At 38.5% G+C, this 139,408-nt stretch overlaps 8 protein-coding genes, 1 long non-coding RNA gene and 2 pseudogenes across 36 annotated transcripts; 3 read left to right on the top strand and 8 right to left on the bottom strand.

Moving 5' to 3' along the window:
* Positions 1-16,179: 16,179 nt before the first annotated feature.
* Positions 16,180-18,572, bottom strand: LOC126599468 (uncharacterized). Its single transcript, XR_007615155.1, has 2 exons — positions 16,956-18,572; positions 16,180-16,840 (listed from the first exon to the last, which is right to left on the bottom strand). It is a non-coding gene; the product is annotated as an uncharacterized LOC126599468 (long non-coding RNA).
* Positions 18,573-20,197: 1,625 nt separating this feature from the next.
* On the bottom strand, positions 20,198-28,840 carry LOC126599347 (uncharacterized). 4 transcript variants are annotated; one of them, XM_050265725.1, is made up of 3 exons: positions 27,873-28,840; positions 20,899-21,145; positions 20,198-20,547 (listed from the first exon to the last, which is right to left on the bottom strand). In XM_050265725.1, exons 1-2 carry the CDS (start codon positions 28,838-28,840, stop codon positions 20,962-20,964), a joined length of 1,152 nt encoding a protein of 383 aa, XP_050121682.1. In that variant the 3' UTR covers positions 20,198-20,547; positions 20,899-20,961. The 4 variants fall into 4 exon arrangements, with proteins under 4 accessions (XP_050121682.1, XP_050121677.1, XP_050121686.1 ...); XM_050265720.1 differs by lacking the exon at positions 20,899-21,145 and having other exon boundaries at positions 27,626-28,840; XM_050265729.1 differs by lacking the exon at positions 20,198-20,547 and having other exon boundaries at positions 20,584-21,145.
* On the top strand, positions 23,909-101,924 carry LOC126599301 (uncharacterized). 3 transcript variants are annotated; one of them, XM_050265671.1, is made up of 3 exons: positions 23,909-24,846; positions 25,030-25,233; positions 101,758-101,924. In XM_050265671.1, the coding sequence occupies exons 1-2, from the start codon at positions 24,018-24,020 to the stop codon at positions 25,212-25,214; spliced, it is 1,014 nt and encodes a 337-aa protein (XP_050121628.1). In that variant the 5' UTR covers positions 23,909-24,017; the 3' UTR covers positions 25,215-25,233; positions 101,758-101,924. The 3 variants fall into 3 exon arrangements, with proteins under 3 accessions (XP_050121628.1, XP_050121614.1, XP_050121621.1); XM_050265657.1 differs by having other exon boundaries at positions 23,909-25,233; XM_050265664.1 differs by lacking the exon at positions 101,758-101,924 and adding an exon at positions 25,811-26,108 and having other exon boundaries at positions 23,909-25,215.
* LOC126599377 (WAT1-related protein At2g39510-like) lies at positions 47,275-49,889 on the bottom strand. The gene is made up of 7 exons (XM_050265748.1): positions 49,682-49,889; positions 49,513-49,575; positions 49,248-49,364; positions 48,902-49,139; positions 48,496-48,657; positions 48,234-48,385; positions 47,275-47,954 (listed from the first exon to the last, which is right to left on the bottom strand). The coding sequence occupies exons 1-7, from the start codon at positions 49,882-49,884 to the stop codon at positions 47,834-47,836; spliced, it is 1,056 nt and encodes a 351-aa protein (XP_050121705.1). The 5' UTR covers positions 49,885-49,889; the 3' UTR covers positions 47,275-47,833.
* Positions 57,539-62,890, bottom strand: LOC126599223 (uncharacterized). The gene is made up of 9 exons (XM_050265564.1): positions 62,724-62,890; positions 60,790-62,427; positions 60,382-60,608; positions 59,964-60,296; positions 59,122-59,368; positions 58,878-59,006; positions 58,524-58,739; positions 58,140-58,263; positions 57,539-57,981 (listed from the first exon to the last, which is right to left on the bottom strand). The coding sequence occupies exons 2-9, from the start codon at positions 62,332-62,334 to the stop codon at positions 57,743-57,745; spliced, it is 3,060 nt and encodes a 1,019-aa protein (XP_050121521.1). The 5' UTR covers positions 62,335-62,427; positions 62,724-62,890; the 3' UTR covers positions 57,539-57,742.
* LOC126599231 (uncharacterized) lies at positions 63,387-68,151 on the bottom strand (annotated as a pseudogene).
* On the bottom strand, positions 70,755-74,652 carry LOC126599384 (uncharacterized). 2 transcript variants are annotated; one of them, XM_050265759.1, is made up of 3 exons: positions 72,787-74,652; positions 72,488-72,705; positions 70,755-72,269 (listed from the first exon to the last, which is right to left on the bottom strand). In XM_050265759.1, exon 3 carries the CDS (start codon positions 71,520-71,522, stop codon positions 70,848-70,850), a length of 675 nt encoding a protein of 224 aa, XP_050121716.1. In that variant the 5' UTR covers positions 71,523-72,269; positions 72,488-72,705; positions 72,787-74,652; the 3' UTR covers positions 70,755-70,847. The 2 variants fall into 2 exon arrangements, with proteins under 2 accessions (XP_050121716.1, XP_050121721.1); XM_050265764.1 differs by lacking the exon at positions 72,488-72,705.
* On the bottom strand, positions 90,386-98,268 carry LOC126599405 (uncharacterized). Of its 22 annotated transcripts, none has more exons than XR_007615121.1 (12): positions 97,723-98,190; positions 97,303-97,601; positions 96,665-96,733; positions 96,233-96,288; positions 96,070-96,109; positions 95,900-95,959; positions 95,506-95,553; positions 93,803-93,907; positions 92,101-92,211; positions 91,948-92,033; positions 91,122-91,209; positions 90,386-90,515 (listed from the first exon to the last, which is right to left on the bottom strand). XR_007615121.1 is itself a non-coding variant. In XM_050265784.1 (2 exons), the coding sequence occupies exons 1-2, from the start codon at positions 98,162-98,164 to the stop codon at positions 96,575-96,577; spliced, it is 537 nt and encodes a 178-aa protein (XP_050121741.1). In that variant the 5' UTR covers positions 98,165-98,268; the 3' UTR covers positions 96,295-96,574. The 22 variants fall into 22 exon arrangements, 1 of the variants encoding a protein (XP_050121741.1); XR_007615132.1 differs by lacking the exon at positions 90,386-90,515 and having other exon boundaries at positions 90,638-91,209; positions 97,303-97,390; positions 97,515-97,601; positions 97,723-98,194; XR_007615127.1 differs by lacking the exon at positions 90,386-90,515 and having other exon boundaries at positions 90,638-91,209; positions 97,303-97,390; positions 97,495-97,601; positions 97,723-98,194.
* Positions 99,216-101,924, top strand: LOC126603273 (uncharacterized; annotated as a pseudogene).
* A 663-nt stretch (positions 101,925-102,587) lies between these two features.
* LOC126599238 (uncharacterized) lies at positions 102,588-104,232 on the top strand. Its single transcript, XM_050265588.1, has one exon. It carries the CDS (start codon positions 102,807-102,809, stop codon positions 104,025-104,027), a length of 1,221 nt encoding a protein of 406 aa, XP_050121545.1. The 5' UTR covers positions 102,588-102,806; the 3' UTR covers positions 104,028-104,232.
* A 292-nt stretch (positions 104,233-104,524) lies between these two features.
* LOC126599323 (uncharacterized) lies at positions 104,525-106,016 on the bottom strand. Its single transcript, XM_050265680.1, has one exon. It carries the CDS (start codon positions 105,897-105,899, stop codon positions 104,703-104,705), a length of 1,197 nt encoding a protein of 398 aa, XP_050121637.1. The 5' UTR covers positions 105,900-106,016; the 3' UTR covers positions 104,525-104,702.
* Positions 106,017-139,408: the final 33,392 nt, after the last annotated feature.

Below are 139,408 nucleotides of genomic sequence, written 5' to 3' on the forward strand. Positions count from 1 at the left end.
GGGGGCAAATCGACAGTTTACTCTTTTGGTTTGCATATTTCAATTTCATTTCTTTTTCCTTTGGAGTTTAATAGAGTTTAGTTTTTAGTTGTGGAATTTATTTAATTATTATTTCCAACTATTTGTTATTATATATATATATATATATATATGTTGTAGCCTATTTTATCTGACAATATTAAGGGGCCTGCGGTAAGGAGAAGAGAGATTGAGAGAGACGTGTTTGTAGAATTGTAGGGAAATGTGCGTGTTATCCTTCCTACATAGTGCATTTATTTATAATAGTGAAAGGGGAAAAGGAAATTTTTTCATTCCCAAGGAATACAAGTTGTAATAGGAAATGATAACTAGAATCAAATCTAATATAGGATTTACACAATCACACTTAAACTAGGAAAGTATACAACACTCCCCCTTGAGTGTGTAAATACTCAAGGTAGATTTAGCATCATGCAGAAGTTGAGGAAGTCGACTCATCGACAGTGATTCTAAGGAACAACACTTATTCTCAATAAGGTAGGAACTTGCATAAGTAATAAGTCTCACTAAAACAACCCTAAGGCTATGACAAAAACATGAGTATGGACAAAATCCATAGTCTAAGGAAAAATGTGTGAGAAATGCAAAGTAAAAAGAAACGTCTACAGGACGTCATCAAGGATATAACCAGCCTAAGGTGGGTGCCTCATTAAAACCTAGTTAGGTAGCAAGAACCCAGTGGGAAAAATGCTCCTAATCGTAGGGACAAAGTGTACATTAAGATTAAGCAAGTATCTTTAGGATACTCCCCCTGAGTTTGACACAATTCCAAAGAGAAATAGTAATGTTACAACTCAAAAAGTTTACGCGTACCAATTCCATGAACAAGCTTCTGAAACGTCATTTTCGGTAGTGATTTGGTGAAGAGGATTTGCGTGACTTCAATCTTCCGATGCTCTTGTTGTTGATGTGAAAAGAAGAACTTCGGCGTAATGTGGTTGGTGTTGTCTCCTTTGATGTAACCCTTCTTGAGTTGTTCGATGCATGCTGCGTTGTCTTCAAAGATTGTCGTCGGGATCTAGATCATATGAGTTTCGAATATGGCTCACAACTGCTCTCAACAAAAAGCATTCCCAAGTTGCTTCATGTAAGGCGAGAATTTCAGCATGGTTGGACGAAATGGCAACTAAGGTCTGTTTAGTTGACCTCTAAGAGATTGCGGTGCCTCCAACGGTAAAGACATAACCCGTTTGAGAACGCGCCTTGTGCGGATCAGACAAGTATCCTACGTCAGCATAACCAACAAGGCGAGAATCGACTCGAGAAGCAGGGGGAACGGCATCACTTGAGGATCCGTAGGGATAGAACAAGCCCGAATTCGTAGTACCCTTAAGGTAATGGAAAATGTCTTTCACACCATTCCAGTGTCTGTGTGTAGGTGCATTATTGTATCTTACCAAAAGATTAACAGCGAATGAGATATCGGGTCTAGTGCATTGAGCTAAGTACAATAAAGTGTATATCGCACTTAGATAAGGAACTTCAGGCTCCAAAATCTCTTCATCATCCTCATTCGAACGGAAGGGATCTTGTTTTGCATCGCGATCGAATGACCATAAGAGTACTTTAGGGTGCGTTTGGTACGCAGACGAGACGGAACGGAACGGGACGGGACGGGACGGAACGAAGGTGTAATTTTTGAAAAATACATGGGGTATATTTGTCTTAAAATGGTAAAACAGTGTGTTCCACAGACGTGGAACAAACCCGTTCCAGGGGGAAGGTACGCAAAAACACCCAAAATCTGTCCCGTGGAACAGCCCGTTCCACCCATTTTTGGCGTACCAAACGCGGGACGGAACGCCTCGTTCCGTTCCGTCCCGTCCCGTCCCACGTACCAAACGCACCCTTAAGGTTTCCCCTTTATCCTCATTAAAGCGGCGTAACACCTTCTGGGTGTAGTTCGATTGATGTACTAGGATTCCATTCGAACAGTGCTCTACCTTGAGATCGAGATAGTATCAAGTCTTACCTAGATCTTTCATCTTAAATTCCGACTTCAGGTGCGCGACAGTTCTCGCGAGCTTTTCAAGAGTTCCGATGAGATTCATGTCATCGACATATACTGCAACAATTGCAAATCCGGAATGTGACTTCTTAATGAACACACTAGGGCATAGTTCATTGTTCACATATCCATGACTAGTCAAATACTCACTCAGACGGTTATATCACATTCTTCCGGATTACTTCAAACCATATAGTGAATGCCTCAGCCAAATTGAGAGCGTGTTCCGGGGTTTGGAAATATTTTAACCAGTCAATGTAAGTCCTTCGGGAACTTTCATATAAATTTCCGTATCAAGATCCTCATAGAGATACGTAGTTACTACGTCCATCAGTTGCATAATCAGTTTTTCGGAAACTACCAAACTAATAAGGTAGAGAAAAGTAATCACATCTATAAAGGGTGAATAAGTTTCGTCATAGTCAATCCCCGGGCGTTGTGAGAAGCCTTGTGCAACAAGACGAGCTTTGTAATGCACAATTTTGTTCTTCTCATTACGCTTCAGAACAAAAACCCATTTGTAGCCAACGGGCTTTACATGTGGAGGAGTAAGAGCTACAAGTTCAAACACCTTACGTTTCACAAGCGAATTGAGTTCGACTTGGATTGCTTGTTTCCAGTTTGACTAATTAGTTCTACGTCAAAATTCATCAACGAAACATAGTTCAATGTCATCGCTCAACATGATCTCAATAGTTATTGCAAATGTTAATGCATCGTCGACAATCATCTTATTTCTACGCCACACATTATCTAAGCTAGCATAATAGACCGAAATTTCATGATTTTCAGGAGGAGGATTTGTTTCTTCAAGGATGCTTTCATAATCTAGAATTTCTTCATGAGTTGGGTAGAATGAGTAAGCGATAATCGAATTCACAGTAGGCTCTTCGGGACCTTGTGTTGTGGATTTCCTCTTCCGGGGGTGTGAATCTTTTGAACCAAGAGGTCTACCATGTTTTTGTGTAAGGGCAGATGATTGGCTGGCCGCTTTTGTGTAAGGGCAGATGATTGGCTAGCCGCTAATGTACTTGGATCACCAAGATTCGTGCCTCGGGCTTCCAGAAAGGAAGTTCGTTGTACATTTGGTACATCCACCTTTGCAGGCATATTCGCAGCTGGAATATGTGATATTGTCACTTGCGCTAGATCAGTGAAAGCATCTGGCATACTCTGAGCTATGCTCTAGAGATCTAATATGCGTTGTACTTCAGTTTCAGACTGAGCGGTGCGGGATCTAAATGAGACAAAGTGTGGGTCGTCCATGATAATTCGTGTTGTTCTTATCTCCCCTAACGACGGGAAGATTGTCTCCTAAAAGTGAAAATTCGTGAAACGAACGGTAAACAGATCGTCTGTCAAAGGTTCTAAGTAACAAATAATCGAAGGGGAATCATATCCGACATAGACTCCCATCTTTTGCTGATGCCCCATTTTTGTACGTAAGGGTGGCGAGATCGGCATATAGATCGCACAACCAAAAATGCGCAGATGTGATATGTCGGGTTTGTATCCGGTAACCAACTGCATGGCGCTATATGGTTGTGTCGCAATAGGCCTCAGGCAGACTAACTTTTCCGCGTGCAATTTTGCATGGCCCCAAGCAACAATTGGGAGCTTGGTACGTATGACCAACAATCGAGCAATCATTTGTAAGCGCTTAATGAAAGCCTCCGCTAGGCCATTCTGGATGTGAACATGAGGTACGGGATGTTCAACTTCAACCCCAACCGACATGTAATAGTCATTAAAAGTTTAAGATGTATATTCTCCAGCATTATCCAATCAAATAGATATGATCGGATAATCAGGGTGGTGAGCCCTGAGCTTGATAACCTAAGCCAACAATTTGGAGAATGCAGCGTTCCTTTTAGACAACAAGCACACGTGTGACCAACGTGTGGAAACGTCAACCAAAACCATAAAGTATCTAAATGGTCCGTATAGAAGGTGAATTGGTCCACAAATGTCCCCTGAATCTGTTGTAGAAAAATGGGAGGATTCAAACAAATCTTGTCATAAGAAGGCTTAGTAATAAGCTTTCCCATTGAACATGTTTGACATGTGATTCCTTGGATTGAACCTAAGCTTCAGGTTAGTGGATGCCCGTGTGATGATTTGAGGATTCGGCGCATCGTTATTCATCCAGGATGTCCCAAACGATCATGCCAAAGTGTAATTTTGTGCGCGGTCCCAGTAGTAGGGCCGGCCACATAGTGGCATTCTATGGGGCGTATGGTCGTAGTATATAGACCACTCAAGATACACTCCATCTTCTCTAGAATACGCTTCTGGTCATATTCGTAGGAAATTATGCACAGAAATTCAACTTCGTTTTCTACGTGGGTTTCAGCATGGTAATTGTTATTTCTAATGTCCTTGAAACTTAACAACATCCTTCCAGAACATGGAGAATAGAGTGTCTTAACAATGGTCAAGATTGTACCATTGGACAACATTATGTGCGCCTTACCGTATGCTTTTATCAGGTTAGATGGGCCTAAGAGGGTTGTCTGAGATGCATTCTTAGGTATGAAGTTATTGAAATAGATGCGTTCACGCAAAACGGTGTGCGTGGTTGTACTAGCTGCCAGAAACTAACTTCCCCACTAGTCATACCTAGAATGAAAAATTAATTCAAATCGCGCATGCATAAAAGTTCTAAAAACAAATTTCAATTCAAAATAATTTCATTTATTCAAGGATGGTAATTAATTAAAACTTAATATCCAAAAACAAATCACCAACAAATATTCCAAACATAAAGGAAAATTGTTCAAAAAGTAACCAAAAAACAAAGGAGGGGAGGGTTCGGCCACTGGGTGGAATTCTGCCCCATTGTGCAATTTTAACTAACTAAAATTGTTTATGTCTAAGATTCTAATATTCCATAAGGGTGGTATCCTCTTGAAAGTTAGAAACCTCCATCTTTGTAGTCTCTGGTTTGTCTACTTGCACGAAGTTTGATTTAAACTTCTTATGACGAGAATGATATTCAGCTACTACCTTCTGGGGAGCTCGGTAAACACAGGACTAATTGTCTTTTGAACCACAGTGATAGCACATATCCGCATCCATGGTTCCAGTTGCTTTTCCCTTATTCTTGAAGGTTGGGGCCTTGGGAGCGAGGTTTGAGCGCTTTTGGGCTTTGTTTCCTTCCTTGAATGGGACTTGACTCTGTTGACCTTCGCAGGGTGGCTTCTGGCTGCCCCTACCATGCATTTTTTGGCATTTTAGGCGTTGATTTGTGCTATAATATGCTTCAGGCACAACAGTCGCCCTAGTAGGTTGAGCTTGATGATTCTTCATCAACAGCTGGTTCTACGTTTTAGCGATAAGTAAAACATAGATCAAATTCGAGAACTTAGTGAACTTCTGAGCTTTATATTATTGCTGCAGGACAATATTAGAAGCATAAAATGTTGAATAAGTCTTATCTAGGAGATCCCCTTCGGTCAAAGTTTCGTTTCAAAACTTGAGAAGTGATCAGATTCGACAAACTTTAGAATTATATTCATTCACAGACTTAAAGTCTTGGAAGCGCAAATGCTGCCAGACATGTCTTGCTTTAGGCAAGAATATGTCATTTTAGTGATCAAAACGATCAGCCAAAGTGACCCATAGTGCACATGGATCCTCCTCAGCAAGGTATTCAGTTTGCAAGGCGACATGGATATGTCTTCGAATGAAGATCATAGCAGTGGCTTTCTCAACTTTGCCAACAGGGTTGTCTATCTCTTCTTCAATGGCGGGACGCAAGTTCTTTGTAGTGAGGTGGAGCTTCACATCTTGGACCCACTTGAGGTAATTCCTTCCAGAAACCTCCAAAGCGGTGAAGTCGAGTTTGTTCAAATTCGACATGTTCCTATCACAAAATAGATGGACAAGATGTGGTTATTGTAATGGAGAAAAAATCAATCAATTCACATAGAAGTAGAACATACAGGTTCTAATAGACATGTATTGGTTTAATTTTGCATGAAAAAACTTCGGGTTTTCATGGGTGATGTTTTTAAATGAAAACTTCAGGTTTTCAAACAAGACATGTTTTTAAGAAACTTCAAGTTTCAAAATAATTATGAACTTCAGGTTCATATATTCCTGCAAGCAAACACAAATATATGCACATAAATATGCAAATAGAACTTTAGGTCTACAATTATAATTGAATTAATTATTTGGACTTCAGGCCAAATTTAAAGTGTGAGGGAAAAAAATTTAAAATCCAAATTGTCTAAAAATATTAAACAATCGAAGCTCGGGGCCCAAAAATATAGGCCAAAGCCCACAGGTGGGCTGAGCAATTTTGGTCCTTGTGACTCAGGCCCAAAAATAAGGCTAGAGTGTCTCGGGTGTAGGCTACAGGCCCACAGATAAAGGAAGAAAAACAGCGGGCCGCAAAAGGCGAGCCCAAAAAAATTCACACGGGCTGCTTTAGGCAATCCCAAAAACTTTTTTTTTCTTGCGGGTTGGAGGAAACAACTTTGGACCAATACAAGCAAGGTTCTAAAAGACGCTAGGAGCTAGACGGGCGGCGAGTGGCGGGCCTAGCGCCTAGGGAAACTACGCAGATTTAAGTAAATCTATTACATTTCATGTAAATAAGTGTATGTTTATACTAAAAATATATATAATTTTATCATAAGCTACAAAATAGAATGACATATATATTATTAAGTATTGAAACATAATGAAAACATGAGGAACAAGCCTATAATGTGTGTTCTTTTAAGTATTAAACAAGTCTCTTACAATTTATTGAAAAATAAAATAAAATAAAATTCAAAATGAAAGTTATTTATTTTCTGTCTAAGTGAGTTGCAACCTAGGCGGGTGCCTAGGCAGGTCTGGGTGGGTGCCTAAGCGGTTTAGCGGACGCCTCAGTAGGTTTAGGCGTATTTTCTTAATTTTCAAACGCCTAGGCATTAATCGGGGCGGTGACCAGCCGCCTAGCGCCTAGGCATTAATCAGGGCTAAGCGGAGATTTTTAGAACAGTGAATACAAGTAGCCCAAAAAAATAAATAGGAAGCAGGCTGAGAGAAGGAGCCCAATAGGGCTCGGGTTGGGTCCAAAAACACCCCAACCGTAGCTGGGTGCGTTCGTCGGGGAAGAAAGCATGCGCCACCACTTCAGGCGGCTGTGCTTTGGGATAATGGTGTTTGGGGCGTGTCCATGGGTCAACGGAGACCTCAAATATGAACGAAGATTTTGAAAAAAAACTCGATCGTTCTAACAAAACCCTAGAAATTTAAATCGGGTTTTTAGAAAAATTCTAATGAATCTCGGTCCAATTTTGGTGTAGGACAACTTCTGGTCGTCAGCGACATGAACGAAACGTTCAAGGTGGTGGTTGTAGGCCATCTTTGTGGTCGATATGGACAAAGACACCGTCAATGGTGTCGGGTTTTCTAGTTTCCACCTGGAGCTTTCGGTTCCAACACGGCTCAACCACAAGTTGCAGGCTTGGGCAAACGTTCGAGGTCATGGGTTCGAAGAACCCAGGCCGTGGTTTCTAATTTCTTTTGTTTCCCTTTTTTATGTTTTTTTTTCAATTCAATTTGATGCATATGCAATTCAATAATTTTGATGCATGTACATATATTTGATGCAATTCATGGCAAATATCAAATTCACATAATTCAACAATTATGAATATAATGCATACACAATTTATGTAGAATCTAAAATTCGAAAAACCTAAAGTTGGATCATGCATTATGGTGAATGTTCATGCTATCAGGGCTGCAAAAATATCGAGATAAAAACCGTTGTTTTGAAAGAACCTGATTGCGTGATGATATGGATGAACTGGTTTAATGCAGAAAAACTCCTAGTCAAATTCCTAAACGCAGTGGTATGAGGGTGCTGATAACGTGTTGTAGCCTATTTTATCTGACAAGGTTAAGGGGCCGACGGCAAGGAGAAGATAGATTGAGAGAGATGTGTTTGTAGAATTGTAGGGGAATGTGTGCGTTATCCCGCTTACATAGTGCCCTTATTTATAATAGTAAAAGGAGAGAAGAAATTCCTTCATCCCCAAGGAATACAAGTTGTAATAGGAAAGGATAACTAGAATAAAATCTAATCTAGGATTTGCACAATCACACTTAAACTAGGAAAGTTTGCAATTATTATCGTAATAATTGAAAAAAAATTGTGCTCTCTTTATGCGGATATGATCTACACCGATTCGCTTTTTCTCTAACAATTAACTATTTAGCCTAGTAACACTATCGTTCTACTAATAAAAAAAGTTGGTCATGTATTGCATATGATTCAAACCCAATTTCTCTTGTTGGAGTTGTAATCCTATAAAATTGGAATCAAACTCAACTTTTCGACCAATAGTGGATTGTTGGAGTTATAATCCTATAAATTTGCAACTTTTCGACCAATAGTGGATTGCTTAAGGATTTCATGATCGTCCACTGTTAGACTTGATATCAATGGTACAAATTAAATAACACGAAAAACACATCCATTTCTCCACCTTTGATATCAAATCCAAAAGTGATGGCTCGTTCATTAACGCTTTAAACACAATTTTTCTTTTTGCAAATACAAAAACGTGTAAAAAATGTTTGACATGCTGTTTTGTAAAAATTAACTCAAAACAATATTTAGCCTAAGTTATGTATAACATTAAATTGGTGTTTCCTCTATCTTTGAAGAATAATTTTCAAAATAATAGAACATAAAATATACATTATAAAACAAAGTTAGAGTTTAATAAATAAATAAAATTATGTATGCCACCACTACCGCTACCACCACCACCACACAACCTTCTCCACCATCCCACAATCATCACCACCACCACAACCATCTTTGACACCACCATCACTGTAACAACCCGTCTCGAAAATTTACGAAACGAGAATGCAATGTTGTAATTTCATTTTGGTTATGGGATATTTGTTTAAAATATTGTTTTTGGGTCTTAATAGGTGTGCCTAAGAGGGGACCACCTTTGGTTTGTGTCCCCCTAACCTAATTGCTCTCTCTCCCTCACCTATCTCGTGTCTCACTCTCGGGACTCTCTCCCTCTCTGCAAGCTCTCATTCTCCTCTCTGTGACACACCCACACACAATGGTGATGGCAACACCACCAAAATCTAAACCTCGCCGTCTCAACCTCTGGCCCAGACTGTGGAGCTCCGGCAGTGGCGAAGTTCACTATTTTGGGTTCTCCCCGATGAACTTCCAGCGAGTTCTCTATTTTCCCGACCAAGGTAAACACCTTAGACCTTTATAGTTGTTGTGATATGATATATTAGGTTGTTTTTGAGAACTTGGAACGTTTGAACGCAGAGATAGCTCCGGGGAAGCATTTTCCCAGTTTCTCAATGACTAAGCCGCGAGTTGCAGAGATTTTTCGGCTGCTTTCCGACCACGGTTTGCCCTTGTGTATGTAAATCTTCATCCTTCTTCTCTTTAGCTTCATTTTGATAGTTTATACGCTAAAAAGGGTTATGTTTCGAGTTTCATTGGAGCTCGAGAATTCCCGACGACTTCTCCGGTCTTCTCCTTTGTGGTTCCGGCGACCCGCGAAACAATTGGGCCGTTATGACCCACATCCTAATTAAGAGCCCAACCTAGTTACTGGGCCAACCTAATGAACTGGCCTAAACCCTTGGGCTAAGTAACCAGCCTAAACTCCAAACCAACCCAAGTCTTTGGGCAGGGCTGCTGAGCCCAAACCCTTTTCGAAGCCCAAGCCTAAACCCCAGTTAACCCAAACCCCAAACCCTTTGAACCTAGGCTTTTGGGCCATCCAACTTAGGCATTCGGCCCGGTAACCCTAAAACCCAAACCCTTTTAAACCTTGACCCAGCCTAGTTGAACCAGTTTGACCATTTGACCTAGACCCATTGACCCGACCCGTTGACCGTTAATTTCTGGTCAACGCTGATTGTTGACTTTGACTGTTAACCGGACGTTGACATTTTGTTAACTTTTTTCGGGTTTAGGTCGGGACCCCTCCTAGGCTAATTTCAACGTCCTGGATCCGTTCATAACGTCCGTTTTCTGAAATTCAATCGTTATAGTAGAGTTTTATTAATTGGACCCTTTATGTGCTTAGATGCGTTTATTAGAGGTGATTCCGTTCTTCCTATTTCGCACAACTCTTCGACGACGGAGTATCTGTGAGTGGACCCCTTCTAAAATGCATGTTTTAATAGTATAAATGCATACATGAAAAGCATGATTTAATGGTTACATTTTATGAGTAAATTAGATTTACACTTTATGATTATCAGGCTTTATTGAGAATATTTTGGAATACCATACTTTATCGAATTTATGTTCTTTGTAGTATATATGATGGATAACTATATACTATTTATGAACATGTTTTTACACTCTTTGTAGTATATATGATGGATGACTATATACTATGAAGATATTTTGAGATATATGTATTTATGTTGGAAGATATTATATTTGGCCTACGGGTCGGGTGATGTAGGGGCCTACAGGTCGGAAGATATTATATTTGGCCTACGGGTCAGGTGATGTAGTGGCCTACGGGTCGGAAGATATTCATATATTTGGCCTACGGGTCGGGTGATGTAGTTGCTTCATTCGATTATGATACCACTATTTAGCACATTATATACGATATATGTTTTATGAAAGGTTTTATGGCATGCTGGGTTTTTCAGAAAACCTATCACATATTATAGTATTAGTTTTCATAACTTTTAGGGTTAGTACGTTGTGGAATAACTATGTTTGTACTACTTATATATCAACTTGGTCCACTCATGTTTGTTTTGCGCCCCATCAGGACTTAGAATCGAGGCGTACAATCCTGGCATCAAGGCACTCTCGCATTGGCATCTTCAAGTCTTCTTGGTGTAGGACCCATTCTTTTATGCATTCAATTTTATATTATTCCTTTCTAGTGTCTCAGTTTAGTTGTATGCTCTAAACACGTTCCTCAATTGCATAACATTATGTTTAAATTTATAAGTCTTATTTATTTTCATTGGTTCTCTTGCATAATAGTATGGCTTCGTCACCTTCGGGTGTCGGCCAGCATGTGGCCATCTTGCTGTCATTCGGACATTGAGATCGGGGCATGTCATTTTGCTCACTTACATCACCATATCCTCCACTGACACGCCCCAATCCCGATATTCCCCAAATATCAGGATGGGCATGTGTTGGCCGACGCCCGAGGGTGACGAAGCCATTTTAAACATGCATACAGATAAAATATGTAATTAGAACAAATTAAACCAAAGCAGAATCATGTTCAGAGCATACAACAACTTACGAATAATGTGCAAGAATTATAATATAAGGTACAAATAAAGGAATGAGTCATACATTGAGAAGACTTGAAGATGCCTAAGTGAGAATGCCCGGACGCAGTATCATGTGCCTCGATCCTAACTCCTGAGGGGGCGCAAAAACAGAAAGGTAAGTGGACCAAAGTTTGTAATAATAATACTAATAATAGGAAGACATTTTATTTCTGAACATAATAACCCCCTGTTTTGAAAACACATATATAATACTACATATAGGTTTTATGATAAACCCTAGCATGCCATATAGAACATTCGTAAGACATGTATGTAAAACCAGTGCTCAGAAACTATAGTCGCCCGAAGGCAGTACATGTCCATCACCCGAAGATGAAACTGTACGACACTAGGTTACGCAGTGAAGAAACATGGTAGGCCCCATCACCCAAAGGTGAAGCTATACGACTCCGAGTTACGCCAGAGAAGAAATATATAACATCACACACCGACACTAGCCCCGGGCTAGTGAAGCTGGGGGTATCACATAAGTACAGGTTCATCACCTGAAGGTGAAGTTGTACGACACTGGGTTATGCCAGTCAAGAAACATGGTAGACCCCATCACCTGAAGGTGAAGCCGTACGACTCCAGGTTACACCGAAGAAGAAATATATAACATCACAAATATCCTCAACTGTGTCCTATGATCATAGACATCTACATACCTGTGTTGTGTGGATATGCTATATGATAACCCACTAGATAAATACCGAAAGCATACCTTAAAACTCATATCATTCCGGAGCTCACAAACTCAAAACCACATCTCATAAATACATGATAAATCACATTCATGAATCCACAATAAAACATATGAGCGAATCCATAGAAATTCCCGACCTTTAGTAATATGTAAATCTGATAAATCATAATTATTTCGTAAAAGTTATTTAAATAAATCATAAATATTTCAAAAACCACATAAATATATAAATCCATAAAGCATAAGGTAAAACATATTCAATCATGAAATATAAAATGCATGCTAGGCTAATATTTTATAGAAAACATATAAGTTAAGAAAGGGTCCACTCATAGTTATTTTATCGCCCGAGAGCTGCTCGAACTAACGAGGATGAGATCACTTCCATCGATGCACCTAAACACGCATAGAGACTATTTAGTAAAACTCTACTAAAACGTCAGAATTTGGGAAAACGGATGAAGGATTCGGATTCGGCATGTCAAAAAACCTAAGAAAGGACCTCGGGTTTCCCCCACGTGTCGTCGCACGCGTCGCCGCGTGTGGCAGTCGGCTGCCTTGACTCACCAGAAAATTCAACAACCTCCAAAAATTTCCAAATTTTACAGGAATGAAGATCCTAATGAGAGGAACAACTTTCATACCTGGGTTGAAATCTAATTCAACTGGGAAGTGGCCTGAAATTACCACGAACCGCTGAAAACCTTAGAAATTGGTGATTGTCAATTCGATGGAAAAATAACTTCTAACGCCTCGATCTCAGTTTGGGTTCAGTTCCTGGGGTTGAGAGAAGTTTTTTGATGGTAGTGATCAACGACATAACTCGTAGATACGGCAGATCGCTGCCGTGGGTGCCCTCGGAGCCGATGTGGGTGTTCGTCGTGAAATCGTAACCAAAAACCATCAAACTTGGGTGGGATGGAAGCTAGGATGACGCCTAGTTATTTGGTGGTGGTGGTTCCTTGTGATTCGCCAAAGAAACATCGTGAAAGGCGTTGGAAATCAACTGCAAGAATAGGGTCAGGTGTCGAGTCAAGAAGATCTGGTGCTTCTCTTCTCTCTCCCTTCCCTCCCTTCTTTCTTTTCTCATTGGTTCACTACTTTCTCTCTCTCTCCCTGATTAGGCATTCCTTCCAGCTTTTCTCTCCCTTTTCTTCTTCTGATTAGCCACCCACTCTCATTTCTCTTTTCTTTTGTCCGTCCATCTCTCTCTTTTCCCTTCTTTCTTTTCCATCACAGCCACACATGTGGTTCATCAGATTAATGCTCAAGCAATCTAGAACCTTCTAGATGATAGTCAAATGACCATTTTGTCTTCTACTTCGTTCATTAATAACTCATTCGTTATAACTTCAAATTACGTTCCGTTTGCGCCCATGCGTTCGTAGCGATGAGTACACGCCAAGAAAATGGATCTTATGTGACACGACAAGATGGTCAACAAAAGTCAACACATTTACCTCAAAGGGCATTTTCATAATTTCACATTTTAAAATTATAAAAACTGTAATTTTTTAGGACAGGTCGTTACATCCACTGCCATCACCATGCCACAACAACCTCCACCATCTCACCATCACCATAATCAACAACACAACCATCGTCTTGCCATGACCGTCTACTGCCACCACTACCATATTTTACATCGCCATCACCAACCACCACGACCATCACCACTTATATTGTCTCACCGCTACAGCTGCCACTACCACCGCCACTACCACCACCATCAATACATTCTTCAATCCATTACCTTCACCATTGCCACCACCACTCCACCATCTTCACCATCTCTACCCCATTACCTTCACCACTACCACCACTCCAACCACCATTGTTACCAACAACATGACCACCATTACTATCACACACAAATTTATATATATTGACTTTTAGATATTGGTACTAGACACATTTTCACTATTTTTCATTACCAGATTAACTGTCTAAAGCATTCTCAAATCATAAAAATCAAAATTCCTATTTATGGTTTTCATTTTACGAGACAGATTTTCCAAAAATTGTTTTGCAAGACATTACCAAATGGGCCTAAATGACCATACATTCTTTGATCAACTGTTGACCAACAAAATTATGATAATGATTTATCTTTATGGTATATAAATAAGTGTGGGCACTGTTCGATGTGGTTGGTTACAACTTGATAGGATTTTTACCTATAAAAGTAGAGATAAAAATATTTAAAAATGCTTGCAAGAGAACAAGGTAGTCGTAGTATAGTAGCTCAAGCACGGTTATGAAAAAGGTTGAACCTAAAATATTAAAAACCAAATTAATTAAAAAGATTAGAAAATATGCAATATCAAAGAAAAGGAAAATAATTTTTTTTGAAAACCAAATTGTAAAAGCCTAGGGTTCCGCCGTCACCTTAACAATTCTATGTAGTTTTACTGATTACTTATGAATTACATATGCAACTTTGAAGGTTAGGTTTTCCTAATGCATATTCTCCTCGTGATATTCAAGCAAGAACGTATATCAAACAACAACCCATCTGTGATATTCATATCAAATATGAACATGCAAGACTCATTAACTTTTGTGAAAACCCTTTGAAAAACCATGCAACCCCTAAGAGCGTGATATACGCCTTAGGTGAAATTACAATTATTAACCACAAGAAGCAATACTCAATCCTCCGGTGATATTCTGATCAAATTGCATCCAATTATTTATCTAAACATCCTAATGGTAGCTAAGCATTAAGACATAGAGACAGTTTAAACACTGTGATTAAGTAATTCAAAGTATACATGCATAATATCATAAGCAATTGAATAAAGACTACATATTCCTGTTAAGGCTCATGGCCTTGCCCTAGCAAACAAAGATTTAGTTACACACAACCATAAAGCAAAATGAATTTTATTGAAATAGAAAAATGATAGAATACACCTTTAAAGAAAAATACAAAAGTTCTCCAAATTGATGCGTCTCCCTTTTTTTAAAACCCTAATGGCTAAATATCTTATTTATACTACTACAAAATAAAACCTAAAATGCCTTAGAATAAAACTAGAAAACATAATAAAATAATAAACTAGCAAATAAAGGTTTCATATTTAAACTGAAATTTGGACTTCTCAGAAAATCAGACTTTGGACCAACCAAATCAACTCTGATTTGGGCCCAAAAGGTATCTTTTGAAGATGTCCCTACAAATCCTCAGAAGGAATGTTCCTCAAAATATGCCATTTTGACCTCCAAAATATCCAAAACGTTCAAAAACGTTAATTTGGGAAAGCTACGCGTTGGGCCTTAATTTCATTGCCATGGTCAAACGGCTCAATAGAAAAAAATTTGAAGCTTTGATACAATCATCTTGAAAGGCTCACGAACATCCTCCAATTGAAATCACTCCAAAATTTGTCCATTTAATTACTTTATGCTCAAGAGGAAGTCGAATGTCTTACATTAGAAACATAATTCAAAGTATGAAAATCTCATCAAAATAACCAATAAATTATAACTAAGAATAGGATAAAATATATAACATAATATCGACTCATCACATCTCACAAGAAAAATGAGGGTCTATGTGAACGACATGATTGTCAAGTATTGGGCTGGGCTTATTCATTTTTAGCGGCTCACAAATGAAGGTAGCCTGTCCAAAATGGATTTGGATCTCAATCGAATTCTCTTTGTGAGAATCATAATGATCTTCACATCTTATCCATTACCATACATTGTGCAACCATAATTATTTTGAATTTTTTTATTTAAAATTAAATACAAACAGTACCTAATGAAAATTAACCACATGATGTACGATGAACGAATAAGATGTGAGTATCTCCAGGATCCTCACAAAGAAGATCCGAAGAGGATTCTCATCTGTCCAAAATATCCTAGATTTCTTTCTCCGTCTTTGGTACGGGCACAGGTTGATTATTTCTTTTCCTTCTCAATAAAAGAAAAGCCAAGAAACCACCTCCTAATCCATTCCCATATATCCGTGGACAGATTCTAACATGAAACGGTTGCACCATCCCTCTCGCACAGCAGTACGTGCAGAAGCAATCGGGTGCATTCAGAGTCTGCATCAAGTTCTAATGAATCTGCATTACAAATTTTATGAAAGACTCAGTTTTGTTTTTTCAAAATAACACAAGCGTTACATAAATTGCACCCTCGATCCTTATGGTCTCACAAAGAAAGCTAACACAAGGGAATCACAATGACACAATGATACTACACCCGGATAGAGCAGAACAGGGGCAAGAGAAGCAGCATACGCGTACATTCTACCAAAGCTCACCGAGAAGCACTTCTACGCGGGCACCGAAATTTTCTTTTCATCAAAAGAATAACACTTACAACAATCAATATATCGAAGCGAGCATAACAAGACCAGATCATATTGATGGAGTTGGATGTAATAAGAAAGGTATCAACAAACAACTTCTGTATCTACTTCATCTATACAGAGCTGAAGGAATGACTGATACCTTCCCAAGCCATATAAAGGCGAGCAGCCCCTATAGCAATAGCAAATGGCCTACTTATAGCTCTCTTTTTTTACCCGGAAATTACAGTTTTTTCGGGTGGCAGAGCGCGATGAACACGGGTTTCGAGAAATGATACAAAATTGCAAGTGCAACAAGTGAACAGCTCAAACCTGGTCATCTAAAAGGAAAAGGAAGACAGAAAAATAGCATAAAAATGAACACCGTTACTATATCTCACTTTCTGCAGAATGCAGTGCACTGCATCTTGTCGTGTCCTTGGCCAGTGCCTTGTGCCGAAGCCTACCAGATCACGATTTACAACAATCTGAGACTTGCGCGATTCCAGAATGCAGCTCATATGAAATATCAGAATCAGTTTAGATCATCAAGCTTGAAAATCAATGAATATACATACCTATAGACTAATTCAACACTATGTCGTTGAAAGCGGAAACTTGTCCGGTAAGCCATAAGTCTGCATGGCGGAAGTTAGCAATATCGTGAATAAGGAAATACATAACCCTGTGGTATTCAATAATAGCATACCACGCCGTGCCTATGCCTACGTGCTAAGTGCAAAAGTTACTGGTAAACGGGTTCACTGCAGTCCCTAGCAGTAAGGTATAGGAACGACATATGTGTAAGACCGATCTGCAGATGCCAATCATCCTATGCAAATTAATAAAGATGCGCACGTCCATATTTTCTATCTACAAAAGCATGTGGTTATCTGAAACTAATACACACGCTCTTAGAAAAACAAACATTTTTAGAATATTGAACCAACAACTGAATTCATTTATGGAGAAATATAAATTGTTATAAATATCCAACCTCTTAAAATACTGAGCAAAAAGCTAGATGCCACCACTGACTGCATACACATCAATTGTTATCTAACCCTTTTAAACTACGTACGAACATCATCATCCTGGACTTCAACTCTTCCTTGATACACACTCAATAACGGAGGTGCTTCATCTATGAATCTGGCCACGAACCTTTCCAAGAAGAACTTCTCTGAAATCACCAACACAGAAAGCAAACTCACATTTTCAATCTGCATCAGTCCTTTCAGCAACAAAACTTTAACAACTGAACACCATTGCCGATCATTACCGACGCCCAAGCCATCCCATATTTTTCACTAAAAAGTCCCCAGTGCTAGCATTATCTTCTTTTCCAACAGTCATACAGCGTGGGTGCCGCCTGAGAGCAGAGAGAACATCATCCTCAGACCAACCCCACCTCTTATAAACTCGGCGATTTCGATTACATACGGACCTATTGTTACCACACAATGCTCTTATTGTGTCTCTACCGACATTGATTTCAGCAGATTAAAACCGATTTGCTTAATCTCATCCACAAGTTGAACAAGATCTTTAGGCTTTAGCATAAAAACGCCGGGACTCTGAAGCATCAACAGAGAAATGCATGATTGGGGCATACCTGATTCTCTTAAACCTCAATATTGGTTCTGAGCAACTCCCGACAAGCTTCGAGATCTGGCTTACAGAGAATCCATGGTTTCTGAGAAAGTACAAAAAGGAGTCTGCTCTCTCTGGGGACCGCAGCTTGACCCTCTTGAAGGCTGAAATCACACCTTCTCGAGACAGCGTACGTGAGTTTATGAGTTAATTGGCTGTGAAATCGTGGTTGGTTTCCGAGATTTCTGTGTTGACCTAAAAACGAAATTGTCTGCAGATATTTCACCTCAGAAATCTCAGAAACCAACCACGATTTCACAGTCAATTACCTCATAAACTCATGTGTGCTGTCCCGATAAGGTGCGATTTCAGCCTCCAAGAGGATCAAGCTGCGAACCTGCGGTTCTTGAAGCGCATCATTTTGGTTATAATTCTAACCATATTTGTTACGAATAGACTTAAATACCCTCACAACAAAATAGAGTGCAATTGTCTATTCAAACGCAGAAGTTGCAAGGATTCAAATTTACATTTCTTTCCTTCATCATTTGTTTTCCCCATCTTTTTTCTACAATTTTCTCTTCATTTTTTCTTTCAAATCTCGTAATTTGAAGTTGAAAATTAAGGACTTATTTGGTATCTTATTTGAGTTTAACTTTTTTAACTCAAAAACATTTTTTGAGTTTTAAGCTTTGAATTAACTCATTTTAAAAATTGGATTCAAAACTAACTTAAAATAGGCTATTTCTTAAAAACACTAAAACTAAGTTTTTAGAGTTTTTCTGCTCTCTCCTCAACATCTTCTTTTACTCCTTTCTAACCCTCTCTTTCTTCTGTCCCCACATCACACCTTGTCTTATCTCTCTCCTCAGCATTTGTCTTGTCTCTCTCTCATCAGACTCTCTTTCTTCTCACTCCTCACCTTCTCACCGTAATTTTTTTGCTCTCCCTATCCTCCTCGTTCTCTCCATGTCTTTCTCTCTCCTTGCCAACTATTTCCTCTCTCTTTTCTCTTTCCCAATTCTTTCTCTCCTCCAATTTTTGTTCAAGGAAGTTTGAATTCAAACTAAAAAAAAAAATTATTTTTAAAAATTCAACCAATGAAATTTTGAAATTTTGAGACTTAAAAAAAAATATTTTTAAGTGATGTTATTTGAAAATTATTTTTAAGAACAACAAAAGTTTTTGGGTAAAATACCAAACAAACCCTAAAATACCCAATAAGCAGGTCAGGTAGAAGGAACTCCCGGACTGTGAAGCCCTTTGGGATAGGAGATGAGAATTGGTCTGGGCCAATTGCACCGTTCTCTCCCTCCGCGCATGACTAATTGAGAACTAACATCACAATTAGTGTTACTCGACCTTCCCAGGCATTGCGGGATGGTCCCAGAAAGGATGAGAAAAAGGATGCTGCCCAGCTAGGACCACCACTTGCTTCCTGACTATTGCATCAATTGTAGTGGCTCAAGCTTCTGGGCCGACTATCGCAACAATTAGTATCTTACTAGGCACTCAACTAGCAGGCAGTTCTGTCTCCATGCCTTTGCCATTCGATCTCCCTAGATCTCCCTTCAGTCTTCAAGTGGAAGTGGCACAACACTTACGAGACCATCAATCATCTTTTTAACTTTGCAAGAGACTAATGCGATATGAAATGAAATGATTTTTTAAATAAATCAATTACGAAAATCACAAGGCACATCCATAATTGATTTCTAGGAAAAACCAATGATAAAAAACTAAATTTTCTTTAAAAACAAACGGCTACAAAAATGGTTTTTCTTCTCTTAAAATACTTTGGAAAATGCTCTCGGATCACTGGCTGCTCTAAGCTATTATATATCGGATTCAAAACTAACACATCCTTATCAACGTAATCCGCAGCTAGATGAAAGAACTGGTAATAATCGAAGACATGTTCACAATAAAAAAGAAAACAATAGATTTAGAAGTCAAAATGGTTTTAAGGAGCAATGCACTTGGAGTCTGGACTCCGGGTCATACAAGCGGCACGCCTGAGGCTACTTCATTTCTCTGCTAATCTAAACTACTCTTGCATTGCAGTCCTTATCTTCCTATGGAATTCCAAGGAAATATATAATTCGAATATGCATCAAATTTAACACAACTAAACAGTGTGGCCCAAAACCACTTTTTCCTTCCTCCAGTAACTTTAATTCAGGCATGGAAACACAATTTCGCCATTCAAACTATGGACGACTCAATGTTTAGTTTGATGAACTATCTCTAGCTTTAGAAGTCCTATTCCAACCAGTAATCCAGAAAATAAACATGAACTTTTAACGGAACTGCCCGTCATCTACTTTCTTCCACTTGGTTCTAACTTCTAGTGGTGTTTGTAAAGCAAAATCTCTTGCTCTCTTCCTTGTTCACTTTCCTGCAGCACCTTGGCCAGCCTATATGTAGATTGTGACGGCACCAGACAGATGAGGAAACACTTCAAAGTCAACTAGTGAAGCCAATCACAAGTATTGTGGCTTGAGGTCATTTTCCACGATATTATTTGTAGTCTTATTCATAATTTGAATCATTATCTCAAATTCAAACTCCTCCACTCTGCATTACAACTCTAACGAATCAGTATAACACATCTTGTCAAAGCTTCCTTTTCGTTTTTCAATAAGCAAGCATTACATAAACTGAACGCTAACAAGGCTAACACAAAGACAATGATAGTGATAGTTTACGCAGCCATTGCCGCCGAAACCAAGGCTGGCTAGCTGTTCGTGGAAGAAAATTACTAGGTTACCAGAGCTAAACAGCTAAAGCAGCTATGCAGCAGAATGCAAACACAAAACAAACAAGTACTCGTTTTTCTTTGGCCAAGACTAACATCTGAATTTGTTTCTACAGAAATATGAAGAGTGTGTTGGCATAAGTAAAACAGTAGTTAACGAACGAACTTACAACACTGGGCCAAAAGCTAGCTGCTACCAATGACAATGACCAGTACTGCATCTCCTACCAACATCATACATCCTGGATTTCCACTTTTCCTTCATACACGCTTAACAATTGAGGTACTTCATCTATATATCTGAACACAAACTTATCCAAGAAGCACTTCTCCACAGGTGCCAACAACGAACTCAAACTCACATTTTCAATTTCCTTTATCAATCCTTTCAACTCCAAAACTTTCACGACCGAACACCTTGGTATAATTCTACTCTCCATACTGAGACCCATGACAGTCGGGTATTTGACAATTGATCTCTGGGGCCATCCCATCTTGTTCACTAAAAAATCCATTACTGACGCTATTTTTGTCTCCGACTTATTCATACAGTAGGGTACCGTCTGAAAGCAGAGAGAACATCATCCTCAGACCAACCCCACCTCTTATAAACTTCTATGCAGCTATCAATTTTCTCCCTGAATATTAATTTCAGTCGATTATCCCTTGAACTTTTACAATTAGCCAATTTTCCCTTCAACTTAAATTTTAGCTGATTACTCCTTGAACTTTTATAAATAGCCAATTTCTCCCTGACACTAGATTTAAAAAAAAAATCCAATTTTTTTATTCATTTTGATCATGCGGACAATACATGACAACTGTATGGGGGCAAAAAGAAAGGAAAATTGGATGGATGAAAATTGATTTGAAAAATTTTAAATTTAACGCTAGGGGGAAATTGGCTATTTATAAAATTTGAGGAGAGGGTAATTGGCTAAAGTTAAAGTTTAGGGGGAAATTTGCTATTTATAAAATTTTAGGGAGGTAGTCGGCTAAAGTTAAAGTTCAGGGGATAAATTGACTAATTATAAATGTTCAGAGGGTAATTGGATAAAATTAAAGTTCAAGAGGAAATTGACTCCTCTATACAAGTTTAAGGGGTAAATCGACAAATACCTCTTATGTTAAATAATAAGGATGTTTGTGACTGTTCAAAACTTCAAGTTAACTTTCTGCTATTTTTGAATTTTGTTAAAAAACTGGCAGTTTTGAAATTAAGAGCCAAATTTTGGCTATTAATGATAAATACCCGCAAAGAGTTGTGTAAAAAATGAAATATCTCTGCTACCCTTTACTTAAAGGTCTATTTGACGGAACGGAAGAAAATGGTGCGAACTGAGTCTAAGACGAAAATGCCATATCTAGGAATAAGCCTGGAAAGCAATGAAATTTGGAGATTTGTTTGTGAAATTCCTAGGATGGATACTAGTTTAACTTGAGGGGGGTGAATAGGTTCCAACTTAAAAATCTAATTGAAATTTCAAATTAATTCAACATTCACAATACATATCAAATTATCCTAAACATATGCAATAAAAAAAGATAAATAAAATGTGCACATAGAATGTAGGATTTAATAAGGCAAACTGGAAAAATCTTTGGGCTCCCAATTTAGCACAAACATTAAGAGAAATGAGTACATAAAGACTTATAAAGCTCATCAACTAGACACACATATATACTAGTAGGCAGTTTTGTCTTTGCACTTTGCTACTCGATCTCTCTTTAGCCTTCGAGTGGAAGTGACACGACACTAATGCGGCCGTCAAGCACCTTCTTCTCGAACTTTGCAAGATACTAATTCGATCATGTAGAATGAATAAATGGTGTTATTTTTGAAAAACAATCAGTTACGAAAATCACAAGGTACATTCTCATAATTGATTTCTTGTTAAAGCTCAGGGAAAAAAAGGTGATTAAAATTAAAAAAAAAAATTTGAACAAACGATATCATTTACACTAAGGATGAGGGGTACGCTTAGCCTTACAATAGGTTAACAATAATATGGTTCAAATTCATCTTTGGCGAGAATCGAATCTAAAACCTCTCACTTATAAGTGAAGAAGAATACTACTAAAATCCTAATATTAAGTGGCTAAAAGAAAAACTTACAAATTTAAATATATTAAAATTTCTTTGGGTGTGCTTTTAGGAAGGGGAGGGAAATACTGGTCGAGTTCTTCTGAAGGAAAAAAAAAATATTAGTAAGGTAATATATAGATTTTCTTTATTGGAGAGATATTTTAATTGATACAATTTTATAAACGGAAGCTGATATTCACACATCGGTTTTATCTTATTACACTCCCTCTTTTTTTTTTTTTTTTTTTATAACCACATTGTTTATTACTTTTTCACACAATTTTCTTTTATTCTTTATTATGAAATTGTATAAATAAAATAAAATCAACAAATAAAATATGTAAGGGATTAAAAAAATATGTGTATCCATCATTCTCTTTAATAATTTTAACAAATAGAGTTCATAAGCATCATGCACGGTAGTTCAATAAATTAAAAAAATAATAATTTTTCTTTCAAAAATATGATGTCAAATTTTATTTTTTTAAACAAACGATAAGGGAGAAGGGGTGGGCTTAACCTCACAATGAGTTAGCAATAATGTGGTTCAAGCTCTCATTTGACAAGAATCGAATCTAAGACCTCTCACTTATAAGTGAAGAGAAATGTCACTAGATCATGGTACTAAGTGGCAATATAATGTTGATTAGCTTGATAAACATGCAAAATTATCAGGTTAGGTGTTAACTAACATCCTAGACAATACGGTAACTAAAAGATAAATTGGGCTGCTTCGAAAATAATACAACCATTTAACGTTAAGCCCAAAATTAAATCAAGTGAAATACCAAGTAAGACTTATCTATATGAATGCATTATGCATATGCATGACGAACTTACTTGAGTGAATGTCTTTGAAACGTTTTTTGTTTTTGTGATCGAGAATATAAGATATAAACTTAGACTAAAATAATTACAACCGATAATATATACTAATCTAAGACATTACAAATTCATGGTTTTGTTTAGGAATTTTACACGACAGTTTGGTTTGCTATGAAAAGTGTTGGGGAAAAAATTGGACAGCCGTGGATTGGATCTTAATAACAATCCAAAGGCTCAGGAGCCTCTAAATTGCGCAGCTTCCAATACCAGGCAGTATTGAAGCAAAATGTAAAATAAGGAGCCAAAAGCCAATCTTCTCCGATCAAAACCACAAACCACCATCCGAGTTGCAAAATTTGAAATTGGTCATCTATTAACATGGTGGTGCTCTGCAAATTGAAGGCACTCACCCTCCTCAGATTGGGTTACCCGCAATCTTCTTCTTCCATATTAAAACTATTTTTCGTTGGAGATGTGAAACCCTCACATTTTCCTCTTCAGAATCTGCTGCTCTGCAGACATTTCAACTCAGAAATCTCAGAAACCCACCACGATTTCACTGTCAATTACCTCATAAACTCATGCGGGCTGTCCCCAGAAGGTGCGATTTCAACATCCAAGTGGGTTGAGTTGCGATCCCCCAAAACAGCAGACTCCGTTCTGTCCTTTCTCAGAAACTATGGATTCTCTGAGACCCAGATGTCGAAGATGGTCAGGTCATGCCCACATCTTCTCCAATTGCATCCGGAGAAAACCCTTCTGCCAAAGCTTGAGTTTTTCGCTTCGTTCGGAGTTTCAAAGAAGGACCTTGCAACAACACTGCAATATGAACCGAAGCTTTTGGCTATGAGCTTGGAGAAACGGATTATACCCACTTATGATTTCCTTAGGAGTATGCTTTCTCAGAAAAAGGTAGCTTCGGTTTTCAGGCATGGCTCGTGGATTTTCGTGGAAGGCCACTCCAAGAAGGTTGCGCCAAATATTAAGGTTTTGAGAGAATCAGGGATGCCCCAGCACTGCATTTCTATGATGCTTACTTGTCATCCCAGAGCTTTAATACTAAAGCCTAAAGATTTTGGTCAACTTGTGGATGAGGTTAAGCAAATGGGTTTTAACCTGCAAAAATCAACTTCTGTGATGGCAATAAACGCATTGTGTGCTGCCAATAGGTCTACATGGAATCGAAGTTGCGAATTTTATAAGAGGTGGGGTTGGTCTGAGGATGATGTTCTCTCTGCTTTCAAGCGATACCCCCATTGTATGATGGTGTCCGAGAAGAAACTAATTCTAACAATGGAGTTTTTAGTGAAAAAGATGGGATGGCCGTCGGTAATGATTGCGAAATCACCAGGGGTCACGTGTTACAGTTTGGACAAGAGATTTATACCCGGGTGTTCGGTTGTTAAAGTTTTGTTGCTGAAAGGATTGATAAACGGGATTGAAAATGTGAGTTTGGGTTCTGTGTTGGTGCCTCCGGAGAAGTGCTTCTTGGAGAAGTTTGTGGCCAGATATACAGATGAAGTTCCTCAGTTATTGAGTGTGTATCAAGGAAGAGTTGAAGTCCAGGATGTATGAGGTATGTACGTCAAACGAGGTTAGATATTCGTTATAATTTGAGACGCCTTGTTGTAGTATCGTAGATGCAGTGCTGTTCATTAGAGTTGTTATGCAGATTCATTTGGCAATTGCCTTCTTCGTGGTGCATTGGTCTGATACCAACGATAGAGCTCGTTCTACCTTAAGATTTGCAATGGAGATTCACTTTTTAATTTTTACTTATCATAATTTTAAAGAAAAACCAGATGCTGAACAAGAATTTCTCAGTGAGTTACTACCATTTAATATGGTATTGATTAATATTTCTCTGGAAGGGTCATGGCCAAGAAAAAAATGGATTTGTTTGTCTTCTACACCACTGACTAGTTGCTTTAGTTATATACACTTTCTTATCTGAAAACCAGCTTCAGGTTGACCTGCACTCCGAGAAGCGTCGTTGTTTCTTAAATTTTGTTAGTCTTCAAAATTTCTTTTGATATAAAATACATACTACTAGTTTCCCCTTTCAACCAGATAGTATTGAATTAGTTCGGGTCCTCGTATGCATCAGGACCAGCCTAAAATTGTATATTCCAAGCTTGATGGTCTAAACTGATTCTGATATTTGGAATTAGGCTGCCTTCTGGAATCACAGTAGTCTCAAATTGTTGGAAATGTTGATCTTGCTAGCTTAGACACAAAACGCCGGCCGTGGACAGGATGCAGTGCCCTGGATTCCGCAGAAAGAGAGATATGCATATACTATCTCTATCACTATGATCTCCACAACTATCACAGTTATGGAGGCCAACGATGTAATATGCAGGTACAACACCAGATGACTCTAAAGGAAGGGACTTGTTAATTGATTTTCCCTTGAAACTGTCATTTAGTCTTATTTTCTCTATAAAACTGCCATTTCCATCTCGTTCAGTCTCGATTCACACCATTTTCGTCCATTCCGTTAAATTTACGTAGCAAGTGCATTTCCTTTTCGTCTCGTTCGGTCTCGATTCAATCTACCCATTAATTGATAACCAAATTAATGGGTAGTTTGGTACAAGAAAAAATGAAGAGCAAATTGAAGAAAAATGATGGGGAAAACAAATGATGAAGGAAAGAAATGTAAATTTGAATCCTCGTAACTTCGGCGTTTGAATATACATTTGCACTCTATTTAGTTGTGAGGGTATTTAAGTCTATTCGCGACAAATGATCGGGCAAATCATTTGTTTTTCCAATCATTTTCTTCAATTTGCTCTTCATTTTTTCTTTTACCAAACTACCCATTAATTTGGTTATCAACTATTTTGGGTTCAATATTTTACAACTTGTGTACAACAACCAATTCAAATAAGCAAATCCAAAAGGATTCAAATCTCGTAATCTGTTAAAATGAGTGAAAAGTACATTCTTGAATTTTTGGTTGATCAATTAAATTACGCGATCACAAAAAACAACAGATTTAGAAGTCAAAATGGTTATAAGAAGCAATGCACTTGGAGTCTGGACTCCGGGTCATACAAGCGGCATGCCTGAGGCTACTTCATTTCTCTGCTAATCTAAACTACTCTTGCATAGCAGTCCTTATCTTCCTATGGAATTCCAAGGAAATATATAATTTGAATATGCATCAAATTTAACACAAGTTATCTAAACAGTGTGGCCCAAAACCTGTTTTTCCTTCCTCCAGCAATTTTAATTCAGGGATGGAAACACAATTTCGCAATTCAAACTAAACTATAGACGACTCAATGTTTAGTTTGATGAACTATCTCTAGCTTTACAAGTCCTATTCCAACCAGTAATCCAGAAAATAAACATGAACTTTTAACGGAACTGCCCGCCATCTACTTTCTTCCACTTGGTTCTAACTTCTAGTGGTGTTTGTAAAGCAAAATCTCTTGCTCTCTTCCTTGTTCACTTTCCTGCAGCACCTTGGCCAGCCTATATGTAGATTGTGACGGCACCAGACAGATGAGGGAAACACTTCAAAGTCAACTAGTGAAGCCAATCACAAGTATTGTGGCTTGAGGTCATTTTCCACGATATTATTTGTAGTCTTATTCATAATTTGAATCATTATCTCAAATCCAAACTCCTCCACTCTGCATTACAACTCTAACGAATCAGTATAACACAACTTGTCAAAGCTTCCTTTTCGTTTTTCAATAAGCAAGCATTACATAAACTGAACGCTAACACAAGGACAATGATAGTGATAGTTTACGCAGCCATTGCCGCCGAAACCAAGGCTGGCTAGCTGTTCGTGGAAGAAAATTGCTAGGTTAGCAGAGCTAAACAGCTAAAGCAGCTATGCAGCAGAATGCAAACACAAAACAAACAAGTACTCGTTTTTCTTTGGCCAAGACTAACATCTGAATTTATTTCTACAGAAATATGAAGAGTGTGTTGGCATAAGTAAAACAGTAGTTAACGAACGAACTTACAACACTGGGCCAAAAGCTAGCTGCTACCAATGACAATGACCAGTACTGCATCTCCTACCAACATCATACATCCTGGATTTCCACTTTTCCTTCATACACGCTTAACAATTGAGGTACTTCATCTATATATCTGAACACAAACTTATCCAAGAAGCACTTCTCCGCAGGTGCCAACAACGAACTCAAACTCACATTTTCAATTTCCCTTATCGATCCTTTCAACACCAAAACTTTCACGACCGAACACCTGGGTATAATTCTACTCTCCATACTGAGACCCATGACAGTCGGGTATTTGACAATTGATCTCTGCGGCCATCCCATCTTGTTCACTAAAAAATCCATTACTGACGCTATTTTTGTCTCCGACTTATTCATACAGTAGGGGTACCGTCTGAAAGCAGAGAGAACATCATCCTCAGACCAACCCCACCTCTTATAAACTTCGCAACTTCGATTCCATACCGAGTTACTATAGTTAAAGCGCAATAATAATACACACATTGCATGCACAGAAGTTGATGTTTGCATATTAAAACCCATTTGCACAACCCTATCCACAACCTCACCAAGCAGTTCAGGCTTCAGCGCAAAAGCAGTGGGTTGACGAGCAAGCAACAGAGAAATGCAGGATGGGGGCATACCTGATTCTCTCAACAACTCAAGATTTGGCACCAAATTCTTGGAATAGATAAACCATGAGCCCCGGCTCAAAACCGAAACGGCATTTTTCTCAGAAATCATACTCCTAAGGAAGTTATAAGTGGGTACAATCTGTTTCTCCAAGCTCACACTCAAAATCCGCGGATAATTTGCCAGAAGTTTTCCAAGGCCCTCCATTGAAACTCCATTCGACCTGAAAAACTCAAGCTTTGGCAAAAGGGTTTTCTCCGGATTGGAGTTGAGAAGTTGTGTGCATGACCTGAGGATCTTCGAGATCTGGATTTCGGAGAATCCATGGGTTCTGAGGAAGGACAAGACGGAGTCTGCTCTTTCTGGGGATTGCAACTCGAACCACTTGGATGCTGAAATCGCACCTTTTGGGGACAACCCACATGAGTCTATGAGGTAATTGATTGTGAAATTGGGTTGGATTTCTGAGATTTCCGAGCTCAAGTGTCTGCGGAGTACCGGATTTTGAACAAAGAATGTGATTCTGGAAGCAGCAACTATGCTGGAAGATTGCGAATAGCATAATCTGAGTGTTCGCAGCATACTAGCGTGTTACTAGAGTGGAAGCAACCGAGCCGATGACGATCAAATTCAATTGGGAAATCCCCAAAACCCTACCGGCTATTACTTCCCTATTTTTTTTTTTCAACAATCAGAGTATATTAGGAGTTGTCGCTTATTAGTATCACTATGGTTTAATAATTTTCTATTCGTTTATATATGATAGGTTTTAAGTTCAATTTTCATCAAAAACGAATTTAAACTACATTATTCATTTTTTGAGCACTATGAGGTCTTTGTTTATATAAGTTTTCAAATTAATCTGATGATAAATTATGGAAGATGTATTCAATTCGGAGTTTGAGAGAATTTAATGGATTTATAAATTCATGGATTTCTTGAAAGTTCAATTGATCTTTTGAGATTTCATATAAGGGGGTGTATTCAAATGAGACTTTGAGGGATTTTAATTCTTTTAATGAATCTAAGGGTATTCAATTAGGATTTTAAGCGATTCTCTAAAATTCAAAGTGTATCCAATCAGAATTTAAAGATAGTTAATTAAAATCCTTAGAAATTTAGATGTATTCAATTAGAATTTTAAAATAGTTTATAACATTCAAGGTGTATTCAATTAGAAATTAATTTTAAAGAAATTGAAAAAGTCCAAGAATTCAAGAGAATTGGAGAGATTTTGAATTGTATTTTAAGCAACTTTTTTAAAGTTTTTTTTTCAAGCCTCGTGGAGTTGTTCTGAGAAAATCAGAGGTTTGGTTTGGCGATTCACGTTTAGAACCCTAGAGGTGTGACGACGGCAAGGTGCACGGGAGTTTCCATAGGTTCACGATCATGGGCATTTGTAAAGGGTTCTGATAGAGCACAAAAGAGCTGGGGTTTGCTGCAAGGGAGATTCCCTGGTGGTAATTCTGTGCATAGGGGGCGAGTTTGGGAGGGAAAGACGTTGTGCAACGTCGTGGTCCTGTTGCTGGCATGGCGTTGGATCGTGGAAGGCAGGATGTGGCGGAGTTGGGATCCCGGTTTGGGGCTAACCTTCGTTTAACTGATAAGGAACGGAATGGAATTGCAATTAATAAGAAGGTTACTGATAGAGTGTTGTTAGGGTTTCAGTATACCATGGTTGCAGAGGTTCTGACGTCTAAGAATGTGCATGGTGAAGCCTTCATAGATTGTTTCACGTCGCTTTGGCGCGAAAGAAAGGGCGTCTCTATCCGTGATATTGGTGATCGTAGATTTTTTACGAGGTTTGTTGGGCAACAAGACTTAGAAAGAGTGGTGGATACGGATCAACCCTCGACCTTTAAGAATGACCTAGTGATAGTGGTTGATAGAACGAGGAATGGTCTTAATCGTTGGACTGTGTTCTCTTGGGGTTTTTTGGGTGCAAATTCATAATGTTCCCCTGTTGAGTATGACTGTGGCGGCAACAGAAGGTGGATATTGTCCGTAAGGTGGATACATTAGTCAGTCGTGATTGCATTGGTCAATTCCTTCATGTGAAAATTTGATTTAATGTACGTGAACCTCTCATGCGTGGGATGTTTGTGCATTTTCCGGATGACGGAAGTATTTGGGTGGATTTTAAGTTTGAACCACTACCGCGGTATTGCCTAATTTGTGGCCTTATGGGGCATGCAACGAGAGCTTGTTGGGATAATCTGGATAATGATAGAGAGGCTGGGATGGATTCGGTGGTTCTGGAGGAGACTTTCGCCTATCAGGGCCTGGATGCAGAGGTGGACCTTCATGGTAACTCATTAAGATCCAGTCTTCGAGGTGGTGGATCAAGTGTTTCAAATAGGGGGCCAGTTAGTTCGGGACGGAGGAGGATAATACGAAGTACTCATTGGGGTGGATCGAAAAGGAATGGCGGATCTTCCACAATATCAGGGACTCCAGCTACTTCTAGGGACAATGGTGTCACATCCCGGCTCGGGGTGGATCACTTCCTAGGCCCGCTCCACCACTGTAGCACGATATTGTCCGCTTTGGTCCCCGACTACGCCCTCACGGTTTTGTTTCTGGGAACTCACACGAGAACTTCCTAGTGGGTCACCCATCATGGGATTGCTCTCGCGCACTACTCATTTAACTTCGTAGTTCCGATGGAACTCGAAGCTAGTGAGCTCCCAAAAAGCCTCGTGCTAGGTAGGGATGGGAATATACATTTAAGGATCACTCCCTTGGGTGATGTGGGATGTTACAATCCACCCCCCTTAAGGGGCCTGACGACCTCATCGGCACACCACGGCCAGGGTTAGGCTCTGATACCAATTTGTCACATCCCGGCCCGCGGCGGATCACTTCCCAGGCCCGCTCCACCACTGTAGCACGATATTTTCCGCTTTGGGCCCCAACTACGTCCTCACGATTTTGTTTCTAGGAACTCACACGAGAACTTCCCAGTAGGTCACCCATCATGGGATTGCTTTCGCGCGCTACTTGCTTAACTTTGGAGTTCCGATGGAACCCGAAGCCAGTGAGCTCCTAAAAGGCCTTGTGCTAGGTAGGGATGGGAATATACATTTAAGGATCACTCCCCTGGGCGATATGGGATGTTACAAGTAGGGTTCAACCTGGAGTTGCAAGTAGTAGGCGAATGGATGATGGAGTGGTTGACACGGGGCGATCCTTGAGCAAGGCTGGAGGTGATGTGCATCATCATGCGCCAAAGGGTATTAACCTTGCTACACAAATTCGTCGTCAACGAGTGGATGGGGAGGAAGCAAGGAGAGCTCGAGAGAAAGCTTATGATGCAAGATTAATTGGTCTAGGGGTGTGATTGCGGATGAAGTAGTGGATATGGTCCTTCACAGAATGTTGGAAGAGGATGCACGAATTAACTTTGTATGTGTATCGCAGGAGAACAAGAAGGAGATTGACTTAGATATTGCGACACAAACTGGGGAGGGTGGGAAATGTGACTTTGAAAAGACGGGAATGGACTCGGTAGTGCATGCCAAGCGTGTAAGAGTGACAAGAGGTTCTGAGATTTTGGAGGATGATCCTTTTGATCTGGTTCGTATTATTGAGGCAGTGATGAAGAACCAAAAAGGAAGGAAAAAGCCTATTCATGAGGTGGAATATGTGAAACATGTTGAGTGTTATGACCCTAAAATGAACCGACCAAAACAATCATTGTTGTCTGAGGTGGAGGAGACCAGCTTTAAGGGGTCTCCCAAGTCCCCATGAAGCTAATATATTGGAACTGTCAGGGTATCGGGGGTAACCTGACAGTTGACGACCTGTTGGAGCAGAATAGGCTTCATACCCCTGACATAGTGATTCTGTTGGAGACTAAAAATAGAACTAATCGCTATGTTTATTTGAAGAGAAGGCTTGGGATGGATTTTATGCATGTTGTTGAACCAAGGGGAATTGCTAGTGATATGTGCATTTTTTTTGGAAAAACTATGATCATGTTTTATTGGTTAAATATGCTAAGTTTTTCATTAAGGTTGGTATATGTGACGGGGAAATAAATGAGCATTGGAGGTTGTTCGCGATTTACGCGAGTACGGATGATAATAAGAGGAAAGACCAATGGTGAATGCTATCTAATCTGATTGAGGCTGCAGGGGACAAATGTTTGCTTATTGGGGATTTCAATGATATCATTGATGATTCGGAGAAGGAACGGGGAAATTACAAATTTATGGCAAGTAGGAGGAATTTCTATGACTTTATTGTAAGTAACAGGTTCCTTGACTTGGGCTTTACGGGGTACCCATTTACTTGAAGGAATCGCAGTGATGAAGGCCCTATACAACAACGCTTAAACCGTGGGTTGGCGACAAGTGGTTGGGTTGATGTGTATCCCGAGGCAAAAATTATGCATGAAGTCTTAGAGGGTCTGATCATGCCATGCTTATTTTGGCTACGAAACTTTCGACGTTGATTAGGAAGCGACGATTTATTTATGATCCACGATGGAACATAGTAGAGGAGTGTCGAGGGTTGTGAAACAAAATTGGAGTCGTGGGTTTGTGGGCTTGCATGCCTTTAGGGTTCCGAGTCAATGGTTCAAAGTATAAAAATAAATTATTGAATCGTTAATGCCCAAAAGTGATCTTCAGATGAATAATTTTGGATTAATTATCAGATTAATGGACTTCTGATCACTTTTAATTAATTCAATAGATCGGGACCATTCGGGGTCGATTGTAGAAGCAAAATTAATTATAACATTCGGGTTAAAATTATTTAGAATGCCAAAAAAATTAGCATTGGGTCGAAAAAGGGACACAACCCAACATACTTAGGCTGGCTGCAGTACATGGGACAAGGTTGCAGGCTTATTGGGCCATAGGGAAAAGGCTGCAAAGCAGCTCAGTTTGTTGCAGTGCAAGCTGTAGGCTTGTTGCAGATAGGGCCGTGGGGATGGGAAGAGCCCAGCACTTGCTGGTATGTTGCTTGAAGGGTTACGGGCCCAACAACGTTTCACAAACCTAGTCTGTGACGCTGGCACAAGCTGCTGGCTTGGTGCGGCTCAGGGTGGATGAAGCCCAGCAACGCTGCCTTCGAGTATTGGGCCAAAAAGCTTAGCAAGGTGGATTGAGGCTACATGCCCAATATGTGGAACCCAAGCATACGGGTCCAGCAATAGTCAAGCACCCATACAGGTCGTGGCCTTAGTAAAAAAAAATCCCATAATTTTTTTTGTCTTTTTCGAAATGTTTAGGGTTTGAAAAACCCTAATTGCTTCTAATTTCTTTCAATGCTTTGACTTACAAATTTCACATAGCATAATTGCGTATTGCATGAACAAATATATATATATATATATATATATTGACAAATATATGAACATATACAATATATATATATATATATATATATATCTAAAGGTAAATACAAACATAAGGGGGTTCATGCATCATGGGAATGTTTTCACGCTTCATGGTCGTTTCAAATATCTTACTTTATTTTAAGCTTACCTGATTGACATAAAACAACAAAGCCTTTTAATTTGTAGAAGATCTTTCTCGAAAAGCGGAATTGCATCTCCAGCGTTGTATCACATTCAACACAAAAAAAATTAAATTGAATCAATAACATGTATATCAATTCAATAAAATAATAAATTAATCATAAAAATTGATTAAAACATAATACTTTCCTGATTGAAGAATAAATTCTCTTGTTAGCGCAACATTAAGAGCGTGTTGATAATGTGTTGTAGGCATAATTTACTAAATAATTATGAATGCCTTAGAGAGAGGGGTGCGGCAAGAGTAGAGAGAAAGAGAGAGATGTGTAATTGTGAGGTGTGTTCTATTCCCCCTTATTGTGCCTTTATTTATGGTAGTAGAGAAGGTTAATTTCTTTCACTTTAGGATTACAACTCTTAATAGGTAATCAACTCCTAATAGAAATATAAAGATATCCCTAGATATACTAGGATTTACACAATCACATTCCTAATCTAATAGGACTACAACAAATTCATATTTATTAATATTTTATTATACTTCTATATATTTCCATTCTAGAATTTCTTCCTATTTTCTTTGTTCATCTCCCTCTTTTTTACCCCTCTCCCTCTTTTTTTTCCCTCACCCTCTTTTTCTTCGTCCCTCTCCCTCTTCATCTCCCTCATTTTCTTCCTATTTTTCTTCATTCATCTCCCTCTTTTTCTTCTTAATTTTTCTAGGACCCAATTGGCGAATTAGAACCTAAATCAAAGTATGGGTCATCTGGGTATTCATGGGTCGGCTTCTCCGGCAACAATGGGGAAGGTCTGCGATTAGGGAGTCTGGATTGGCTACATGTGTGATTAGAACGACTGTTGTGCATGTGTGATTGGATGACTCTGTGCGTTTCATATGCACAGCGATTTTGTAATTTTTTTTGTTTCGAATTTTGGGGGCTAGATTTGGTTTTGAAAATGGAAAGACTGCAAAATTTTTTGCTTTTTTGTTTCAAATTTTGCGGGGTCTAGATTTGAAAATGGCATATGGGAGGGGTGAAGCAGGGCATAGTTGGTAGTAGGAAGGGTGAAGTAGTGTAGAGTTGGAACATAGAATCTGGGTTTCGAATTTTGCGAGGAATGAGGAGATGGGAAGGGCGAAGCGAGGAGGGGCGAAACGGGGAAGAGTTGGCCTTAGCGGTCCGCTCGATTTCAAGGGTCTCGCTAAGAACCTTTAGTGAAGCACTTAGTCATGGTTAGTCGGGACGAGTTTCATTAAAGCTTGCCCCGGTGTGTAACAAATATGGGATTACTGCCTCTTAGTCTAGTCAAGTCCAATAAATGCTAGTGAGTGGAAACAAACGCATCCTTAAAGTATAAACTTGTCGTCTAATTATGTTATAACATAAGGATACTAAGATTAGTACTACGATCTAGTAGTATTCCTCTCTCACTTGTAAGTGAGAAGTCTTAGGTTCGATTCTGCCAAAAGGCTAATTGAACCACATTATTACTAGCCCATTGTGAAGCTTAGCCCACTATCCTACCCTTAGTGTAGATAATCACTACTACAAAATTATCTATTGTTATCGATCCAAAAACCGACAAGAAACATACATTACTGTAAGATATTACACAAAATCCGACAGAAAATGGATGCAGTAGCGGATATAATAAGCGACAGATTTGCCAACGTCATGAAATGAATTTTCTGATAGAAAATACTCTAAAACCAACAGAACTTGTGTTGGATATAACCAACAGAAAATATATTAATAATGAATAAATAAGAGCATTTTCTATCGGATAAAACTGACAAAAATACATATAACCGACATAACTTGTGTCGGCTATAACCGACATGAAATATTAATAATGAATAAGTAAAGCATTCTCTGTCGGATAAAATCGACAGAAAATATATTAATAATAAAAAAAATAAAAAGGACATGAGAGCATTCTCCCTTCTTCTCGTTGAGCATTTTTCTCCCCTTCTGCTAGAAATAATGATTAGAATGTGAGAGTGCTTAGCTGTCATTAGAGTAAATATATACCTGAAAAATGATTCCAAATGATCCAGTACCTACAACACGTTTTGCCATATAACTGATCGTCTGTAATTAAGAACAAAAGGAACACTTAAGAATACAAAAATAAATGGAAACTGAATAATTCTTCAGAAATTAGTGTTCACAAACAACCTCAACTGTTAGAACTTCTTTTTGATGAACATGAAATAAAAAATTGACCGAAAACAATGTTCACATAGAATTTATCCTCTCTCATGTCATGTAATCCTTGATTATGAATGAGAAAATTGCACAACTTTTTGTGCTATAAAAGGAATTAAATGGGATGAAGAAAGGTTTGATCATAGTTTTAGCCATCAAATGGATCAAAAAGGGTAAAGGATGGAAGAAAGAACCAGTACTAACCTGCTTGGATTCGCCATTTTTACCACCTATTGTTGTTGAAATAATATGATCGGTGATTGCATCATTTCCCTCCATAACAAGAGCTGACATTTCCTGCAATTTACAGAAATACAAAAGTTCAAACACAAGCACAAACTCCAAGCTTGATTTGAAAAAATATGATTGGCAGACTGGAGCTTGCTAAGGATTCACCCTACCTAAATGCAACTGAAACTAGTAGGCCCCTTACGGGTGATACCCCAAAATATGAATTTGCACAAAAGTAAACAATTCAAAAACAACAAACCCCAATTGCTCAAATTGGTTGCTGAGTGGGAAAGTTCAAAGCAATCAGAACTTCTAAACTCAGCTCAACTAAGCTTTAATTTCCATATTAAGTAACTTAACAAGCTTATAAACGCAATTATAATTTAACCCAACTATAATTTTTTCTCCTAATTGTCCTAAAGCAACTCCACCTCATTCAAGAAAACATAATTTACAAAAATTTATTATAATTACAGAAATAATAGAAGAAATACCAAAATTAAACAAAGAATTTGAAAAAAAAAACACAAAATCTAGCCAGAAAAGAAGCTCTGGTGAGGTGGGTAAGACCTCAAAAGACGCAGAAAGTTGCGGATCGACTAGAATTAGTGACGAAAGTGAAGAGTTGAGGTGGATCAAGGGCGATCTGAGCACCAAAAACCTACCTTTATGTGGATGAAACAAACCTCTAAGAGGAGCAAAGCTTAAAGAGAAGTGAGGAGAGAGAGTACCTTGTCGGAGTCCATTTGGGGGGCTCGGCGAGTCACATGGTTCAGTGGCTCATTGTGGTCTGGTTGTCGTTATGGATGTGCCTCTGCTTGTTGATGCTTCGACCCCAAACCCACAGAGGTCATGTGATGTGAGATTGCAAGTCTCTCTCACACACACCCCTTCTCTTTCTTCACTTTCTTACTCTCTTTTACTGTTACCGTTGGTTAAAACCCACAGAGGCCATGTGATGTGAGATGGAGGGGGTTTTATTTTGGAAATTTTTTATTACTGTCGATTAAAACCGACATAAACATTTTTTAAAATAAAAACCGACAGAAAATTTTCATTACTGTCGGTTGTAACCGACAAAAAAAAATGGCAGCAAAAATCCCGCCAAAAATCCCTCCCAAAATTTTGTTACGATTTTAAAAAATAAAATAATAATTGTTTGGTTTAATAAATAATATTTATTTAAATAGAATACTTTTTAAAAATTAAATAAATAATTGTTTGGCTTAATAGATAAAAACCCATGTAAAATATGCAATAATGAAAGAAAAAGATAATTGTACAATGAAAATGTCGTCACACAAACTAAATATTGTCTAATCAATACTTGAAAAACATAAATAAAAATTTAGCACAAATTCTTTTTCCCACTTCAAAATTTAGGCAAATTTAACGGAGATATGTATTCTACGAAACTAGTTTCCATGATCTAACCGTCAAACTTGTTTGTAGATACTACAAGATCGCATACATAAAAAATCACAAAACAAAAAAAAACATTCAGAGATTAGGTAACGGAACAAAAGTTTCCAACGGTTATAACCAAAAAATCACAATTTAATGATTATTTTAGCTCTGGTTTTGATGATTTTTTTACAGCTACACTCCTCGACCCTATAAGAATGCAATGAATGAATTCGATCTTCAATTTAAAATATTTACACTAGTAGTAGATACCACAAAATCTTATTTTATACTTAATGGAAGTATAATATTAACTCTAAGTGTTTGTTTAATCTACCGTTTTGACGCAATATGCATTTTACGAAACTTTTTTCAATGATCAAACCGTCAAACTTATTTGTACACACTCCAAGATTGCATAGCTAAAAAATCTTAAAAAACAAACATTCAGAAATTACTTAACGGAACAAAAGTTTTCAACGGTTATAAACGAAAAATCACAATTTAACGGTTATTTTAGCTCTGATTTTAATGATTTTTTTACAGTTACACTCCTTGACCCTGTAAGAATGCAATGAATGAATTACATCTTCAATTTAAAATATTCACACTAGTGGATAAATCTTATTTTATACTTAATGGAAGTATAACATTAACTCTTAAGTGTTTATTTAATCTACCGTTTTGACGCGATACACATTCTACAAAACTTTTTTCAATGATCTAACAGTCAAACTTGTTTGTACACACTCCGAGATCGCATACATAAAAAATCGTAAAAAACAAACATTCAGAGATTACGTAACAGAACAAAAGTTTTCGACGGTTATAAACGAAAAATCACAATTTAACGGTTATTTTAGCTTCGATTTTGATGATTTTTTAACAACTACACTCCTCGACCCTATAAGAATATATTGAACGAATTTGATCTTCAATTTAAAATATTTACACTAGTGGATACCACAAAATCTTATTTTATACTTGATGGGGAAGTATAACATTAACTCTAACTGTTTGTTTAATCTACCATTTTGATGCGATACGCATTCTACGAAACGTTTTTCAACGATCCAACCGTCAAACTTGTTTGTACACACTCCGAGATCGCATACGTAAAAAATCGCAAAAAACAAATATTTAGAGATTAGGTAACGGAACAAAAGTTTACAATGTTTATAAACAAAAAATCACAATTTAACGATTATTTTAGCTCTGATTTTTGATGATTTTTTTTTCAGCTACACTCCTTGACCCTATAAGAATGCAATGAATGAATTCAATCTTCAATTTAAAATATTTACACTAGTGGATAAATCTTATTTTATATTTAATGGAAGTATAACATTAACTCATTAAGTGTTTGTTAAATCTATCAATTTGATAGGATATGCATTCTACGAAACTAGTTTCAACAATCCAACCGTCAAATATGTTCGTATATACTCTGAGATAGCATGTGTAAAAAATCGCCAAAAAAAAACATTCAAAGATTATTCTGGCGGCCATCGAAAATTTTGCTTTGTTTGTGTCGATTATATTCGACAGGACCATGAGTGAAAAAAAAAATTTTAAACATGTGTTTATTTATTTATTTTTAATCAATATAACATATTAAAATAATAAAATCAGACATGATAGAGTACACCAAATGTTCATGTGTGTTTATGTGTTAGACAATGTTCTTTGTGACGCATTGAAAAAAAATGTTTGAATTTCTTTGTATCTTATTGCTTGCCTATGAGGGAGCATAATCCTTATTACAAAAATGATTGAGCTTCAGATTGTAGTATGTTGTTATTATTTCTCTCCGAAAATTTAGGGCTCGTGGGAATTAGGTTCATTAGACTTTAGGGTCATGAGTGAAAAAATATATTTAAAATATGTGTTCATTTGTTTATTTATTTTTAATCAATATAACATTTTAAAATAATAAAATTTTCTTTTATGTCGGTTATAACCGCCAGAATACTAAAATAATATAATAAAATAGTCAATTTATGTCTGTTATAACCGCCACCATTAACTTAAAAACCACCAGAATATGTCAAAAATATTTAAAAAAAAAAAGATTCAAAAATACAGTCTGACACACCCCGACCGAGGTCAAGACATGCTGGCCGTCACGTGAGAGTGACGTAGCCATGTGCACAGTGCGGAAACGATAAAGATAGCAAATATATGAATAATTAAAAACCACATTATTAGAGTGCACTATTAAACAGAAAGTGATACGAGTTAGTTACAACAGTAAACACTCATAATTCAGAGCATAAAGTCTAGGTGCAGTCCAGTAGGACACGTACTAGTTACACAGTACCAGGAATGTCCTACTATTATTCAAATAGGTCAGAACTGCCGACAATCCTGAGTCACCAACATCAAGCTTACTTACCTAGAGGGGCGCAAAACAGAAAACGTGAGTGGGCAAAAACAAATGTTTTACAAAACCATTTCATTTATCAACATAACTAACCCCTCGCTGTAAAACATGTATAATTTTCTCAGAATCAAGATATAAGCATATATATATATATATATATATATATATATATATATATATATATCCAAAATCATATCAATTCAATTCATGCTTCCCATAATCATATTCGTATGTATATATGCCATGCCAAGATATAATAGAGTAAACAATTCAAGTAAGAATAAATTCATAGAAATATGATATGTTAGCCGGAACCCCTGTGGTGGTCTGTACGGCTGAATTCATAGCTCAAACTTAATCTAGCCGGAGTCACTACTATGACTTATACGACAATATACTGCACATAAGTCGGAACCACTGAAAATGGTCTGTACGACAAGGTTGGGTGAAAGACAGTTATGCTCAATTATATTATCTCATAATAGTCGGGCAATAAATTGCTAGTCACCTACGAGTCGGAACCATAAATAAGGTTTGTACGACAAGACTATGCACTTAAGTTTGATCTAATATGAGCATATAGTGCGGGAGGTAACGTAAATAAACAGGCATGTACTTCATATTTCTGGCTAATTCACAATCACCCTAGGTGCAGCTTTATGAGCTCAACATTACGTAATCACATATCACATTTCACATATCATCGATGATTCACATAACCAAACATAACTTACCTGAGCTCACCCGTGCCTCCACAGCACTACATTTAGATATATATATATATATATATATATATATGCAACCATGCAATGCATATTCAAAATATAGAAGCATTTGGCATACTATTTCAAAGCATACTTTCCTTAAAAATGCATTTCTGGGAAATATATCAAGTATATAAATATATACTAAAAACAAAAGCCCACTCACTGATATGTCGACGGGTCGTAACCCCCGAGTCGCCCGTGGATACGCTCGTCCTCGGGATAAGTCTCACCTATATGCGAATTAACTATAAAAACGTTATTTTAAAGCACATAGGCAAAACTAGCTAATAACTTCTCATACATTGCTCAAAATGGGTATATGAATATACCACAGTGACCTACACAACCTCATGAACATCGTGAAATTTTTAGAATAATTTTTCAGTGGCTCACACGCCGCCACGCGCAGGCAAGGGCATGCCAAAACGCACCCCCACGCGCGGCCAAACCTGACGGATTCCCTAACCACCGTTAAGGAATATTCCGTTAAAACCTAACAGATTCCGTTACCTTTAACTGACGGCGTCAGAATATTCCGTCAGAATTGATGGAATATTCCGTCGTCTTCAACCTCAGACTCCGACGACCGTCACTGTCGCCGGAAACTGGGAAAATCTTTAAACTCACTAACCTCGTTCGTTTCTCAACCATTTCCTACGAAATTACTACCAAAATGAAGCTTAGAGTTCATAGAATCATGTTATACCTATTTGAAGCCTCAAATCTCACGAAATCATGTCGGAGCAAGCTTGAAAATCCGACGACCTCTACAAGTCCTCGAACCTGGGCTTTCCGACGTCCAATTTTCACCAACGATCCACTCCTAGCCTCCTTAGGACCTCCTAAAGCTTCCTATAAGCTTAAAAACTCCTAAAAACCATGCATTCATTAGTGCATGCATAGTACTCAAGATCGGGGTTATGGTTTCTCGGGTTTTCAACGTCCAAAACACCTCAAAACTTCTCAAAAACTTAAATAAAGTTGTTTAGAACCTTTCTTAACCATTAAAACACGTTAAAAAAACCACGATCAAAGTCAAGGTACTGTACCTCAGATCGGAGCTTCTAGTTCCTCGAGTTCCTGTGAACTTCTCCTCGAACTAAGGGTACCATTCGACTCGTGGAGTTACCAGGAAGACGATGGTGACTTTAAATCCCTCGATCTGTAAATGGTAGCTGGTGTTTGGGAGTTGTCCGTACGAGAAGGGAGAGAGAGAGAGAGTGAACCGAGAGAGAGAGTACGGGAGAGAGAGAGAGAAGGTGATGTGGATGTGTGTGTGGGGTCTTGAATTGGTCAACAACCCAAAATACACAATATACCTAATCCTAATTGGTCCAAAACAATTAGAATTTGAGAATAGTGATCCATACACAACACTTAGACCACATCACACAATTTAACGTCCATGGGTATTTCCGTCATTTCACATCATCAAGAATAAAATAATACACATCTCCGAGACGGGCTGTGACACTGTCGGTTATAACCGACATGATTTTTTTGATATCCGCCAGTAATTTATGTCGGATATAACCGACATGATTTTTCTAATATCCACCACTAATTAAATGATGTGTCGGATATAATTTATCCGATAAGATTTTTTTAATATCCGCCACCTAAAGCCAATATTGTAGTAGTGAATATCTTTTGTTTGAAAAAATAAAAACAAAAATTATTGACATTTCCATTATTTTTTTAAACAATTAAACATGTGTTAAAAATCATTGGACAAAATCAAATGGTTAGTACTCACTAGTGAATACATAAGTATTATCCTTCAATAGTGAGTGCTCAAGTATAATTTTTTTTCTTTTTTTAAATATAAATTAGTTTCACATTGAATTCCTAGGGAGATGAAAATTTGAAAATGAAATAGACATTCGTTTTAAGATGTCCTAGTTTGGCTAACTCATCAAATGTCATATTAGCCTATCGCTAAATATGATAAAGACGTTAAACTCCTCTCGATAAATTACTCAAATATCTTCAGTGAGCATATGAACACATATATATATATATATATAGGAATTGCTTAAGGGGAGGGATCCCCATTTTTTCAAAAAAATGGGGACACGCTCCCTACCGTTGGATTTGACTTAAATGAAATCCTGTGGTTGAGATTCTATGGCCTGTGTTTTAATCTCAACCACACAATTTCATTAAAGTCAATCTAACGGTGGGGAGCGTGTCCCTATTTTTTTTGAAAAAATGGGGATCCCTCCCCTTAAGCTCCCTGTATATATATATATATATATATATATATATATATATATATATATATATATATATCTCACACGAGAAGTAATTCTTCAAGAATGTGATTTTTCAAGTTTTAAAGCATCTATGAATGTTTAGCTAAGCGACTCTAAACGATCTTAGTTGAAGTGCTTTTTGTTCATTTACATCCCTGTGCTTGACATGAACCTTTTCGACACGGCAATGTCATATTCTACAGCGAATTTCACATCTGCCATGTTCAATAATCTTCCCGCAATTGCATTTTTCATGGCCGTGATCTTTAGGTATGATTTATTACTCTTTGCCCTGGTCATACAGATACAAAATGCACAGTTTTTTTTTTTCGGTAATCAGGAAATATCATAAACCATGCACAGTTTAAGCAGATGAATTTATGAGGGTTTTGCAGGATTGAGAAAGTGAACATTAGGAAACTTCATAGCCAAGCAAAGGTAGTGGGGCCTATAGTCACAGTTGGGAGAGCTATTATATTGACTCTGGTCAAAGGACCGGAAATTAATTTTTCCACGGATAAAGGGCAAAGGTCTAAACTATGATCATGATCAATTGCAATGTGATTCAAACCCTAATGACCTCATTAAGATTGCACTCGTTACTGCTAGATCTTGTTTCTTCTGGTCTTGTTTCATCATTCTGCAAGTAAGAAGTCTCAAATCTACACCATATATAGATCACAATTCTTTTTTTCTTTCTAAAAATTGTTATCAGTACTCAAAAACACTTCTCATGTTTTTTTGTAGATATATAAGAGTGCAAAGATGATATTTTTTTTTTTAAGTATCAATAACAACTCTGTACATTTCTTGGTTGTCTAAGTAAAAAGAAATTAAAATTTGATGGTGAATTCTAATCAATGTATGCTTTTACACTAAGACCATACCATTGTGAGCTCTCCCTCACAACTTTAACATGCTTTTGGGGTCTGGTTGAAGCCGCAATATTATTTGCCCTTTTCATGGAATGGGGAAACCCTAATCCAATCTGGTTTATACAATTTTACGTCAAACTTTTGGCTAACTTTTTATGTGGTAGGAAATCTTTTATTCAACATTTTTTTATCAATAGATTATAATTTATACTCACAGAAGTGGCTTTGCCGCAGGCAATACTCTGTGGGGTTATTATTATATCATGGGAGTGGTAAACAAAGAAAAGGGACCTGTTTACTATTCTTCTTTTAACCCCTTAGGGACAGTAACTGTTGCAATTATGGGTTCCCTTGCTTTAGCTACGCACATGTATGGAAGGTATATGCAGTAACAAAAAAAAAATTCAGCTTCATTTGCCTAGTGAGAATTTGGAAATAATTTCTTACTGTTATCTTTTGCAGTATTCTTGGAGCCATAGTATGGGGAAGAAGAAAGATAAACCTCCATATCAGTCATCAAAATGTCAGAATCAAGCACCAGATGATGAAGAGATGACCACAAATCGGCAACAAATGGGAGGATGAAAAGTCCAGATTAGGGGAAATCACTCTCTTTTGCTTAAGTGTTTACGTAGAATCCATCGAATCCTAGGGGCTTGGATTGAAGAAACCCCTCACAGTTTTGGTAACTAAAATAGGTGCTTTGAATTGTTGAAGAGTTCAAACGAGGAAAATTCAATACGGAATTTGTTATTTTAAACTCTCTCATAGAAATTTGAAAATGACACTTATTTACATGAAAGTTAAATTTGGGAATTGGAGGTCCCAAATTCCAATTTTTTTTTCCACATATAAATTCTAAATTTCTATGTTTATGGATCCAAACAAGAGAATTAGTACATGTCACTTTATAAATTCTGACAAATTCTAAGTTTATTTCACTCATCCAAACATAATGTAACATTTATTGTTGTATTTTAGTCCATTTGCAGCCTATTTATAAGGAGTTGAGACCAATCCATATCAGGAGCCCTCTCGGTTCCAGCATTGCTAACAATTCATTTCAACATAAGTTGACCTACTCATCTCAAAACCCTGTCACAATTATGTGTTGAGAAATGCTAATGAGACTCTTTTAAAAGTAAGATTCTTCATGAACTCTCTGTCACCTCACAGTTTAACATTAATTTTGTGCTAACATTATAAAATATTGTACCAAAAACATAGGGTAGCAGAAAGTCCATGAAAAGTCTCATTTTAAGAGAGATATCCTTAACATTTCTCTTACGTGTTTATCTTTTTCACTACATAAAAACTGATATTTTTGATTCATCAATTTCATTGGCATTAACGTCCCAGCTTTACATGAAAGAATCATGGACTCAATCATGCACATATTGGGTTTGATATATATATATAGTAAGGGTAATGCTAGAGATAGATATATTAAATTTGTAGATAAAATTTGCAAACTGAAATAAACACATTTATCAACACTTAAGTAATAATTCAATCATCAACTTCCACGTCATTTAGTTTACAAAATTTAGTTTACAAATTTAATTTCCCTAACATTACCCTAAAGTAATACCAAGTAATTTTCACTTATGGGATGTTTGCCATGTATTCTTTTTCCACTACCAATTTCAATGGCTGGTCTACTCTTCTGATATATTTCAGTGGTGGAAATCTTGTTGGATATGCGGTTGTCTTCCCTCTTCAAGCTGAACTTGGGTACAAAGGAGAGTAAATCCTGGTTTCTATCATTGGTGGCCTTCTCTTCTGGGTTTATTTGGAAGGCTTGATGTAAGATCCCACATTGTCCAGAAGAGTGATCCTTAAATGTATATTATCATCCCTACCTAGCACGAGGCCTTTTGGGAGCTCACTGGCTTCGGGTTCCGTAGGAACTCCGAAGTTAAGCGAGAGGGTGGCTAGAGCACTCCCATGATGGGTGACCCACTGGGAAGTTGCTCGTGAGTTCCCAGAAACAAAACCGTGAGGGCGTGGTCGGGGCCCAAAGCGGACAATATCGTGCTACGGTGGTGGAGCGTGCTCGGGAAGTGGTCCGCCTCGGGCTGGAATATGACAAATTGGTATCAGAGCCTAACCCTGGCCGTGGTGTGCCGACGAGGTCGTCGGGCCCCTTAAGGGGAGTGGATTGTAAGATCCCACATCGCCCAGGGGAGTGATCATTCAATGTATATTCCCATCGCTACCTAGCACGAGGCTTTTTGGGAGCTCATTGGTTTCGGGTTCCATAGGAACTCCGAAGTTAAGCGAAAGGGTGGCTAGAGCACTCCCATGATGGGTGACCCACTGGGAAGTTGCTCGTGAGTTCCCAGAAACAAAACCGTGAGGGCGTGGTCGGGGCCCAAAGCTAACAATATCGTGCTACAGTGGTGGAGCGGGCTTGGGAAGTGGTCCGCCCCTGGCCGGGATAAGACACTAGATGTAATGTTGTGTTTAAATGTAGGGATCCCTCCCCTTCTCAAACCATACATGCTTTGACTTATGCGTGGGATGCATTTTCTGTTGCTACATTTGTGGATAGAATCGGCAGCCTTCCAAGCCCTTCCATTCCGGATCGGTTGACCCTGTGGTCTCCCCCTCCCAATCCCATGACAAAGATCAATGTAGATGCGAGCTGGAAGATTGGTTCGTCTATGGCTTGGCTGGGTTTAGTTGTGCAGGACTTTGGTTCCAAGTGTATAGCGGTTAAAATGGCGCAGGTTTTGGCTTCTGATGCGACTGTTGCCGAATCTTTGGCAATTTTGGAGGGGTGCCGCTTGGCACAAGAATTGAATCTTGCTCAAGTGGTGATTGAGTCGGATTCGAAGAATGCCATCACTTGTTTGAAAAATTGCTTGATGAGTTGTGCTTGGGAAATCTTCCCAATCCTCAGTCGAATTCGTGTGGTGGGGAAGACTTTCCAATCCTGCTCCTGGTCTTGGGTTCCAAGATCAGTAAATGCTGCGGTGGACTTTGTTGCTTCAAACTTCACACCGAAGATGCGTAACTTGGCTTGGGTTGAAAGACCCTCATCTTCTTTTGTGAGAATTCTGAACAAGGATGGTCTTCCTTACCCCCCTGTTGTGTAGCTTTTGTCTTGTTTTATGGGATGACGTTTCTGCCATTTGTGGCTGCGTCTGTGTGTAATCACGTGTTGTCAATGCTTGTACTATCTCCTTGTCAACCTCCGTCGGCTTTCGTTGTTCTTGCTGGCCGTTGTGTCCTGGTTAATCCCAGTTTCTGTTAAAAAAAAATAAAATAAAATAAAATCTTGCTGGACTCGCTTTTGAGCGAGTCGAGAGTCTTTTCAATGCACTCCATCAAGATATATATATATTTTTTTACATATAGCATCACAACCTCCAAAACCAATGGATTTTTGTTTTGTTTTGGGCACACACAACCAAAACAACCAAGCAACAGAAAATCCGACGATATAACCTTAGGGAAGATGTCCTGAAACAGACCAAGCACAAAAAGCACAACCCAAGCATTCTCGACAACATTACGCAACCTTAAATGTAAAATCACTAGGCCTTATATATAAAAACCACACACTGGCCACAATAAGGACAGCTAAGGTTCTTAAAAGTGATATTTTCAACAAGTCGGACATAATAAATCCTTGCATCTAACACCAAGGAAGCCGTGAAGATGACTTGCCAGAGAATCAGGCACTACCCGACCGCGCCGGACAGGGTGATTCTGACCTTGACCTTGATATTGATCTTGGCCTGGAAGATTTAACAGGAATGCTCTCCATCACGATATACTTAATTAAATTTTGGCTTTGCATGGAATTTGTTCCAGATTGAAAATTCAAATTGCAAGTAGTTATTATAGTATTTTGCTCTTCCTCCTCCAGATAAATATATCAACTTCTAATTAGTGACATCAATAGCCACAAATATCTGAAGTCAGTGCCTTCTCTATGAATAATGTAGATTTTGTTAAACATTTGTAGCCAATTCCCTTTTATCATCTTTTTCTAATTCGGATGGAAGTTGATCCTTGCTTTTCCCCCATAGAACCATATAGAGGCCAATCACAATGACCATTGCTCCAATTACTCTGCAAAATAAATAAATAATCCCTTGTTAGCCGTTGTCCCGTTGTTTTTTTTCTTGGCAAATATGCGCAAATAAAATTACGAACTTTAAGTCAAAATATAGAACTGGATGGACAAGAACCAGACAATAAGCATTAAAATGTGATTTATATACTGCTTAATTATTGTATTTTAGTGTTCCTTGATACTATTTTCTTTTTCTGTATTTTTGTTAGAAGCTAAATAAATCCAAGGTCCATGTTCCTGCATTTAATAGATAAGAGAGGTTGATGTAAATTTACCTTCCCAAGTACATGATCTCAGCTAATATGAAGGAGCTCATAACGGCTGTAATAATCATGCTTAGAGGACTAAAAGCAGTCACAAAAACAGGTCCTCTTTCCTTCATTACCATTCCCTGAATGTAATAAGCGATCCCTGAACACATTATTCCCTGCATCATGACATCTCTTCAGCTGTAAATATATAACTAGTAAAGTATACGTATGTATATTCAACAAGATTTTTAACCAGAAAAATTGGGGTTAGTTAAGAAGTTCTTACACTGTAAACAGCAGCTAACAGCTTATAATCAAAGTGTATGGACCAAGCTATAGGGTTATTCCATTCGAAAGCTAGGGCCGCCGCAGTTCCTTGAACCGTGCCCACCAAGCATATCCAAGTTGTTAGGGACAGCTCAGCAGGGTATGATTTTAGAGTAATCGCCTATATATGAAATCCATAATTAGTATGACAATGAGGGTGATAATTATGTATTAATCCAGCTCGTGACTTGGGTACGTAGATCAGGGTTGTTACTTGCATGTTACCCCAAGTAAAGATACCAACTCTCCATCAACTAATACCTTTTTCTAATTCCGGAAGAGGTTTCAAGTTTGAATATTCTCTCTCCGTTAATTTAAAAATTAAAAAAAATTAAAAAAAGTTGCACGAGACATTAGGGATTTACTTGGAGAATCATGAAACAAGACCAGCAGAAACATCCAGCTGCAAGCATGATACCTCCCTTTATGGGATCTTGATGAACTGTGGAAACTGTAGATTCTTGATGGATATTTCTTCTTGTCCACGGAAAATTCAACATGGGTCCATTAATTAGAGTCATAAGCATGGCTCCTCCCACAGTCACTATGGTCCCCAATATCATTGCCAGGCTATGCAGGCTTCTCAAATTAATCTTCTCAAACCTAGTCAAAGTAAATAATTTAAATCCACATTTTCATGAACCATGCAAAAAAATTAAGAACCATGCAAAAAAATTAACTAGCACATTTTCATGATATATATATATATACCTGAAAATCCAAGCCATTATGAAAGCAAAAGCAGGAAGAACATTGCACATGGCAGATGTAAAAGTTGCTGTTGTAAGCTTCATCCCGGTATAGAACAGGTTCTGGTCAATTACAGGCCTAATAATAATTAAGAGTAGAGATCACTTGATTAGTTCGGTTCTCCCATATGTTCATAAGAAAAACAGTACTACTTAACTAAAACTTTTTTTCAAAGTTATAGTAAGCTGAAAAATGTGTGACTTAATTAGTTGTCACGGTACTTAACTCTAATAGGCCAAGCAACACAATCTTGGTGAAAATAGATAAGGTCATCTTTGGCCTTACATTCCTGCAATAGAATCAAGTTCATTGGGTTAATTTTCTTCATCTCTCAACACTACGCCAGATGCAAAAAAAAACATTACGACATACAGGAGGGTGACAGAGAGATGCACCTATCAAAGATAATGGCAAAAGGAGCTATAAAAACAGTGGCCACAGCATGCCGATAGACTACCAAGACATGCGGGCTCATCCCATGGTTTAGAGCAAACTTTGAAATTAAGGACATCCCTGCGAACCCAATTTGCATGAAGGTGACAGCCATGAACGGCACCGCCCGATTGAGCATCTGAGCCATATTGGAGCGCTTAGACATGTTGATCTTGTTCTAAAACTAATAAGCGTCTGACGTGAAAAGTTAGCAAGTGATCGATGATCAGTGATGAGAAAAAATGGAGGGATGATCAGTGATGAGGGAAAATGGAGAAGCTGCAGTTACTTATAGGCATAGTAAATTATGTGCGTCTCAATCTTGAATATTCTATGGAGTCCACTAAGGTGATCTGAAAGAGTAACATTTGTGAAGAGAACCAATTTCACCAAATTAAGCATCAAAACCAGTAGTGCCTCTTTTCCACATATCGAGTATTATCCTGCATTATCATATGATTCATATCTGATTAAGCAAGCAGTAAATAGATCACTGTTTCAAGTGATCAAGACAAATGTTGGCTTAAAAGGACGTCACTGTCATATCACAAAAGTGTATTGAGAGTAAGAGGTGCTGAAAATGGAGTTAAGTTTAATTGCCAACTAGGGTTAGGTCTTGGAGGTGGTTGTCTCCACTTGTTAAAAAAAAAAGACTTTGAATGCGATCCTTAACTATGAATATTCTTTGATTGAAACCTTGCTGGTTTTTAATTTTTTATTGAGTTCCTTGAAATCAATGTGATAATTTATTTCTATGTATGTTACTATATTTTTTTAATTTAAAAATTAGAAATTTTAGTTGTTTATATAAATGAGATTTTAAATTAAAAAAAATCATAATTTGTGGGATTAAAAATATTAATATATAAACATACTAGCTGGAGTCACCTCACGTGACCTGTACGGCTGAATCAATAGCTCATCATATACTAGCCGGAGTCACCTCACGCGACCTGTACGGCTGAATCAATAGCTCATCATATACTAGCCGGAGTCACCTCACATGAACTGTACGGCTAAATCACTAGCTTATCATATACTCCTGCACACGAGTCGGAACTACCTCTAGTGGTCTGTACGACAGGACTGAGTGTAAATAAGTACGCTCAAGTGCTACGATTACGTGAAGACTGTGCGAATAATCGAGGGTCACCTACGAGTCGGAACCACCTTAAGTGGTATGTACAACACGACTGTGCACCTACCTTGGATCCAAGGCGAGCGTAAGGTGCGGGAGGTGAACATCACGTGAAGGACTGTGCCCTAACCACGAGTGGAAGCACTAACAACGGGGTGCAGGTTCATGAACTCTAACTGCATCTAACATAACATGTACGACTCATGGGCAACATGCACGACAAGGTCGGAGTTGCCTATTATTGCAGCCTGTACGACAATGTCGAAGTTGCCTAAAACATAAATGTAGCCATGCCATAACTCTATCATTTCAACTAATACCATAAACTCACTTGAACTTACCTGTGCGTCCTGCGTTCCTCTTCGCACTTCACAGCATTCACAGTAATTATGTGCTGATAATATACATATGGATATGCCATGATGCAATCTAAAACTCACTCATACCATAGTATTTTCAATTATATATAAATATATATAATATGGCATAAAATGCACAATCTATAACGCTCTACTCCCGAATTATTTACTTTCGGGAATAATAATCAGTGATAAGCCCAACTAGACCCTAATTTAGTTAACCAGCATTACTTACGTTTCCTTACTTCAATTCCTTGATTCCTCACGTATTGATTTATGGCCAACATTTAACCACCAACTCATAAGGTTAGATCTCACATTTTCCACTAATATCCTTCACATTGTTCAATTCCCCAAACAAGGCTTTGCCTCGATTATTTAATCTCATTTATTATATGGCTGCATCTAACGTCTCGTTAGACTGCCTACGTACCCTAAACAGGGATCAAGTCATTCGTAGTTCGCAGTAGTCCTCTAAAGCATTCACATAAATTATATGAATATTCAATTGATAAATGTTTGCGGAGATGTCAATCTTATATATATATATATATATATATACACGATAAAAGGGAAAAGACCTACTCACTTTAGGTTCGCACTACGATTCCCTTGCACGAATATCGAGACATCACGAACTATTGTCGCTTGTGACCAATTATCAAATCACGTCTCAAAGTTCTTACTGATAGATTAAATAATTTACATAAAACATATTCTCAAGGACCTTCTAGAATAATTTGAGACCCATTGACCAAAAGTCATCGACGGTCGGGTCCACAACCCTGCAAAACTTGATCTGGAATATCCGCATCTCAGGTTTCCAATCCGTAACTTCTCATGATACACAATATGCTTCTAGAACAACATACTTAAGTTTCATTACGATCCAACGGTTGGATCTCCACCAATTTCCAAAACTGATTAGCGGTTAACGTTTTATTTTATGAACTTACAAATCCAATTCAGAAAGATCTGTACGTCGGATTCCAATCTGTAAGTTCCTACATTCGTCAAATATTACGTACTACAATGTAACAAAGTTTGGTGACGATCCAATGGTCGGATTGTCGATTCACATAAATACCTAATAACGTATCGTAGAGAATTTAGGTTCCAACGATCAAACTACGTCATTCAAATATCAAAACTGAATTCAATATTGTTTGTACCATACTTGACCAATCCCGAAACTACTGAGCACGGGTCAACGTTATACCGTCAAGGACCCAGAAGAGCTTCCCTTCAACCAGGAGGCCAATCACAATGCGACACGTGTCGACATCAGAAGCCAATCACAGCTCGACACGTGTCAACATCAGAAGCCAATCACAACACAACACGTGTCAATGTTAGAACAAAACTAGAAACTCTCTTCTATAAATAGGGATCATTCTCCCACAATAATCTCTAATGTCATTTTGTACTAAACTATTCACTAGAACTCACAAAATGAGAGCTTGAACCTATGTATTTGTGTAAACCCTTCACAATTAATAAGAACTCCTCTACTCCGTGGACGTAGCCAATCTGGGTGAACCACGTACATCTTGTGTTTGCTTCCCTGTCCCTATTCATTTATGTACTTATCTTCACAAGTGATCGAAGCAACCAAGCGAAGGTCACAAACCTGACACTTTCTGTTGTACCAAAGTCCTCGCTGATTTTGTGCATCAACAAATATATTTAACATAACCTTAAAATATCATTGGCGGTCCACTGGCCACACGCCGCCGTGGGTGGTGGTCGGCCGCCCCAACTCGTCGGAAAATCCAACTATTACAAAAAATTACCAAATTTCACAGACATGAAGATCTTAGTGAGTAGAGCAAATTTATACATGTGACCAAGTCCAATTTGGCCTATAAATGCCCCAATTTAGCTAAAATCCATCGGAACCCTAAGTGTGGGTGTGTTTCGATTCTTCCTCCTCAATGATCCGCCGCCCCTACAACTGATCGGGCTTTGTTCCATACCTCAAGGGAAGTCTAATGGTGGTAGAAATGGGTGTGATTAGTTTCAGATTTAGGTAAACTAAACCCAAATCCGCCGCACTCCACCGTGCGGGTTCTCCAAATTTTAAAGCCAAAACACTTGATTTTTGAGGTGTAATAGGAAAAGGGAAGGGCTAGATGGTGTTTGGGAGTGGTGGCTGGGTCCATTTCGTGAAAAAATCCGATGGAAAATCATCGGAAATTATGGTGGAAACGGGTCGGGGGTTGCGGGTCGAAAACGGGTCAAAGGGAAGGAGGTCATGGTTGGGTGTCACTCACATTTCTCCTTTCCTTTCATGATCTCTCCCTGATTCGTTCCTCACCTCCCTCTCTCCTTTCCGATTGGGTAGTGCCCATCTTCTTTCCCTCTCTCTCTCCGGTTCTCCCTCTTTTCCTTCTTCCCCGTAAACCCCCTTTTCTTTTCTTCCTTTTTTTTTTTTTTAACCACAACCATTACAATAATAACAATAATAATTCATACGCGTCATGAACTAGTGATCAACGAAAATCAATACCCTTGCCTCTAGGGTATTCTAGTAAATTCACATTTTAAAATTTATAAAATAATAAAATTAAGGACGGGTTGTCACATAAGTAGCATAGTTTTATTATAAGAACGCTCTCACGTTGTAAAAATATATTATGCCCCACGTTGTTGTAAAAATCAAGTTATATTCTTAATCTTCTTTTTTTTTTTTTTTTTTTTATGGAATTGGATCCCATCCATATCCACTTTGTGGGGTTCTAAGAATTATCACATCTTAACCATTCATCATGTATCGTATGGTAAAAAATCATTTGACTTTAAATTAAACACAAATAGTATCTGAAAAAACTGACCGTACAATGTACCATGAGCGGCTAGGATGTGAGGATCCCTAAGATCTCCACAAATTAGATCTGAAGAGGATCCTCTTCTTCTTTTTTTATCAGCTTGATCTTTCTTGATTAGTAGCACCCACATTTGCTGAAGTGACTTGAATGATGGGACCTTACCCCATGGGGTAAGATAAGAGAATCAAATTACAATTAGTTAGGTCAAAATTAATAATAAGATTAAATTATAATGTTAGCACAGTAAAATATGCATATGGTAGCAAATTCTCACTTTGTTATTTTGATTTTAGTAGCCCTTTAGATATATTTTTTTGTGGATAATTTATTCGATCATGTTAATCTCATTTTTTTTTTCTCTATCTTTTGATGACTGGTTATAAACTTTGAATCCACAAACTTGTAAATATAGTGGAAAATATAGAAGTTGTGAGAGGTCTTGTGCAGGCATATGTAATTGGAGAATAATTCTTCTCCAAAATCGAGCACAATGTGTAAATCAAAACTGCAGAGAGATGGAAAACAGGGGTGAATCTCATCACTGCCAGACTACCGAATTCTCAAATGACAATTGCGGCTTTTAGTGACATGTTCTGATTCTCCTTAATTATTCATCAGCTTAGAAGCTTATTTTAAGAAAGTTTTAACGAAACACTCTCGATATTGTTTACTTTTAACAAAAAATGACATTTTACCTTTCCTGCTACTATTCACTTACACTTTTATTTGTCATTTTTCATTAAAACTAAAAGTTTTTTTAGGACTCTTCATTAATTTTCCTTATTTTTAATTAATTAGCATATGCTTTTTTTACTTCAAAAAAAAAAAGCGTCTTAATTAAGCTTCAGCTACAATTTTACGGCACAATGGTACAAAGTTTATATATAATAGTTTAGTTAAATATGATTTAGGGGTCTTTTGATTTGAGTGCAAGAAAATAATTGAAACATGGCCAAAAGCCAATTATGGAGCTCATTAGTGCAAGCAAGAAATTAGTGGCTCTGGATCAAGTAACTGGAGTAATAATATTTTACTTTCTAGGCTTTTGGGAGCTCATTAGTGCAAGAAATTAGTGGCTCTGGATTAAAGTAATTGGACTAATAATATTTTACTTTCTAGGCTTCATTATTTAGCTAAAAATGCTATCCATCTCAGACTTCCACATTTTTTTTCCGTGTGCAATTTGATGATCAAAAGTTTAAACAAACCCTACATTTTAACTAATAATTTTAGAAACCACCAGATCCATCATATAGGATTTGGATCCTGCAATTGGTCGGGATCTTCCAGAAAGTACTTTAAGTACATTTCTAGAATTTACTTGCATATTTACTAAAGCTTTGTTCTAAAAATATTTTCACCAAAAACGTTTTCAGTCATTTTAAAAGCACATCCAAATGAACTATATGTTTCCTTAGCCTTAGTTTAAGTTGGACTATTATATAAAAGGAAAACTAATGAAAAGGACTTGAAAACTTTGAGTTTTAATGATAAGGACAAAATAAAGAGTAAAGTGAATAGTACCAGGATTGACTTTTTAGTGTACAAATGTGGTTTTTCGTTAAAGTGAACAGTACCGGGAGCTTTTCGTTAAAGCTCTCTTATATAAAAGCCCTTAGTTTAAGTTGGGCTATTATATAAAAGTGCTTTTCACTTTAAAAACCCACGTCATGCAGCATCAGCCTTTTGGAGCTTTAATAAAAAAAGATTTAGACTAAGTTTATTTTAACTAAAAATTATTTTATAACTTTATTTAATGAAAATGATTTTAAACTTTAGTAAATGATTTAAATTTTAATAAAAACAACAAAAGTTCAATATAATAAAAAATAAAATAAAATAAAAAGTAATAGAAAAATTAACGCGCACCAACCATATTTTTGAAACTGAACACTATTTATAAAAATTGAACATTAATTATTTCTGAAACTAAACACAAGTACTAAACTATTTTATGAAATGAACACTAACTATTCCTGAAACTGATTATTTCTAAAACTAAACACAGATATCACACTATTTCTAAAAGCTGAACACGGATATTACACTATTGGCACCTACATAACTGGTTGCTTGCTTACCAGGCCATGATCCTAGCAATCTCACTGAAAACTAAACACGGATGATGCCAATCCCATATGTTCTTAGAGACCAGACGGGGAGTGATTCCTCAGGATATGTCAAATAAACTTTGCCCACCGAAATTCGCCTCCTTGTTGGATTGACAATACCATCCATACAACAACTGCAACTCTCTCTTCTCCACCTGAACAAAAAATTGAGTTCTAAAAGCCATAATGCCTGACCGAGTGTTCCAACATATCGTGACTGGGGTGAACCATTTCCTTCATTCGGCTACCATTTTTGTAAATCTTGAATGTTGGTACAATAAGTATAAAAAAATTGTTGTACTTTAGTAGGAATCACAGTCGCATGCAAACTTCAATCAAACTAGTATATGATAAACAGCACTCAGCACCTTTACTGTCAGGAAATTTATGGATGGGTAGCGACCACAACGCGTGTCCAGAAAAGGTGATATTTGCTTGCATTGCAAATCAGAGGCAGCTTTGAAATGGACCGCGGAGACACCTGCAAATGCAAATTTTTAGGCGCTTTTGCAATGATGCAAGTTTTAAAACTACAAGGTGACATAAGTGTAGATGTAGCAGAAGGGACAGCCGGCATTAACAACAGAATAATTGCGAAAAGCATTACAGGAAGAGGAAATCAAGTGTAGAAAAGTGGAGGTTGATAAGAAAGGCTCATGCTGTTGCCTACTCCACTAGTAGTTGCCTGCACTGCAGGAGAAATACCTTACTCATGAAAGCTTTCACGTACGATCTTTTGTTGTGTCGCTTCCTATCTCTTTCATCACATGGCAAATACATGACAAGAGAGATTAAGAGAGAACTGTCACGTAATAACAGAAATGGAGAAAAAGGAGACGAAACAATATAACTTAGGTTAGTTTGATAGACATTTTGTTTTTAGGCTATACTTTTGATTTTTGCCGAATCGGAGAAATTTGGTGCTATCATATAGCTTTGTATCGCTAAATTCGCAAGTTGGAGATAAGCGGACTCGAACCGTTGACATCCGCCACAGGATAAACTACCACCTCTTTGACAGCCAACGATAGACAATAACTCCCCAAACCCCAACCCCGAACACAACTTACAACTTTCGTCATATATTTTTGGTAGACATGACTGATGAATTAAAATTTATACAGTTCAGATAGTTGAAAAAATTACAAAGTAGGCTATACAAAATGTGCGACAAACAATGAAGACTAAAAGTTTAACGAATTGAATACAAATATGCCCTATAAATTCTCTCGTTAACCTTCCCCTTAGTTATTTTTTTTCCTTAACCATGCTTAATTTTGAGCAATATACTCAAGAGTCATTTGCAATCAAATTCTTGTTGTGGTGTTGAGATACATGCCGCCGGAGATATCAGTTTAACGAAATTCAAGGAGTGGAAAGGACGAGACAAAAACCTTCCAAGTAGTATAATCATGCTTAACCAAATACATAACGGGAAATAACAATGAATATCCGAAAGATAATCATCCGGAATGGCCAAAGTCTAACCAACCTTGTGTCGTTGATGATAAAGCAGATTGACCTTGTTCTCAAAAACACGAGCATTAAACAAAGAAGCAAAAAATCTTAATGTCTGAGAGGCGCTGCTTCAGCTGTGAGATTCAATTGGCTCCTTCTGTACCGCTTTCTGTACAATCTCACTTTGTTCCTTCAAATGAACTGAATAGAAACCAGTGGCTGATGCAGCTGATGGAGCACGGCCAATATATTTGATGTCGTCGATAGTTCCTCTACCCAGGGACTTCATGGCAGTGCTAAGGCGGGGTGCAATATAGCTGTAGGCACCCATGTTCATTGGCTCTTCCTGGACCCAAACTATCTCAGCATCTGCAGGAACCAAATAAAGAATGTGTCAACCTCATGATGTCAGCTAAATTGAGCTCCCAGAAAAGAAAACAATACTATTCACCCTGAGCCTCGTAAACATTATATATATCACCAGAATGTTTCGACATTCCATTAATCCTTATTTACAGACTACATACTTGGATATCGCTTCAGCTCTCGCTGGATAAGGTCATACGGGAAGGGGCAAAGCTGTTCCACTCTACAAATTGCAACATCCTTTGCTTCAACCTTTCTTCGCTGTTCATCAAGCTCATAATAAACCTGCAAGGGAATACAGGATAGAAGATGAATTAAAATGTGTCCCTTGGACCAGGTTAATGATACAAAATTACAAATCATAATTATCTACAAGTCAACATATGATATACTTCTGTCAGGTTTTGCATTTCATACTCCAAGGTCTGCCGAATTGATTTATATAATGGTAAAACTATAATGCAATTAGAAGTCAAACAACATGTACACGTATGCATCTGTGTGTTTAAATGTTTATAAACAGAGGAAAATTAGGAATAATATACCTTGCCAGAGCACAGAACCAGCCGTCTAATACCCTCCTCAAGATCAGAGTGGTGATTCTGGTCCTTGATGAGTCGCTTAAATCTAGTCCCCTGCTTGTCAAAACCTGGGTGGCCTTGCACATCATCAAACTCAGATAAATTTGATTTGCAGTCCTTGTGCCGTAGAAGGTTTTTAGGAGCCATAACAATAAGAGGCTTGCGGAATTCCCTGTGTATCTGAGAAATGAGACAAGGTTAGAACATCCAGAAACTTTCACAATACTGGATAATATATTTTCTTTTCATCAAAACATTAGAACAGGCAGAAACTAGTCACAATGCTGGAAAATACTGAAACAAAATATTTCCACTCACCTGACGACGCAGAACATGGAAGTAGTTGGCAGGAGTTGTCACATTCACAACCTGCCAATTGCATTCCTGAATTTGCTTTCGAAGTGTGGGATCCATCTCAGGTATGACAAAAGGATTGTCATCACTCATCTGCACAAACATTCGTGAACACGTATTAGATCAGGATGCATGCCTGACACTACTATTGTCTAAAGGAAAAGAGAAATAAGGGGGAAGGAGTGAACCATATTTGACAAAGGAATACCTGAAGAAATCGCTCTAGGCGGGCACTAGAATGTTCAGGGCCCTGGCCATCATAACCATGAGGAAGCAGCACAACAAGCCCAGTTTGACGAAGCCACTTGGACTCCCCACTACTCAAAAACTGATCAAAGATAACATGAGCTCCATTGGCAAAATCACCAAATTGAGCTTCCCAAATCACTAATGCATTTGGACTCTCCATCGAGTAACCCAATTCAAATCCAAGAACACCAAACTCTGAGAGTGAGCTGTACACACAAAGACAATTAGATGACAAATTAAAAACGTATTATTCAGTGTATCACAAGTCATGGTATGACAAAAGGGTAAAACTATTTGTCTACATTATTCAGGGTATCACAAGTCATGGTAGTCCAGCAATCTTAAAATCTTTAAGATGGAGTACAGCAAGTATATATTCTAGCAGGAACAAAAAGGTAAAACTATTTGTCAACATTAATCTCTCATTAGCATAATATGAGCAAGAAAAATAAACCATAGAGATGTGAGAAATGCTCATGAACAAGAGAAGTAAACCATGGCTTAATGAATAAAGCATGTATATCAAATAGATTGCTGGGAACACAAATAGCCCCTAAAGAGGGTCTGTCACAAATGTAGACATCGAAATACAACAAAATTATGGCCAAATGCCACCATTTCTTCTTTAGATTATATACTAAAAGGGAATGCAGCTGAATCCTAAAATTCTGGGTCACTACGTTACAGCACAAAAAAACACTGGACTAAACCTAACAGAAAACAAAAAAAAAATGGTCAAAACCTTCTATGCATTTATGGAGATTTTAACAAAACTCTGTACCAAACCTAATCAAGCATTACCTGTTGCTAACTGTAAACATTTCCTCATCTTGGCCAGCCGTAATATGGTCAAGAGGACAATACTTTTCCCCAGTTTCCTGGTCGTGAAGAACAGAATGCCGATGACTAAAGGTACCTCTTTCAACATCCTGACCACTCAGTCGAACATGGTTACCTTCTACTAGTAGTGTGGCAAAGGCAAGTGCTTCAGCAACTGCCCAATCAATCCCTTCACCAGTCTCAATCATTTGTCCACGTTGTTCATACACCTTCTTTACTGCTCTGTGAGGTTTAAAAGTTTCTGGAAGGGCAGTGACAGCTTTGCCAACACTCTTCAAAATCTCTGGTTTTACCCTGCACAGGAGCATAAAGAATTCATTAAAAAATACAATCAGATATTGCAAAGAACAGATGAAACTGATATAAGACAGTGTTATACCCAGTGTTCCGGATACGAGAAATCTGCTCAGGTGACTTAAATCCAGACCAATGAGATGAAAGCCAGTCCCTTCTTTGAGGAACATAATCCTTGCTAGACAAGAACTCTTCATTGAGAATTGAATTAACCTTGTTTTGTATCCCTTCAATGTCTTCTTTGGTCACTTGTCCAGACTCTAGAAGTTTGTTCTGGTAGATTGTTAGAGCTGAGGGATGATTCCGAATAACCTGTGTACCCAGAATTAGGTAGAAAAATCAGGAGTGCTTTGCACATCTCAATAGCTGCACTTTATAACAATGCAAGACACAATAAAGAAAGAACTTTGAGACTTATCATGAGCATAACATACAAATTTCTTCAATAAATGAACAAAATAAAAATATTAATTAACTGGAAACAAGGTCTAACCTTGTACATATTGGGCTGTGTGAAAGATGGCTCGTCAATCTCATTATGCCCAAATCGACGATAGCACACTAAATCCACCACAACATCAGAATGGAAAGTCTGGCGCCATTCAGCGGCAAGCTCACAGACATGAACGACTGCCTCCATGTCATCACCATTTACATGGAAAATAGGGACATTCAAAGCTTTGGCAACATCAGTACAATACTGAGAAGATCTTCCCGACATTGGGTCAGTTGTGAAGGCAACTTGGTTGTTCACCACAATGTGTATAGTCCCACCAGTGGTGTAGTTAGGAAGAGCACTCAAATGCAGAGTCTCATAGACCACACCTTGTCCAGCAAAGCTACCGTCTCCATGAATCAAAATGCCCATATTCTTGGTCCTGTCCGCATCATTTGAATAATACTGCTTTGCTCTAGTTTTTCCGACAACGACAGGGTCCACAGCTTCCAAGTGACTTGGATTTGCAACCAAAGATAAATGAATTCTCTTCCCACCTCTTGTGGGTCGATCATAAGAGGTTCCCAAGTGATACTTGACATCACCAGTCCCAGTGTAAAGCCCAACTTCATCCACAGGCTTTGTACCACCACTAAATTCACTAAATATCTGACGCAAAGGCTTCCGCACCACATTACCCAATACATTCAGTCTCCCTCTGTGAGGCATTCCAATTACTATGCTCTCAACCCCAAGATCAGCAGCCCTATCAAACATCTCCTTCATGCCCGGAATAAGAGTTTCTCCACCTTCAAGTCCGAACCTCTTTGCTGTTGTCCACTTAGTAGCCAAGAAGTTCTCAAACTGTGTACTCCAAATAAGCCTATCAAGAATAACCTCACGGCGCTGCCTATTGTATTGCATGGGCGTAGGAGTCTCAATCTTGTCTCTCAACCAGTTACATCTCTCACGATCTGCAATGTGCATATACTCATACCCAATGGTCCCACAGTAAGCCTGCTCAAGCCGGGTCAAAATGGACCTAAGGGTCTGCACAGGACGGTTCTCAGACAAAAACCCAGCCATCCTCCAGACCCCCAAAAAGAACTCCCTGTCGAGATCAGCCTCAGTGAACCCATATAGAGCAGGGTCCAAATCATCTGGGATATCTCTCTCCTCCAAACCCAAAGGGTCCAATTTAGCCTTCATGTGGCCATTAACCTGGTATGCCCTCACAAGCAACAACAAGCGCATACTCTCTTGAATGGTCTGCCCCGAAATTCCAGGAGAGGTAGAGGCCTGCCCCACAAAATTCCTAAAGAAATTGTCCCACGACTCATCGACGCTATTGGGATCAGCTTCCCAAGCCCTCTGAAGCCCCTCCAGATAAACACTACTGGTTCCATCCAAGAAACTATCAGTTAGCCTAGAGAGGGGTACAGGGCGTGGAACCGGGGCAGCCCTCGATTTAGATATTGTGGTGTGAAAATCTCGGATTTGGGACGGAAGGACCCGCCTTCTAGCCGCATAGGATCCACTATTCGACAAACTTCTCCTAATGGCAAGCTTTGCCACACTAGACCCAGCTCGAAACCACGACATAGCAACCAACCCAATCTATCAATCACACAAAATTTATCCCAATTCTACACAAATTTTTCTCCCACTGCTCAAACCCCTCAATCATACAAAACCCTGTCCAATCCAATAAAAGACAAATCACAAATTAAATAATCATACCAATTATTGTACCTTAATCCACTCATAATACGTGTACGAGTTCATGAACTTGGAAGATAAAAATAAATGAATAAATTAACAGAAACCAATCAAGAACATATAACCAGTTTGATCTACAGAGAAACGAAACTGTTCCTTGAACTCAATGCTTGGTGGACGAAACGTTGCGGTTCGTTTCGTTTGTCTCTACAGAAACGAGATTAAACTACCGAAAGATGCGAGCTTGGAATCGATGGAGATTAGGGATTTACCTGGAAGTGGGAGGGGAATTGAAAGCGAGAGGTGGATGGAGGGAGAGAACGGAAAAGAACCCTAATCGCAGGGAAAGCGACGGTGACTTTTTTTAGCTTCTCTGGAACGCTACCTTTTATTTTCCATTTCCATTTATTTTCTTTCTTTTTTTCGGTCGATTTGTCTAAACCAAGACAAATCTTACTTCCTGATTTTTTGAAAAAAAACAATTATTGTGGGTGGGTCGGGTAGAGGTCCAAATCTGGGCCAATCCTAAGAGCAACTGGACGGGGTTTGGGATTTAGGGTTTACGGTGATCACGAGGGAGAGGAAAATCTTACACATAACACTTAATTATTGAATCGAGAGGGTGTAGTACAAGTAAACTCGTTGTATGTAAATTTTGATGAAACGATAAATAAATAATCAAGATGTAAAAACAAATGAAGAGGTGCAATAGAACAGTAAGAGTACGAAAATCAATTTTGCGATAAATATAGGCTAACTATTGTTTTGGCCAGCAAGATATATTCTTGTTTGGTTGTATTTCAAAGAGCCATGGTGGTCTCGAAGTAGTTGCATAATTTAATACAACACTGCTTAGCTCCTTACAATTAGGCGAGTCATTTTTCCTTAACTGCAAATTAGAAGTTGACACATATACAATATATGTAGTTCGCCGGTAAGGAGGAAAGACAACTTACATGTAACGAGGCTAGTACATTCCATTCGATACTTTGAAACATACGTGCCAAGGAAAGGTTCTTATTTCTTATCTCTGTTTGCCAAAAGAAGAGAAATTTGTGAAGCATAACCTGTGGTGTGCATCAGCCCCTCACATAAAAGGAGGCATATTTGATATATGATCGATCTTTTATTAAAATTTGGATCAACAGAAAAAAAATCAGGAAAGGAGATTTCAGACAGTGTTATAAGAGGATCAATAAGCGCGACGGGATTCAGTTGTGAGACTCATTTGGCTCCTACTGCATCGCTTTCTGCAAAATCTCGTTTTGTTCCATGTCATGAACCTGAGAAAAACCAGTGGCTGTGGCAGCTGATGGATCACGGCCAATGTATTTGACATCGTCAATAGTTCCTCTGCCCAGGGACTTCATGGCAACACTAAGGCGGGGTGCAACATAGCTGCACGCACCCATGTTCATCGGCTCTTCCTGACACCAAACTATCTCAGCATCTGAAAGAACCAAATAACAAGTGTGTCAACCTCACGATGCCAGCAAAATTTATCCCCCATAACAGTAAACAACAAAAACCGTATCACCGGATTTCACAAAGCCACAGCTAGTACTATATGATCTTTTTCAACATTTCCCACCAAGACGCGTTGATGTTTCATATATCTCCAAAAACATTGTTCAATCACAAGATGACCTGAAAAGCTAAACCCCTTTCACAAGTAACAGTTGGACTCACACGACAATATGACCACACTTCATATTCTACAGCGTAGTTAGTTTAGAATCATTGAAATTTTTTTTTTTTTTTTTTTTTGCCTTCTAACATTAATGATCTAAGTATTAGGACACAATAAAGGAATCCAATTTTCATAAACACTATAAAATAATATATCTTGGGAAACAGGCTAGTATCTTGACAAAGGGGAAGAGAGCAAGCTTGGGCTTCTCCATTAATCATATTGTATAGTACTTGCTTTTCAATGGAAAGTTCAAGGTACATACTTGGATATTGCTTCAGCTCTTGCTGGATGAGGTCGTAAGGGAAGGGGCAAAGCTGTTCCACTCTACAAATTGCAACATCCTTTGCTCCAACCTTTCTTCGCTCTCCATCAAGTTCATAATAAAGCTGCAAGAGAATATAGGGCAGAAGATAGAATTAACTTTTGTCCCTTGGTTCATGTAATAAGTCATAATTTATCTACAAGTCAACACAGAATTATATGATCTATTTCAGCCAGATTTCGCTTTTCATACTCCAAGCTCTACTGAATGGAAGAAAAGATTACTTTACTGGTAAAACTATACCTTGCCGGAGCACAGAACCACCCGTCTAATACCCTCCTCAAGATCAGAGTGGTGATTCTGGTCCTTGATGAGGTGCTTAAATCTGGTCCCCTGCTTGTCAAAGCCTGGGTGGCCTTGCACATCATCGAACTCGGATAAATTTGATTTCCAGTCCTTGTGCCGTAGGAGGTTTTTAGGAGCCATCACAATAAGAGGCCTGCGGAATTCCCTGTGTATCTGAAAAATGAGACAAGGTTAGAACATATAGAAACTTTCACAATACTATAAAATATTGAAGAAAAAATAGTTTCATTCACCTGACGACGTAGAACATGGAAGTAGTTTGCAGGAGTTGTCAAATTCACAACCTGCTAATTGCATTCCTGAATTTGCTTCCGATGTGTGGAATCCATCTCAGGTATGACAAAAGAATTGTCATCACTCATCTGTCATAAAATTAGAACTTTGCATTATATGTGGATCCATGCCAGATGCTACTGCTGTCTAATGGGAAAAGGGGGAGAACAGGGAGGGGAAGGAATGGATTAACCGTATTTGACAAAGGAATACCTGTAGAAATCGTTCCAGTCGTACACTAGAATGTTCAGGGCCCTGGCCCATGTAGCCATGAGGAAGCAACACAACAAGCCCAGTTTGACGAAGCCACTTGGACTCCCCACCACTCAAAAACTGATCAAATATAACTTGAGCTCCATTGGAAAAGTTGTCAAACCGAGCTTCCCAGATTACTAATGAGTTTGGACTTTCCATCAAATAACCCAATTCAAATCCAAGAACACCAAACTCCGAGAGTGAGCTGCACATAAAAGCACAATTAACTTGTGGTACAGACAAACTAAGTATGAAAATTGCAATTTAACAGAGTACTATTCATCGTCCGATGAGTCGTATGGTGGTATCTGGCAGTCCTACAATCTTTACAGATGTTCTTTATTGGGAGGTATATATTCTAGGATCAGGAACAAAATGGGAAAGCTGATTTGGTACACCATGGAAAACCAAGTTTCAGAGAATCAAAAGACGTGGAATGCATTCATAGATGAGAGAAGTATCCTATGGTGTAATGAATTCAAAATGGATATTAAATAGAATGTCGTGCACGAAATAGCTACTGAAGAGGGTCTGTCAGACTCGTGGCTAAATACCACCTTAATTAGAGTATACAAGGGAAATCTAATAAATCTTACAAAAAGTTCTGTGTCACTACGTTAAAGAGGGGGGGAGGGGGGGGGAGGGGGGGGGGGCGGAACTCGAGAAATATGACAAAATCAAACCAAATAATAATGAAAGGGAAAACTTCAATCACTCATTACCTGTTGCTAACTGTAAACAGTTCATCATCTTGGTCCGCCATAATATTGTCAAGAGGGCAATACTTTTCTCCAGTCTCCTGGTCATGAACTACAGAATGACGATGACTAAATGTACCTCTTTCAACATCCTGACCACTCAGTCGAACATGATTACCTTCTACAACTAATGTAGCAAAGGCAAGTGCTTCCACAACTGCCCAATCAATTCCTTCACCAGTCTCAATCATTTGTGGCGTTGTTCATAGACCTTCTTTACTCCTTTGTGAGCCTTAAAAGTTTCTGGAAGGGCTGTGACTGATTTGCCAACACTCTTCAAAATCTCTGGTTTTACCCTGTACAGGAGCATATAAAATTCATTAAGTTGAATAAAATCAGATATTGCAAAGAACTGGTGAAACTGGTAGAAAAAAACGCTAACCCAGTATTCTGGATATGAGAAATTTGTTCAGGTGACTTAAATCCAGACCAATGGGATGCAAGCTAGTCTCTTTTTTGAGGAACATAATCCTTGCTAGCCAACAATTCTTCATTAAGAATTGAATTAACCTTGTTTTGTATCCTTTCAATGTCTTCTTTAGTCACTTGTGCAGATTCTAGAAGTTTGTTCTGGTAGACTGTCAGAGCTGGTGGATGATTTCGAATAACCTGTAACCCCTAATTAAGTAAAAATTCAGTAATCAGCTTTGCACATCTCAATAGCTGCACTATAATTCAATATTTACAACACAAGGGAAGTCAACTGCGAACAACTTTGAGATTTATCACAAGAAAAATATATATATTTATTTTCGATCAATTAAGGATATGAATTTTTAATGGATATGTAAGGGTCTAACCTTGTACATTTTCGGCTGCGTGAAAGATGGCTCATCCATCTCATTATGCCCAAATCGACAATAGCACACTATATCAATCACACATCAGAATGGAATGTCTGGCACCATTCAGCAGCAAGGTCGCAGACATGAACGACTGCCTCCATGTCATCAGCATTTACATGGAAAATAGGAGCATTCAATGCTTTGGCAACATCAGTACAGTACTCTGAAGATCTTCCAGACATTGGGTCAGTTGTGAAGGCAACTTGGTTACTCACAACAATGTGTATAGTCCCACCAGTGGTGTAGTTAGGAAGAACGCTTAGATGAAGAGTCTCTTACACCACACCTTGTCCAGCAAAGCTGCCATCTCCATGAATCAAGACACCCATGTTCTTGGTCCTGTCCGCGTCATTTGAATAAAACTGCTTTGCTCTAGTTTTTCCGACAACAGGGTCCACAGCTTTCAAGTGACTTGGATTTGCAACCAAAGATAAATGAAGTCTCTTGCCACCTCTAGTGGGTCTATCATAAGAGGTTCCCAAATGATACTTGACATCACCAGTCCCAGTGTATAGCCCATCTTCATCCACAGGCTTTGTACCACCACTGAATTCATTAAATATCTGACGCAAAGGCTTCCGCACCACATTACCCAATACATTCAGTCTCCCTCTGTGAGGCATTCCACTAACTATGCTCTCAACCCTGAGATCAGCAGCCCAGTCAAACATCTCCTTCATGCCGGGAATAAGAGTTTTTCCACCTTCAAGCCCAAACCTCTTAGCTGCTTTCCACTTAGTGGCCAAGAAGTTCTCAAACTGTGTACTCCACATAAGTCTATCAAGAATAACCTCACGACTCTGCCTATTGTACTGCATTGGCATCAAAGTCTCTCAATCTTGTCTCTCAACCAGTTACATCTATTACGATCGGCAATGTGCACATACTCATACCCAATGGTCCCACAATAAGCCTGCTCAAGCCGGGTCAATATGAACCTAAGGGTCTGCACGAGACGGTTCTCAGCCAAAAACCCAGACATCCTCCAGACCCCTAAAAAGAACTCCCTATCAAGATCAGCCTCTGTGAACCCATATAGAGCAGGGTCTAAATCATCTGGGATATCTCTCTCTTCCAAACCCAAGGGGTACAACTTAGCTTTCATGTGACTGCTAACCTGTTATGCCCTCACAAGCAACAACAAGCGCATACTCTCTTGAATGGTTTGGCCCGAAACTCCAGGCAAGGTAGAGACCTGACTTACAAAATTCCTAAAGAAATTGTCCCAGGACTCATCAACACTATTTGGGACGGCTTCCCAATCCCTCTGAAGCCTCTCCAAATAAACACTACTGGTTCCATCCAAGAAATTATCATTTAGTCTAGAGAGGGGTACAGGACGTGGAATCGGGCAGATTGAGCATTCGAATTACATAATGTGGTGTGAAAGTCCCGACTTCTTTAAGAAGAGAGAAGAACATGTGATCACCTACAAGAGTGGGTCGTCAAAAACACAAATAGATTTTCTTCTAATGAGGAAAGGGGATCGTATAACTTGTAAGGATTGCAAAGTTATACCAGGAGAGAGCGTGGCTAATCAACATCGCTTGTTGGTGATGGATGTACATATCAAAAGAGTGAGAAAAAAGAACAAGACTTGGAAGTGCCCAAGGACTAGATGGTGGAATCTAAAAGAAGAAAAACAAGCCATTTGCAAAGAGAAAGTAATCACCCAGTGTGTGAGGGATAGAGAGGGGGAAGCTAACCAAATGTGGGATTCCATGGCTAGTTGTATCCGAAAAGTAGCAAAAGAGGTATTAGGAGAGTCCAAGGGCTTTGCCCCACACCAAAAGGAATCTTGGTGGTGGAATGAAGAGGTACAAACAAAGGTGAAGGCTAAGAAGGAATGTTGTAAAGCCTTATACAAGGATAGGACCGATGAAAATGGTGAAAGGTATAGAAAAGCGAAGCAAGAGGCGAAGAAAGCTGTGAGAGAAGCTAAGTTAGCGGCTTATGACGATATGTATAAGCGACTAGATACCAAAGAAGGAGAGTTGGATATCTATAAACTAGCTAGAGCAAGGGAAAAGAAGACAAGGGACCTAAACCAAGTGAGGTGCATCAAGGATGAGGATGGAAAGGTTCTTGCTACAGAGAACGCGGTTAAAGACAGATGGAAAGGTTATTTTCATAATCTTTTCAATGAAGGACATGAAAGGAGTGCTTCTTTAGGGGAGTTGAGTAACTTAGAAAAGTGTAGAAACTACTCTTTTTATCGTAGAATCCGGAAGGAAGAAGTGGTTGTAGCTTTGAAGAAGATGAAGCATAGAAAAGCAGTAGGCCCAGACGATATACCAATCGAAGTGTGGAAAGTTTTGGGAGAGACAGGTATAACATGGCTCACTGACCTTTTCAATAGGATTTTGAAAACGAAGAAGATGCCAAATGAATGGCGAACGAGCACTTTGGTGCCTATCTACAAGAATAAGGGCGATGTACAAAATTGCATGAACTATAGGGGTATTAAGCTAATGAGTCATACAATGAAGCTCTGGGAGAGAGTCATTGAGCATAGATTGAGGCAAGAGACACGGGTTTCGGACAACCAATTCGGGTTCATGCCAGGACGCTCAATCATGGAGGCAATCTATCTCTTTCGAAGATTGATGGAAAGATATAGAGATGTGAAAAAGGATTTACATATGGTCTTTATAGATTTGGAAAAAGCGTATGATAGGGTCCCAAGAGACATTCTTTGGAGGATTTTAGAGAAGAAAGGAGTACGAGTAGCATATATCCAAGCTATACAGGATATGTATGAAGGAGCAAAGACTGCCGTAAGAACTCATGAAGGACAAACCGAAAGCTTTCCCATAACTGTAGGATTACATCAAGGCTCATCCTTAAGTCCTTACCTTTTTGCGTTGGTAATGGATGAGTTAACAGGACATATTCAAGATGATATTCCTTGGTGTATGCTTTTCGCAGACGATATAGTGTTGATAGATGAAACTCAGGAAGGGGTAAATGCAAAGCTTAACCTTTGGAGAGAAGTGTTGGAATCTAAAGGTCTTCGCCTAAGCCGATCAAAGACAGAATATATGGAGTGCAAGTTCAGTGCAAATGGAGGCCAAAACGAGTTAGGGGTGAGGATCGGAGATCAAGAAATACCAAAGAGCGACCGTTTTCGTTACCTAGGATCTATCTTGCAAAAGAACGGAGAATTAGATGGAGATCTCAACCATAGAATACAAGCTGGATGGATGAAGTGGAAGAGTGCATCCAGCGTGTTGTGTGACCGCCGTATGCCACTGAAGCTCAAGGGAAAATTTTATAGGACGGCAATAAGGCCGGCGATGCTGTATGGCACAGAATGTTGGGCGGTGAAGCATCAACACGTACACAAAATGGGTGTAGCGGAGATGAGGATGCTTCGTTGGATGTGTGGGCACACGAGAAAGGATAAGATTAGGAATGAGGATATCCGAGGTAAAGTAGGAGTAGCCGAAATTGAAGGAAAGATGAGAGAAAATCGGTTACGGTGGTTTGGACATGTGCAAAGAAGGCCTACTGACGCTCCGATTAGAAGATGCGACTATGGGACAGAGGTTCAGGGCCGAAGGGGTAGAGGAAGACCTAGGAAAACTTTGGAAGAGACCCTAAGAAAAGACTTAGAGTACTTGGATCTAACGGAGGACATGACACAGGACAGAACACAATGGCGTTCTAAGATTCATATAGCCGATCCCACTCAGTGACTTGGATTTTCCAAGTCTCCAACCGAGAAGTTTTTCTCACTCGGGAAATTAAGGGAACACTACCTCAACCTACATGCTCCACTCACAAAGCTTCAACAAAAGAAAATTCAAAGAACTTAGCGAAAAAGGCTTTGGTGTATTTAACACAATACGTTGAAATGAAGGAAAGCTTATTTATTGATATCACCGATAAGTTACAAATATGTACATATACTTGAGTCAAAATAAACAAACAAGAGGGAGCCTTCACAAAGGTTGCTTAGGAGAAGTCTCAGCAGTCGGTAGAGCCCCAGAAAGAGAAGGCACCGGAGGGGGATCATTCGGAGCCTCGGTACTGGACAGAACCCTAGAAGGAGGAGGCATCAGAGGTTGATCATTTGAAGCTTCATTACGCGGTACAGCCGCAGAAGACGAAGGCAATAAATGCCTTTGGAACAAACCCACAAATCTCTGATGATCAAGTAAAACCTGACCATCAGATTCCTTCATCTGGTCAAGCTTCCTCTTCATGTTTGTAGCATAGTCATGTGCGAGCCGGTGCAACTGTTTATTCTCATGCTTGAGCCCTCTAATCTCCTGTTTGAGATTCATCACTTCAGCCGCCAATGATTCAACTTGGCGGGTTCGAGCAAATAAGCGTTGGGCCATATTAGACACAGAACCTGCACACTGAACACTAAGAGCCAGAGAATCCTTAACAGCCAACTCATCAGACCGTTTGGAAAGTAGTCTGTTATCTTTGGGAGTGAGAAGGTTCCTGGCCACTACCGCAGCGGTCATATCATTCTTCATCACGGAATCCCCAACGGTAAGAGGACCAGTAGGGGAGACGAAGGATGGGCGCCATATGTTGTCTGGAGAAGGCGGGGCTGCCTCTTCAACAAGGTTCAAGTCAAAACGACGGTCGGATGGGCCATACATTTTCAAAGGTGTTGAAGAGAGAAGAGGTCGGACAAATCAAGATCTTAGAAGTGCAAGAATGGAGCTTCTACTGGTGGATATTCAAGTGTGCTTTGGAACTTAATGTCAGCCCCTATAAAAATCTGCACTCGACGAAGCTTCAGAAATCGAAGAGGCGCCTGCTCAGAAATCGAAGAGGCGTTTGCTTTCTCAAAAGCTGGGCTGCTCAGAGACCACGAGGGTCGATCTCAGAAATCGAAGAGGCGTTTGCTTTCTCAAAAGCTGGGCTGCTCAAAGACCACGAAGGCCGATCTCAGAAATCGAAGAGGCTTGCTTTCTCAAAAGCTGGGCTGCTCAGAGACCACGAGGGCCGATCTCAGAAATCGAAAAGGCACCTACTTTTCCAGCCTTGTCAGCACCTGTCACACGCACACTCAGCTTTGCGGAAATTATGGGCATTCTGTCGAAGATTTCTGGCGAAGTAGTAAACACATGAATAGTACTGTTCAATCACCCACTTCCCACACGCAACAGTAGCTCATGGGTACCACATATAACTTTGCCAAAGTTCTCTGACAAAGTTGAGACACGTGAAGCTTGCAGCTCTCACTACATCGCTCTGACCAAGAAAGGTAAAAGAATAGCAAAGAAACAACACTAACAAAGTTTAGACACATAAATTTTGATGGTCTAGTTACCATATTATTACCCACAAGGGTAAAGGAACAGTACCACTGCTGGATAATTGGAAAGTCCCGATGTGTCAACCTCTGTGCTTTGTGGCAAGGTAGACTAGCAAACATGCCCAACCTTTACTCACATTCGAGAAAACATTCCCAACAAGATTGCTTGCTCCAAAATCGAAGAGGCACCGCCCTCCGAATCTCGAGAGCTAGACTCCCAACATGATTACTTTTTCAAAAATCGAAGAGAGGGTAAAGGAACAGTACCACTGCTGGATAATTGGAAAGTCCCTGTGTGTCAACCTCTGTGCTTCGTGGCAAGGTAGACTAGCAAACATGCCCAACCTTTACTCACATTCGAGAAAACACCCCCAACAAGATTGCTTGCTCCAAAATCGAAGAGGCACCGCCCTCCGAATCTCGAGAGCCAGACTCCTAACATGATTACTTTCTCAAAAATCGAAGAGAGGGTAAAGGAACAGTACCACTGCTGGATAATTGGAAAGTCCCTGTGTGTCAACCTATGTGCTTCGTGGCAAGGTAGACTAGCAGTAAAGGAACAGTACCACTGCTGGATAATTGGAAAGTCCCTGTGTGTCAACCTCTGTGCTTCGTGGCAAGGTAGACTAGCAAACATGCCCAACCTTTACTCACATTCGAGAAAACACTCCCAACAAGATTGCTGGCTCCAAAATCGAAGAGGCACCGCCCTCCGAATCTCAAGAGCCAGACTCCCAACATGATTACTTTCTCAAAAATCGAAGACACCGCTCTCCGAATCTCGAGAGCCAGACCCCCAGCAGGATTGCTTTCTCAAAAATCGAAGAGGCATCGTTCTCCGAATCTCGAGAGCCAGATCCCCGACAGGATTGCTTGTTCGAAAACCGAAGAGGCACCACTTTCCCAACTTCAAGAGCTGGATCTCCTTGGATAAAGCTTGTCTGTAATCTTCACACGCAACATCAGCTTTCCAGATACCACATACCACTTTTTCAAAGTGCTCTGACAGAGTTAAGCTGGCAGCTCCCACTACCGTGCTATGACCAAGCAGGGTAAAGGAATAGCATTATTACTTGATGGTAGGGAGACTCCTATATATGTCGACCTTCATCCCCAACGGACAGGCAGACCTGCAAAAATGCTCAACCCTTCCTCTTATCTGAGAGGGCACTCCCAATGAAGCCTTTCGAAATATTCAGCTTTCTTTCCCCCCGATAATACCTCTGTAAACAAGCTATACTAGAGCAAGAATATCTCATATCATCAGGGTTAAAAGCAAGAGTATCCCATATCATGTTTTTTCCCTGTCTTTTCCTTTTGCCTTGTTTTTACCTGCAAGACAAGGAGAAAGAGAGCAATCAGTCAGCACTTGGAATCAAGCTTCCAGCCAGGAACGGACTGCCTGGAACCCCTTACCTGATTACTTACCTGACATTGCTCTCGAGTACTCATCTTCAACATCTTATGCTTCCAGGGAAGATACCGCATCTGCCTGAGGAACAGATAGGGCAAGTAAGAAGGATACAAGGAAGCATGTGGAGACAAGCGTAACAGCACACGTGCTGATACATCCACTACTCTGTCAAAAGCAAAAGTATCACATATCAGCAGGGTCGAACGTACTCTAGATTTAATGGACTTGTTTTGACCCTCAAATTCTTCAGTCGGCCTTATACTCTGGAGGAAACCAGAAAACCCTCCAGCCCAGTTCAAGAATAAGCCTGTGGAAAGTTACTTCTTCAAAAGCAAAAGTATCCCATATCATCTCTTCTCATTTTTCTTCTCTTTATCCTTCATGCTGCCTGCAAGATAGGGAGAATGTGAACAATCAGCCGGAGCTCTGATTGCTTACCTTGTCTCTCACCTCTTTCAGCAGATCCCCTAGCTCGGCGACTTGGGGGACTCCTACTACATGGTTTGTATCGCGCTTGACCAAGCCTGAAACTACAAGTAAGCTTCAAGTGACATTGATACATTACCTTGTGCATCTCCACCAGTTACAGATACCACCCCTGGATGGAGGAAGAGTACTTCCAGAGAAGATGCCACATCTACCTATGAGACAGATAAGGAAAGTCAAGACGATACCACACTCCGGTACTTAGAAGTTTCGTGGTTATGAGATCATTCTCCCACAATATTTCCTAATGTCATTTGTACTAAATCATTCACTTGTACTCACTAAAGGAGAGCTTGAACCTACGTACCTGTGTAAACCCTTCACAATTAATGAGAACTCCTCTATTCCGTGGACGTAGCCAATCTGGGTGAACCACGTACATCTTGTGTTTGCTTTCCTATCTCTATCCATTTATTTACTTATCAACACTAATGACCGGAGCAATCTAGCGAAGATCACAAAAAGTGACCGTTTTCGCTACCTAGGATCTATCTTGCAAGAGAACGGAGAATTAGATGGAGATCTCAACCATAGAATACAAGCTGGATGGATGAAGTGTAAGAGTGCATCCGGCGTGTTGTGTGACCGTCGTAGGCCACTGAAGCTCAAGGGAAAATTTTATAGGACGGCAATAAGGCCAGCGATGTTGTATGGCACAGAATGTTGGGCGGTGAAGCATCAACACGTACACAAAATGGGTGTAGCGGAGATGAGGATGCTTCGTGGGATGTATGGGCACACGAGAAAGGATAAGATTGGGAATGAGGATATCCGAGGTAAAGTAGGAGTAGCCAAAATTGAAGGAAATATGAGAGAAAATCGGTTCCAGTGGTTTGGACATGTGCAAAGAAGGCCTACTGACGCTCCGGTTCGAAAATGTGACTACGGGACAGAGGTTCAGGGCCGAAGGGGTAGAGGAAGACCTAGGAAAACTTTGGAAGAGACCCTAAGAAAAGACTTGAGTACTTGGATCTAACGGAGGACATGACACAAAACCGAGCGCAATGGCGTTCTAGGATTCATATAGCCGACCCCACTTAGTGGGAAAAGGCTTTGTTGTTGTTGTTGTTGTTGTTGTTGGTGTGAAAGTCCCAATTTTGAGATGAAAGAACCCACCTCCTAGCCATATATGATCCACAATTTGATAGATTTCTCCTAATGGCAAGCTTTCCCACACTAGACACTACTCTAAACCACGCCATATCTACCAACCCAATCTACCAATCACACAACTTTTATCTAAATTTAACATAAATTTACCTCCCCCAGCCGGAATGTTAAACCTCAATCATAATCCTGTGTGTCTTCACCCTTCAGTCCTATGAATCAAAACCCTTTTCAAATCTATAAAAAAAAATTAAAAAATAAATAACAATCAAATAATTATACATATTATCATACCTTAATCCATTCATAGTACACACCAGATTATGAATGCATAAACTTGATTAAAGAAAGTGATCAAACAGATATATAACCGTTAAATCGAAAACAATTCAAAATTTTCACCAAAAAATAGAAGAAATCAGAAGAAATGAAATACCCAGGTTGAAGGTGTCTTCTTCCCCCTATCCAAACTCTTGGTTCAGTTAATAAGAGTCCGTGTAGGATTTCAACACATGTTTTTATAACAAAAAAATAACTAAAATTCCTATCTTTTTCCCCCCGCTATTTCCTCTTCCTATTTTTCCTCTCAACGGTTGAAATGGTAGTAAACCGTAAATTTATAATTAAATAAAAAAATGCAAACACATTAATGTTATCTCTAAGGCACACATATACATACATACATATATCAGTAAACTGTAAAATTAGAGAGAAGAAAAAGAGAAAGAGTTTGCCAGCTAACTGTTCACGAGTTCTATATCCATTAGAATTCTCTCCGATTCTGGAAGGTCCTCCGATTGCTCTCTGCCTCGACGCCTTCAGATTCAGAAGGGGAATTTGCGTCCCCGAATCGAATCCATGGCGGTGAGGATGAACGAGGAAGCTCGGGGTCTCGAGGAAGACGTGCATCGCCAAAATCTGCTGCTGCTAGAATCTGATTGGGTGGAAAAAAGAAAAGCTGGGAGGATGAAATGCATGGATCGAATCGGAGTAGGTTCGAATTCGAAGAGCGAGTGTGATGACGTCAGTGAGTTGGAGTTCAGTTTTTGCTATAACTGCCATGGCGCCAAAGCTACAGAGCTAAAAGATAGCTAACGGGCAAGTGACGAGCCTGAAAATTGAAGCTTAATTTGGGATCTATGGAACGTGCGTTTTGGGTTTTTTTTTTTAGGATGTGTTATCCACACATTTCATTTTATTTCTCACACACCTCTTGATAATTTCTGTCTGTTGATATTCTTCAATTCATCCGATCAGATGACCGAAAATTAAAAAAATGTGTGAGAAGTAAAATGAGATGTGTGGATATCACATCCTTTTTTTATTGTGGGTGGGGTCCGGGAGAGAGGCCAAATCCAGACCAAAGGCCCAATCTTATTTTGTTATTTACGGTTTTTTTTTTTATATATAAACGATGTAACATTCTTAGTTACTTTAAATTTAGAAGAGGCAGATTGAAATTCGAATTTTAGGGTGTTAATAATAATTTTTAATTTTAATAAAAAGCTCATTTAGGAGTCTACAAGGATTGTGAAGTGCACGGAAAATGAGAGTTGTATTTTTTTTTTTTTCTTTTGAACAAAAGATAGTGGAGCCTAAGGAAAGGAGGTTGAGCTTAGCTCCATAATAGGCTGGCAATAATTTGGTTTAAATTTAGGGATAGTTGCTGAAACCGATAACCGTTGATAACCGCTCGAATGGATTGGATTTGAGTATGAAAATTCGGGTATATTTTGGATATGGGGAAAAACCGTGAATAATATTCGATTATGACTTTGGATATGGTTATAAGGGTTTCCAATCTATATCCGTCACCAAATCCGAATCGAATTATATATAATATAATAGTATTTATATATAATCATATATAATATAATTGTATTATAATATATATATATATATATATATATATATATATATATATATTCAGGCCCTTTAAGGAAAGGGTCCCCATTTTTAAACAAAAATGGGGACACCCTCTTGACCATTAGATCTGGCTTTAATGAAATTTTGTGGTTAAGATTAAATCACAGGCCACATAATCTCAACCACAGAATTTCATTAAAGTCAAATCTAACGATCAAGAGAGTGTCTTCATTTTTTTTGAAAAATGGAGATCTCTTCCCTTAAAGGCTTCCTATATATATCTTTAATATTAGAAAGTCAGAAATCCAATTTGGTGTCTCAAGGCTTCACCAAAAAAAATTGGACTATAAAGCCCCTCAAACAAAAAAATCCACAACTAGCTAAAAATAATAGAAACAAAACTTTAATATTAGAAAGTCAGAAATCCAATTTGGTGTCTCAAGGCTTCACCAAAAAAAATTGGACTATAAAGCCCCTCAAACAAAAAAATCCACAACTAGCTAAAAATAATAGAAACAAAATACCAGGGATTATTTTGTCATAAAAACAAAAAAAAATTACAAAACAAAACAAAATTACAAAATCAATTTTCTTCCCGCTATCTTGCGAGAATAATCCACGTGATGGAAGCAAAAGAAACCGTCGTCGTCCCGCACAAAAACCACATCCGGAGGAACTCTTTCACTCATCTCAAGAACCACACCCGGAGGAAAAGAATCAATTTTCTTCCTACCAATTCTCTCTCCTCCAACCACATCCGGAGGAACTCTTTGACTCATCTCAAAAACCACACCCGGAGGAAAAGAATCAATTTTCTTCCTACCAATGAACTCTCCTCCACCTACGCCCCGGCCATCTCCAGGTACCCAACTTCCCAATTTTAAAAACTAGGGCTTTTTTTTTTTTTTTTTTATCTGTCAGTTAATTTGGGAATGGTGACTATCTTACTCAATGTGTGAGATTGTGTGTGTTAAAAGAGATTGGGCATCTACAGAGCCACGGAAAATCCCCAAGTCCAGTTTTGATTTTCCACTCTTTTCATTTTTTTTTCCTTGCAGATTCGTGAAAAGGATTGGGAGTACAAAGTGAAGCTTTTCCGTAAGTTTTCGATTTTTTTATGTTGGCTTTGTAGTTTGTCACTGATTTTGGTATTTTAGATTGCTTTTTGGGGAATTTAAAGTTACCCAGAAACTCCAATTGCATAATTTGTGGTTGATAATAAATGGGATTTTGTTGACATGTGTGATTTATATCATAAGGCTATGAAATTTTACTAAATTATGTTTCAAGCTATGGAATTTACTCAACTGTGTGTTTTACTACTATGTTTACAGACTATATACAAGAGCAGGAAATGGAAATCGAAGGGTTGGAAGCAAATTCTTGCGGATGACTTCAAAGGTATCTGCTATGTGTTATAAAATTTGTTATCTGTTTTCAAAAGAAATTATGTGAAATTAATAGGAATGTTCTTTTCTGTTGTTTTAGATATGCCAGAAATACATTCGGGTGAGAGCGGGTTAAATACTTCCCAGCGGTGTTTCCAAATAAAAGTATCTCCAGTGGTAGGCATCTCCTTCTCTTACTGTTTGCATTCTACTGGCATAATATTGTTATAACAGCATCATGTTAGGTTGAAAAAGAGTCTTCCTCGGTACAACTTTTCAACTCTCAATCTTAATCTTTTATTCTCAACTTCATTTGTTTTGGTCCTGTCAAGCTTAAATAGGGACGTGCATATATGTATACTTACCATAATTCATTTTTAGTTTCATTTTGGCAATCTTAAATAGGGTTTACAGACTTGGACTATTGGACTATTAATCGGTAGTGGGTACATATGCGTTTCATTTAGTGGTTTGCATTACTAATATCATTTCCCTGTCTACATTCTCCTCATTTCTTTTTGGTTAAATAGGCTTTGGTGAAGTGAATTAGGAAACAGAAATACAAACAGAATTACTACATTACCAAGGTATTTCCCTCATTTCATTACTGAGGTAATTCCCTATTCATTCTTAAGACAATCGCACAACATGTTTAATATTTACTTTGAATGCCGTCAAAGGCATCACCTTTTTAGTATTTGAATGATTTCAACGCCATCGTGGTCAATATTAAGCATGTACTTGCTTTTGCTTTCCAAACGGTGTTTCCAAATAAAAGTATCTCCGGTGGTAGGTATCTCATTCTCTTTCATTTTTAGTTTCATTTTGGATGCAAATTTTTCTTCTTTTTGTTAGATTATGTCATGGAAGCTTCAGGTGGAGTTTTTTTTCACAGTAAGTAGAATAGAAAAGGAAGGTCATGCCCAAAGACTTACGAACTAAGGCAAAACACCAGAAACAGAGACGGGAAAGCATAGAAATGGTACAACAAAAATAATAGCAAAAAGTGACTGCATGAAGGGTAAGTGACTTGAAGTATACTTCAGTCTCAACCCCATTTTTGTTTTGTCCATGCATTTTTATGTCGCCCATAAATGAAATAATCCCCTCTTTGTGATCCTTAAAGTCAATTCATTCACAAAAAACATATTATATATGTCTTTATTGTTCTGTTTTCTATTTAGTACTCATATGTTCTTCAAATATGACACGCATCCTTACTTCTTTATTGTGAATGCTCTTCATTTGATGTTATATATTTTCTTGCCAAAATGTAAATAGGTTGAAAAATTAAACATTTGTCATTTGTTATAGCACAACACTATGACACAATTATCTAATCTGCCTCACCAAATGACACTGTCTGTTTTGTCCATGCATTTTTATGTCACCCATAAATGAAATAGGGATTACAGACTTGGACTATTAATCGGTAGTGGGTATATATGCGTTTCATTTAGTGGTTTGCATTACTAATATCAATTCCATGTCTACAATCTCCTCATTTCTTTTTGGTTAAACAGGGTTTGGTGCAGTGAATTAGTGGAGCATTCAAACAAAAATACAAACAGAAATACTGCATTACTAAGGTATTTCCCTCATTTCATTACTGAGGTATTCCCCTATTCATTCTTAATTTTGTTAGATGGTACACAATCGCACAGCATGTTTAATATTTACTTTGAATGTCGTCAAAGGCATCACCTTTTTATGCCTACTGTCTTAACTTTGGTTAGGGTGGTATATGTTTGGCTCGGGGTAGTTGTGGGAGGTTACTGAATATGTTTAATTCCCGTTTTTAAATTTTAATGCAATTCAATTACAAATAAGGCTAATATTTGATTCTAACCGAACGCATTAAACTTTCAACAGGACGGCGATATGAGTTCATGATATGAAGAACCGTCAAGTGTATCAAGGCCAGTTGAAGTTCTTGGATTGTTTTTATACTTTTTACTTAGCTTTTAGTTGCAACTAAATTATAAGGATCTTCTATGTTATTTATTACTTTTTTTTTTTTTACAAATTCTAGATAAATACTTTAAATTACTACCTGTATTATTAGAGATGATAATTGTCTTTATTTTATGTTTCTATACATTGAACCAATCCTCACATATGAATACATCTAAAATGTGTAAGTCACGCGTAGCGCGCCGTGAGGAAAAAAGTGTCTTTCGCACGCGCGTGAGGACACTGTAATAGGTACTGATGTGTATGAGAGAGTATCCACGTCAACAACTTCAAATTTATTGCTTCCTGTTATGTGCAGCCATATCATACTTTCTAAACCATATACATTGACAATTACAATGGAAAAAAACTAACACAATACACATTTAGGGGTGCGTAGCGTCTGTGATGCAAAAATGCCTCTCGCACGCACGTTAGTGCAGAGAGGCTAGTATATATTATTTACTAAATCCATTACTTTGATAATACAAAAAATGCACTGTGTGAGTCACATTTGGTGGGCAAGTTAAAAAGTTTTTATATGAATCAAAATCTATGAGAATCTAGACTAATAGTACTTATGGGAGATATCAAATATCAGCCAACATTATCAATGTTTAGCTTTAATTTTTGTGTTTTACAAGATTCATTCATTAAATCATTTTATACATCAAATATTTAGTGACGAAATTAATATTTACTAAATTATCATGCGTTAATTGAACGAATATTTTTTTTGTATTGACGAAGATGGGTATAACCGTTAAATGATGGGGAATCCGTTACTCGGTGGGTATGGTTATGGTGTTTAATTGGCGGTTATGGAATTTTCGTGGTTATGGGGATGGATATAGCATTTTCATCCCCAAACTGAACCGTTGACATCCCTATTTAAATTCGCCTTTGACGAGAATCGAACCAAAAATCTCTCACTTACAAGTGAAAAGGAATACCACTATATTATAATACTAATAGGCGAGAGTTGTAATTTGTTTTCCTATATAATCGTCACCAATGCTTGAAGATTGCATCTTTTTATAAGAGAGCAACTTACATAGGTCAGTTCACTACAACTTAAAGGTAACATATATCATTGAATCTGTAACAACCTGTTTTGGAATTTACTGTACATAAAAGGTATTTTTGTATTTTCACCAAGTTTAGGAATTTATTTTCTTTTAAAATTTGTTTTTGAATCTTAAATGGTGAGCCAAGGGACCCACCCCTGATTTCTGTCCCCAACCTCCCATCTTTCTCCTTCTCTCTCTCGCTCAACACCCTCTCATCTCTCTTTTCTGCTGCACCGTGAGCAACCCAAACAACCTGCGTTGCAGGTTGTGCATGAGACCAACAGCCCAGTCACCATCATTGCCCTGATTTTCCTCTCCCCGTTGCATTAAAGTCGGCCCAAACGGAGAAACGAATCTCCGGCGACTTCCTTTTTATTTTTCGGTTAGGTGAGACCTCGATCTATTTTCCTCAAAGAACTTCTTGTTGTTGGTGGTTGTGTGTGGTGATTCACGTTGTTTTCTCAATGTTAAGGCGGGGCCACCACAGAAGAAAAGAACCCCCAAACTTTCCGGCGAACAGTGGCCTTCGTGGGCTTTTTCCGATCACACACGTCCATTTCACAACGAAGCAAGGATATAGAATTACTCATCTCTCTCTCCTCTTCATTTTAATGCTAAACTTGGACCCTAGTTTGTTAGGAAACCGCCGGCCGGAGCTCGGAGTTGTAGCAACTCCGGCTTTCCCCTCCGTGAAACACCCAGGCCTTCAGGCCACCCAAATTTCCCCACGGGCCTAACCCGTTTTGAAGCCAGCCCAGTACCTTGGCCCGTTCAGTTTTTAATTTTGGTTATGTTCTTTTTTAAAACCCAACACCTAAGGGCCTTGGGCCTGTGTTCTAAACCCAGCCCTTATTGGTTTAAGGCATGCGGGCCTTGCTCAGGCGTGCGTGTGTGTAAAGTGTGTGTGTGTGTGCAGTGCACGTGTATGTGCGTGTGTATGGTGCATGTGCATGCTGTGCACGCGTGTGTGTTTGGGTAGTGTGTGTGCGTGTGATCGTGTGTATATGTGTGTGGGTTGTGCCGTGTAGGTATGTGTATGGGTTTGTGCTTAAGCCTAAACCTCCCCTTTACACCCAAAACCCAATGAGTCCTAACCCTAAGCCCTAATCCGGATTTCAAGTCTAAAACCCGTTTGACCTAATTTGATCGTTAACCCCCGGTCAACGTTGACTTTAGGGTTGACTTTTCGGGTTTTCGTCCGGGACCCTTCCTAGGATAATTCGACGTTCTGAATCCGTTTCTAATGTCCGTTTTTCCAAAATTCAATCGCTCTTATATAGTTTTATTAATTGGACCATTTATGTGCTTATGGGCAATTATTGTGACGTTTCCGTCTTCGCTGGTGGCGCAGGTTTTGGCAACTAAGTACTGTAAGTGGACCCCTTCTAAAATTACATGATTTGATAATTTAATTGCATAAATGATTAGCATGCCTACAAATTTATGAATTGAATTATGTGAAGCATGTTGATTTAATATATTGATTATCGTCTCATGTTTTGGTGAAGAATTAATTGTTAGCCTATTGAGCTATATTTTAATATATCATATTTTCTATAAAAACCATGAACTGGTAGACTATCTGATAGATGATGATAGGATGCTAGAACATGTTTTTGAAACCCCTCTTTATAGTATAGACGATGATCGATATCTATACTATGAAGTGGTTATTTATGAGAGGCGTAACTATTTGTGCGTACCTAGTAGACATTATGCCGCCTGGGGCGAGGATCTGGTGTTGGCAGTAGGCCAGGAGAAATAATCCCTAGCGAAAGGCTAAGGGACATGTTGACAGGCATTGGGCCGAGAGGGAGTTATCTCTGGCTACGGGCACAGAGACTTAAGTGCAGGTATTGGGTCGGGAGTTATATTTATTCGGTGATCTTTCTAGCAGCACACTGCGCTTACGAGACGATTTATGAGACGTTTGATATTTCGATTTCCACGATGCTTTTCCGCGATATATGGCTTTTGAGATATTTTTGGCATGCTAGGATTTTTATTAAATCCATAATTTATTATGCTAGTAGTTTTCATTATATAACTGTGGGGGTTATTAACTTGATAACTGTTTTTTTATTATTATATATATAAACTTGGTCAACTCACCTTTGTTTTGTGCCCCCATTCAGGACTTAGGATCAAGACACCTAATCCCGGCGTCAAGACACTTTCACAGCAGCATCTTCGGATCTTCTCGATGTAGGACCCACTCTTTTATTCATTCAATTTTATCTTAATTCTTTTTAGTGATTAGGTTTAGTTGTATGCTCTGAGCACGTTCCTAAATTATTAATTCATAGTATTTTAAATTTCTAACCTTTATTTATTTCTTATTCTTAGCTTTTGTATCAATTAATGGCTTTCGTCACCCTCGGGTGTCGGCCAGCACGTGTTTATCCTGGTATTCGGGGAATATCAGGGTCAGGGCGTGTCAGTATGTTACGGAGATAGTGAACCAATTCCATATGAGTCCTCTCTTTATAGGCTCATGACATCTGTGAAATCTCGTTCCTGGATTTCACTGTTATGATCTACGTATTTGTATTATTGAGATTTTGTATTATTTTCAAGAATTTATATCAATTTATTTGAATTTAGATTTTAATTAAACTAGTTACAAAAGTTTGAAGTTTGGAAATTAATTATTTAAAATCCAAAGATCTTTCGAGGTCATAATTTATATTTTCGAATAGAGCACGATCTCACGAACGAGTAGGCGCAAACCGTTCGTGAAACGGAGTTATAACGAAATATTTATTAACGTTTAAAGTTATGGACATTGTTGTAATTTTGGCCTCATCTAGAAGGCTCTAGATTTTCTGGAGCAATGGACGTGTCATGTGTGTGGCTGTGATGGAAGGGAAAGGAGAAAAAATGAGAGGGGTTGACGAATCAGGAGGAGGAGGAGGAGAGAAAGGGAGCCAATGGGAAAAAGAAGAAAGGAGGAAAAATGAGGGGGAAGAGGAGCATGGGATCCCTTCGGCCCGTTTCCTTCTCCGACCTAACCTAGTCCACTTCATCTTCTCCCGCCGTTTTTCTTTGGTTTTTCGGGCGAACCACTTTACCTAACCCCATGAAAAATGTTCCACGACCTTCCCTCTACCTATTACAACCCAAAATTGTAGAAATTTAGCTTTGAACTTGGAAAAACCGTACATGTGGGTGTGGGTGTTCTTGTCATCGATCCTCCAAATTTTGAAACAATTTCCTTCGATCTCCATAACCATTATACTCCCCTAAACCTCAGGAACAAAGCTCATGCATTGGTTGAGGCGTCGGAGCTGTTTTGGAATCGAATCAAGAACACCCAAAATCAAGGGTTTCCGTCGGTTCGTGGGAAATTTGAGGTCTTTCCTGGCCAAATTGGACTTAGCCACAGGTATGAAACTTGCTCCACTCACTGAGATCTACTTGTCTGTAAAATTTGGTAATTTTTGGAAATAGTTGAATTTTTCGGCAAGTCGAGACGGTCAACCGCCACCCATGGCGGCATGTGGTCAGTGGGCTAACGATGTCTTTCTAAATTTAATTAGATGCCCTAATTTCATAATTGATATCCGTATGATGTGGTTTGGTTGTTTGAACTTAGTTTCATTACGATACATCACTTGATCAAAATTTGAATCGATGATCCGACTGTTGGATTGTCACCAAACTCTAATGCGTTATAGAACGTAATATTTGAGGATATCTTGAACTGACAAATCGGGAATCCAATGTACGGATCTTCCTGAACTGGATTTTTAAATTAGTAAAATTAATTGTTAATCGCCACCTAATTATGGCAATTGGCAGAAATCCGACCATCGAATCGCCATGAGATTTTAGTAGGTTGTTCTAGATGTATAATGTGGACCTTAGGAAGTTATGGTGTGTGGATCTTCCAGATTAAATTGCTAGGGTGTGAACCCCATAGTTGATTGAGAGTTGACTTTTGGTCAACATGTCTGGAACCATTTGATTTACAAAAATTAGTATTACTAAAGACTCAATGGGGCTTTGCGTACTTGTCTTGGCGAGTGACTTTAATATATGTGATATGGTTAGTACCCTATTTTCGTATTTAGTATCCTTTGTGGATGTGACTTGGTTTTATAAATGTGTTTTCGGTTAAAATGTAATTTTTATAATTGGCCATCGATCTATTTATATTAAATGTGATTTGATTCACGGATCGGAAATATTTGTGAAAAGGGATTTGAAGTGCATATTGAAATGTTTGTTAAACTGAGGGCTAGTAGGGGATCGCTACCCTAGTGTCACGGGGTTAGGTGACACCGAGTCTGCACCATGTAGCAGTGCCAGTGGTACATAGATGGTCATGCTTGGTTAATCTGCGTTGGGGGACCATACTATTTATGGATCGCGCTTGGTTAATCCGTGTTAGGCGATCCTTATGTCCATTTATACTTAGGGGTGATCATGGTTGATTAATCTGCGTTGGGTGATCACTGCCTAACAGTTCTGTAGGGGTGACTCTGCTTGGTTAATCCGCGTTGGGGGTTCATTAGTGGTCTCGTTTGGTTAATCCGCATTGGGGGACCATATTATATATGGATCGCTCTTGGTTAATCCGCGTTGGGCCATCCTTATGGCCATGTATGCTTAGGAGTGATTATGGTTATTACTTCCAAGTAGGGAATTATATAGCGTTCTTTAATTAAATTTGTAAAATGATATGTTATCACATTGATTGATTAACGTAGTTAAGTGCTAAGATCATGCATATTTGATTCATGAATTGATTAATTGACGGGAATGTGGAATGACAATGGATATGGTTGTTATTATTATGATTGGAGTTGTTGTTCAATATGGCTAGAGAATATGATTGTACTTCGTCTTTTGTTCTTTGAAATATTGCATGATATGCATTTTGGTAATGTTGAGAAATGGTGATTTATGTGATGAATGTTCGAGTATAATGAATGACGAACTACGAATGGCTTGCTCCTTGTTTAGGGTACGTAAGCAGTCTAACGAGGATGTTAGATGTAGCCATAAAGTATACGAAAAATCTTTACGCAATTTGAGGCATGAGTTCTACTGGGTACATATCCCAGAGACGGGGTATGTTAGATATATATATATATATATATATATATATATATATATGTAATTGGTGACATCACGTGTCGATCCTGGACGTATGTCAAGATCGAGGCGTGACAACATCAATGCCTTTCTTCCAATCAGTCTTGGAAAATGCTAATTACCCTAAGGATATTGTTTGCCGTTGGCATTAACCGATCAAAAACTATATGAAATTTTTAGTTTTATTCACTGCACTCGGTAATAGTTAAATTGAACCACGCCACAAGCAATGATGGTTGTCAAATAAGAGAAGGTGAATTGCATGTCACACTTATATGTAATTAGAACATTATTTAAGGGAATAGTTTTTAGTATACAAGACATACCCTTAAAATATAATGCCAAAGCTGCTACCAGTTGTAATGCTGCATCAAGTGGCTGGAATTTGCAATCTTACCAATTCTCATATGTACTCATACATCTTGAATTGCAGCTTTCCCTTGGTACACACGCGACAGTTGAGGGACTTCAGTTCGATATCCGGTCACAAATCTCTCCAAAAATTGCTTTTTCGTAAGGCACAACACCGAACCTAGATTCTTGTTTTCATCCATTAATCCTTTCAACTTCAAAACTTTCACAACCGAAAACCTTGGGATAATTCTCTTCTCCAAACTGTAACCCATGATCACCGGGGCTTTAACAATCATCTGCGATGACAAATCCTATCTTGTTCACTACAAATTCCATGACTTGCATTATTTTCTTCTCCAACTTGGTCATACAATGTGGGTACCGCTTGAAAGCAGAGAGAACATCATCCTCAGACCAACCCCACCTCTTATAAACATCACAATTTCGAGTCCATATGGACTTATTATTGGCACTACTCGAAGCTTTTATAGCCATCACAGACATTGATTTTTCCATATCAAAACCCTTTTGCTTAACCTCACCCACAACTTAAGCAAACTTTTTAGGGTTTTGTATTCAAATTCTTAATTGAATACAAAATTTTGATTTAATTCACTTAAAATCTCATAGGAGATGTGAGATTTGTAGATGCTTAAAATACACTACGAAATATCTCTAATTCCCTCGAATTCCTCAACTTCTTCTAATTATTTAGAATCAATTTCTAATTGAATACACATTAAATGTTATAAACTTATTTAAAATCCTGATTAAATACACCGAGATTTCTAAAGTTTTTAATAAACTGTCTTAAAGTCCCGATTAAATACACTTTGAATTTTAGAAAATCACTTAAAATGTTGATTAAATACCTCTAGATTCACACTATGTTTGAATGGGAAATGGATCATCTCCGGATCATTTCCTTATAAAATCCTGTCATTTCAATTTTTGTCATTTTAAAATTCCTTAGTAATCTTAAATTTCTTCATTCAAATACAGTGTAAAAGAATTAAAATCGCTCAAAATCCCAATATTTTTTTTTTCCAAAATCAATAAGAAATAGGATTTTTTCTGTAAGATCCCACATCGCCTGGAGGAAATGAGGTGATATACTTTATATGTACATGCCTACCTCCCTATAGAGAGACGCGTTTTAGGTGGAAGTCCATGAACAAATCTATGAGGGCGTGGTCCAAACTGGACAATATCTTACTATGTGGACTGGGATGTGACAATTTGGTATCAGAGCCACTCCCCGACCGGAAGTGTGCCGACGAGGACGTCGAGCCCCTAAGGGGGTGGATTGTAAGATCCCACATCGCCCAAGGGAGATGAGGTGATGTGCCTTATATGTACAAATATTGTAAGATCCCACATCACCCGGGGGAGAGGATGTGATGTGCCTTATATGTACATGTCCACCTCCTTATAGAGAGACGCGTTTTGGGTGAACGCCTAAGAACAAATCCGTAAAGGTGTGGCCTAAAGCAGACAGTATCTTACTATGCGGACTGGGATGTGACAATTCGGTATCAAAGTCAATCCCCTACTAGAAGTGTGCTGGACGAGGACATCGAGCCCCTAAATGGGTGGATTGTAAGATCCCACATCGAGAGAGAAAATGATGTGTCTTATATGTACATGCTCACCTCCCTATAGAAAGACGCATTTTGGATGGAAACCCAAGAACAAATCCGTGAGGGCATGGCCCAAAGCATACAATATCTTACTATGCGGACTGAGATGTGACAATTTGGTATCAGAGCCACTCTCCAGGCGGAAGTGTGCTAATGAGGACGTCGGGCCTCTAAGGGGGTTGATTGTAAGATCCCACATCACCCAAGAGAAAGGAGGTGATGTGCATTATATGTACATGCCCATCTCTTTGTAGAGAGACGCGTTTTAGGTGGAAACCCAATAACAAATTTGTGAGGGCATGGCCTAAAGCAGACAATATCTTACTATACGGACTGAGATGTGACAATTTGGTATCAGAGCCACTCCCCGCTCGGAAGTGTGCCGACTAAGACGTTGGGCCCCTAAGGGGGTGGATTGTAAGATCCCATATCACTCGGGGGGAGAGGAAGTGATATGCCTTATATGTACATGCCCAATTCCCTATAGAGATACTCATTTTGGGTAGAAACCCAAGAACAAATCCGTGAGGGCATGGCCTAAAACGAACAATATCTTACTATGCGGATTGGGATGTGACAATTTGGTATCAAAGCCACTCCCCCGCCGAAAGTGTGCCGACAAGGACGTTGGGCCCCTAAGGAGGGTGGATTGTAAGATCCTACATCGTCCGGGGGAGAGGATGTGATGTGCCTTATATGTACATGCCCACCTCCCTATAGTGAAACACGTTTTGGGTGGAAGCCCAATAACAAATCCGTGAAGGCGTGGCCCAAAGCGGATAATATCTTACTATGCGGACTAGGATGTGACAATTTGGTATCATAGTCACTCCCCGACCAGAAGTGTGCCGACGAGGATGTCGGGCCCTAATGGGGTGGATTGTAAAATCCCACAGCACCTGGGGAGAGGAGGTGATATGCCTTATATGTACATGCCCACCTCCCTATAAAGAGATGTGTTTTGGGTGTAAGCCTAAGAATAAATCAGTGAGGGCATGGCCCAAAGTGGACAATATCTTACTATGCAGACTGGGATGCTGTGGCAAACTACGTGAGGGCGAGAAGTGGCGGCCACCCCTCCCTTTGTTGGACAACATGCCTAGGAGTGCTAGTTGAGCCCCTCCGCTCTCGTCAAAATTGAGGGTTAGGTGTTGGTTTGGTCGAGATTTGCTGACAGAGGCGGATCCATTCAGGGACCTGGGTGGTCTCAAGACCCTCCGATGGTCCGAAGAAGTAGTCGTAAGGACCTTTGAGGACCACCCGAAAATGGTAGAGCCGTGGAGGAGAGGTATTAGCAACAGCTGCTGGCTGTGTAAGCTGCATCAGATGGATAATGAAGAAAAAACTGTTTCGTTTTTAAGCGAATGGGCCAAAATGACTCGTTTGGATCCAATGCAATTAAAAAAGCACATGATTCTCTCTTTTAATTAGAATTCACTCCCATTTTCTTTACAAACCCCCTAATGCCCAATGCCCAATAAGCCCAATAAGCCCAATACGCTTTTATCTCCTATTCCAATACCCATTTTCATTTCGTTGAACAAGCCACCATCACCTGCTCCGCTTCTCTCCTCTCCACCACCACATAATTTCTTAATTTCTCTTTTTATTTTTTATTTTTTTATAATGTCCTAATTTCTAAATTTAAATAAATTTTTTAGTCGTAATCCAGATTAATAATATAGAATGCTATGAAAATTTTAGATCCCTAATATATTATAATAATCATAGATTGTAACTAGTAATAAGCCCGCGCGATGCCGCGGGACTTGAATGCACCAACCTTAACAACATGAATAAGAAAAGAAAAGAAAACGAAGAAGAATCGAAAGCACTTCCCATTCCAAGGAAAGAGCAGCCATAATTAGGATCCAAAACTCATTCTTTAGTCTCCTCATCTGAAGCTATATATAATCATTGAACAAAAACGTTTAACGTCCAGCAGAAAGCAAACTGCAATCAAAATTTCAAAAAAGCAAAATAATGCGCATATAATCGACAGTTGCAACAAACAAAAAATAGAAAAATCAATTGCAGATTGAAGGAAAAATCGAGACCGCAATCGAAACTCATGCTTGTACGGGTAATTAATTGTAGATACCAAATCATCAAAAACCACTTGTCTACACCAAATTGCATACAAAAGATATTGGGGCAACTCAGATTGCGCAATGAAAAACAAAGTCAAACTACGACGTAGATGTCTATCGGAATTTCATTCAAAGAATGATTAAATAAAGACAATGGCATGCCAAAGATTATATACCCTAAGCGACAGTGTCAGCCATGAGCTTCCCTCTGTGAGAGCACAGGGGTGTAACTGCAAAAGAAAGCCGGAGACTGAGGGCAGACTGTAATTTCGTCAAAAAGAAGGAAGAGTACAAAGGAGAAGTGACAGCAATAAGCGTAGACGCCAAGGACGAAGTAAATATGTATTTGTGAATGGGGTTAAGCTGCTGCTAGCTTTGTATAGTGTAATAATGCAACTGCAAATAGACCAAGTTACTGCTACTAAAAGTTTTTGCAAAATCATAAAACTCTTAACAGTTTGAACCCTACCGAAAAGTTTATATGAGTTAAAGAACAGTCGTACTTAAGTACAGCAAGATCATAAGCTCTTGCAGCTTCTCCTCCATATCAGAACCACCTGCAGTCCAAATTAACCAAGATTCAAGGCCAAAGCAAGAACAAATTAGTGATAATTTAAACTAAAGTCCCTAATTATTGTTGCAGAGAGAATTCATATCAAGATTAACGACATTATTTGATTCGAATGGAATCCAAACGCAGCATAAACATGAAAGGTAAAAAATTAATACCAAAAGTCACATTTAAGCAGCAATTAATAGCATAAATCAGATTTTAGTGGCATGGACCAAAATAATTCAGTAAAAAAGAAACAATCCCAAACAAATAGAAAGAATTGGAGAAACAATTCGAAACAAATCTTCGGAAAGCAACCCCATCCCTCCCTCACCCTCTCTCTCTCCAATTCCAACTTCTCCCTACATCTCTCTGTCTATAATAGATGTGCAGTTTTATTAATCTTTGTTGCCGAAGCATGCAAGATAGTGAAAAGATTGTTTATCTAAGAAAAAAAAGGGCACATTTTAGATGGAGACAGATAGCATTTAACAAATTCTTCATTAGTGGAGTAAATAATTTGCAACCACCTATTTCCTGGTAGCATTAAAAAAAATTCAATTTTAAAAAAGAAATGTACTTTTTAGTACAATTTCCACAGCCATGGTAATTTATGTGGACTAAAATTAAGATTAACTAATACATCCAATCAACTGCAACTAAACAACTTATAGTAATTGAATCTGTGTTTGTGGATGTGAGAGAGAGAGAGAGAGAGAGAGTTATCTATTATAAAGCCAACCTTCTTTGAATTCACTTCTTCGTCCTCTTGTGGCTTATTACCAAAACTCTCCACTGCATTTGCAGTAATGCCCTCTGCTTCTCCTCCTGCGATAATTATCATTCTGTAAGTAAAAGGTACAAAAGCATCAATTACTTAATGGTAGATATGTACTTTAGACTTTTGAAGATCCAATTCATCCTGCATCTTCTCACACTCATCTTCATGCTGAAGCTGCAAACTTGTCAGCTCAGCTTCAAGTTCGCTCCTCATTGAAGTTATTTTCTATGAAAATTATAAACTGGTTTGTAACGTAGGCATATAACACTCTAGTTAAATTAGTAGTTCCAACTTAATTCAAAGCTAAAAACGACATTAATGACCACAATTTAAGAATCCAGAAACAGCCCAATCTAACAACACACACAGAGGACGGACACTGAAAGACATTTTTTTAGAGAACCTAACTAAAAATTAAAAACAAACCAAGTAAAATTTTCAGAGTTTAAAAACAGGAAACCATTACAATCTTTACAGAAACCAACTAAAATTGGAATCTGAAAAAAAAATCCGCTCAATTTTAACAGCCCTGCTGCATATATTGGGTTTTTTTAGGCATGAGACAACACAAACGAAGAAAACATAACATAGTTGTAAACCTTAGGCTCCAATCAGGTCAAGTGTGAGATTTCAAACACGGAGATTTACTCCATGTTTAAAAACTACCAAATACATTGCCAACTGTTAAGAGCATGAACTACAAATCTATAAAGTAAAAAGACTTGCAGATAAGTTTAAACAATCAACATTCAACTTATGATTGTTATTGTTTTTTAGCTGGATGTTCACATTCTAATAAGGTATTAAAAGAGATTATAAGCGTGTGTGCTCTTAAACCACCCAACACCATGTATTAATCAAATAATTAACATCTAAAGATGGAGACATGAAACACGAAACCTGCAATTAGATCCCAATCACAAAATGCCAAAAAAAATCCTAATCTAACCATCCCTATACTAATAGCCCATTCGAGCAGCTATTAGCACCTAACCCGCTACTTTGGCAACCCACCAACCCGCCACACCGTCATGTCCCATCCCCTCTCCACCACTCACTATATCTCTCACCTTTCTTTCTTGACATTGCGCTCGGTGCACACAAACACCAAGCCAACCATTGCCGACCTTTGTCTAAAAGTGGACATAATCCTATAGGTCCTGGCAGAGGACCTAGCTAAATCTCTCTCCCACTCAGTCGAAACCCGTAGCTACCATTTCTCTCCAATCTGTCAGTCCCTCTGTCCCCCTCTTCTCCTCCCCCCAACAACCCTCTGACCGATGCATCACCCACAGCCACACCCACCCGCACCCGAGTCAAAAATTCCAACAATCCTCTCCCTCCAGCCCGTCAACAAATTATGGATTCCGAGGATGTATCTTGAAAACTCAGATGCACATGATTAAAGTTAGTAGATATTAAGGACGTGTACTTAACAGAACAACACGAAGAACGTATGAGTACATTACAAACTAAATGACCATGTCAGCTAGATACTTCTTAAAGAACACCTCCAATCTACCAGTATGATTACTCAGTTTTTGGTTTTTAAATTAATACCCTAAACCTTACATTCAAACTCATTTCGAATGCAAACGAAAAGTAAATGATAAGTCCCGAGCCTTTCTTTCTAGCCTCAACTCAACTCAAGTTCCCAACCTTCACCTTCCAATACAAAGAAACTAACGCATCAATCTGCATTTTCGCAAACATATAATTCAACTAACCAAGTTCTGTGTCCACTCAAATGCACATATTTGAGCTCAATCAAACTTAAATTTGAAACAAATAGTGATGAAAGATCAAACATTTATACCTAGCTTAGGATCCAAACCAATCTCCTCTTTCGCCTCCCTTGTCGCCGTGTCCCCATCGTCCTTGTCCCCCTCCTCTGTTTTCCCACCCGGCAAAGAAACTTCACCTGCAGAAACACAAAACCAAAAATCACAAAACCAATCTTTCCCATTTCCATTTTATCAATTTCCTCAATTTTTCCCATTTCCAGAAAAATGAGCAAGAAGCTTAAGCAGGAAAAAAATCATAATTTCAACAACCAAAACCCAATACACATTTAATCATAAAAAAAGGTCGTACCCAATACCCATTTAATCATACACGAACGAAAAATCTAAACACAGAGTCACAGATTAACAAACTGAAAACCCAAAAAAAATAAAGGAAACTAACCTTACTTAAGAACAATACATAGAACACAGAGATGCATCCGTAAAATGAGAGAAAACGAAACAAATAAAGGAACCCCCAAAACCAAATAAAGGAACCCTCAAAACCTGACCTAACAGTGCAACAAAATCTGGAAATAATTCACAGCAAAAAGGCAGAAATGATGACAATCTATGCTAACAGTAAAGAATCGAATTAAAAATTGAACTTAGCTTTCGAAATCCAGCCACTCATCCGACATGCAAAAGGGAACGGATGATCGAGAGTGAATCATGGACTGAGGGACCTTACTCGACCCATCATTGGAGCTACATTTGTAGCTTTTGGGAGAATAAAATTGAATGTGAAAGCTGCTTTTGATGTGGCCATTAAGGTGGTGCTTCAGCCATCGAAGCAAAAAAAGAAAGAGGCAGAAAAATGTGAGTATTCCATGAAGAAAAAAAAAAGGGTTAAAAAATCAGTAAAAAGAAAAGGCATAAAAATGCAGGGTATTCCATGAAGAAAAATTCAACAATTAAATAATATAGTTGTAAACCTTAGACTCCAATCAGGTCAAGTGTGAAATTTCAAACACAGAGATTTACTTCATGTTTAAAAACTGCTAAATACATTGCTAACTGTTAAGAGCATGAACTACAAATCTGTAAAGTAAAAAGCCTTACAGATAAGTTGAAACGATCAACTGTCAACTTATTATTGTTGCTGGTTTTGAGGTAGCGTTCGTATTCTAACATGGTATTAAAAGAGATTATAAGTGTGTGCGCTCTTAAATCAGCCAACACCATGTATTAATCAAATAATTTATATCTAAAGATTGAGACATACAACATGAAACCTGCAATTAGATCCCAATCACAAAATGCAATAAAAAAATTCCTAATCTAACCATCCATATACTAACAACCTATTCGAGCAGCTATTAGCACAATTTACCTCCTTCTCTATTCTTCCCCACCCCCTCTTTAACCAAATAAAAAATCATTTGTCTCACTAAATAAAAACCTCAAATTTGTTTTTTCAAAGCTGCAACAACATCACTAAAAACACCATGTAATAAAAATTTAAAAAAACCAATCCAATTTAAGTCGAGAAGCAAATGACCAAACTTTCTTAATTTCTTCTTAAGCTATAACAATACACCACATCCACAAACACAAAAAACCAAAAATTGGTTCAATTTAAATTTCTTTTTCTACCAGAAATAAAAAATCCTGTGATTTATAGCCATGTCATCAACAGTACCACCACATCTTAAATAAATGAATGACAATATACTGACTGATGCTTAACTAAGAAACCCAAGCTTGAACACAAACCAAGACATAAGATACTCACCAAACTTTTTAAATGGCTCAATTGTTTGCTTGACATGACAACTTTTTCCTGCAATTCGTAAATAAGATCATTAGATGTAGTAAATAAAAATTATAAAAGCAAAATTCTCACCTCAGGTATGCAACAGAGGTTAAATTTCTAATGTAAAAAAAATAAAACTCTTGCATCTAGCGAACCTAGTTAGTCCTCAACACGAAACAAATAGATTTTAAGCAGTTAAATGCACATCCAACTACAAAGAAACCAATTCAAGGCTTAAACCTAGCTTATGACTACACTGAAATGACAAAGAAAATCCATATTAACAAACTGATAGAAACTTGTTTCTCCCTACTAATAATATAGAAAATCTTACTAATGGCCAGGCCGAAACGAATATGAAAAAAAAAATCACCTGAACAGAGCCTAATCCAAATACATATTTCTTCATCGAACTCAACCTTTCAACAAAAAGCTAATAAAGGAAAACCAGAGTCATGTTAATTTCCTCATTGTAATTGCGACCAAGCATAATATTCTTTTCATTAAATTTAAGTAACAATATGTCAAATTCATAGATTTCACCTCAAGGGCAATGTTACTTGAGTACAAAGAGCTTCGAAGCCTGCAAATAAAAGCCCCAAAATCTGAAGAAAAAAAAAAGACTCCACAAAAGCAAGGATTTTAACACGCCACAATATTTACCTACTACTATGCACAGTTTTTAAAAAATGAGTATAAGACTAACCTTTACAGAGCACCTATGAATCACTTCCAAAATGAGCACAAAATGTGAAACAGCACCTATCCAAAGTTAAAAATCGAAACTAATTAAATCACAATTAGGCAAGAACAACAAAATGCGACAAACAAAATGAAAACACCAAAATGCCTAATTTCCCCCAATCGTCATGTTCAACCACATTCCATCTAATTTTCGGTCCATACGTGCATACCAATAATTTATTAGCTTACTAAAATGTGACAATTTTTAACAAAAAGTTGTACGACATTTAGTTAAAGTGGCCATTTATAAAAGTTTTCGTCTAAAGTTTAGTCATTGGGAAATTATAGGTAATGGGCTACATGTTCAAAGGTGAAAACTGGCAGAATAGCCTAAAAAGATAAGTTGAAACAGTATATTAGCAGTTTTGAGAACAATAATAAGGGCAACACAAACCTTGATTGACATCAAACAACAACCCCCTATTTTGAGGAAACATTTTGCATTCAAACCTAAAATCCTTGCCTGCAAAGAAGGATTAAATAGCAAAGCAGACTTTCGGGGGAAATAAAAAAAACAGACTATTTATAATACAATAAAAATAAAGTAATTCATCCTCCCCACCATCTCTGTGAGCTTTAACAGAACAGAGGAATCAAATTAAGCAATATATAAATTTAAGTTGACATTCCAGTGTTCTACCTCTAACCTTGGTAGCATGCATGCACTGTAAGTTATAAAGTGAACTAAGCCAAGATCTTCTAACTTCATGATTTTCACATATGCATTAGATGGAGAAATACAATAAATAATCAAATATGTAAGACTCTGATATTCAAAACCAAAACCAACCCAATTACACTTTTAGTTCACTAACCCCATTGAATAAAATCCAATTCAATAAAATAACAGAAAATTAAACAACCCAAAAATCAAAACAACCCCACTTGTAGTTTTAGCTCACTAATCCGTTGGATAAATAGATGCCAAATTCAATCACAAAACATACAATTAACAACAACCCAGAAGAGCCATCCGAAAACCCAACCAATTAACCAAAAAATACCACTTGTTCTTTTAGCTTAGTAACCAACCTCTACTTGTTTTTTAGTCGTTTATCTTCCTTGTACCTCATACATGAATTTAAAAAATTGCAATAAAGCAGCACATGCAACATGGAATCTGCAAATCGAACGGTAAAGCAGCAGCCTTCAAACCCTTTTCAGTTCAACAAATATCACAGCAACAAAAAAACCTCTATAAGGCAATTAATAGCTAAAACATACAAAAACAGCAGAAAAATCACCAAACCCAATTTTCAATCACTTTAAAGTAGATCGAGAGAGAGATCTTTTCTTCTCAGTGGTTTTCAACCTCTGGGATTGTTGAATTCCTGAAAAGAAAAGGAAAAAAAAAACCATGAACAGAAAATTTAGAAAAAATAAAATAAAAATTCGAAGAAATCGAAAAAATTTATATTGAAGGAAAAAAAAGAATCAATCTTTGATGCTCACGGTTTGGTCAGTGTGATTTCTTCACGTTTATCATCCAATCTGAGGCCAGTAGGTTCCTTCTTACCTGATGACAAATCAGAGGGAGAGCTTTTGGGAATAAGGATCGGAGAGGATTCGATGTTGCAGTCTGGGTGTCGCTGGCTTCCACGATCATCAACCGCACACGCACAAACCTTACCAATCTAAATACCATTTCAGAACTGTCGATCCTCTTCGAATAGATCAATCGATTCCAGAGACAGAGAAATGAGGAGTAAGACGACGGAGGCGAGACCGTCTGTGTCGTTCTTGCGGGGTCTGCGAGTCCCGAAGGCCCCCCATGCTTTTCTCTGACTGTCCCCCCTCTCCCACTCTCATGAAATCGAGGATCTGCAGCAAAGGTGCTGAGATCCCCACTCCTTCCTCTCCCTCTCTCTCTCTCGCTCCGTCTGTCTCTATCCATCTCTCAGAGGAAGCATGGCCTGCCATACCCGAAACCCGCACTGAATGACAGCAAAACCTAAACCCACCCCAATCCGTCTCAAATGCACAGGACAAAATTACCCTCCTAACTTTTAATAACTACGTTCCAACCCAGCCCCATATCCCATGGTTTTGTTGTAAATAAAGCAAAATCGAGGGGGGAGGAATTGACCTCAAAAGACAAAATCACCCTCTGAATTTTTGAGAATTACCCCCCAACCCAGCCACATTCGGCTGGCATTGTTGTAAATAAAGCAAAATCAAAACAAAGGTGAATAGCGCTGCCCTCCCCCCTACTTTAGAATAAGTAATTGAAGTTGTTTTGATATTAATTTGATCATGTGTTGGTTAGTTTATATGTAGACACACTTTCGTTTCATTAACTGATATGAAAATATTGTTTAATGCATAATTTATACATTAATTTGACCCCAGCGTATTTATCTTAAACTATCACATTATCTATAAATATTGTTAAAAAATAATGTAAATATTGTTTAATGCTTATTTTACGATAAAAGAAATTTATTTAAATCCATCTAGACTACAACCTAAATCTCGCCTAGAACCCATTGGCCATTGCGTGGCTTCCTATACGAAGTTGTATTGAATATTGAAGCAAAACGGAAAATAAGGAGCCAAGAACCCATCTTCCTCGATCAAACAACCAATCCCAAATTCCCAATTGCAAAATTTGAAACTGGTCATCTAATAACATGGTAGCACTCTACAAATTGAAGGCATTGCGGCTCCTCAGATTGGGTTATACGCACTCCTTTCCAATATAGTTGCTTCCAATATTATACGATTTGTTGTTGGAGATGTAAAACCCTCACATTTTCCGATAAGGATTGTCAGCCCTCCACTCCCGGTGCACTCTCTGTGTCCTCCTGTGTGTGTGGTCACGATTAAACCACGTCAACATTTTATATTACTATTTATTTTTGTCTTATTATATCTATTAAAAAAATAATATAAAATATTGACGTGATTTAAATGTGATCACATAAACCAAAACAGAAGGTACGAGAATGACATCGGAAGTGGAGGGTGGACAATCTTTGTCCCACGTTTTCCTCTTACAATGTACTATTTTTATACTAATACTCAACTCTAACGGTGACCACATCTAGCATCCCAACAGGTCGTTCCCAAACTTGCTCGAAATGCATCCGTAGAAAAACCTTTTGCCAAAGCTTGAGTTTTTCACTTCTTTTGGAGTTTCAAAGGGGGATCTTGCAAAAACTGAAGCTTTTGGCTACGAGCTTGGAGAAACGGATTGCACCCACTTATGATTTCCTTAGGAGTCTGCTTTCTCAGAAAAATGCTGTTTCCGTTTTAAGGCGCGGCTCCTGGATTTTCGCTGAAGGACACTCCAAGAAGGTGGCACCAAATATTGAGGTTTTGAAAGAATCAGGTATACCCCAATCCTGCATTTCTCATTTGCTTGCTTATCACGCCAAGGTTTTTATGCGAAAGCCTAAAGAGCTTGGTGGACTTGTGGATGAGGTTAAGCAAATGGGTTTTAATCTGCAAAAATCAAATTCGGTACTCGCAATATACGCATTGTGTGGTAACAATAGGTCTATATGGAATCGAAGTCGCCAACTTTATAAGAGGTGGGGTTGGTCTAAGGATGATGTTCTCTCTGCTTTCAGGCGGCACCCGCGCTGTATGACTATGTCGGAGAAGAAACTAATACTAGCAATGGATTTTTTAGTGAACGAGATGGGGTGGTCTTAAAAAATGATTGCAAAACGGCCACTGGTCCTCCGTTACAGTTTGGAGAAGAGGTTGGTTCCAAGGTGTTCGGTTGCTAAAGTTTTGTTGTTGAAAGGATTGATAAAGGGGATTGAAAATATGAGTTTGAGTTCCTTGTTGGAGCCCGTGGAAAAGTGTTTCTTGGTGAGGTTTGTAGCCAGATATATAAATGAAGTACCTCAGTTATTGAGTGTGTATCAAGGAAAAGTTGGAATCCAGGATGTATGATGTTCGTTGGTCAAAAGAGGTTAGATATTCGTTATAATTTGAGCCGCCTTGGTGTTGTATCGTAGATGCAGTGCTGTTCATTTCATTGGTAGCAGCTAACTTTTGGCTCAACAATGTAAGTTTCTGTCCTTAACTAGTGTTTTATATTTCACTTGGAAATGAATTCAAATGTTAATTATTTGCTTGTCTTAATGTTCCACTATCTAGCTACTTTAGTTATATATCTACTTTCTTATTTGAAATTAACTTGAGATTTGACCTGCTCCTCTCTGTGATCGTCGTGCTTTCAACTTAAGGTTGATTATTCTTGACTTTGTTCGTGTGGGAACTGCCTTCGGTAGACTCTACACTTATGCTTCTTCTGTTGGGGTTTTATTTAATCCATTGTATGCATTGTGTTGAACTAATTGGTCCATATGAGATTGAAGCCGCCAAGTTTAAAGACGTGGGGTTGGTCTGACGATGATGTTCTCTCTGCTTTCAAGCGGTACCACACAGTATGCTTGTGTCCGAGAGGAAACAAATGCTAGCAATGGAGTTTTAAGTGAACCAGATTGGATGTCCGTCAACAACTATTGCCAAGTACCCAAAGGTCCTCGGTTTCAGTTTTGAGAAGAGTTTGGTTCCAAAGTGTTCTGTTGTTTTGGTTTTGTTATTGAAAGGATTGATGAATGAGATTGAAAATGTAGAGCACGTCTTGGCGAGGTTTGTATCGGGATATGTAGGTGATGTACCCCAAATATATAGTGTATATATAAAGGAAAAGTTGAAGTTGAGGATGTAAAATGTTGGTAGTATAACAATTTTGTCCCCCTTGATGTAGATGCAGCACCGCTTTTGGCTCACTATCTTTCAAATTATAAGATGATTAGCATCCGCAGATCTTTATCACACTGGAAGCCACCTTTTCATTGTCCTACTCGTACAAACACACGTCGGTCGTATTTTAAACTTTGTACCTTACTGCTCCAGTGCAGACTTCAGTGCTTCTTGGCGAGCTTTCGTCTTATTTTGTTTAAGTTCATCCAATTTTCGTTCATTCCGCAAATACTAAAGCCTAAAGATCTTGGTCAACTTGTGGATGAGGTTAAGCAAATGGGTTTTAACCTGCAAAAATCAACTTCTGTGATGGCAATAAACGCATAGTGTGCTGCCACTAGGTCTACATGGAATCGAAGTCACGAAGTTTATAAGAGGTGGGGTTGGTCTGAGGATGATGTTCTCTCTGCTTTCAAGCGATACCCCCATTGTATGATGGTGTCCGAGAAGAAACTAATTCTCACAATGGAGTTTTTAGTGAAAAAGATGGGATGGCCGTCGGTAATGATTGCGAAATCACCAGTGGTCACGTGTTACAGTTTGGAGAAGAGATTTATACCCCAGTGTTCAGTTGTTAAAGTTTTGTTGCTGAAAGGATGATAAACGGGATTGAAAATGTGAGTTTGGGTTCTGTGTTGGTGCCTCCGGAGAAGTGCTTCTTGGAGAGGTTTGTGGCCAGATATATAGATGAAGTTCCTCAGTTATTGAGTGTGTATCAAGGAAGAGTTGAAGTCCAGGATGTATGATGTTCGAAGGTCAAAAGAGGTTGGATATTCGTTGTAACTTGAGACGCCTTGATGTAGTATCGTAGATGTAGTTCTGTTCAATTCCATTGGTAGCAGCTAACTTTTGGCTCAGCATTGTAAGTTTTTGTTCTTAACTAGTGTTCTATATTTCTCTAGAAATGAATTCATTGAGATTTGACCTGCTCCTCTCTGTGATTGTGGTGCTTTCAACTTTAAGATTGATTGTTTTTTCTTACTTTGCTCTTATGGGAATTGCCTTCGATAGAATGTACACATATGTTGCTTCTATTGGCGTTCAATCTTAATCTGTTGTGGCGATGAAGGAATGAAAAAACTTGCAACTCTGTGCAATATGTGTGTGTGTGTAAGGGGGTAAGGAACTAGCAGTGGCTGTGCAGCTGAAGTTGTCCAGTAACTCCAAGTGTATAGAATGTACGCATATTTTGACGTAATTTGTCCAGTTTCATGATTTTCCCTTGAAACTGTCATTCGGTCTTATTTTATTCTTTGAAACTGTCATTTTGGTCTTGTTCAGTCTCGATTCACACTATTTTCATCCATTCCGTCAAATAGAGGTTAAATTAAGTAGCAAGTGCATTACATTTTTGACAAAGACGGACGGGGATTTGAACTACCGTTGTCAAAAATAGAATTGGGATTGTTTTAGATTGTAGGTAAAAAGTTGTGCTTTTGGCGAGAGTCGAAATTAAAACTTTTCACTTACAAATGACGTAGTATCAAGTGGCACAAAAATAGCAAAGTTAGACAAAACCAACTTCAGAAAATAAATGAGACTAAAAGACGAGCGGAGCTGAGATAATAGGAGGGAGAGCGAGGAAGTGACCAATTTGTTCCGTCTGCTACGAGAAGTCTTAGGGAAAAATAGAACAGCCGTGGATTGGATTGAATGACAATCCAACGGCTCTCAAGCCTCTTTAATTGCGTAGCATCCAATTCGAGACGCAGTATTGAAGCAAAATGTAAAATACGGAGCCAAAAGCCCATCTTCCCCGATCAAACCACAAACCATCATCCCAATTGCAAATTTGAAATCGGTCGGCTATTGACATGGTGGGGCTCTACAAATTGAAGGCAGTCACCCTCCTCAGATTGGGTTACCCGCAATCTTCTTCTTCCAGCGTCGCTGCTTCCACATTTAAACGATTTGTTGTTGGAGATGTAAAACCCTCACATTTTCCTCTTCAAAATCTGCTACTCTGCAGACATTTCACCTCAGAAATCTCAGAAACCCACCACGATTTCACAGTCAATTACCTCATAAACTCATGTGGGCTGTCCCCAGAAGGTGCGATTTTATCATCTAAGTGGGTCAAGTTGCGATCCCCCAAAACAGCAGACTCCGTTTTGTCCTTTCTCAGAAACCATGGATTCTCTGAGACCCAGATCTCCAAGATGGTCAGGTCACGCCCAAAACTTCTTAAGTCCAGTCCGGAGAAAACCCTTTTGCCAAAGCTCAAGTTTTTCGCTTCTACTGGAGTTTCAAAGGAGCACCTTGCAAAAACTCTGACATTTGAACCGATTCTTTTGTCTTTGAGCCTGGAGAACCGGATTGCACCCACTTATGATTTCCTTAGGAGTCTGCTTTCTCAGAAAAATGTCGTTTCCGTTTTAAGGCGCGGCTCCTGGATTTTCGCAGAAGGCCACTCCAAGAATGTTGCGCCAAATATTGAGGTTCTGAAACAATTAGGTATGCCCCAATCCAGCATTTCTCTGTTGCTTCTTTATCATCCCAACACATTTACATTGAAACCTAAAGAGCTTAGTGAACTTGTGGACGAGGTTAAGCAAATGGGTTTTGATCTGCAAAACACCACTTCGGTGAAGGCAATATACGCATTGGGTGGTAGCAATAGGTCTGTATGGAATCGATGTCGCGAAGTTTATAAGAGGTGGGGTTGGTCTGAGGATGATGTTCTCTCTGCTTTCAAGAGGCAGCCACTGTGTATGATTATCTCAGAGAAGAAATTAATGCGAACACTGGAGTTTTTAGTGAAAGAGATGGGGTGGTCTTCAAAAACGATTGTGAAAACCCCACTGGTCCTCAATTTCAGTTTCGAGAAGAGATTGGTTCCAAGATGTTCAGTTGTTAAAGTTTTGTTGCTGAAAGGACTGATAAACGGGATTGAAAATGTGGGTTTGCGTTCTTTGTTGAAGCCTGTGGAGAAGTGCTTCTTGGAGAGGTTTGTGGCCAGATACATAGATGAAGTACCTCAGTTATTGAGTGTGTATCACGGAAGAGTTGCAGTCCAGGATGTATTATGTACGTAGGTCAAACGAGGTTAGATATTGTTCTAATTTGAGAATCCTTGATGCAGTATCGGAGATGCAGTGCTGTTCATTTCCATTGGTAGCAGCTAACTTTTAACTAGTGTTTTATTTTTCTCTAGAAATGAATTCAGTTGTTAATTGTTTGTTTGTCTTAGCATTTCATTGTCTAGCTACTTTAGTTATATATCTACTTTCTTATCTGAGATTTGACCTGCTCCTCTCCCTGTGATTTTGGTGCTTTCAACTTAAGATTGATTGTTCCTGACTTTGTTCGTCTGGGAATTGTCTTCGATAGATTGTATGCATATGTTGCTTCTATTGGCATTCGATCTAATCTATTGTGGCGATGAAGGAATGAAAAAACTTGCAACTCCGTGCAACATATGTGTGGGCGCGCCTGTTCGTTCTTTAATTTGTAATTTGGAATCTCACCAATTTAGTTTTATCCACTGCACTTGGTAATAGATTGAATTGAACCACGCCACAATCAACGATGGTTGTGAAATAAGAGAAGATGAATTGCATGTCACACTCATATGTAATTAGAACATTATTTAAGGGAATAGTTTTTAGTATACAAGACATACCCTTGAAAATACAATGCCAAAGCTGCTACCAGTTGTAGTGCTGCATCAAGTGGCTGGAATTTGCAATCTCACCAATTTTCATCTGTACTCATACATCTTGAATTCCAGCTTTCCCTTGGTACACACTCGACAGTTGAGGGACTTCAGTTCGATATCTGGTCACAAATCTCTCCAAAAATTGCTTCTCCGTAAAACACAACACCCAACCTAGATTCCTGTTTTCATCCATTAATCCTTTCAACATCAAAACTTTCAGAACCGAAAACCTTGGGATAATTCTCTTCTCCAAACTGTAACCCATGATCACCGGGGCTTTAACAATCATTTGCGAAGACAATCCCATCTTGTTCACTACAAATTCCATGACTTGCATTATCTTCTTCTCCGACCTGGTCATACAAACTGGGTGCCGCTTGAAAGCAGAGAGAACATCATCCTCAGACCAACCCCGACTCTTATAAACTTCGCAATTTCGAGTCCGTATGGACTTACTATTGGCACTACTCAAAGCTTTTATAGCCATCACAGACATTGATTTTTCCATATCAAAACCCATTTGCTTAACCTCACCCACAACTTGAGCAAACTTTTTACGGTTTTGCATCAAAGCAAGGGTAAAATGAGCTACCATCAGAGAAATACATGATTGGGGCATACCTGATTCTCTTAAGATCCCAATATTTGGCTCAACATTCTTAGAGTGGCCTTCCAAGAAAATCCGCGTGCAGTGCCTGAAAACTGAAGCAATTTCCCCCCCCCCCCCCCCCCCCGAAATCATACTCCTGAGGAAATTGTAAGTGGGTAGAATCTGTTTCTCCAAGCTTCTTGCCAAAAGAATCGGTTCATTACCCAGAGTTGTTGCAAGGTCCTCCTCTGAAACTCCAAGCGAAGTGAAAAACTCAAGCTTCGGCAAAAGGGTTTTCTCCGGATTGGAGTTAAGAAATTGTGGGTACGTCCTCACCAGCTTGGAGATCTGGGTCTCAGAGAATCCATGGTTTCTGAGAAAGGACAAAACGGCGTCTGCTCTTTTGGAGGATCGCAACTTGACCCACTTAGACGCTAAAATCGCACCTTCTGGGGACAACCCACATGAGTTTATGAGGTAATTGACTGTGGAATCGTGGTGGGTTTCTGAGAGTTTTGAGGTGAAATGTCTGCACCGTAGCAGATTTTGAAGAGGAAAATGCGAGGCTTTTAGATCCCCAACCCTAACAACAAATCTTTTAGTTTTGGAAAAAAGTGAATAACCCAATCTGCTCGCCTTCAGGTTGAAGAGGGCTGCCATGTTAGACGCCGCCGGCACCGATGAATTTCAGGTGGAATATCCAAAACCTCGCTGGCTCATCCGTGCAAAGGGTTTTAGGATGCGTTTGTTGCACGGATCTCGCGCTGGATTAGCTTCATTGCACTGATTTAGATTAGACTAAAAAGGTGGACAATAACAAATATATTTTAATTCATATTTTATTAATATTTTATATTATTTAATACATATTTAGTAATATTTTATTCTACCACTATCTTTTTTTCGGACAAGGATTGTCTGCCCTCCTAGTTGTGGTGCTCTTCCATACCCTCCTATTTTGTGCGGTCACGGTTAAGCCACGTCAATATTTTATATTAATTTTTTAATGAGATAATAAGACAAAAAACAATAAAAATATAAAATATTGACGTGGTTTAACCGTGATCGCACAAAATAGGAGGGCATGGAAGGGCACCACAACTAGGAGGGCAGACAATCCTTGTCCCTTTTTTTCTTCTTCAGAAACCACCCATCCCCATTCCTGATTATTTTCTGCTAATCTCCCAATTTCTTTCCAAGTTTGCTTCGTCCCTCTCCCTCTGTTTCTTCCTCTTTCTTCTTCACCCATCTCTCTTCATCTCCATCTTTTTCTTCCTATTTCTCTCTGCTCATCTCCCTCTTTTCTTCCTATTTTTTTTGGGACCGAATTGGCAAATTAGAACCCATTCAGAGTCTGGGTCATTTGGGTATTCATGGGTCTGCTTCTCTGCGTCAATAGCAAAGGTCTGCGATCAGGGAGTCTGGACTAGGTGGAGTGTGAGCAAAGTTGCTAAGCGTTTCAGACGCACATCGATTTTGTTTTTGTTTTTGTTTTTTTTTGCTTTTTTGTTCTGAATTTTGGATTTGGATCTAGTTTTGAAAATGGAAATATTGCATAAATTTTTGCCTTTTGTTTCCAATTTTGTGGGATCTGGGTTTGAAAATGGTAGATGATAAGGGCGAAGTAGGGCAGAGTTTGTATATGGGACCTGGGTTTCACATCTTGCGAGTAACAAGTTGATGGGAGGGCGAAGAGAGGAGGAACGAAGCAGGAGGAGTTGGGCTTAGCAATCCTGCCGATTTCGAAGGGTCTCGCTAAGACCCCCTAGCGAACTACTTAGTCCTGTTTATCGGGACGAGTGTCATTAAAACTTGTCCCAATTTGTATCAAACACGGGACTAGACTCCCACTTAGTCTAGTCCAGTCTAATGAACGCTAGTGAGTGCAAACAAACACAACCTTAGGCTTTTAGCATTTCATGTTTTTTTTCTTCAGGTTTTTACCACACAAATGGGGGTCCCTATCATCTCGTTTGGAGATGTCAAATATAATATGTCAAAATTTTATTTGATAGTTGATGTGACAAATTGAATACAAGTGTTAAATTCTCTTTTATTCCAATAGATGTGTCAAATATTTATTTTATTATTTTATTAGGCTTAGAGTTACATTAACTATTAAAAAATAATCAAAATTAATTGTAGTTTTTATTCTATTGGTTGTTAATGGGATCCATGTATTAAAAAAACTCAATTAAATATATTTGACTCATTTTTTGTTTACTATAAAAAAAGGTAGTTAGAAAGTAAAGAGTCAAATGACTCACATGCCACATCATATATGGCATATCCATTAGAGAACACCTAAATATCTTTTAATCATATTTGGCATATTTGACATCTCCTTTGGAGATGTACTTATGTTTTTAACAAGTTATCAATTTGATTCTTTGAGTTTCAAACTCATCAATTTTATCCACTAATGACAGTCCTCCCCAATTTTCAAGCCTTCCAACTTAATTTTCCTATGCCTTGCTGCATATTTATTTTTTGTCTTATTTTTTCTTTTCCGTTAATAAATGCCTTTCTTGGTGAGATTATTTGTCAGTATTTTGTAATGAACATTTTAATTTTGGATTGGTGTGTTGATAGCTTCTCCTAGGTCTACTTTGTTGTAACAATATATTTGTTACTGGAGTTGATGTTACTCATTGTCGATGAGTGACATGCCGTTTGCTATATTCAAGATTGTGTTAGTAAATTTTCTCAAATGTCAATTTTCAAAGTGTTTGACTTTTTTCATCATGAATGGAATTCCTTTGACTTTAGAATGTGAGTTTGAGTGTGAAAGATTTTACGATTTGGGTGCATTTCCTTTGCTTATTCTTGAACTTGTCTCGTCCTCAAATCTACTATTACGGTTATAACTAGTTTAGGCCAATGACCTTTTTGTTTTGTTAAAATTTCTTTGAATTGAAGAGCTCCATAATATAATGAAACCGATATCATTTTATCCTAAAATATTCTAGCTCACAAAAAGCGAAAACAAAATCATAAAACAAATAAAATAAAAAATTAAAATCGTAAGAAAAAAAATCACTTCACCAAACAAAAAATGAAAAGAGAAAAAAAAAGGAAAACAAATGAAAAAGACTTGAAAACTTTGAGTTTTAACTATAAGGACAAAATATAGGGCAAATTGAATAGAACCATGATTGACTTTTTAATGTAAAAATGTGGTTTTTCGTTCAAGTAAACAGTACCGGGAGTTTTTCATTAGAGTTCCAAAAAAAAAAAACCTGTTGCAAATTGCAAGTTACAAGACAAAACACAACCTTTTCTCTCTCTCTAGTTTCTCTTTCTTTCTTTTCTTTCTTTCTTTCTTTCTCTCAAATCTCCATTTTCTCTCCCCATTTTATTTATGGATCTGCACTTTCCCACTCCCAACCCGACCTTCTAAGCTCCCCCAGAGCTCCGAAATCCTAAACCCAATTCCGATCGATTCAATTTAGCTGAACGAAAAGCAGCCGGAATCCGATGAAGGTGCAGTGCTGCTTGGTGTGCCAGACCCATTACGACAAGGAGGAAAGGGTTTCACTTTTGCTTCTGTTTGGGTTAATATTTAACTTTGGGCTTGAAGTGAAAGAAGCCTAAAAGAGCTCGAGAAAACAGGTTTTGCCCGAGGCCTAGAGTCAAGGCCAGATACCCATCTCGAGATAATATGATGGTTACCCATTTAATGCGAAGGTTAGGTGCTTACAAGAGAAGTGATAACTAATGAGAGTCCACCTATCCTCGGCCCAAAAGCACTTTTTGAATGGCAGAACATGTAAAAATGCTGATGACTCACTGCCCTTCAATTGCTTTTAGGCAAGAGCAGAAACTACACACTCGGTTTAATTCGTCTATAAAAGGAGGAAGATTTGCATCCAAAAGCTGTAATTAGCCCAGATCTCATATTCTGCACCCTTTTAGCCTTATACTCCCCTTAAAAAGATATCTTTTGTCTAGTGTAAAAGCTCTGCTACCCTTTCTAAATGATGTAGTATCGATTCTCTTGTAGACTTGTTTACCACTCATCTTACTTTAGTACTTAACCCTCTGTAGCTACAAAGAGAAGAAACCGCAAGACGTTTAAACTTTGCCCGACAAGGTGAAATCTTGCCCGACTCTCTTTGTTTTGTCTTTAAGTTGATAGATCTAGTGATATGATGTATTCCCCAGTATATATTCAAGTCATTTCCAGTGTTTTGATGAATCAAAGTTTCATCAGTTCTCAGATCTGGTTCATTTAGTGGTTTTACTGTTATGAAGAGACTAAGTGTGAATTAAACCAATGGCTTGATCATATAAGGACCTCCACCTTTTAAGCATACAAGATAACCAACTAAAAGTCCTTGATCTCAAGGCACATAAAAGAACTTAATGTAGACTCAACCCATCTACAATGATCATTTGATAACAAGAAATCATAATAACTTGGGGCGCAAGTAATCAGCTTAAACACACTTGTTTTACATCTGCCATACTGAGATGGCAGTGGCACACCTAAGAATTTAGTTAGTTTTGATTGTGAGTTTTAAGACTTATACCAAAGGCCCCACAAAGGCACCTTTCAGAACTAACTTTGTCATCTTCTTACCGTATTTTGGCAAACTAGAGCCCGACAATTGACCAAAATGCCAACTCCTCGGGGAGCTATATGCTCGAGCCAGGGACCCCTCCCAGTGAGATTTCCTGCTTGAACAGCTTTAGTGTGGCCATGGCTTCTGCAAGAACTGCTTGTCCAAAATGTTCTCTTCGTGTCCGGATACTACCTTCGTCTGCCCCCACTGCTGCTATGTCACCGTTGTCAGGAACTCCGTTTAGGCCCTCTGCAAGAACTTCGTTGTGCTTGCCTTGATTCACTCCAGCTCTAATGGTGTCTCGTCTGCTGCTACTGCTAATTTCGATTACGATTACACAGAAGACGACGATAAGGATAGGGATCGACGATGTGCTCGTGGATCCCACACGTCGAGCTCGGGTGGGTGCGAACAGGCGATCGAGCTGGTGGTGCACCATAGCTTGAAGTTGGTTTCTGAGAAAAGACAAAACAGAGTATGGTTTCTTTAGGGATCACAACCCGACCATCTTGGAGGCCGAAATTGCACCTTCTGGGGACAACCCACATGAGTTTATGAGGTAATTGACTTTAAAATCATTGTGAGTTTCTGAGATTTCTGAGGTGAAATGTCTGCAGAGTAGCAGATTTTGAAGAGGAAAATGCGAGGGTTTTAAATCCCCAACCCTAACAACAAATCTTTTCGTTTTGGAAAAAAATGGATAACCCAATTTGCGTGCCTTCAGGTTGAAGAGGGCTGTCATGTTAGACGCCACCGGCACCGATCAATTTCAGGTGGAAAATCCAAAACCTCGGCAGCTCTTCCGTAGCCTTACACTACTAGGAATGCCCCTGCGGGTTTTCAAACTATAATCGACAACCTACATGAATAATATCCATAGAAAAATTAATTGAAATTGCTGCAGCAATACAATTGCATTCTTAAATGTAGCAATTTAGACAACACACATTTTATCTAAGTAACGCTCACAAAACCACAAACAACCTCAGAAAAGGTACTAACTTAGAATCAAATCAAGTATATAGGATCACACTTGCACTCAATAGAGGGGAACCAATCGAAAGCAAATTTGTAGCTCTTCTAACTTTATTGTTTGGCCTAAAGAGAATTTGTGGGCAATAACCCTAAAAGCTGTCGAATAAAAAATAAAACAAAATTTTACAAATTATCTAAATAAATTTCAGCAACAAATTGCAAATAAAAAGCACACAGCTCATAAACAATCAAAATTAAAAGTAGGAAAGAGTGAGAGTAGTGTACTAGGACGATGTTCGACTCGTCATGGAGAGCTTCAATTACTGATTCTAGCAACTCGATTGAAAGATCTTTGAGAGAAAAATAAGCATTATCGCAACTATCTCGAGAAGTGAATTTCACATCCATAATTGAAATTTCAAAACCCACCACATAAGCAGCATATGAAAACAACAAAGAAGAAATTTAGTCAAAGTTATTTTATGATCATTAGTATCTTAACCAAAGCAATTTCTAACTTCAACATTCAAAACGAAAAATGTACAGAGTGTGAAATCCCGTCCCTGAATTTCACTATTTAAAATTACATATTTCGTATTTCATATTCTTCTTCGTAGTTTCGACGCGTTTGTATTTGTGATGTTTTTTTTTTTATAATTTAAAAGGACAAAATTGCCCCTATTGTATTAAACAGGATTCTTCACAGACATATTTGATCCTTTCATGATTTTCCAGATTTCTTTACATATTCGGATAATATGTCTATGTAATTTGGAGTTATAACGAAAGAGTTATAAACGAACAAAGTTGAGGGCAAAATGGTCAATTGACCATAAATCTAGAAGGCTCGGTAAATCTAATGTGCCACTTGTGTGGCTGTGATTGGAGAAGGAGGAGAGAGAAATGAGGGAAATGAGGGGGGAACGGCTTAATTAGAAAAAGGGAAAGGAGGGGACGAGAGGGAGAAGAAAACCACGAAATCGGATCTTTTTTTTTACCTGTGACCAACCTGGTTCCTTTCGTCTTCTCTAGTGGTTTTTCATCGGTTTTTCTAGTGAACCACGTCACTTAATCACTGAAAAACATTCATCATTGCTCCCTCTTCCTTTTCCACCCAAAAACCAACAGGAATGGACCTCAATTTAGTGAGATTGCATCAATGAGTTCATTAGTGCACGGTGGCGGAATCTGTCAATTCTGAACTGTTTTCCATCAAGAACCACCACCAAAATACTCCCCTTGAACCCAGGAACAAAGCCCAAACAAGTATAGGCACTACTGAGTTGCAAATGTTTTCTGGGTGAATTGGACTTCAACACAGGTATGAAAGTTTTTTTCCCTTGACGAGTTTTACATTTCTATAAAATTTGGTAATTTTTGGAGTTAGTTGGAAAATTGGGTTTTCGTTTTCTAGAAACCACCACTCGCGGCTGCTTGTGGCCAATGAGCCGACGATGCCATTTTAAGCCAAATTAGATGTCCTAATTTCATATTCAATATCCACTTGATGTGATTTGATTGTTTGAACCTAATTTCATTATAATACGCCACTTGATCATTATATGATTCGATGATTCGACCGTTGGACTGTCATCAAACTTTAATGCTTTATAGTACGTAATATTTGAGGATCTTAGAAACTTACGGATCGAGAATCCGATGTATGGATCTTCCTGAATTGAATTTCTAAGTTTGTAAACAATACATTGACCACCTTGTATCTTTAGTGATTGGCAGAGATTCGACCGTTGGATCGTTCCAAAAATTTAAGATATTGTTCTAGAAGATTAATGAGACTCTTGGGGAGTTACAGATCGAAAATTCGTGGTCGGATATTCCGGATCGAATTATGTAGAGTGGTGGACCCCACCTTTGACTGAGAGTTGACTTTTGGTCAACATGTCTCAAACAGTTTGAAATACTAAAATTAGTATTACTAGAGACTTAGGGAGGCTTTGTGAGCTTATCTCAGTGAGTGACTTTAATACATGTGATATAGTTATTACCCTGAAAACCTCAGGTGCTAGTATACTATGTAAATACAACACATATTTCTAAATTATGTTTTATATTAAATAATTGTTTTTATAAAGTTTGTCATTGATCTACCTTATGAAAAGTTATGTGACTTGCCTATTTGAAATGTTTGCAAAATGTATTTAAAAAATATATATATATATATATATATATATATTTGAAATGTTTGAGAAACGAAAGGACTAGTAGATGACCATTACCCTAGTGTCACAGGGTTAGATGACACCGAGTCTGCACCATGTAGCAGTGGTACATGAATGGTCCTACTTGGTTAATCCGTGATAAGGGACCATATTATTTATGGGTTCTGCTTGGTTAATCCACGATAAGGGACCTTACTATTTATGGATCGTGCTTGGTTAATCTGTGATGGGCGATCCTTATGGCGATACATACTTAAGGGTGATCATGCTTGGTTAATTCGCGATAGGTGATCACTGCCTAACAGTTCTGTAGATGTGACTCTGCTTGGTTAATCCGCGATGGGTGATCCTTATGGCCATACATACTTATGGGTGATCATGCTTGGTTAATCTGTGATAGGTGATCATTGCCTAACAGTTTTGTAAGAGTGACTCTACTTGGTTAATCCGCCTTTCTCAAATGTGGCTTTGCTTGGTTAATCCGTTGTAGATGACCACTTCCTGTTTGGTTACTTATGTAGGCTTCGGCCGAACTGCGTCCATCTAGCCCTAGTTTTAATGTATTTATGAACGATAGTTTTTGAGAATCTTTGTGGTTGGAATTAGAAAAGCTGTTGGATGTTTGGGTGACTCATTCAGAGTTTTCAGTGACTTCATTATGATTTCATAAATTATGATTTTATATCTGAGGTTTATAAATTGTGATCGATGGTCTGATTTTATTGATTATCACATATATTGTATTATTCTCACTCACACAAGCTTCGCAACTTATCCAGGTTCTTGTTGCCCGGTGCATCATTTCCGTGGTGTAGGCATTGATTGTGCAGATGAAAGGTCTAAGTAGATTACAAGTAGTCGCTTGGTATTTTTGGTTCCATTGAGTGGTTTAGAACCCGATATTATTGGATTTCGTTGAGTAGTCCAGAATCCTTACTCTTGCTCATTTCCATAAGGTTAATCCAACCTTAGATTCGAGTGAACAAGAATTGCTCACAATAGACGTTGTGTTTATAAATTAGATTTATCATGTTATTACTTGGAATCCAAGTAGGGAATTATGTAGAATTCCTTTATTAAATCTTGTGAATTGATATGTGATCTTATTGATTGATTAACGTAGTTAAATGTTAATATCATGCATCTTTGATTATTGGGATTGATTAATTGGAGTGATTGTGGAATGATGTTAGATATGATTGTTATTACTATGATCAAATTCGATGACCAATGTGGCTAGAGAATAATTTGTGCTCCATTGGTTGTTCTTTGAGATGTTGCATGCTATAAATTTTGGTCTGGTCTCGGAGGCGAGACATGATAGATAAATAGGAATGTGGTGACGTGTACGTGTCGATCTTGGCTGTATGTCGGGATCAGGGCGTGAAACAACGTTTATATTGATCACTCAAAGTGATGTTTACATTTTGTACTACTACAACACTACTGATTAACCTTTTCGAGGTCCTCATTAACACTTGAAAACTCTTGGACACATAAAGCTGAAAACTGCAAATAAGTAAATTGCTTCAAAAAATATATTACGATGATGTTACCTTCCCAATCACAACCCATTTGCATCCTGCCAAAACTATCGGACTCATATTTAAAAAATTTCGACGTTGTATTGGCAGGAGGACCCAATTGGCTTGATTAAAAAGCGCTTCTTTCCCAAAACCTTTGAACTGTTCAGAGTCCAAATTCCATAAAACAAATGCTAATGTCAAATTTACAGCCAAATGAGCAATCAATTTACTGAACTCCAAAGAAAAATCTTCACATAAAAAATATCTAATTTCACAAAATAAATGAAACCATATCAAATGTCTTGATATAAACTAAGAACTCAAAAGCTTAAGCAAAACCCACTCCCAACAATATTGTAAAAAAAAAAAAGGGCTAATTCATTCATAATTTGAAATAATTCAAAATTGCAAGCAAGAAAACACTCCATTTCAAAAAAGCTTTGCAAGGTCATGAAATTGCCCATGAATATCGCCACAAATTGTCACTGACCTTTTCACAGGCATGCAAATAAATAATAATAAGTGTCTACCCATATAATTTGAAAGATCTACACTAGCGTTACCAGCTCAAAATGAAGGACAATAATAATGTTTTTTTCCCCATATAAAATGCAATAACAATGAAATATGTAATGTAATACAAATATAATAAGAGACTAAAGAAACCAAAATTTCCACCTGAACATTGCTTTCTCCCATTAAAATTTCCTTTGCTTTCTCACATAATATTCTCACCTACAATGAAGTAATGAAGAAACGATCATGTACAGATAGACGGTTCTGATACTAAAAGATAGGAGATAACTTTTTTTTTTAAATAGAAAACATAATATAACTTAAAAGGTGCTTAAACAAACCATTCTGGCATATAGCCAAGTTCTATACTGAGGTAAATGACACGCCCGACCCGATATCCTCCAAACACTAGGGTAGGCACGTGTTGGCCGACACCCGAAGGTGACGAAGCCATGCTAACATGCATGAGTAGAATGAAGAAATACGAATATAAATAAAACTCATAAATTTAACTATAATGAATATGCAATTGGGGAATGTGTTCAGAGCTTACAACTAATCTGAGACACTATAAAGGAAAAATATAATATTGAAAGAACAAAGGAATGGGTCCTACATTGAGAGGACTCAAAGATGCCGATGCAGGAGTGCCTTGACGCCGGGAATGTACGCCTCAATTCTGAGTCCTGAAGGGGCGCAAAACAAAACATGAGTGGACCAAGTTGATATATAAGTAATACTAAAATAGTTATTCAACAACGTACTAACCCCCAAAGTTTATGAAAACTCAATAGTATAATATTTAATAGGTTTTTCGTAATCCTAGCATTCCATAAAACCTTCATTAAGCATATAATGTATATAATATGCTTAGTAGTGGTATCATCTCCCGCCTGAAGACATATAGAACTCCCAATTCGCCCGAAGGCATATAAAACTCTTTCGACCGAAACCACCTACACATACCCGGCTGAAGCCAAAATACGTATCATTCGCCCGTAGGCAGTATCGTATGAGTAACCACTAAATAAGCACATAAAAACATGAACGTAATATTTCCAAAATATATGTATATATCTCATAAGAGCTCAATAGCTTAAACATCATATCTTAAATCATATTCATGAATATCTCAATAAGCATAAATCTAGTGAAGGATGATATTTCATAAAGCGTAAAACCAATTAACTCATAAATGTTTCATAAAACGTAGCCATTAAATCATGTTTTTCATGTATGCATTTCTAATAATAAAATCATGCATTTTAGAAAGGGGTCCACTCATAGATACCCTGTTGTCGAAGAGCCATGTAAACTAGAAGGACGAAAATGCCACTAACAAATGCACCTAAGCACATAAAGGGACCAATTAATAAAGCTATACTATAACGATTGAATTTGGGAAAACGGAGAAAGGATTTGGAATCAGGACGTCAAACTTACTCTAGGAGGGATCACAGCCAAAACCCGAAAAAGTCAACATTGATAGTCAACAGTTAATGTCAACGGTCAAAGTCAACGGTCAGGTCAACGGTCAACGGGTCGAGTCAACAGTCAACGAGTCAGATTCGGGTCTAGGCTTTGGGTTTCTGGGTTGGATTGGTTTATTGGGTTGGGCCTATTTTGTTGGGTTAAGCCTTACTTTGGTTGGGTTTAGTTTAGTGGGTTGGGCTTCACTTTGGTTGGGCTGGGTAGTTGGGTTTATGGGTATGGTCAACCCGGTCACTGGAAAACCCCTCGGAAATTGGGTTTTTGGCAAGATTCTGGGGTACAATTCAAAGCTCCATAACTTCTTCAATACTCAACAAAATCGAGTGATTCAAAAACAAAAATTATACTTCTCGAAGAGACAAAGAGAATGGTACCTTTCTTGATGGCTAATTCGTTGTGGTTTGGCCGAAAAAGCCTCGAAAGTGGCAGAGGTTGCTGGAAACTGGGTAAACTTTAAAAGGTTATAACTTCCTCATTTCTTAGCCAAATCGGACCCATAATATGTCAAAACGAAGCTTAAGACGAAAGGAATAAGATTATACCTATTCAGAATCCAAAATGTGATTGGACATGGCCGGAAAATTCCTGCAAACACACGGGTCTTGCTAGTAAACTGGGGAAGAGTCACCTCGCCATTTCTGGGTTTATGGGGTTCACATAGACGGTGGGGGATGGTGGTGTGCAGCATCAGTTGTTGTTGTTGTGTTTGTGTGCCTTCCCAAAGAAGGGAGGTTAGAGAGGGAGAGAGATGATAGAAATGAGAGAAGAGAAAGTGAGAAAGCCTATGGAGGAGAAGAAAGGGAAAGAAGATAGAGGGAACCGGGGACCTAAAACAGGGGTGGGCCTCACTAGCACACCAAACAAGATCAAAAGCAACCATTTACAAAATATCTCCCAACCAAAGTGAAATTACAAATTTACCCTTCCATTTCATAAAAATCTAGGACTGGTCGTTATAATCTACCCCCGTTAAGAAAGTTTTATCCTCGAAATTTGAAATGGCTTGCTATACATAAAAACTCGAAGATAGAAAGAATATATATATATATATATGTATATATATAAAGAAGAAATCAAGTCAGAGCAGTTGCATAAAAGAGAATATGCCACACCGTCGCGATTGGGTTGCAATGATTCATTTTTTCATGCCTCCAGGCTCATACATTCTTCCCCCATCAGTGTAAAAGTAGAAACATACTTTATAAAGATATAAAGTCGAACACATATAATAACGTAATGTAAAAAATATGTATGTAAAAATACGATAACATCAAAATAGATATGTACTAACATAGAGGTTGAAAACTCGTACTGAACTTAACACTAAAAGTGGAAAAGACTCAACCAAACATTTGTAATGTCAAAAATACAAATATAAAACTATAATAAGGTAAGTTAAAATACTTGTACTGAAAAACCAAACCGAACATGAAAGTGGGTCTCGCCCAAGCATACGTAACGTCACGTACTCCGAGAACATGTGTGTCTTTGGGTCGAGCCCCAACAATAACTACTCAGTAACATCTACCGTAGGTGGGTCTACCTGCTTACTTCCTTAACAAACCCAACAAATAAGTTATCGATATTACAGCCAGTTGCCCGTAATATTAACCACACATTGTTGTCTCGATAAACAAGTAGTAACCTACCAAGGGTGTAAGACGAAAGGCTGAAAATTCATAACCAACGTCAAGAAAAGTAGGGATGGGAGTATGAGTAGGACGATGTTCCAAACATCAAAAATTTCTTTCCCAACCTTTGTCCCACAAAGATTTATAAAAGAAAATGATGTCAATAGATTTTCAAGTAAGATGGTAACCGTTGGCTGAAGGTCGAAGATAAGATGGTTCGCATTATACGGTTTTAACCATCCAGATGAACACACGTCACTCTGTCATGCTGCACTAGTTCACAGCTAGACATTAATTATCACATCACCGTAGGATTAGAAATTTATCGATGTCGTCGAACGGTATGAGAACAAGAATCAAGCAAGACAACACTTAATTGTTAGAAACTTCGGCCACCATCAGCATTGCAAACAAATTGTTTGGCCTCATAGTCAGAAAAGAAAATAGGGTTATGCTCAAAGAACTGTTAAGAACTACTCAAATGAGGTGACAAGACCAATGATATTTCGTATTCACAACACCTTGTGAGGATTTTCAATCCCCAACGACCGCAACCCATTTTGGAAATTGATAAGAATAACATTTGTTACCAAAGAGTCTCCCAAGAAAAGTATATACTCTAAACAAACAATGTTTGAAGAATTCGGTGTAAAGCTGACTATCGATGTTTTGTGAACCTAGCCTCGTTGTTGGAGTAAGCAAGAAAGTTATCGATAGAACAATCGTCGAGGATTGTTCTAAGGATCCACATGAATTTCCTCAGCGGGAACGAGTTCGAGAACATTGATTCAATCCCACAAACTAACACTTACTAAACTTCGCAACAACTAACGTTTACTCGCTTTCTCCAACACGCACTTCGAATGTTTTGAGCAATTTCCATTAGGGTTGGGTTGGGTTTTAAACGGAAAAAACCGAAATTTCGGTTTTTTTTTTCAAAATAATGTAAAAAAATTAAAATATGAAATTTTAACATCTCCAACACAATTATCAATCAAGTCTTCCAAAGTCCAAACTTAAAATAAACATCAAAGTTTAAGTTTTCAAAAAGTCCAAATTTAAAATAAACATCACACAAGTCTTCCACACCTAAAATAAACATAACAACGTCCAAACATAACAATGTCCAAACTAAAATTCTAAAGTCAAATAAACCTTCAAGGAATAGCCCACAAACTGCGACACTCACTTTGCTTTCAGGCAGAATCCTTAACGTAGCAAATCATTAGCAATGCTTTTGCCCATCTTCTCTGTCTTCTTTCTTGGGATAAAAGGGTTTTCTTACAGCAGCTACCACCAACCTTATCATATGATTAAGCCATCTTCCTAAGGAACTGTTTTCAAGATAAGAGAAGATTACATACTAGAACATTGGGTGATTCTAGCAAAAAAATAAAGTAAAAAGGCTAAGGTATTTTCAGATGTTTTTCTGACTTAGTTGAAGAAGTAGCAATCAAACTTCATCAAACCAAAAAATATGTGTTTCAATGCTTCAGTTTCAATCCTTCTAATTTATTCTCTTTGGATCCCAAAATCATCTAGCACAGTTGTAAAGGGATGGGGATGGAAGTATGGAACCTAATTATTTACTAGGTCACAACAGACAGGTAAATTAGTTGATGAATGACTCGAAAGGAAAACCACAAATACAAAGTATAATAGATATGCTTATTTCAGGCAAATCAATGACCATACTAAGAATCTTAGGCGGCTCAAGCTATATGCAAAGTCTAAGATAGAGGAAATATGTGATAACAAATAAGGACAAACCTCTCGTGCTATATGCAAAGCCATGTTCGTGCTCAAGTTCAACGCTTAGGCGGCCTAGGAGGCAACATAGCACCTTTCTTTGAACTTTCACTTTCCATTTCTACATACAAATAAAAAAAAAGAACATGATGTAATGCAAGTATGCAACATAGCATCTAATTAAAATAGTCTAACAAAACCAAATGCAATAATTAAGATTACATTTCTCAACTTATTCACAAAATTCAATCTCCTCAATGGTTGGCTCATGATGTAATGCAACATAGATAGACCTAAGCCAATTTTGTGTACACATCAAAGCCTCCACCATTTTTGGACTCAAAGAACTATGATATGGATCAATTATTCGTCCACTTGTGCTAAAAGAGGATTTCGAAGCAATGGTTGATACGAGAATAACTAAAATCTCTTTTGCAACTCATGCCAAAATAGGATACTTAGAAAGTCCATTCACCCTCCACCAATTCAAGATATCAAAGCTTGCCTTTTCTTCCCCTTCATTAGGATCCGAAAATACTTATCCAAATCATTGTGCATAATACGAGCTCTCTTTGCTTTTCTCATTTCACTTTTCTCTTTCAATTTTCTTTCAATCTCTGTCATTCTTGATAAAGGATCTCCACTTGTGGTTGCCAATTGAGAACTACCACCACTACTTATGCTTTGTTGTATATCAAAAGACAACTCTTCATGAATCTTATAAAGATCAAACAACAAATCTTTCATTGCATTTGTTGCACTTTCAACTTTTTCTTGTCCTTGCCAAATAGTATCTCATAATAATCAACCACCTTTTCCAATTTATGGCAAGGATCAAGCACAAGTGTAACAAAAACATATTGATTCATATCCTCAATTGAACCCCAATATTTGTCATATTTTTCTTGCATTAACATGGAGATCATAGACAAAAACTCATTATCTTTGTTTTCATGGATGAGACTTTTGATCTTAAACAAATCACCAAAAGTAGTATGAATTGTTGGAGTATTAGAACAACATACTTTTAAGGTGAGTTCATAAAAAGTTCTCAAAAAGGATGCAAATATTCCCACCTCACTCCAATCATATGTCAAAGTTGGCCCTTCCCTTATATTATCATGATTGTCTTTACTAAAGTAAGGAAGGTAATGACCATCATTTACCTTTAACCTATCAAAAGCCATCTTGAATTTCAAAGTCGATTCCAACATTAAAAATGTGGAATTCCACCTAGTAGGAACATCCAAAATCACAAGCCCTTTGCTATCTATTCTCACTTTCTCAACACACCTTTTAAAGCTCTCCAACCTTTGAGGTGAAGATCTTACATACCTAACCGCATTACGAATGCTTTGTATGATGGTATTCAACATCTTTATCCCATCATTCACCACCAAATTAAGGATATGAGCAACACACCTCATGTGCAAATATTTTCTATCATGCAAAATTGCATTAGGAATCCCCCACCCACTTATTCGGTGCACCAAATCCCTTAATCTAGAATCATTTGCTGAAGCATTTTCAACTGTAATAGTTAACACCTTCTCTATGCCCCTCCACTAAACACTCCTCCAAAAGTTGAGTAATGAATTCTCCTTTATGATTTGGAATGACTCAAAAGTTCAAAATCTTTTTATGTAACATCCAATCATCATCAATAAAATGAATGGTGAGAACCATGTAATTTGTTTGTTGAATAGAAGTCCATGTATCCGTTGTTAGACACACCCTAAATGTCTTCAACTGACTTTTCAATTTCTCATTTTCAGAGTAAAACAAGCTAAGTACATCTTTAGATATTGTCTTACGACTAGGTACCCTCCACAAAGGACTTGCATGCATGCAAAAATGACAAAAACCATCTCCCTCAACGAAAGAAAAAGGTAACTCGTCTATAATTATCATCTCAACACAAGCCTTAGTAACTTCTACTTGAGAAAAACCTATAGCTTCCAACTTATCTTTTGTGCCGGCAAAGGTTAAGATCTTTTTCCTATTTGTGGCAAATATTTCCTTATTAGGCCCGTAGCTTCTACATCTTGCTAAGTGATTTCTTATACTAGTTGTACCATTTTTATCCGTGTCGGCCATATATGATTTGTTGCAATACTTGCACACCCTTTTAACTTTTCCTCCCTCAACTTTCGTATCAAAGTGCTACCAAATTGTAGACCTTTCTTTATTTTTAAGTGAATCCAAGAGGGTGTCTTCTTTACTTACTTGGTCACTTGAGCCACCTTCTTTTGGAGTTGCATCGGAGGAATTTTTGGATCCATCATGAGTAAAAGGAGTTTGTTGAGTTGCCACCATGGGGAGTTGAGGTGGAGTTGATTGACCAACAATGTCCTTCAAAAATACGAGAGGGAATCATTACAATTAATTATTAAATAAATTGAGACATAAGAACCATAAAGTATAGAGATGACAACTTACTTGCGATGGAGTAGAAGTAGATGAGTTCATTTTTTTCACGGGAGCTATTTGATGATTTTGATCTCATTAATTTTGAGCTTGAGCTTGAGGCCTTTGATGTATTTGACTTCATCTAATTAAGATATAAAACATATAATAAGATTCAATTATATAAAACATATAATCAAATGGAACTTCCATCTGCTCGAGACCCCCTAACCCCCTAAACCTTAACCCCGTAACCCCGTAACCCCCTTAACCCCTAACCCTGTAACCCCCTTAACCCTTAACCCCGTAACCTTGTAACCCCCTTCACTATTATAATTTATTGCCTCTGCCTCTTACCCAAACCGAAAGGAGTTGTAAATCAAATGCATCAACCAGCCATAAGACCAAAATGGAAAAAGCAGCCATAAGAGCATCATTTAGAATTTTAGCATACCCAAAATTTAGCACAAGACCAAATTGAAAGGAGTTCTTAGAATCAAAAGCTAAAATTTAACACCAAGAAAACCATAGAGTGAAAGCTGCAGAATCAAATCCTTAATCCAACATACCTAAAATAAATTGTAGAACCAAAATTTCTCACAAATTAATGAAACCTCAACTAATAGTGTTCATAACTGAAGTTACCCAAAACAAATTGCAAAACCAAAACCCATGAAATTAAAAAGCTACAAAACCCATGAAATTGAAAATAAATTCTGCAAAACACATCAAATTGAAAACAAAATATGTAGAACATGAGAGAAATTATTATGAGACTAACCTTGCAAAGGAATGAAGTAGTGGGTCGAGACTCGAAACAACAAGAGGTCGTGGGTCACAGGTCACGGGGGTGAGAGATTGAGAGCAAATCGGTGACGAGGAGTGAGACGGCGAGACTTGCAAGTTGTTGTGAAGGAAGAAGACGAAGCGGAAGAGCGGCGGAGCTGGGAAGGAGAGAGGGTCCAGAGTATAGAGAAGAGGCGAGAGGGATAGGGAAATGGATCGATTTGTTTAGGCTCTTTTAGGGTTTTAGTCTCCAGACGCGGAAGTCACTAAACTGAACGACCAAATTAAACTTCACTGAATGATGCTGTTCAAGGGAAAAAAATATTAATTTATATTTACTTACGAAACGACGTCGTTTTGCCTAACCTCGGTTAGGTTCGGTTTACCTGTTTCGGTTCGATTTTTTTTTCGCTTCGATTTTTTCAGCCTCGGTTCGGTTTTTTGTCTGATTTTTTTCGGTATTCGATTTTTTGAACCCACCCCTAATTTCCATATAGATATGACCATGCCCGCCATTCCTAGGGAACGCATGTTGCAGAGTACCATCACTATTTCAGATCTCCAGTTGGTCTTAACTAACTCTTACCACTAAGATTCTTCTGTTTCTCAACACATCTATGTAGCTTCGACTCTACCCACTATTCCTAGCGAACGCTTGTTGCAGAGTATTAGTCCAATGTTGCAAGTCGTTCAATAGTCCATTTCGTCACCGATGAGGCACAATCCCGACATAAATTTCTTATTCTTCAATAAGATGTGACTATTCATGCATAATGAGGATTGCACAACCGTGCCGAAAGACAACAATAAACAGAAGTCGTGACATTCAAATGATATCAAGGCCGACACACTACTAGAGTAAGAGAGAATCCTAAGTATGCTATAAACAAACCACGCTCAAATATCAAATTGACATGCCTGACCTTGATATCCTCTAAACACGAAGGTAGGCACGTGCTAGCCGACACCCAAAGGTGACAAAGCCATACTAACATGCATGAGTAGAATGAAGAAATACGAATATAAAAAAAAACTCATAAAATTAACTATAATGAATATGCAATCAGGGAATGTGTTCAGAGCATACAACTAATTCGAGACACTAGAAAGGAAAAATATAACAATGAAAAAACAAAGGGATGGGTCCTACATCTAGAGGACTCGAAGATACCAATGCAGGAGTGTCTTGACACCGGGATTGTACGCCTCAATTCTAAGTCATGAAGGGGCACAAAACAAAACATGAGTGAACCAAGTTGATATATAAGTAATACTAAAATAGTTATTCAACAACGTACTAACCCCCAAGGTTTATGAAAACTCAATAGTATAATATTTAATAGGTTTTTCGAAAACCCTAGCATGCCATAAAACCTACATTAAACATATAATGTATATAGCGTGCTTAGTAGTGGTATCATCTCTTGCCCGAAGGCATATAGAACTCCTTATTCGTCCGAAGGCATATAAAATTCTTCTGGTTGAAGCCACCTACACATGCTCGACTGAAGCCATATATAAATATCTTTTGGCCGAAGCCACCTACACACACCTGATTGAAGCCAAAATAAGTATCATTTGCCCGAAGGCAGTATCGTATGAGTAACCACTAAATAAGCACATAAAAACATGTACATAATATTTCCAAAATATTTGTATATATCCAGTGGTGGAGCCAAGATCTTACATCACGGGGGGCCTTTCACAAATATGAAACTTTATTTTTTAATGCCTAAAATACGACATAGATTGGTTGTATTTCGATTTATTTATCTCAACTCAGAAAAATATCATACCGCATCAACCATTAGGTTAATATGCAAGATAGAGGTAGATTATACCCATACTGTATCAACCATATAGTCACATAATCCAACTAATATTTAAAAGCAGATGGACTAGAAGTTCAAGCCAACAAAGAAAAATATCAGCCAACATTCTTAGAGTAAGTGATAAATCCTGACAATTAGATTCAATTACGGCGGTCAAAAACTTCGACCTAAATTAATCTCCTCCGCCCAAAGATGAACATGAAGTAATTAACAAGTTGAAGAAGCTACATCATTATAACTAGAATAAGAGAATCCCAAATCCATGAATTTCAAGATTGCAACTAAACTTACCAGAAATAAAAAGAGGTTATGCTACATCTTATACATAGAAAAGGGAAAAAAATTGTAGGATATGCCCATGACTACCCTTGTCCTTTAGTGGCTCTGCCACTGTATATATCTCAACGGAGCTCAATAGTTCAAGCATCATATCTTAAATCATATTCATGAATATCTCAACATGCATAAATCCAGTGAAGCATGATATTTCATGTTGATGCACAAAATCAGTGAGGAGTTTAGTACAATAGAAAGTGTTAAGTTTATGACATTCGCTAGATTGCTCCGGTCACTAGTGTGGATAAGTATGTAAATGGATAGAGACAGGGAAGCAAACACAAGATGTACGTGGTTCACCCAGATTGGCTATGTACACGGAGTAGAGGAGTTCTCATTAATTGTGAAGGGTTTACACAAGTATATAGGTTCAAGCTCTCATTTTGTGAGTACTAGTGAATGATTTAGTACAAATGACATTAAGAAATATTGTGAGAGAATGATCTCTATTTATATAAGAGAGTTTCTAGTTTCATTCTGACATTGACACGTATCGTGTTATGATTGGCTTCTGATGTTGACTATGATTGGCTTCTGATGTCGACACGTGTCGCACTGTGATTGGCATCTTGATTAGAGGGAAACTCTTCTGGGTCCTTGAGGTATAACGTTGACCGGTGCTCGGTAGTTTTGGAATTGGTCAAGTATGGTACAAACAGTGCTCCCCTAAGTTCCCAAGTGGGGGAAGCTTCTTGGTTGGGGACTTGCAAGATCCAAGCTATTAAGTAATCACGAAACTTCTAAGTACCGAAGTGTGGTATCATTTTCACTTGCCTTATCTGTCTCATATGTAAATGTGGCATATTCTCTGGAAGTACTTTTCCTCCATCCATAGGTGGTATCTATAACCGATGAAGATGCACAAGGTAATGTGTCAATCTCACTTGAAGCTTACTTATAGTTTCGGGCTTGGTCAAGTGCGATACAAACCCTATAGTAGGAGTCCCCAAGTTGCCGAGCTAGGACATTTGTTGAAGGAGGTAACAGACAAGGTAAGCAATCAGACTTCCAAGCAAGCAACCTGGATCGGAGGTTCGACTTCGGCTTCCGGTTGATTGTTCTTATTCTCCTTATGTCGTAAACAGCAACAAGGATAAAGATAAACAAATGGAGAAGAGATGATATGAGATACTTTTGCTTTTGAAGAAGTAACTTTCCACATGCTTATTCCTGAACTGGGCTGAAGGGTTTTCTCGTTTCCTCCAGAGTATAAGGCCGACTCAAGAATTTGAAGGTCAAAACAAGTCCATCAAATCTAGAGTACGTTCGACCCTGATGATATGAGATGCTTTTGCTGTTGACAAAGTAGTGGATGTATCAGCACGTGTTCTGTTACGTTTGTCTCCACATGCTTCCTTGTATCCTTCTCACTTGCCCTATCTATTCCTCAGGCAGATGTGGTATCTTCTCTAGAAGCATAAGATGTTGAACATGAGTACTCGAGAGCAATGTCAGGTAAGTAATCAGGCAAGGGGTTCCAGGCAGTCAGTTCCTGATTGGAAGCTTGATTCCAAGTGCTGATTGATTGCTCTCTTTCTCTTTGTCTTGCAAGTAAGAACAAGGCCAAAGGAAAAGACAGGGAAAAAGCATGATATGAGATACTCTTGCTTTTAACCCTGATGATATAAGATACTCTTACTTTGGTATGGCTTGTTTGCAGAGGTATTATAGGGAAGAAAAGAAGCTGAGTATTTTGAGACTGTGCTAAGAATGCCTTCTCAAATGCGAAGAACAATTGAGCATTTTTTTTATTTGCAGGTCTGCCTAGCTGTGGAGGATGAAAGTCGACATATATAGGAGTCTCCCTAACAATAGGTAGTAGTGCTATTTCATTACCCTTCTTGGTCATAGCAATGTAGTGGGAGCTGCAAGCTTCATGTGTTTTAACTTTGTCAGAGCACTTTGAAAAAGTGGTATGTGGTATCTGGAAAGCTAATGTTGTGTGTGAATATTGCAGACAAGCTTTATCCGAGGAAATCTGGCTCTCGAAGTTCGGATAGCGGTGCCTCTTCGATTTTTGAACAAGCAATCCTATCGGGGATCTGACTCTCGAGATTCAGAGAACGGTGCCTCTCCGATTTTTGAGAAAGCAATCCTGTTGGGAGTCTGACTCTTGAGTTTCGGAGAGTAATGTCACTTCAATTTTTGAGAAAGTAATCCTGTTGGGAGTATGGCTCTCAAGATTCGGAGGGCGATGCCTCTTCGATTTTTGAGCACGTAATCCTGTTAAGAGTCTGGCTCACGAGATTCGGGAAGCAGTGCCTCTTCGATTTTTGAAAAAACAATCCTGTTGGGAGTCTGACTCTTGAAATTCGGAGAGCAGTGTCTCTTCGATTTTGAGACAGTAATCCTGTTGGGAGTCTGGCTCTTGAGATTTGGAGGGCGGTGCCTCTTCGATTTTTGAGCAAGCAATCTTGTTGGAGTGTTTTCTCGAATGTGAATAAAGGTTGGGCATTTTTGCTAGTCTGCCTTACCACGGAGCACGGAGGTTGACCCATATTGGGACTTTTTAATTATCAAGCAGTAGTGATGTTCCTTGAATTGATTTTGCGTTGGGTGAAGCTTTTGTGTTGGGTGAAGCTTTTGTGGTGGGTGAAGCTTTTGTTTGTGAAGTTTTTATGGGTGAAGCTTTTGTGGGTGAAGCTATTGTGGGTGAAGCTTTTGTAGGTGAAGCTTTGGAGTTGAAGCTTTTGTTGGGTACCATGAATTGATTTTGCTTCACACTATCTTGATCAAGATAGTGTTAAGCTTTTGAGAATTTGTAGTTGTCCTCCATTGATGAACTTTTTGTTGGTGAAGTTTTTGTTGGTGAAGCTTTTGTGTTGAAGCTTTGTTGGGTACCACGAATTGATTTTGCTTCACACCAAGGTCTGAAATGCCGATATTATCGGCGATATTTCGCCGATAATATCGGTTTTGTGAGAGATGGATATTTTAATACTTATCCACTGAAATTTCGTCAAAATATCGCGATATTTTAGAAATCAACCCCAATCTTGTTCCAATTGCAGATCAAGAAACAATCAAAACAGATTCAACCCCAATCTTGACAAACCCTAGAAATCAACCCAGAAAAAAAAATCAAAATAAAACCTTATATTTTGAAATCAACCCAGAAATCTCATCGTTCATTCCGGCGGCTGCTTTTTCTACAACTGCTTCGTTCCTTCCGCTCCCTGAAGCTCCGCCGGAGAGGAGTTATGACTATCGAAACCATTGGACTCAGTATACGATGCAGAATCGTTGTCAAATCTTCTACGACGACTCTTGGATAACAACAACGTCGACAACTCTTAGATGACAATGACGGTGCCTCATTCATACTTCTACAGAAGGAGAGGCAAGAGTCTCGATGACGGCGCCTCTTTACTTCTGATGACAACGGCTCCCCTTTTTTCTACGGTTACTCTTGGATGACGACGATGGCGTCTCGACGACTGTGGAGTCGACACTGAGAAAGATGAGATTGGGAAATCGAGACTGAGAGAGATGAGATTGGGTTCAGACTTGAGAGAGTTTGAGAATGTGTGTGTGTGTCTGTGAATCAGAGATTCAGAATGAGAGATAGAGATGAGAGGACTGAAAAACTTAAGTCGGATTGGACGGTTGAGATTAAATCTCAACCAATCTGACGGTCCACATAATTCTTAAACCTATTTAAATGAAACATATATTTTATAAATGTCTGTGTGTGTGTGTGTGGTGGCGTGTGAGAGTCTTTGACTCTGTGTATGTGTGTGGTGGCGTGTTAGAAAAAAAAAGCATCCAAATAATTCATAACCTTGTCTCTGACTCTCTGTCTCTAACTCTTGACAACTTTTACAACTTTTACAACTTTTGACAAGACAAAAAGTAATGGTGGTTTCATCAAGATTCTAAATCACTCATGTACCTTACCCTGCAATGTATAAAGTGTAAAATATTGTAGTAAATCATTATATATAAATGATTATGGTGTGTTTAATCTTTTTTTCATTAATTACTACATATTTTCTACACTCACAATGTTTGTCAGCTCGCTGTATAATCAACTTAAATCAGTTAAATCCATCATGTAATGCATTTCCTCCTAATTTTTTTGATAAACTAATAGATAATTGACTAAATAAACATTCTCCAAAGTTTCAATAAAAATTTCCAAGTTTTTCTTACAATTTATGTGGTTTTTATTCAATTTTTATCGATATCGATAATATCCTGACATTTCCATCGATATTTTCGTGTTTTTGGACTACCGATATTTCCGATATTATCGATATTTTATACCTTGCTTCACATTATCTTGATCAAGATAGTGTGAAGCTTTTGAGAATTTGTAGTTGTCCTCCATTGATTAAACTTTGTTGAATTTCCCTTTTTTTTTTTTAGGAGACCAGATATTTGAAAATGTGGGAAAAACAATATATACAAATTTTGCTTCCATACTGTTGAGCAAGAGATTGTGATGCAAGCCACACCTTGTAGTAGTCGAAGGTTTGGATGAACCATATAAATTGAAATTGCTTCGAACAGTCTTGAATTTGCTTCGAATGTTTGAGAATTGTAGTTGCCCTCCATTGATGAAGCTTTTGTTGGCACCATAAATTGGTTTTGCTTCACACTGTCTTGATCAAGAGTGTGTGGAGCTTTTGAGAATTGTGGTTGAACTCATTTGATGAAGCTTTTGTTGGCACTATAAATTGGTTTTGTTTCACACTGTCTTGATCAAGAGTGTGAAACTTTTGAGAATTTTGGTTGAACTCTTTTGATGAAACTCTTGTTGGCATCATAAATTGGTTTTGCTTCACACTATCTTGATCAAGAGTGTGTGAAGCTTTTAAGAATTGGGGTTGCCCTCCATTGATGAAGCTCTTGTTGGCACCATAAATTGGTTTTGCTTCACACTGTCTTGATCAAGAGTGTATGAAGCTTTTGAGAATTGTGGTTGAACTCCTTTGATGAAGCTCTTGTTGGCACCATAAATTTGTTTTGCTTCACACTGTCTTGATCAAGAGTGTGTGAAACTTTTGAAAATTGTGGTTGCCCTTCATTGATGAAGCTCTTGTTGGCACCATAAATTGGTTTTGCTTCACACTGTCTTGATCAAGAGTGTGTGAAGCTTTTTGGAATTATGGGTGAAGTCCTTTGATGAAGCTCTTGTTGGCACCATAAATTGGTTTTGCTTCACACTGTCTTGATCAAGAATGTGTGAAGCTTTCTATGAGTTGTAGTGTTTGCATTGTTACAGAGGGGAAATGTTTGAAGCAGATGCAAGAAGGCTGAATAGCTTGATCTTCATATGCCATGCACTGAAGTTGTTGTTGGCTTGCAATAAGATTTTGTTGGTGACTATAACTCTTGTTGGGCATAAGTGCTCCCTTAGTTGAGTTGTCAAGCTTGAGGGTTTTTGATTATTTGTGAATGCTAGGAATTCACATGTACAAGTTGTACCACCCGTCTTCTGGTAAATGGAATGAATGGTGAGTTGTTTTCATCACTTGGTTGGTGGTACGAAGATGAGTTCCTTCATCACCTTTCATCACATTTCATCACCTGGTTGGTGGCACGAGGATGAGTTCCTTATTCCTCTGGTTGGTGGTATGAATGGCAAGTTGCCAAATGATATTAGAGTACGGGTTGTACATTTCATCACCTGGTTGGTGGCATGAATGAGAGTACGGGTTGTACATTTCATCACCTGGTTGGTGGCATGAAGATGAGTTCCTTCTTCACCTGGTTGGTGGCATGAATGGCAAGTTGCCAGATGATATTAGAGTACGGGTTGTACATTTCATCACCTGGTTGGTGGCATGAATGGCAAGTTGCCAAATGATATTAGAGTACGGGTTGTACATTTCATCACCTGGTTGGTGACATGAAGGAGAGTACGGGTTGTACATTTCATCACCTGGTTGGTGGCATGAAGATGAGTTCCTTCTTCACATTTCATCACCTGGTTGGTAAGAATAAGGGCAAGGTGTCGAGGCACATTGTAGCAAGTGTCAAAGACACAAAGTATGTTGAACCCTTTCGAAGCATAATTGGCTTATCTATGGATGTGTTGGAATGTATGATGTTTATGTATGAATGTGTTGGAATGTATGATGTTTATGTATGAATATGTTAGAATGTATAATGTTTATGTTGATTGATATGAGTGATGCTTATGAATGTTTTGCTATGCATGAAGGGATCCATGCTTTTGATATGTGAACCATGTTGGTTGTAACACTTAGTATCACATACTTTGTGTCAAAGTACGCATGTTGAAGCTCTGAATTGGAGTATAAGGGTAGGTCAGCGTAGACCAAATGTTCCAGTGCTAGGAACACAAAAGACTCAGAAGAAGTTGTCTGAATTCCCTTTTCTTTAAATATTTTCCGAATGGCTTGTGTGACAAAAGATCTCAAGCTGTTGAGAGTTAAAACATTTGTAATGTGTATGCCTTCTTATAATAGCATTTCTTTCAGTACCTAGTCCTCCACTTTGAAAAAGTGAAGCTTGGCCCCATAGTCATAATAGTCGACGGTACGTTCACCCCTGGTTGTCTTGATACGAACTTTTATCCCTCTTGTTGTAATGGGCTTGCTGAGAGTAAAAATCCTTCCTCTTACCAAGAGACAGATACGTTTGGTGACTTAGCGAGTAGCTAAATGAGGCAGGAGATGATGCAATGGGTGTCTGAATGGCAAATATCTCCTCACTTGGTAGAACTTGACTTCAACTTCCCATTTGTTGATAAGGGTTAACCATATGGGGGTTCCCTTGGTATGTCCTTGCTTCGGTGGAGACGTGGTTGTAAGCATATGTCATCACCTCAGAGTAAGTCTTCCAAGTGTTGGCATTGATCATGAACTTGAAGAAACAATCACGTAGGCCTGCCGTGAAGGCCTTGAGGGTGGTCTTATCATCTGCCTCAGCGCAACGAGAATATTCATAGCTGAAGCGACCGACATACTCTCGTAGTGACTCGTCCGGCTTCTGGCGAATAGTGTACAAGTCATCTGCAGAATGCAAGTGATCGGTCTGGAAGATGTGTTGAGAGACAAACAGTTTCCTCAATTCCTCAAATGAGTCTACTGTCTCAGGTGGAAGACGACAATACCAGTTTAGAGCTCCGTCAGAGAATGTGGAGGGGAAGAGAAGACATCGCTCTTCGTCGGTGTGCATCTGATATGCCATGGTGGACTCAAAGAGGTTAAAGTGTTCAATTGGGTCTTCCCTTACAGTATAGAGTTGTAAACCAAGCTTTTGTTTTGTCTTCGGTTGAAGGGGGTGTCGAGGATCCTTCTTGTGAGTGGGCCAGGCCTGGGTTGGTTCCAGTCAGGTATCTCGGCCTGACGTTCAGCCTTCAACTTGTTTACTTCCTCAAAGAGCTGTAGGACAAAGGGGTCCTGAATGGAGTCATGTACCACTAGAATTTTCTTTCATAAGTCTTCATCGCCTCTTGGAAGTAGGAAAGTTTGAGCAAGGGCGTATGGTTTTTTCTTGGACTCGCCGTACTGACTTCTAGGGCGAGTCTGTCAGAATACCTTAGAGTCCCTCATACTTTCATGTTCCTCTATGACCTGTTGTTCCTTCCCTAGATTGACAGTTGGCCTGGGTCGTAGGAGGGGACTGAGTCTTTCAGAAACCCTTGGGTTATTGATCTTTGAGCATATGTGGAGGGGATTTTCTTGACATTGCTTTAGAAAGTCTCGGCAGTCACGATAAACGGCTTTCGATCCTTTCAACCCTTCTGCAAGGAGGTGTCTTCCTCCACTTCTTCTACTTTGGGTCGAAGCATCTGGGTTGAGAGAAGTCTCATGTTGATCAATGTTTTGATGATTAGCTCGCTTCTCATCAGGGATACCCATGTTGAAGGGAGGTGACCCTCAGTGTTGGGGGCACCCAGATGATGGTTGATGTCCACAGGGGCAACAAGCTCGCATGTTTGAGTACGCCTAGTTTCGTGGAGCGTCTCAAAGAGCTTCTCATACTGCTCCTGGAGGACCTCATTCTTCATTGTTATCTTGTTTTTTCTGAGCTTTTAGCTCATCGACTTTAGCTTGAAGAGCAACCATCTTTCCTTCCTTCTTTCGTTGCTTCGCACTAGGTGCATGAGGGGTGTCATTTTGTGTGTTGTGGCTTCCTTCGCTCCCCATGTTGGAGAGGGAATGCTTGGTCAAAAAAGAGTGTACGAATGATGGAAACCAGCTTGGCAAAGTTGAAAAGAGTGGGAATAAGTGTCGTTCCTACAGACGGCGCTAAATGTTGATGCACAAAATCAGTGAGGACTTTGGTACAACAGAAAGTGTTAAGTTTATGACATTTGCTAGATTGCTCCGGTCACTAGTGTGGATAAGTATGTAAATGGATAGAGACAGGGAAGCAAACACAAGATGTACGTGGTTCACCCAGATTGGCTACGTCCACGGAGTAGATGAGTTCTTATTAATTGTGAAGGGTTTACACAAGTACATAGGTTCAAACTCTCCTTTTATGAGTACTAGTGAATGATTTAGTACAAATGACATTAGGAAATATTGTGAGAGAATGATCTTTATTTATAGAATAGAGTTTCTAGTTTCACTCTGATATTGACACATGTCGTGTTGTGATTGGCTTCTAATGTTGACAATGATTGGCTTCTGATGTCGACACGTGTTGCGCTGTGATTGGCCTTCTGGTTAGAGGGAAACTTTTCTGGGTCCTTGACGGTATAACGTTAACCGGTGCTTAGTAGTTTCGGGATTGGTCAAATATGGTACAAACATTTCATAATCCATAAAACCAATTTACTTATAAACGTTTCATAAAACGTAGCCATTAAAGCATGTTTTTCATGTATGCATTTCTAATAATAAAATCATACATTTTAGACGGCGTCCACTCACAGATACTCCGTCGTCAAAGAGCCGTGTGAACTAGGGAGGACGGAAACGCACTAACAAAAGTACCTAATTACATAAAGGGATAAATTAATAAAGCTATACTATAAAGATTGAATTTGGGAAAACAGAGTGCGGATTTGAAATCAAGACGTCGAAATTATTCTAGGATGGGTCCCGGCCGAAACCTGAAAAAGTCAACCCAAAAGTCAATGATGACGGTCAACGATTAAAGTCAACGGTCACAGTCAATGGATCAAGTTAACGGTCAACGGGTCGGGTCAACAATCAACGGGTCGAATCCAGGTCTGGGCTTTGGGTTTCTAGGTTGGATTGGGTTATTAGGTTGGGCCTATTTTGTTGGGTTGGGACTTACTTTGGTTGGGTTTAGTTTAGTGGGTTGGGCTTTACTTTGGTTAAGTTTAGTTTAGTGGGTTGGATTTCACTTTGGTTAGGCTAGGTAGCATAATTGAGCCGGGTAGTTGGGTTTGTGGGTCAGGTCGACCTGGTCACTGGAAAACCCATTGGAAACTGGGTTTTTGGCTGGACTCTGGGGTAATATTCAAAGCTCAATAACTTCTTCAATACTTAACGAAATCAAGTGATTCAAAAAGGGAAATCATACGTCTCGATGAGACGAAGAGAATGGTACCTTTTTGATGGCTAACTCGCCATGATTTGGCCGAAAAATGCCTTGAAAGTGGCAGAGGTCGCCGAAAACCGGGTAAACTTTAAATGGTTATAACTTCCTCATTTCTTAGCCAAATCGAACCCATAATATGTCAAAACGAAGCTTAAGATGAGAGGAATAAGATTATACGTATTCGGAAGCCAAAAGGTGACCAGAGATGGTCGAAAAATTCCTGCAAACACATGGGTCTCACCGATAAACTAGGGAAGAGTCCCTTCGTTGTTTCTGGGTTCGTGGGGTTCACATAGAGGGTGAGGGATGGTGGTGTGTAGTAGTTGTTATTGTTGTTGTTGTTGTTGTTGTTGTTGTTGTTGTGTTTGTGTGCTTTCACAAAGAAGGGAGTTTAGAAAGAAAGTGATGAGAGAAATGAGAGAAGATAGAGTGGGAGAGCCTTATAGGGGGAAATAGGGAAAGAAGATAGAGGGAACCGGGGACCAAAAACAAGGTTGGACCCCACTGGCACACCAAATAAGCCCAAAGGCAACAATTTACAAAATATCTCCTAACCAAAGTGAAATTACAAAATTGCCCTTCTGTTTCGTAAAAATCTGGGACAGGTCATTACAGTAAAAGTCCGAGATTATACTTTAGTCCATTTCACATCGTTTTGTATGTGTATAAGATAATTCACTTTGAAAAATACAACTGCCTTATCTTAAAATGGCAATACAACTACCTTATTTACAGTCAATCGCTAAAATATTTACAGGAATCCAATCCATTTTTAAAATAAATGAGAAGCATGCTATAAGACAATTTGGTTCTTCACCTAATCAGCTCAAAGTTCCCTCGCCAAGATACTGAAATAGATTTATGAGCCTATAAGTATCCCCTCTTTTTATGCCATATCTAACTAATTTCATGTCATTCCGAAAATGGCTTATTTACCATTTCCCACAAGATACATATTAGATCTTGTAGTAAATTTAGACGAAGCAAGGCATTTGATTTAAAATCACAATATACAGAACCTGCATTACATCACTATGAGCACAAATAAAAGAAAATGAAATATTTCCAATTTGGTGGCTAAGAAACCAAAAAATGTATTGAACTTTTTTCCCTTATGAAAAAACACACAAAAATTCCACCAGAAATTGCAATTCCCATTAATCCAACAACAAATTAAGAAACCCCATGACCCCATTTTCCTTCCCCAATTTTCCAGGTAACCAAACAGACCCCAACCCAAACTTAATTCCAAATCACTCAACAATGGGTGGAGAACACATTTATATAACATGAAATTAGAATTTGGGTTGGAGAGAGTTACCAATAGTGTCTCATAGGCCTAAGTTCAAAGTGATGCCTTCAACCACCACATTTGCATTGAATTTATAAACAGAGTTGGTATATAGTCCTGATGAACAAAAAAAAAAACAATTGAAAAACAAAATCAAATAATTTGGAAGGGGGAAAAAGCAAAACAATTTGTCTATAAAGAAAAAGAGAGCAGTGAGATTGAGAGGTATTTGAATATTTCCGAACTAAAACCCTGAAAACAACAGGAAAAAAACAACAAAATCATATGCATAAACACATAAAGTAATCCAAAAAATGACACGCCCGACCCCGATATCCTTTAAACACCAGGGTAGGCACGTGCTGGTCGACACCTAAAGATGACAAAGCTATACTAACATGCATGAGAACTATGAAGAAAGAACGAACATAAGTAAAACTCATAAATTTAATTAAAATGAATATGCAATTGTGGAACGTGTTCAGAGCATACAATTAGACCAGAACATTGAAGAAGGAATATTATAAAAATGTATGAACAAAGAAATGGGTCCTACATCGAGAGGACTCAAAGATACGCTGCTAGAGTGCCTTTACGCCGGGGTTGTACGCCTCGATTTTAAGTTCTGAGGGGGCGCAGAACAAAACATGAGTGGACCAAGTTATATATAAGTAATACTAAAATAGTTATTCTTCAATGTACTAACCCCAGTTTAGAAAACTCATATAGCATAATAAGTAATAGGTTTTCCAAAAACCTTAGCATGCCATAAAACCTTTAATAAAACATATATCATATATAATGTGCTTAATAGTGGTATCACAATCGCCCGAAAGCCCTACATCTCCTAACTGAAGCCATATATAAATATCTTCCGCTCGTAGGCACTACATCTCCCGGCCGAAGCCATATATAAATATCTTCCGCTCGTAGGCGTTACATCTCCCGCCCGAAGCCATAAATAAATATCTTTTACCCGTAGGCACTACATCTCCCGGCCGAAGCCATGTGTAAGTATCCTTCACCCGTAGGCACATAGTATGAATAACCACTAATTAAGCATAAAAATCATGAACTTAATATTTCCAAAATATATCTCATCAGAGCTCAATAGCTCAAACATTAAATCATAAATTCATAGGAACGTTCTAGCTCAAATCCTCATCATAAACCATGTTCATAAGTATATAATCATAAATATTTCATAGAACGTAAATCCAATAAAGCATGATATTCATAAAGTGTAAATCCAATTTACTCATAAACGTTTCATAAAACGTAGTCATAAAATCATGCTTTCATGTATGCATTTCCAATAACAAAATCATGCATTTTGGAATTGGTCCACTCACAAATACTCCATCGTCGAAGAGCCATGCGAACTAGGGTGAACAGAAACGCCACTAACAAATGCACCTAAGCACATAAGGGGACCAATTAATAAAACTCTAGTCAAACGATTGAATTTGGGAAAACGAACGTCATAAACGGATTCAGGACGTTGAAAAACCTAAGGGGGAACCTCGGGTACCCTACGCGCCACCGCACGCGCTACCACGGGGTGGGTTGGGTCGTCGGAAAGTTGGCTGGAAAAGTCACCGTTGCCGTCCACACGACGAAGGAGCACAGTACCTCCGGTGATAGCGTGTGTGCTCAACGCGCCAGCCAAGACAGGTGGCCACGAGTGCCCATGCATAGGCCCACGTGCTGACCCACATGCTAGCTGGAAACTAGGATTCGCTTGGGTCGGATTCGATCTGGGTTTTGGGTTTGGGCTTGTTTCAAGGTTTGGGCCTGAGGTTTTTGAGTTGGGTTTAGTGGGCCGAATGCTAGGTTTGGGCTTGGTAGCATGGCCCAAAAGTCTGGGTTGGGCCGGCTGCACAGCTGGATTTTGGATTTGGTTGAAAGGGTATTGGGTCGGGTCGACTCGATTTTAGGTCGTGGGTCGGCCGGAAACTGGGCAACCCTTCCCGAGCTCCGTTCAAGCTCATTTCTTCACCATTTTCAATGTACAAGCTAGGAAATGAAAAGAGATAGCTAGGAGAGAATTTTAGAGTGAGAGTCCACGAGAGAAAGAGAGAAAAGAAAAGGGATTTTGGCTGGGGACAAAACCAAAAAGGTGGGGCCCCTTTGGGCACACCAATTAAGACCAAAAACAACATTTCAGAATATCTCCCAAGCAAAGTAAAATTACTGAAATGCCCTTAACGTTATGTAGAATTCGGGACGAGTTGTTACAAAAAACCCAAAAGTCACACAAATTAGTCAAATTTGAGAGACCCAGATGAATCTTCTTGGCAGAAAATAAAAAAAAAAAATTGTGAGAAGAATGGGCAAACATGGAGCCTAGAAGAGTCGACCTCGGCAGCTGGGCAGCCTGTGAGAATAGCTAAGAAGAAAAATTGAAATAAATCTCTTTCGTATCTCAAATTCAGATTGATTAGGATTTCAATTAGGGCTTTCAGTTTTCTTTCTTCTTTTTCCCTCCCAGAAGAAAGAAGGAAGAAGATAAAGCGCGGGAATGGTGATCAAATAACCAAAATCCCCCAAAAAAAGAAGCATCATTTCTTCAATAATTGGACACTAATAGAAAAACCCTAATTCATATTATTCAGATTACAAATACATAGGGAACTAAATAGCTAATAAAGCTGGACACGGAGTTTGTGATCCAGTAAATGTTGTAGATCAGACTTCTAATTGCGATTTGCTTTCTTTATGAATTTTTAATTGTAAGTTTATCCTATGGCTTTTGAAATTTTGGTTGAAATTGTGAACGTTGTTGTGTTAATTAAATGTTGAATGGATTTTGTAAAAACAATTTATATATGTTTTCCAGAGACCTAGAATATACCGTATCTCTACCCAATAATAAAAAACAGAGAAGATCATCCTTATAGGCAACAAAAGCAGGATAGAAATCCCACATTTCATAACCAAATCATTACATCCTCCAACAAAAACCCAAAAGCATGTAACTCCGAAACATTAAACTCTAAGAACAAAAAAGAATAATAATAGTACCTTGAAATGAACCCTCAGGTCAGAACGTCATGCTTTGCAAACTGAAACAAACGAAAGAAACCAAAACCAAGATTGGCATGCAAAAACCCATTAGATCTGTAAATCAAAAAGAGCAAATATACTTGGTGATATTTTCGTGCTCTCTGGAGTAGTTCACCTGGAAAAATAAATAATACAAAACAAAATCACTGTCAGTTCATTTGAAGACGCAGAGATTCAGACATAATTGCAGAAAACCCTCTGAGCCATCAAATTCAGATCGACCTACCCCCAACCCAAGTTACAACATGACTAAAACGCCCCCTAATCCTGTTCGTGATTTCGACTCTCTCCATCCAAGCTAGCAAAACACGCGCCCAATACGTGCAT

This window comes from Malus sylvestris, chromosome 2, assembly GCF_916048215.2.
Source record: "Malus sylvestris chromosome 2, drMalSylv7.2, whole genome shotgun sequence".
NCBI lineage: Eukaryota > Viridiplantae > Streptophyta > Magnoliopsida > Rosales > Rosaceae > Malus > Malus sylvestris.

Bases quoted from the DNA above. Each gene is read 5' to 3' on its own strand.
- LOC126599301 (XM_050265657.1), top strand. From the start codon at position 24,018: ATGGTGGTGCTCTGCAAATTGAAGGCACTCACCCTCCTCAGATTGGGT.
- LOC126599347 (XM_050265725.1), bottom strand. From the start codon at position 28,840: ATGCTGCGAACACTCAGATTATGCTATTCGCAATCTTCCAGCATAGTT. The intron at 21,146-27,872 runs GTGTTCGGTCGT...AATTATACCAAG, and splicing joins GAGAGTAGAATTATACCCAG to GTGTTCGGTCGTGAAAGTTT.
- LOC126599377 (XM_050265748.1), bottom strand. From the start codon at position 49,884: ATGTCTAAGCGCTCCAATATGGCTCAGATGCTCAATCGGGCGGTGCCG. The intron at 49,576-49,681 runs GTGCATCTCTCT...ATTCTATTGCAG, and splicing joins TTTGCCATTATCTTTGATAG to GAATGTAAGGCCAAAGATGA. The intron at 48,386-48,495 runs GTAAGAACTTCT...GTCATGATGCAG, and splicing joins TGTTAGCTGCTGTTTACAGT to GGAATAATGTGTTCAGGGAT.
- LOC126599223 (XM_050265564.1), bottom strand. From the start codon at position 62,334: ATGTCGTGGTTTCGAGCTGGGTCTAGTGTGGCAAAGCTTGCCATTAGG. The intron at 60,609-60,789 runs GTTAGACCTTGT...CTGGGTACACAG, and splicing joins CACAGCCCAATATGTACAAG to GTTATTCGGAATCATCCCTC. The intron at 57,982-58,139 runs GTATGTAGTCTG...TGGTTCCTGCAG, and splicing joins AGAGCTGAAGCGATATCCAA to ATGCTGAGATAGTTTGGGTC.
- LOC126599384 (XM_050265764.1), bottom strand. From the start codon at position 71,522: ATGTATGGCCCATCCGACCGTCGTTTTGACTTGAACCTTGTTGAAGAG.
- LOC126599405 (XM_050265784.1), bottom strand. From the start codon at position 98,164: ATGGATAGAGACAGACGGAGCGAGAGAGAGAGAGGGAGAGGAAGGAGT. The intron at 96,734-97,786 runs GTAAGAAGGAAC...CCTTCTTTGCAG, and splicing joins TCCCTCTGATTTGTCATCAG to GCAAGGATTTTAGGTTTGAA.
- LOC126599238 (XM_050265588.1), top strand. From the start codon at position 102,807: ATGGTGGGGCTCTACAAATTGAAGGCAGTCACCCTCCTCAGATTGGGT.
- LOC126599323 (XM_050265680.1), bottom strand. From the start codon at position 105,899: ATGGCAGCCCTCTTCAACCTGAAGGCGAGCAGATTGGGTTATTCACTT.